Here is a 144179-nt window from a genome sequence, read left to right on the forward strand (position 1 = left end):
ACTTTATACTTCAGGATCTACTATTTCACTGGAGCTGTGCCTGATGCTAAAATAATAATATTGCATCAGTCGTATTTTTATTTTTATTCAGTTTATAATTACTTTTATAAATAATAAAATTAAAGAGTGACAAATGAAAAAAAAATGTTGGGTATAGTCATGTGAAGAAAAATAAATAAATTAACGTTAAAACATAACAGTCTTAAATATATCCACATTTTTAAAAAAAATATATGATTCTTAATTTGTTTGAATATAGATTAGACTGTGCAAAAGTTTAAGTTTAATGTTAAATAAATTCATTTTCTTTCGGTATAAATTATTTAAATTTGAATTGAAGAACCTTTATTAAAAATTTGGTGCATTGCCTACAAAAGAGAATGCGGCTTCTACTTTTTAAAAAGGAAGTTGTATCTATCAACTAACTTTTTAAAAGAGAGAAAAATTACAATTTATTTTACACTTTTATTCCTGGTTGATTTAAATGGAAAGTTCACATATAAAAAAAATAACACAAATTCTTAGTAGATTTCAACAAATACTTTTGTTAATAATATTTTTGTACTGACTAGTCTAAATATTCAGTTTATACTATTCAGCCTCTTTTCTAGGCCCAATTATTGAGTTTATTCATTTAAAAGAAAACTGGTGGGTTACTAATTCCATAACTTCACTTTATATATATTAAAAAAATAAAAATTATATTGCTCACTTAATTTAATCAATCTATACTCTAAAATTAAAATCACATTATCATTATAAAATATTTAATATTCCTAAACAAATAAAATTCATAACAACACAGGTTCTTGTTTCAGACCTAAGTACCTGATATCTAAAATATGAATTAAACAATTAAAGTCTATAACATTACTAGAACATAACCAATAAACGACTAACGTTTTTAATAAAAAGTAAAATTAATAACAAAAATGTTAAAAATAAAATAATAGTTCAACTTAGATCGAATCACATGACCTAGGGTTTTAGTTGAACATTAAAACTGTCGATTTTGAGGTTGGAAATTTAGTTTTTGAGCTAGCCACGTGCTCCATTTTGCTACAAAGCAAATCTTATAAAGTGCTTTTAAATCCTAATTATGTTAACTATACAATACTAATTAATAAATAATGTTTTAATCTCTTAATTTCGACATTAGTAAATTACCTTTATGAAACTAAAATATGAGTTAGTCAAATTACATGCAACTGAGTCGAGTATCATTTATCTATATAGATTTGTATAACAAATAATTATATATAAATATGTTTGTAGTACTTGGAGTACAATTGAATTTTTCTTTTATTTGCTATATTTAAAAAAATGAATTTTATAAAATTAATTAGTTGATTTTGGTCCCATAAAATATTTTTTTAGTTCTTATAATATTTTTTTTATCTCGAATAAATTCCTGAAAAGTATTAATTAAAGCACAACAGAAAAAAAAAACTATAAAGACATACCTTAAATTAGATTTGGTGATTCCAATCACTAATTTTCTTATATCAAGATCTCTAACTAGATTTGTCATTACTTTGACAACGTTGTCATCCTCTACAATCATCTCTTCCATCTTAACCTATTTGGTGTGTTACATATATACAATCATTTCAAAAGTTGATTTCTCAAAAGAAAATATCACTTGAAGATATAATTAGACTCTTAAATATATCACTAAACAGTTTGTCAAGATTACAAAGTTAAGACACTTCAGTCTTTCAGTTATTTTTTCTATTTTTAATACATAATTAGCCTCTAAAAAAGTATTGGTGCATCAATTTCATTCTTAATAAACTATTACAGACTCTAATTAGTTCAAAAACATACTAAGATAGATGAATAACTAAATTGTCAATAGATAATTTTTTTTATATCTTAAATTTCATGAAAGTGATATTTTTCAACTATCGAATTGTGTATTGTTTTTGTGCAAAAGGAATTTCTTTATCTTTGAATCAAGGCAGAAGTCAATGAACTATTAAAGGAGCAACTGTATCTTGTCTTTCTGTTGAGTCAAGTGTAAGTTAACATGCTTTGAATCTACAAGACTCCTTGGAAATTTTCCAACTGCTATCAAACATCAAAAACAACAATCAAGACCACAAAGTCATAGCTTAATTAATGACTTTAAATGGAAACAACCACCTCATTCATTCGTTGTCTTCAACATTTTTATTAATCAAAATGGTTACAACCATCTTATTCAATCCTTGAATCACACCACCAACAAATAACTTGTTGTCTTGTACCACTATATATTTATATTTCCAACCAATTTTTTCATGGTGAATAATCAAAATTTTCAACTTATGAAAAATAACTAATAATTCATAATTTGTATTAGGTGAAAATTAGTATGGACCATGTGATGATGATGACATATATGTAACAATATCTCTTTATACAAACTTAAAGAAGATGACTCACATGGACTTGAGATAAGCTTGATTTCAGAAAAAATGTATATGAGATAAACTTGATTTCAGGAAAAATGTATATGAGATAGACAATGGTAAAGGGTGTGACAACATGCTTCAAATTTCATGAAAGATCTTCCATGCTTGATTCCCCAACGTGGTCTAGTGCCACATGAACAATATCTTTGTCGTTGTTCTTGTGAATGTCAAAAGAGAACATACTGTCGATCTTCATCGTAGTGCAAACAATCATGTCTCGTTTCCCTGACACCATTGGTAGGAACAAGTTTACATCAACTTGGTTTGTCTTATAAGTTTTGTAGAATTTTTGAGTAAAAATTTTAAGAATAACTTTTCTGACTAGATTAGACTTTCATTGTTTTAAGTATAGTTAAAACGAAACTTCAATGAATATGTGGTTTATGAACAAATTTTATTTTTTTATGTTATTGGTATTTTGTTTTTTTTTTTCAAACTAGACAAAAAATATTAAGAGGAAATATTTTACATACTAATGCCTATTCATATTTAAAACTTGAACCTAATGTTCTTGAAATTAAGTTAAAATAACTTCAAGTGAGTCGACATGCATTTTCAATGATACATAAAAGGAGGATTTTAATTAGTAAGAAAGTGCTACGAAGATGACAAGAAATATTCTTTAAAAAAATAAAAAAGACAAATTAATGAAGATGGAGTTAGGGACCGTAAAACCTTTTGTGATGAGGAAAAATTAGGAGTTTAAAGTCAAATCATTGGGACATGTTAATATATATTATATGATTATCTCGTCTCTTTCAAATGGAAGATTAGATAGTGACTACATTGGACATTTGTGTTAATTAATTAAAAATTATATTAATAAATTAATTGTTGATATAACAAGTAGCTAGTAGGGTTTTTATTGGTTGATTTTCTTTTCCTATAGTAAATAGAATTATAATTTCAATATTATTAGTTCTTTATATTTGAATATATATATATATATATATATATATATATATATATATATACCACAAATTTGAATTGGTTAATAATTATAGTTTGTAGTCTCTAATAAAAAAATAATGATAAATAAGTTTAAGGATTTAAAATGAAAAATTGATTCATTGGCCACAATAGAAAAAAAAAAATAAAGATAACGGATAATAATGTAATAATAATGAAAATTCTAATTACTATTTTAATATGGTAGATAAATAATATAATAATGGAGTTAAAGAGAATAATTATTATAATAATAATAATAATAGTAATAATAATATATACTTCAATATTATGAGTTAGATAAACTAATACTAGGAGTTAGATATATATTTTTAACTTATAATGAGAAATTCTTAATCAAGCATGCAATACAAGGTTTAAGATGAATATAAGATCTTTTTATTCAGTCCTATCATACAATAAGTTCCATCTTATGTAATTGTTCATTTTTAGCATTGTGCCTTCGAAAATCTCATTATACAACTTCATTTGTGATTGTATGTATGGTTGGAATTTAAGTTAAAAAATACGTAAAAGAAATATGGCCTATAGATTTATTAAAAATATAAAATGAATCAATTTTTTTAAAAGTTAAAATCAATTTATATATTCAATTATTTTTAAAACTTTCTTCTAACTTAAAAAAAATTATGTGATGCTTTAAAATAAATAAATAAAGTCCAATACATTGAAAAACCAATTCAAACCGAGTCACATCTCTTTTAGTCTACATTTTTTTTACTAAGTAATATTATACAGGAAAAAAAAATTGTTTTAGTTGTCAAAATTGTGAAAAATGATGAACTTACCCGTAACACTAACATGAAGCAAATAAATTTTAAATATAGTTTTAATCCTTAGATCAAATTTTGATTTTGTTCTTATAAATTTTTTATTTATTTTTCATTCATGTAAAATTTAAAATTATTATTTTTAATCCTTATAAAAAATAGAATGTTGATTCTACTTCTTGTAATATATCTTCTATTTTCCATTCTTTCAAAATTAAATCACTAATTTTAGTCTTTTAACATTCCTTTTAGAATAAACAAATAACATCTACTTTATATAGTTTAGAAATTATTTTTAAAGATGTTATTTTTTGACGTCGTATCATATCACTGAAAATTATCATATGACTTTTGTTCAACACATAAATAATTAATAAGTGTCACATTGTATTATAAATAAATAATAGTAATTTTAAGAGAAATTAAAATATTATTACTTTTATCTGAACCAAAATAAATTATTGTACATGAGTTAATAACATATTTAAATAAATAAATAAAGTCTACAAAAACAAAAACAAAAAAACACATAAACAAAAATTCACAAAAACTGTGTGGATTAAGATCGGCCCACAAATTGCTGGATACGTGCATTCTTGATCAGCTTGAACCAACAAAATATAATCAATTTAAACACATCAATTTTTTTTCAAAAAATTGAATTGATCATTAAACTAAAAAAATACTAGTTAATATTTTATTAATTTAATTACAGTTAAATTAATATATATTTTAATATTAATATTTTTTTTGAAAACTCTTATGAACTGTTAATTGTAGTAAATTCACATTAATATGTACTTTAAAATGAATGATAGATATATTCTTGTTGATTTTGAAGATAAATTCTCTTCAAGAATGGTATTCTCTATTTTTCCATCATTTTGATAGTCTATGGTAAATAAGAAAATCTACATATATACTACATTCTTAAACCAATCCACACCTCTACATAATAAAATAATCACTTTTGCAAATATGAAAATCTCCTTTTGTACTTTTTGGATTCGTGGTATTATTATTAGAATATTTTTACGTATAATTCAAACATCATACTGCAACATCTGAATATATCACATTTTTTTTCATAGAGAAAGCTAAGTTAAACATTCCACATCACATCTCTTGTTGGTTGCACTTAGATGAGTTTGTAAAACAAGATATTCATTTAGGGAACTATTCCCTATGCTGAAATTCAGTGACTGATACACAGTGCTTATGAAAAGCTTTGACTTTAAAAGTTGAAACAAACACATGAAACAGAAGCATTTTGCTGATGCTTGTTTTTCTGGGACATGGAAGTATCAGTGGCAATGGCACCAGCTATCTGTTCATTTACTTCCTTTCCTTCACATACAATACTCACATCGCAACCTTCTGGAGCATTCTGCAGTATCTGATCAGCTATGCCACTCCCTTTCCTTGATCTCATTTTTCTGTGCAACCAAAATGTTAAGTGGTTCAAATATAAGACTAAATTATCTATTCTTTTCTGAAGAATGCTTATATAGCCCAAACTGAAATTGGAGTGTGATACATTGATAGTGTGGCATTCTACCTTATTTGGGATTTGCTGGCTCCAATCACTAGTTTTCTTATTTGAAGAATAGGAATCAGGTCATTGATAGCCTTTGCAATCAAGTCACTCTCAATCAAGATGGTGTCCACCTTAACCTGCTTCATAGTTTTCTTACTTCAAATCTTTGATTTTGGGTGCAATTTGGAAAATACTTCCATTTGTAGAATTAGTACCTTGGAAGCAGAACATAATTGGAGGAATTTGTTGAGGAGCTCTCTTCTCTTGCCTCTTTTTTGGGCCATGTAGCTCTCTACCTGCTCAGGACTCGCTTGGTTCTTTGGAATCATTCCCACTCCCACTGTCAATACCAGAAGCACAGTGGCAAGTTAGACACATTCACAAACTCACAAATGCATATATGCTTAAATTTGGCTAATTGGAATCTTCAAGTTGAGAAAATTCTTATTTGCATTCCGACAAGAAAAATCAGAAGAATTCAACAAACGAGCTTTGACTTTATGTACTTGAAATTCACATTCCTTTATTTCAATCATGTAGGACATGAGGACTCTATCATTAGTCCACATTTTGTACTCATGGATTATCATATTTTCTAAGCCCTCAAAATTGATTCCCGGGTTATACTGAAGAAAACCGAATGAAAAAAAAAAGAAAAAAGAAAAAAAGTAATCATGTTGACCTTTCAAACTGTCAACCATCTTATACATATCTCTTGCTGATCTTGGAAGCCATTAATAATTATTTTGTGGTCTTAAAAACAGCATGGTGGTTAAGACCTCAACCTCACAGGTAGGCCAAGGGTGTGAACAACTTGCACCTATCTACCACAGAGACAGAAGAGAAAGAATGATTTAAAAACTACAATCCAAATTCCAAAACAACAAAATAAATAAAGAAATAAACAAAAGGGACATGAGAAATCTGGAAGAAAAGTTACAGGGATTTGGAAGGAGGTGGATCTCTGGGAAAACGTGTATGAGATAGAGCATGGTCGATGGAGTGGTGAAGTTGTTTAGGGTCCATGACAAGGCTTCGATGCTACTCTGGCTCTTTCCCACGGCCACATAGACAGTGTCTTCCTCCTCCTTCTCGTCTTCACCAATGGTAACCATAGGTTTAGGAGCATGATTGTTGAAGAGGAAGTCTGAGGAGTTATCTTCCTCTATCTCACTCACGCTGCTGCTTCTTCCACGGTAGTTGTCCTCCACCTTCAGGGACACAGCTTCATCTGAAGGGTGCAAGGTCTGAGTTAAGGTTTCAGACATTTATATGACTGAAGACGTGTTGTTGTGTGTTCTTGGCTTTGGTGAAAGGGCAATAATAGTTGTCTTTAGAAGAGAGTTGAAGGTGTAAATGAAGACAGAAAGTGTGGTGTAAATGAGAGAGAGAGAGAGAGAGAGAGAGTTGAATTAATAGTAGCACCGGCCTCAGGGACAATTTTGATTTGAGGGTGTGAAAAGCCATGTGGTAGACTAAGAAATTTAGAGTTTGAATATAAACTTTGACTTTTATTTTTGACCTACACAAATGTGTTGTATAAGATATTTTGGAACTAAAACAGTAGTCTCTTTTTGCAAATTTATGACTTTCTTTTTATTTTTTTGTTTTATAATTATTTATATATTCAGAAACTAAAATTATTAAGGTTTTTTAATTAAAAATTTACTTTTAATTTTTTTATTATAGTGGTGTTATTTTATATTTAATAATAATAATATTTTGGTATTTATTTTAAGATGTAGTTAATTTACCTTTTTTGGATGATAAATTTTTGTATAGTATTTTTTGGTTAAGCCTTGGGTTTTGTTTATTTAATTTAAAAGGGGAAAACAATTATGGTAAATATTTTAAATAAAGTAGAAAAAATATCTAATACATAAAATAAGATTTTTAATGAAATGGTGTAGTACATTTATTCATGAGAGTTTGTCTCATGAGTTAGTCATTTACTTTTTCTTTTCAAGTTTTTGGTATGGTTCTTATTGGGTAAGTCTGTTGTATATAGGTAAAAGTGATTGAACTTCTCATGCCATATTATGACCTATCATTGTCATGTGTTTATAAGCATAATGGGCTTGTAACAATTTATGAATGGTGTTGGATGATATGTTGATGGTGTTGCATCAAAGAGCTCACAAATATATTTGAAGAAGTTGAAAAATATTATATGTGTACAAAAATTGTTGTAATGTGAGTTAACCGAGATGAGTTGTGATGCTCATTTGAACAAATGATAAGTTTGATGACTAAAGTGATCAACGCAATATTATTGATGTTGGTGTTATTTAAAGAAGATTGAAAATATAATTAAAAATAATAATTTTAGTTACAAAACATAATTAATTACTATATTACTTAAATTATAAATTATTTTATAAACTTAAAGTAATTTTATTTTTATTTAATCATTAGTTATCAGAGTTTTAACTATTAATTATTTTTTATTTTTAAATTAATTTTTACTAATTTTTTAAAGAGTAATTTAAACTCTATAAATATTAATAGTTAAAATTTTAATAATTAATTTAAATATAATTTAGAAATTATTTCATAAATTTAGATACTAATAATTTTTTAATCTTTAAAATATATATAATTTGATTAATATAGTGATTAATTATTTTTTATCTTTAAATTTAGTTGTTATAATGTAGGTTTTGGTTGCTTCACTTCACTTGTGTATCATAATGTTGGAAGCAAATGTAAGATAAGTCCAACATATAAATATTGAAACAAGTATAAGTTTATAGACTTACATCAAATAAGAATTTAATTATTTTAAAAAATCTAAAATTATAATTACATAATAATATATATTTTTCTTAAAAATATAAAATTTATTTATATAATAAAACATCAATAGTTATATTATTTATGTTATTTTTTTATCAACTAGTTTATCAATTTGATTAAGACGTGATGCGATAATTTTTATGTTTATAAATTTGGGTTGATGTTGTGAGTGGAATTTGGAGACATAGGAATTCGGTGACCTTCGACAGGGGCGTGGTATATACGCTCGAGGTATTTGCATTGGTACAGGTAAATGTTTGGTCTTGAATTTTTGCAAAGTCCTGTTGGAATTCCTTTACGTACCCCAACTGGGTTTTGAACCCAGTGGATTGTATGAGGCTGGTTGTTTAATGCTTTCTTGAGTTGTTTTGGTTGTTCCTTATTTAAGTTGGAACATCTTCAACAAGAAGGTGTTCCTTAGTTGGAGGTTGGTAAGGCGTTAGCTATTTATGTATAAGGGTTGGACCACCCCTGAAGTGGTTCCCATTTATTTATTTTTTATTGCTGATAAAAAAAAATCACACATCCTTCTATGCATCTTTCACATATTTGTATAATTTTAATATCTATAACGTTACTATATATATAATTGAATTGAAGAGAAGATTAATACATAATATTATATTTAGTTAGCAGAAGTAAACTATTTAATAACATAAAAATTGTTTATATTTGCACTATTTTTATAAAATTGTCTTAAATTTAACTTATGAAAAGACAATTGTAGTGATAGATGGAGTTTTAGTTTTTTAAATTAAACTTTTTAAATCTATAATATTTACAAGAGAGAAAAATACTTAAAGGAATTTTGGTCAATTTTTTTTTTTATAAAAAAATTAATTTTTTTATAAAAAAAATAAAATAAAAAATCGTGTCTAATATTTAGGGTGACTGAGTCTAATTGAGAAATAGCATTATATTTAAGGTAAGTTAATCTAATTAAGAAATAGCATTACATTTAGGGTGACTAAGTCTAATTAAGAAATACCATACCTAACTAAAAGATATCTTAAGAGTTTAAAAAACACTACTTTTGTCTTCAATGACTACATTTAAAAAAAAAAAAAAATAATCGTGGTTGTCTTTAAAAAAAGAAAAAGCTACTAATTAATCCAATTCTGAAAATAAGTTAAAGTGGTTTATATTTTCAACTTTATAGAATAAAAATTATTTGACTTTTTAAAGATTCAGGTTCAATGGATTTCACATTTTTAAAGTAGTGTTTCACTCGTATTTAAATGTTCTATCTGGTTTTATATAGCAAGAAACTCAAAACATGTTACAATATGACAAAGTCCAATCAATCCCTTAAAAAATGTTGATATTTAAATTATAAATTTGATTAAAAAATCTTAGTACATAATTATATATTAATTTAAATATAATTAGATATTAATTTAAAAATTATTTATCAATAATAAAATTAATTTAAAAATTAATAATTTTTTAATCTATAAAATAGTACATAATTTAGTCAATATAGTAATTAATTATTTTTTCAATCTAAAATTAATTTCTATTAAATAACTTTTTTAGTAATAATATTTTTTGTGTTATTAAATTAACCCAACTAATATTCTAAAAGTTTGCTAAACTTTTAATTAACTAACTAACGTGATCATATCAACAAATTAGGTAGTGCCTAATTATCACAAATCAATAGTTTTCAGAGTTATTTTTTAAATTTATCTTTGATTAGGAATTTATGTATTAATTAAATATATAATATTTGTAGAGTAATATTTGATTTTTTAAATTCGGTGTGAAGATTAATATATATTAATATATATATATATATATTATATTCGTTCTCATAGTTTTCTGTATTTTAAATTATTAAAACAGATTCAATTTATTAAGTAATTTAAAAAATATATTTTAAGTTTTTTTTAAACTTATTTTTAGGTTATTTATATTATTATCTTAACCTTTTCTATAATTATTTGATACTCTTATTCTATATTTTTTTATAATTATAATTGTTTCTTAATATTTGATATTAGAGAAAAAAATATATATCATTTTGATATTGAATACTTTATAATATTATAATGTTTTTTTATTGTGAATTTATTTTTTTTATGAATTTTTTAATTAATATTTAAAATAGTAAAGATGTAAGTAAGAGTATATTTGTTCTCTTATAATAATGAAGACAAGACACAAAATTTATACATATTGATGAATTTTTATTTCAAAAACCAGGATAAGATAATCAACCCCATTATTATCCTTGTGAGAATTATTTATAATTTTTATTATTATAACCTTTTGTATATATATAAATTATTAAAATAGTTATTAATATTTATATTTATATATAATATTAGCGTAATTTTATATTTTCAATATTTATACATGTCAAATTGTATGTTTGTAAGAGATATCAATTACTTTATGTTATTTTGCAAACAACAACGTAATAAATAAGTTTTGTCAAATAATGACGTTGAACTAGTTAAACTTTAGTCAAAATACGTGCATAGGCTTGACGAACCATCTACAAGCCTAGACTAGGGATACACCCAAGCAGAATAAAATTTGGAATGGAATATATTAAGTTCAAAATTATTCAAAAAGTCTTTTAAATCTAATATGTTTAACTTGTTTAAGTAAACATAAATAATTTGTTGTTAATACTATTATTTAAAATAATATATATTTAAATAAGTTATTATGAATGTAATTAAGATGAAATCTTTTTGTTAACCTATGAGTTTTGGTCTAGTCTTCCATATTTTTATATATATTTTTTTAAATAATATTTTTTTCATATGATGACAGATGATTATTGTTACTTGAGGTGTCAGCTTAACTGAGATGTCAAGTTACATAGTGATACTACGTGAAAAATTTTTATAAAAAAAAATTAAGATGAGATCTTAAAATAAGTTTATATTTTATTAACATTCAGAAATTCTTACAACGTGTAACCTATATTTATTTTCATTTATGTTCCATGTCTTGAATGAGTGATCGTAATCATGATAATTTATAACTTGTTTTATATAAATATTTTGTTAATTGAGTATTGAATTATTAGCTTGTTTAGGTAAGTTAAACGAACCTAAACTTTAATATGGAAACAAATTTTTAAATGAGCTAACAAAGCAGGTCATACTTTTTTAAAATAATACATATAAAGCCAAAAAAAAAGTCTATAGCGCGTAACATGTTTGATTCCTAAACCTATTAATTTAAGAAAAACTTGTCCGATCCAATCTATTTTCATCCAATAAAAACAACTGTTTGATTTTCTGATCACATTTTAATTAAATAATTTTATCTGGGTCTATTATTATATCATAAATTTCATGTTTTACTTAAGGTGAAATAAATAATATTTAATATGAATAAATTAATGTTACAATAGTCTCACAAAAAAAATGTAAGTATTACGGTAAAAGTATGAACCTAATAACCAGAATAAACTAATATATCTTAATTGAATTGATTTGGGTTGAGTTAAATAAACTTTTTAAAACCAAAATGTACATTTTTTTTTGTTTCTTGTTGAATAAAACCAAAATCCAATTTGTAAGCACTGAACCAATACACTGGAAATGGAGTCCCTTTCATGTTAATAAGGTGGAAGGATGACATTTTTGAAAGGTATAATAGTTAAAGAATTAAAGGGTTAATTTTTTTTATTAAAACTTTTGTTAATATGCTTTTTTCATGAAATTTGAATGTGATTTTAATAATAAAAAATGATTTCCTTTTTGTAAGATCCTTTGTGAAAAGTAAAAGCTGCATTACGTAGAGTTATCATGATACGTGGTGCTTTATATTTATGTGAGATATGTTCCTGAGTGCAACTTTCTTTTTAGAGAAAAAGCGCAACCTTCTAATTGTATTTACTTTCATAATCCGATAGTTAATAAGGTAATTACTTGTTTTGTGGTTTAAGTTTACTTAAATTAAATTTTGTTATTAATTATGATATAGATCAAAATTGGAAATGACCTGCTAAGAACTTGGTTTATTTAAATTATGATGACTCACTCGGCTTACTAATCTAATCTATGATAAAAAAAAAACTCAATATAGTCTAACATAATTAAAAAAATAGAATAAAATAAATATACATGATACACGCGTTTTCTGTTGTGCTCTCGAGTTATTTAGATTTTATTTATATATTATTTATATTTAGCATTTTGTGTTTGTCTTTGGTATGTTTGTTAATATGATATTTAGAATTATCATTTACAAGTATTATTATTATTATTATATATTAATGTCGTGATCATTATATATGCATAAATTTATTTTATTATATATATATATATATATATTTAACACATGATATGGTAATAATATGATAATGATTTTTTTTTATCATGATTATTCTAGTAATTTAAAATTTGATTAACTCGTGGTGAATTGATACAAATTGAATATTTTGTTTTCACAAATTTACAGGTATACATCAAAGTTAGTACGTGACAATGATCATCCATTCGATTTAGAGATGATATGAAAAATACTTTTATACAATTCAAATAAATATATCTTTGTTTACGCATTAATACTATCATAATAAAAAACATATTTTTTATGTAGTTATTATAATATCAAACTGCTATTTTTATCTTGATTTTTGGAATTAAACAACTGTACTGACTTATTTTAATATTGAAAACAAATGAAAAACATTAATAACTTTTGCATAGTTGTTTAAAAAATATTTCTTAGTAATTTCTTAATAATGGAAAAATTATTTTATAGAAATATTAAACATATCCAAAATGGGAATAAGGAATCTTATAATATTACATTAGCAAAAATGTCTATATTTTTTAGAGATACCTATTTTTTTCATCTAAATTATTTTTTAATTAAAAAATCTGTAAAATAATCTAAATTCTATTTTGTTTTCCTTTCTCTTCATCCATTTTCTTTTCTTAGAACAAACGTACAACAAGATATTCTTTGAATTATAATTTATTCCAAATTCTAGCCTCACTTGCATTTTAAAACAAATACTCATTCTATTTCAAGAAGTATGTTATTGTTTTTTTTTTATAAAGTTTTCGTGTTAGGCATCACTATGCAACTTGACATCTCAGCAGCTAAGCTGACACCTCAAGTAACAACAATCATTTGTCATCACATGAAAAAATATTATTAAAAAAAGAAAAAAGAAAGAAAATACAAAAATATGGGGAGACTAGACCAAAATCCATATGTTAACACAAACGATACATAGGTAGATTATACCTATTCATAAATAATTCTAAGAACAGACTAGCAGGGAGTCTATTATACCAATGAAAAGATTCTCTATGAATAAATCCTAAATTAGCCAACTTATCAACACACGCATTCCCTTCACGAAAAATATGAGTTACCCTAAACCTGATTGTCCCACAAAAATTAAGACAAGTATTCCATCGATTCTGAAGCATCCACGGAACATTAGTCCTAGCAGTAAACGCAGCACAAACCAAGGCAGAATCACATTCAAGCCAGACATTAGTAAGTCCCATTTTTTGAGCTTCCTCCATAGCATGTATAACTCCATAAAACTCAGCAACCAAAGCAGTTTGAACTTCAAGAAACGCTGAAAAAGCACCAATAAATTCTCTCATACTCCCACGAAAAATACCTCCACAAGTAGCAAGACCAGGATACCCCCTAGCAGCCCCATCAGTATTAATTTTGACCCAGCCTGGTGAAGGAAATTCCCATCTAATAGGAAGAGGACGAAGAACTTTACCGCTACGAGTCTTAATACCGAAAAACTTAATTACGTTGAAGTCCAACATATCATTCTTCATTGAAGCTTTAGACAAATTTTCCACTAGACAAGTTAAATCTTTAATTATCGAAATAGCCTTAGAAACCCCAATCTTATCCTGAAATCTAGCATAATTCTTCATACGCCATATCATCCATATAGAAAAGGTTATCACCGCAAGCTTAATCAATTTAACCAGAGGACTACCATCACTCTTAATAAAAGAAAGTATATCATCCTTATTAGAGAAATGAGAAGTAAGAAAAATTTATTGTTTCTCATGGGAATATCATAATTTTGTTTAGTGGCATGTCAATAACATAAGATATTTAATTGTTCTGTCATTTTTAAAGTTCACGATTATTAGATGTTCCTTTAGATCTCATACATAAACATAACTTGGATTTAGGAATCTATTCAATTTAATTAGATAGTTACCTCTAATTAATTACTTACCTAACTTGTGTTTATTAATTACAATTTTTCACAATTCTTAGGTATATACATTTTGAACCTTTAACTATTAGTTAGAATTGATCGAGTATCCATAGATTCAACCCATAAAAAAAAATAAAAAAAACCTTAAAAAAATATCTATACTTATCTACTTGCATGTTAGATTAACTAAGGACCATGTTTGAATTTATGGTGGATTGATATCGTTTGTATGTAAATTAGATTAAATTTTAATTAAAATTCAAATAAAATTAAATAAAATTAAATAAAATTAATTTTGTATCTTTGTTATTGTAATTTTTTAAACGATGTAATATTTTGAGTCTATTTTAATTTTAACATCCATCAAAACTTGTAATTACAAATTGCAATTTTTTAAATAAACTTACTTAAAAATTGAGAAATATGAAAATTGGAAACATAATTTAAGAGTGGATTTATGAACTTGCATTTGAATATCCAAATTGTAACCTTTTTAAATTTGAAATTTTCACTTTGAGATTATCTACATCTAATAAATTAGTTCAATAACATTTTTTTATTTACATATGGAAACGAAAAGAAAGAGAAAGGATAACGAGTAAGAAGATAATTAATGTGTGATTTATAATGAGAATAAACAATTCTAGAATTGACGAATGTTTCTTATTTTTTTATTTTTCTTCAATCAAACATGCACTGGATTAACTGAAACTTTATATAATTATATTAATTGAATATGTATTTTCTGAATAAATATTTAAAACGAAGATATGTGTTTATATACACATATCTTTATACTCATAAAACTTTAAAAAAAAATTAAAAAGTTTACAAAATTGTTGGGTTTCAAAATGTGAATAAAGAAAAGCATAAAGTTTTTTAGTTTGTTTAAAAATATTGTCTCAACTTGTAATATCATAAACTTTTGTATTCAACTACAATTACAATAAAATATAATATAAATTGCACAAGAGTGAACTAACATAAACAAAATCATATTTATCAGAAAACATAATATATAATATATTGACATACTTGTATCAACTTATAAACATCACACATCACAATGCATTCTCAATCCAATAATTTCATGAGATAATCATAAATTACACCATGATTTTCTTAGAATATTTAAAAAACACTTCACATTTAAAACCATTTTATGTCACTCATAGTTGTAAGTTATAGAAATGGATTGAAGAACCCATGCCTCTGTTTTAAGTTAAAAAATTAGTATATATACCATTTGTGTGGAATCATAAATAAATAGTCTCAAAACATGTCTGAGAGAATACACAACTAGTATACTATAGAGGCAAAAACACCATGGAATATGTTAAAACCATGTTTAAAATTTCAAGAACATGTTGATACACGTTGCATCTTCTCATAATGGACTTTCCATTGATGGGACATTCAAATGTTGGGCTATTTCTAGCCAATGCCAGGAAGGTAAAATGTCAAGGTAATTTCTTCAAGCTTCTATACTTTATTAACCATTTTTCACCATTATACCTCCTACCAAGAGAAAGAAAAAAAAAAGATAAAAAATGAGTAAAAGTAGAAGTAATTTGGTTCAAAGTTTTTAAAGATTTTTATTGAAAAAAGATACTAAACATTTATTAATATCTTATGTGAATAAGTATTATATTGTTATCCGTTGTAAATCATTTCTTTATTAATACATGTTAATAGTTTTTAATTTTAAAACATCAAAAAATTAAATGCCCAATTAAATTTTTACAAGATTGGAACTTATAAAAAATAGTTCTGGTCCAATCATGTAGCTTTAGAAATTATTCTTAATGAAAATGTTTAGTGTTTTACTTAGTATTTTTATTTTTATCAAACCAAATTTATATAATTAATATATTATATTTTAAAATAAATTTCTTTAGTTGCACAAATTAAAATATCAGTCCTCATATACTCCATCCACCACTAGTTCTCATATATATCATAACCTCAGTTTTATCCCTCCTTGTTCATATCTATGAAATATAATTACTTAACATAACAGGTTCAGCAAAAACCATAAAAAATGAAAAGGAAACAAATTTTGATTCATGGTTTGATACAAATTAGCTCTGATTTCCATGTGTTTTTTTTATATAAAACCTGAAAGAGCAAATGAATGACACGAGGATAAAAAAAAATGTTGTCATATTATCTAATAATCTTAGTTTTGTTGTTGTTCACTATTACAGTAAGGTGCTAAAACAAAAGAAGAACAGAAAAAAATGTGTTCTTAACAGATTATGTGATTTTTTTATGAGACAACTGATATGATATCACTACACTAAAAATATCTCTAAAAATTGGACATTTCAGATTCAATGTTTTCTGCTATTTCATTTATCACTGATGTTTATAACACAGAACAATTATACTTTCATACTGCTCAATTCATTCAATGAAATAATAGTAGTTCTTCTCTGTGCCATATTGTTCTTCTTTATTCTTTTAAGTTTTTTTTTTCTGTGGTTGTTTTCACATACCCATAAATAAAATGTTAAAGATATGTCTAATAATCATAAATATTAGTTATAACTTTATACAATATTGGGCATTGGACTCTAAGCCATATTAAATCATATAATAGGGTAAATGTCATATCTCATATCTCTTTTATTTATAACATTAATGATATATAATAATTTAAAAATATAAATATAAAGTAAATAAACTATCTTATATAATTCGGATAAAATAAATAATTGAGGCTCTTTTTAAAGAGGTAAGGAACATTAACTTTGAATAAAAAAAATTGGGAAAACAATAAAATTTAAATTCTCCAAAGAGCATCCATCATAAGACGTTCATGAATAGGGGATTGGAATCATTATGCTAGAGTATATTCCATTTTTTGTTATAAAAAGATATGAGAGTAGGTTAGATTTTATTCCATAAAGTTCATGTTAAAATAAATAAGAAAATAATTTAAATAGTTATTTTTTTAATTATTTATTACAGTCACACTTCCCAACAAATCAAATTTAAATCGGTCGGTGGAAGATAAATCAAGCAGACCGGGACAGAGTGATGAACGGCTCATTTTGTCATGCCTTTATCATCCCACAGTCCAAGATGGAGATGACGAGATAATTAATTTATTTAAATATAAATTTGAATGTTTTTAAAAATATAAACATTTCATTGTTTTATTTCTAAAAAAATATAATTATGATTTTGTTTATTTTTATATATTTGTACAAGTTAATTAATAAATTACGTATTTTTGACAGTAACTTAAATAAATATGTTAGAATAAAAAAAAAAATTATATTAGATATTTTTTAAAAGAAAAAAATTATAAATTAAATCAATAACTGAAAATATAATATTTAAAATCTCTAAAAAAAAAATTTACAAATTAAATCAATAATCAATAAGAGCGAAAATTTGTATTTAAAAAAAAAAGCTTTTTCTTTTTAAAGTACCCCTTCTTTTTTATATCGATAACTTTCATTATAATCATAAATACTTTTCTACTAAATGAACTCTGGTAAGCTAAAATTATTAAATTATTTTAATTTAAATATTAAAAAACAAAATTTGATCGATTACAACAATTCTATTTAATTTATGAAGAAGTAGTTTTGATAAAAGTATGAAAGATTTCCCTCCATTTTGTAAAATTATTTCTTTATTATATTTCAAATTTCAAGACAATCTTAGGTATTACTAGTTATATTCTTACATTTACAATTAATAAATATAATTTGAATTAACATAAAAATAAAACCATAACATAAACTTAAGTTTACAATTTTATTTCAATTAAGATGATTTATTATATTTTTAATAACCTAGCATGAAAAAAAGTTACTACAGATTTGATTAAAAATAATATTGAAAAAGACATCCAACTAAACAATTAGAATGCAAAATAGAGAGAGAGAGAGAGAGAGGTGAATGACATGAATCTTGGGTATATCTATCTATGCAACTATCTACCTCTGAGTCACTTGCTGTACATTAAGTAGAATGACTGCATATAACATCAAACTTTGGTGTGCAGTACTGTATCTGTAACAGTCAAGCAATGCAAACACTCTAGATAGTGAGTGAGTGAAGCACAAGCTACAAAAACTACCAAACAAATACTCCTTTTTTCTTCTCTTCTTTCCTCTGCTGGGCTTTTGCTTCTCTTCATTCTCTCACCAACACAAAAAAATGAGCCTTGTTGTTTCTGAGGATGCCCTCAACAAGCTTCAAGCTCTCATGGATCAAGGTCTTACCTTTATCACATCTTCTCTTTCTTTTTTCCATCTTTCTCTATTTTTCTTTTCTCTCTCCCCCCTTTCTCTTTTCTTTTTTCCTTTTATTGAATTGTTTCTTTCCAATGATGCTAGTTGAGGAGGAGTCACTGCTCAGAACTTTTCAGGTGACCATTTTGGTTACTCATTCCCATATGATTTTAACATTTTAATTTTTTTCTTCTGTTTTTGTTTCTTGGATGTCTGTTTGTTTTCAACATCTGCGTGCTGACCCTGATCTCTCTTTTTTGTGTGTGTCTGGCCTCGGTAAATTGCATGTGGTGGTTCAATGGATTTTGTTTACTGTGGCCTTTTGAACCCTGAAATTCTGGTGATTGCTGCTTCTATGTGTTTCATGGATGCTGTTGACTAATTGGCTCTTCTACATTCCTCCTCTCCCGTTTAAGACTTTTCTCTGGTAGTGATGATTCAGCTAAAGAAAGGGGGAGGGGGGATGAGATCTGATTTCAAGTGTGAAGGTCAATCAATGTTGTACTTCTTGTTAACTTGGTTGAAAGGGGACAATCATTTCGTATGGTTCACACCTCCTATTATTTGAGTGTGTTGACATATATGTAGTTAGAAATAAGAACTTTCTATTTCTGGATGGCTGCTAATTTAATCAATTGCGTGCGATTATCTACCTATTCTAATTATGATGGAGTTTGGTGTAATCTAGTGATCTCTTAGCAACTTATTGCAACTGCTCAAGGACAATGTTTTTCACTTGAAAAACACTCTATTCCCTTTGGAATTTAATTGCAGCTCTTTGCAGAATGTTCATCAAGGATGTGTCACCGAAACCCTAATGAGATTTCTAAAAGCAAGGGAGTGGAATGTTACCAAGGCACATAAAATGGTAAGACATGTGCAGTGGAAGAGCCATGTTATAGCGATGTGGCGGTGCTGTAATGGTTGTTTAGCAATATTGGTTTATTGTTGTTAATTGGCTATGTTATTATCCAACTAATCTAGTTGTAAATGCCTGTATTATTTTTCAGATAATCGATTGTTTAAATTGGAGAGTGCAAAATGAGATTGACAACATATTATCGGTAAGTCTAGATTCCACCAATCCTTGTATATTATTGTTTGGACATTTTTTAGCAGTTCATATTTTTTTAGTTTGGAGTTTGTCTGTGATTGAGAGATGTTCTCGCCGTGGGCCTTTATGTATTTTTTGACAAAATCTTATTAAAATGTATACTTATTGCACAAGACTATGAGTTCTTACATGTTATGCCTGGATGCTGTTTCATTCTTTCAGAAACCTATAATTCCTACTGATTTCTACCGAGGCATTCGTGATTCACAACTTATAGGTTTGTCTGGGTACTCAAGAGAGGTGAGGTGCTCTTCAACAAACACAACCTTTTCTCAGTACATATAATCTTAGTTGTGCTTGATTGTTATCTAAATACATATTTTTATTGTCATTAACTGGCTTCTTATATCTCATGCCAATTTTAATGCTTGTTCTGCCTCCCATACTTTCCAGGGTCTTCCTGTCTTTGCAATTGGTGTTGGGCTTAGCTCATTTGACAAAGCATCTGTAAGAATTTTTAATGGCTATGTTTGGACTTTAGAGCACTATCTATTTCTTTTTCTTAAAAACCTTGTGTTCTTATCTCTTCTATTTCTAACACTATTTTGTGTGCTTGTATGATTGCAGGTCCATTATTATGTGCAGTCTCATATTCAAATTAACGAATATCGTGATCGTGTAATATTGGTGGGCATTTCACTTTGGAGTCCTTTTAGATTCTTAATTTTTTGATTAACCTGCTAATTTAGCTTCTGCTCTTTTGTTTGTTTTGACCCGATGTGCTTGTAGCCTTCTGCTTCAAAGAAGCATGGGCAGCCTATTACCACATGTGTAAAAGTTTTGGATATGACTGGTCTGAAGTTGTCAGCCCTGAATCAGATCAAGGTACATTCTAATTGATACAGCTACCTGGTACAGCAGGGTTAGTACAATTGGGAATTGAATGAATTCATAATACATTTTGATGTTAGGAAAATAATCATGCAGGTTTGTGTAAATGGTAATGCATCCATTAATTAAGAGTCGGTAAGGTGAAGAGATTTGTGTTCGTAGATTAACATTTACATGTGATGTTCAGTAAACTAGAGCATATCCGGAAGTAATGGACTTACTCAAAGTTGCACTGCAAGATTGAGTTTAGATTAAACTATTTTTGTTATTACTTTGTGCATAAATGCATAAAGCAGGAGAGTTGGTCAACTTGTTGCCTTTGTTTTTAAATATTTTCCAATATCGCTGAGTTGTCTTTCATGCTGATGCAGTTGTTAACAATAATATCATCCATTGATGATCTGAACTACCCTGAGAAAACAAATACTTATTACATTGTAAATGTGCCATACATATTTTCAGCATGTTGGAAGGTATTCCTTGTGACTTGGTTTTCTGTATGATATTTTTATTCATTATACTAGTTTAAGTTGTGCACCTAGGGATAATGCTTAAGATTTGCATTGGCAGGTTGTGAAGCCACTTCTACAAGAGAGGACAAGAAGAAAAGTGCAAGTCTTGCCAGGTTGTGGGCGAGATGAACTGTTGAAGGTAAAGTGTTTTTTTTTTGTAGTTTTAATTCTCAGATAAGAACTGATGGAAGTACATAGTCCCAGCAGCAGAGGTTATCTATGATAAAAATTTTGTTTTGTCACGAAGCTTGATCTCAATTTTGCTCAAAACCATAGACTCCTGGAACATTAATTTCAGAATAGAAAAGAGAAGTGTAAAAGTAGAGGACAGCACTGTTTCCTTTTAATGTAATAACAAAGGAGGACAATCAAACAGAAAAAAACATGTTAGGAAAAGTAAAAGTTAGGCAGTCCTTGAAAATTTGTCACAGAGAAGCTAAATTGGCAGTTTTATCTCCAGATAAGAGACAGTAGCATATGCCTATGCATGAGAATCTTTATTGTATTTCTTCCAAGAACAGAATAGAAATAAATGATTACTTGTCTCATAATTAAAAAAGGTACATTATTCCAGAATGAACACAGTGCTTTATTAGATCCATAGATTTCGCAATTTATGTTTCTCTGGCATATATACATCTGTGCACTGTTTTTCCATAAAAGGTAGCAGTAGCCAGAATAGCACAGTCCATTCCTGTGGAAGTGCATACAATCTTATCCTGAAAATTTCTTTTCTATTCAGTCCTTGTTAATAAGCTTGTGGAGTATTTTCTTTTTTTTGTTGTTGTTATAAACAGGAAAATGTTGGCTAAATGCTTGGTAACATGTTGTCTGCTTTAAATTAACAAATAAAATTTGCATGTAGATCATGGATTATGCATCACTGCCACATTTCTGTAGAAGAGAAGGCTCTGGATCATCCAGGCATTCAGAGAATGGAAATGGAAATGGAAATGAAAATTGCTATTCCTTGGATCATCCTTTCCATCAGAAGCTCTACAATCACATAAAGGAGGAATCCAGAATCCAAGAACCTGTTGAACCAATCAAGCAGGGATCATTCCATGTAGATTTTCCAGAACCCCCTGCTGAGAAAGCTGAGATTGTCAAGACTTTAGAGTCTGAGCTACACAAGTTTAAGATCAGCAATGGAACTTGTGATTGAAGATTGTTTGATACTGTTGCCAATGTTGGCGATGTTTTCTTATGTAGTACAAGGGTTCTTCCTCTTCACTACCATCAGGATTCCGCAGTACTAGTTAGCCTTGTTTATGTTAGCTTCAGAAATTTAGGGAGTAGTAAGAATAAAGCGGATACTAGATTTGCATTATGCCTTAATAGCAAGTACGAAATGTTATTAAATCTGATCATTCCCATCATGTTTCTTCTAAATCTAGATATTTGCATATTTAATCTTCAAATTCCCTTCTCAATTTAAATAGAAAACAGTTTGTGTTCCAAGTACTGAACTTGGAAATAAAGAGTGTATACATGTGGAAAGAAAACCTTATTCATTTCCATTTTTTTTTTACATAAAATAGTAGAATGGAAAGACATTCATTGATAAAATTCTACCGACAACATATAATGTACTTAAAATTTTCAAACTAATGAGTTAGTGGTTACATTCTCAATATCATATATTAATTATTCAAGTAGTATCTATTTTAAACCATCTAATATTTTATAATTAACATAAGTGGTCAGACACTATAATTGGTAAAATATGTAATAACCATGTTCTCAATTCTTATATTATTTCTGGTTCAAACCTATTAATGTTTATTTATTTTTATTTGAAGACTATTAATGGTATACAAATTTGAAGTTTCATTAATTATTTTTTCAACCTTTTATGGAGTTAAGAGTTTAAATTAGCCATACATTATGTCGGTTTATATGTAGTTGCTATATTGTTATGACACAAGCAAAATTTCCACGTTCCTATTCTGCTACGCGGTTCTAGCTGGGCCCTCTTGGCATTAAACACATTTTAATGTCCGTTAAATTTCACTATACTATTTGGTCCATCGTTGAACAGTAAAAAGTACTCAACTTTTTCTTCTTTTGGTACTTACTTTTTTCTTCTGTCATCATTTAATTTCTTTTACCTAGAAAAAAAGGCCACTTGCAAATGTCACTTGGCTTAGGAGGAAAATAAAAAAGGAACAGGAAGAAAAAAAATCGTCATATGAGAGTGATATAAAGAGAAAGTAATGAATAGATAAAATATTGGTGCAATTGGGGTAAGATTTAAAAAGACAGGGATTTTCCCTGAAAATATTCGTAAATAACGTCTCGGTATGAGATATAAGACATGTTTTCGTGAAGTGTTCAATAAAAAAAAAGTATTTGTTAAATATCTGACAATTTTAGTATAGTTCTAACATAATTTTTTTAAAAAATTATATTAATTTTTTAAAAATTCAAATTTTATTCTATAAATTGTTATTATAATTATAAAATAATAAAAAAATATTTGTGAAACATGAAAAATATTTTTCTACTCCAAAAATAATCTGGAGCATACTTGTGTGCATAAATATTTATTGTCAATTTACATAATTCATAATTATATAATATATATAGATCTGTGTCTCTGTGTCTTACATTCTAGAGATTTTACGTATGTTTGTGCCGTAGTGTCGTGTTTGTGTTACATAAATGGTTAGACGGAAAGAAAATAGAGGATTAAAAAAAAAGAAAAAAAAAGAAATATGTAATAAATATTAAGGTTTTTTTTTCATTTGATTTATTATCATAGTCACATACTATTCCTATATCTTAATTTTCTGTAAACATGTTTGGAGAAACTGAAAAATAAAGACTTCTTTAAAAAAATAATGAAGAAAAAAAGGAAATCAACTTCTTCCTTCCTAAGTTGGATTAACTTATAAATAAATTGAAATCAAATTTTATAAAACAACTAATATAAAATAACTTTTATAAATTAATTTAGAGAATCGTTTTTTTTACCTTATAAAAGGGTTTATGATTTTTTTTTCCTAACAAATCTCTTTATATTTTACCATTTTTGAGAGAATTCTCCTAACAAGATGCAGAAGCTAGCCTCAGCCACTTTGAATGGTTTTTTGGGAAACAGATACACTTGTTATGCCGACAAATTGCTTTATAGTCACATTTGGGTTACAGAAATAGAAATAAAATATGAAGTTCATGTCGTAAATTAGAATTGTGCATACTTTTTTTAAATTCTTGTTTTTAATCTGTATATTAGTTATATCAGACAGAAGAGCATTTTATTTTACTTTTTTGAATTTGTTCTCTCTTAAATTTCCAGCTTCTTCACTTCAATTACCACGTTTGTGAATGATGAACATCAAAGAACAGTTAGATCTGAACATTTTGTCTAAAAATGCAGAACATGAAATTTTTGCGTTCCCTAAGAACTGAAGAAACTGGGACTTTGACAATAAGCATTCACATTTGCATGGAAGTTGGAAACAATGATATGGCTTTGAAAGCTAAATGGGAGAGATGATTGATGATATGGTGCAAGGAGGCTTTGAACTCCCAAGAGAAATTAAGCCACAAATCCAATGAATGCTATTGAATATTGATTAGTGACAGATCCTTTTTGCTGTATAACCGAGACTGAGTTTTTCACTTTTAAATACGCAGAGGGATTGGTCTTGGAGAATTGTCTGAGCATTCCGAGTTTTGTTCTTCTTGACGCCTCTTCTTTAGTTCGCACTCAACTGCAACCTTTGCAGAATCTGCCATCTCTGCATTCCTCAGAGCCATGTCTGTTGCAGCCTTTATTTCCTCAATTGCTTTCAGGTTTGCCTCCACCTTTTTGTTCACTTCATTCTTTCTTGAGTTGATTGCTTCCACCTGAACCAATGATGCTGTTTCTGTTCTGTCAATCAAATCTTCAGATTCCTTTATTTTCCCACTCAATGCTGCAAACTCATCAACTGTCAACACAATCTTCCCATTTGAATCTAAAACTGAGACTGTGTCTTGTGTGTTGTCACTGTCAGACATCATCTTCATCTCCTCAATGGCCTTTTGTTCTGCTGCTTTTGCTTCCTCAGCCTGTTTCAGAAAAAGCTCTAGTTTCTTCTGCAATTCTTCTGCCACGGCTTTGGATTTTTCAGCCTCGTGCTTCAGCTCTTGAGTTTTGCTTCTCATTTCTTCTTCTTCCCTTCTTGCAGCTTCTGTCTCAAATGAAAGCTGTTTGATCTTCAATTCTACTGCAGCACTGTCTTCAGATTCTTTTTCCACCGCAGAACTTGTCTCTTCTGATCCATTCTGTAGTTTATCAGTTAGGGTAGCAGCAAGGGCTTCTGCTGCCTGTTCCTTCTCCTTGAGTTCCTCTTGCTCTTTCTTGACTTGTTCTAACTCTGTCCTGAGGGAATCCACTAGGTTTCTCAGGGAGGTTTCCTCTTCAGCAACTTCCTGAAGTGTTTTCGTGGCTTCTTTGATCTCCAAAGTTATTAGTCTCACAGAATCCATCTCTGAAGCATGGGCCTGTTTCATCTGCTCTTGGAGAACCTGAATCTCTTCACTTGTTTCATGAAGTTTGTCCTCTAGACTTTGTGTTAGTTCATGGTCATACTCATTCTTCAAATTCGTCAATTTATTCTGTGCTTCTTCCTTGGCATTTTCGTAGAAACTTAGTCGTGCTTCTCTTTCTTCCATGACCTTTGCCTGACTATCTTGGGCTTGTGATGAGGCAGCCTTCAAATGTTGAATTTGTTCTTTCATGGTTGCAATTTGCTTTGAGAGTTCCTGGAGCTTTTCTGAGTTCAATTTTGCAGAACGCTGAGCCTCTCCTGCTGTCTGGAATGCAGCCAGTTTTGCCTCCAAAGCTGTGTCAAAATCCTGCCTGATTTTATTGAGTTCTTGTTTGGTAGCATCTAGTTCCTTTACTGTTGTTGTGTACTCCTTTCTTGCATGCTCTAGTTCTTGTTTCCAAGCTTCATATCCTATAGCTTTTTGGGATAATGCCTGTTCAAGTTCTTTGGCCTGATTCTTCACAGCTTCAGCAGCTTCTATTGCTGATTGCTTTGATTCTCTCACACTGACGAGCTTCTTTTGCAATTCCTGAAGTGTCACATTGGCCTTATCAAGCTCGGAAAGTGCTTTTCCTTTTGTGCTCTCAGAACTATCCAGCTTTTTCTTTATCATCTGTAATTCTCTTTGGGCCAAGAGAAGCTGAGTCTCCTTTTCCAGAACATTCTGCAAGTCACACAATTTACTAATTGTGTATCATGTATAACTTCTCAAAGAATGACACTACTAATAATGAAAACTGTCACAGTTGTTAGACACCCAAAATCATGCAAATGAAGCACTTATGCAAACTTGGAAATCTCCTCAAACCGTGTATGCCTTGCAAAGACAAAGAGAATTTGTTGGGTTTCTTAAGAAAAACGTATTTAAGAAAAAGAAGACGAAATATATTATGAAAGGAGCTTACTAAACTTTTATCTCTAGTTTTATATATAGAGCTAAAAATGAAAGAATATTAACGACATCTTAATCTTAAAATCAACTGGTAACATCCTTAATCTTGAGTTAAATGATAAGAATGATATTTTTTTCTATCTGAGTTAAACCTTGAAGCCTAACAAGTTTCTTAAAAAATAAATTATTCATTTTCAAATTGCAGATATGCATATTTTCAGAAGGGTAAACGTTTCTATAATTAACTAGTATATAAGGCCATCTCTATAATTCTGCTATTCTGGGTTTTGAATCCTTGCCTGAAATTGTTTTTGAGGAAAATTTATGTTTGATGTTTACCTCTGATGATCTTCTCTTGATAGAAGAAGAACGCCTTTCCCTTGAGACGGCTACTTCACCAAATAAACTAACAGCTGCTTTAACAGATTGAAATGGAGCCCTTGTGTCAATCTCTCCAACTTCTCTTGGAGAATCAGATTCCTTTTCTTGATCTCTAATTCTGAAACTCATTATATGCTGGCAAAAGGTATCTGCATGCATGCAGCAGATGATACATAGCAATGCACCACATTTAAAATATGACATTTATAAGATATAACCCAAAAGGACTAAAGTTATGTAAAGCTTACCTTAATGCTTAATGTTACAACAAAGGATATAATGAAACAAAATATGGAGGCAAAGAGTCCTCCTTGCACTTGATCAGGTAGGGCCCAGATAATGAATTTGAAAAGTGGAGGTGTTGGAATTCAAAAGAACCCAGATGAAAACGTTGGTTCCTTTTAAGTCCAACTTTTATTTACCTTCCCGATGAGAATATTCAAAAGAAAAACACTCTAAAATATGGCTGGTTAAATTTGTTTGGATAGAATTGATTATATAGATAACTTATATTTGGTTAAGAGGGATTTGTGGTGGTGTTGACATAAAAAGAAAATGGCGGGTTGTCAAATACAAAAATGACCCTTTTCCATTCTGTAGATGGGAAAGCTTTGGAGTACATGCGGAAAATGGGGAAGATTCCAACAAGCCATGATGGATATAACATTTTACAGTAAATATGAGTTGGAAAATTTATCAAAACCATTTTAGCAGAAGGTCAATCTGGTTCAACTCAGTCCATGGTGTTTAGAGGTTGGCAATTCCTTATATGGAAAGGTGGCTACTCCTCCTTTTTTTAGGGTTCTAAAGGTAAGATATGTTACAAATTTCAGTAAACCTTGCTGATCTGGATCCATGATACAATTATAGTAACTTTATCTGAATCCGTTTATTGCTACATGCTTGTAACCAACAAAGAGGTTGAGTCTTGATTAAAGAAATAAAATAGAAAAAAATGAGTGAAGTTAGATGATAACAAATGTCTATATAACATATATAATATAATATAACAATTTTTTCAAAAATAAAACATAAACAAGAATATTTTGATTTTGATTTCCGTTCAAAATGAAAGAAATTATAGAACATTAATCAGACAGACCATATTCTTTTGCTGTCTGCTGCATCTTTATTTAATAAAGGTTGGAATATTTTTATCATTAATTTTCCAAATTTCTCTCTTCCCTCTGCTTTAAACTTCATCAACATGATCGCTCTCATACTTCTCCCAACTTATAGGAAAAGTTTATAAACAATACTATTAACATTCTAAAAAAAAAAGAACATAAATAATAAATAATAAATATTATTAAGTTATTATTATATACTAAATATCACTCTTAAATATACCAGTTGACAACTCCAAATTAATATACGAGTTGATCACTCCAAATTAAAGGAGGACAATCAAATAGTAAATTAAAGGAAGATAATAGAAAAATAGTGTTAATAAAAGTAAAAGTTAAAAGAATAATTCAGTGACATCCGTTTCATCTTAATTTACAACAAAATATTAATATTTATAATAATAATTTTTTTTAATGAAAATATAAATAAAATATAAAATATTAAAATAATTTTTAAAATTAAAAAATTATAAATATTTAAATATTAATATTTACAAAATTAAAAAATTATAAATATTTAAATATTAATATTTATAGAAGTGTTGGATGAAACATTGGGAAAAAAAAACATTTTTCTTTTCTATTTTATACCCCAGATAAGAGACAGTAGCATGTGCCTATGAAAGAGAATCTTGATTGCATTTCTTCCAAGAACAGCACAAAAATAAATGATTACTTGTCTCGTAATTAAAAAAGGTACATTATTCCAGAATGAACACAGTGCTTTACTAGATCCATAGATTTCGTAATTTATGTTTCTCTGGCATATATACATCTGTGCACTGTTTTTCCATAAAAGGTAGCAGTAGCAAGAAGAGCACACAATTCATTCCTGTGGAAGTGCATACAATCTTATCCTGAAATTTCTTTACTTTTCTATTCAGTCCTTGTTAATAAGCTTGTGGAGTATTTTTTTTTGTTATAAACAGGAAAATGTTGGCTAAATGCTTGGTAACATGTTGTCTGCTTTAAATTAACAAATAAAATTTGCATGTAGATCATGGATTATGCATCACTGCCACATTTCTGTAGAAGAGAAGGCTCTGGATCATCCAGGCATTCAGAGAATGGAAATGGAAATGAAAATTGCTATTCCTGGGATCATCCTTTCCATCAGAAGCTCTACAATCACATAAAGGAGGAATCCGGAATCCAGAATCCAAGAACCTGTTGAACCAATCAAGCAGGGATCATTCCATGTAGATTTTCCTGAACCTCCTGCTGAGAAAACTGAGATTGTCAATGTTCCTACAAAGTTAGAACCTTGCAAAACACTTTTTCTTGTTGCAGTCTTTTCGTCTTTTCGGTCTCTCGGTTGAGCTCTAAATCCAAATACGATGGGGAGTGTGTCAGGAAAGACACTTCAATGATCAAGTCAGTTAGATAGTTAAGTATTAGAGAAGTAGGGAGTGAATAGTTACCTTGAGTGTTGTGCCTCTCCTTCTATTTATACTGCTATGGATGAGCTCTGACTGTTATGAACCTTCTTTTGAGTCCAGTTGAAGGCCCAATTGCACCTTAACCACACTTTGCGCTTAATCTGGTTTATCCTCGTCTAATTACCTATTTGACTGTTATCCTTATTAAGAAAGAGTGAACTTTAAGTCCAACTCAACCCCATAAAACCGGCTCATAGGGTTGAGGTTGGCTAGTCGACTATTCGGCCATCTGGTAGTACAATTAGTATATAATCTTGCGGTTTGAGCAGGTTTTGGGTTAGTATGCTAAGAGGTATGTTTTTGTGACATGTTGATACATTTGTAAAGTTATCTTTAGTAATATGAATGTTTCCGTCTATTTAATATTTCAAGCTTTATATGCATGTTCATGTTATTGGTGCCATTGCCTTTTTGGTGGAATTATGAATTCCTTTAAGTAAATCTCCTGGTGGTGGTTCCTGAGTAAAATATATTATTATAAATATAATTTTCATTCGTGATCACTTATAATGTAAAGTAAAATATTGAGATCATTAAAACTTAATAGCCAAGAAAAGAGTGAGTGGTGGTAGCAAATTATCATATAGATATGCTATCATTAATTTCAGTTGTGATAAACTTGATATCTACTACTTCAATTTGGTGAAGATTGAAATTTTATCTGGTGCATCTTTTCGTTTTTTGTGGCCCGATAAAACTCTTCTTTTGTTAAGTTATGCATAATTCTATTATATGAGATAGGTGCCTACAAAATGCAGAATGGATTCATGCAATTCAAAACGGACACTAACTTTTAGTATGTTAAAATGGACTCAAAATTTGTTGATTACTTTATCCATTCTTTTATGTTCAAACTAAAAAGGATCGTGTGATCATTCAAATTGAGTTATTATGTTATGTTTCGATTGATATATTATATGATGATGAATTTGTTTGATTATATCATCTTATAATTGAGTTTGATTGTATCAATTAATAATTCATCTTATACACATAATTTGTGTTTAATATTTTTTTTTCCTAGTATATAAAATCTTAAGTGGCTTGAAGTCTTTATGAATCCATGATCACTTCTTCCAAACTCTATGTCCCCTAAATCAACACAATTTACAAGAACTATCACACAATCACTTCTTTTGGCCACAAACCTTTCCTCTCCATCTACAATAATAAATCAACAATTTCATGTGTCTTTTCTCTTCCAACAAACATTAAAAAGAAATATAACAAAAGAAAACCAAAATCTTTTATACATACCACTATTCTAACTAGCTTTAACTTATAAACTACAATAAGGAAGGAAGCATCCTCCTTACAGCTACATAGGTGTAACTATAGAACACAAGTTGTTCCTACCACACAATTGTTGATAGGAATGTTTACTCCATCTTTTTAGCCAAAAGAATAAGTAACACGGTCCATACGCATGCGCGATGCACACATATAATTAATAATTGAATAATTATTTATTTTGGATCTATTCGCATAAATATGTATACACACGTTTTTCGCAATCAAATATTTAAAGTCATTGTTTGGGGACAATACTCACACTCTCTTCTTGACAGGTTATCTTTTTATTCCTTTTTATCAAATTGATTATTTTTTTTATTTCCTTTTATTTATTTATTTAATTAATTAAATTAAGAATTATTAATAAATATAAAATATTGAATCGTTTTTTATTTATTGTTGTAATAACATTATGAATTTGGAAATGTTAATGATAAAAAAAAAATACAGATACATAAGCATAGAAACGCATGTGTTTCTCCTTGTATTTATAATAATATTATTCAATACAAATGCTAATAACAAACATTGTTTGAAAGAATGCACTCACATTATTTAATATTTTTGTTATGGATATTTTCTCTTTCAAAATATTTTATGAACATTGAATATATATATTAAAAATGCATATTTTATAAACTAAAACATATGAATTTTAAATAAATAAAGTAAAATTTAAAAACTAAAAATAAAAGAAACATGATGAAAATAAAATAAAAGAAAACAATATTGGAGTTTTAAATTCTTTAATTATACAACAAGAAATAATATATTTACCTTCACAACCTCTGTCAGAGTAGGGATTACCATAACCGAATTGGCAGAACATCTCTGACCTAAATGTTTATATCGTGATGATGTAAAGTATCAAAACAATAGGAGGAGATGATTTGAAGGGAGTGTAAGGTCCAAATTGTTCACAATCTCCCATTCAAGCACTGCAGGACCACTTCTAAATCCTTCATCACACCATCCACAGGAAAGTAGTAGCTTGTGAGAGCATTATAAGAATTGGATCGACGGAAGTTCAGATCTTACTCTACAACCATGGTGTAAGTGCACACATCACTCTTTCATTCTCCTGTAAACCTTTTATTTCAATGATGTATTCTTTAAGATACAGTGGCAGGGAATTCTCATAGCAGGATTTCCCATTACAATCATTGTTACTATGCTCCATTTGCCCAATATCATCTACCTTGCAGTTCTCGTCGCGATGGACACAAAACCACCCATTTTACTTCAAAAAGGCCATAATATTACAACCTGCTGCCACAAATTTGTTGTATTCCTGTGAATACACGAAAGGGCTTCCTTTCAGCGACTGGTTGACCGGCGGAGAATCTTTGGTTCCACAGTTACTAGGGTAAATGGGATGGTTGATATTAACCAGGCTTACTTCGACATAAATGGATGTCACTTCTAGTCTTATTGACTTCAGGTAAGGTGTGTGAATGTGATTGGTATATGTGGGAATGTTTCTGCATTCTATTTCAAACCATTTCCCTTCATAGCACTTCAAACTCTTCATTCCAAACGAAAAGGGAATTGGAACATCTCCACATTGCCAATCACACTCAGGCTTTGCTACAGGTAGGTCATCTTGTGCATATACCTCCCATATTACCAAAATGATGAAATGAATCACGAATATCAGAATCATCGTGGCTTGTTGACTGCTTCAAGATTGAAGAGGTGTTTGTTCAAGCCTCCAACTTCGTACCAAGATATGAGTATTTATATGAAACTCAGACACGGACACCGACAGACACGAGGATGACATGGATGAATTGAGCTGTGCCGGGCACGACCCAGGTTGTGGAAACGCCAAGAACACTTTTAAGTCAGCGAGAAAGAAGGAGAACAGAGAAGATGAAGGATAAAAAGGAAGAAGGGGAACAAATAAGAAGATGAAAGGTTGCAGAGAAATTGAAAAATGAAAAGTGAGGATTGAGAAATGGAGATGCATTCACACTGTTATGTTATGGATGTATGCATACACATTATTGCACAATACATAATGCAATATAAGATTCAGGTTGGTGTTCTGCTACTTAGATGAAAAGGTGACCTTATTTCTAAGATAGTAGAATAATCATTCCAAGATTGATACTGTTCCCTTATAACAAGTTCATTATGTCTTTCTTGTGCATTTGACTTTCCTTCCAATTTGCGAATACTTTCTAATTCTAATGTGACTTCCTTCATAGTCTCTTTCCATTCAACTCTAAACATCTATTTGCAAGATTGACAACTTCCACTATATGATTTTTTTCCCTTCCTTCATCAATAGTATTAAATACACAATCTTGCTCCACACACATGATGAAATATGAAGCTAAACTTTTTGGCTTCCTTTGAACTTCGGAGGGTTATTGGCCTTTTTCATGTTAAGAGTTCAACAAGAACTATTCCAAAGCTATAGACGTCACTTTTTCCTATGAATAAACTAGTTTGAAAAAATTCAGGGTCAAAGTATCCAAATGTACCTTGAACTATTATAGTAAGGTGAGTAACATAACTGGAAATCATTCTAGATATACCAAAAGTATGCTACTTTTGCTCTGTACTTTTCATCCAAAATTATATTAATGGACTTGATATCTTTATGATAAATAGGTTGAAAAGTAGCAGAGTGCAAGCAAAACAAAGCTCTAGCAACTTCAGTGGCAATTCACATTTACAAATGCGGTCTTGGTAAATGACCGCATTTGTAAATGTGAATTCCTTATTTACAATTTTAACCCCACTTTTATTGTCAACCCATTTACACTTGAAAACTGGAACGGAAAACTTAGTATAGTTAATCTCTCATATCTCTTCTATAAACCCATAGTATGCCATTGATCCAAGTACTGAATTTGTATCTTTCGAAGTCGAAAACTGCATTGACTCGGCTTCAAGAGTAACACCAGAATTTTGAACTGTACTCTTTTCATCTGTGTTATTCAATATGTACAAATGTGCTTGCAAGACTTCTGATCGAGATTTGCTTACAATATTCACACCACGTAAACATTTACTTGTAGAACGCCTGTGGTGCCATGAATTAGCTGGAACACCTATTGGATTTGCTTTAGTATGACCGCATTTGTAAATCATTTGAATTGATTTACAAATGCGGTCTTACCTTACAACCGCATTTGTAAAACAATTTAATTTCAAAAATGCCACCGCGTTTTTTACAAATGCGTTTAAGTGCAAAGCCACACTAAATAAAGGGTCGTTGTTTTACATTTCTGCACCGTGTCACCATATTACCAATGAATACAACAATCACAAACATCAATGCATATGTGCAATCGTGGTATACATAATATACAATCTAGTATACATAGAAAAACTTATCAATAATCATATTTAACAACGTATAATAACAATGTTCAAGATTATCCTTCAAAATTTTATTGAAGTTTTATATACTGATTATTTAATCAAAATAATTTTATTTAACACAAAAATTAAGAATATTTACCCATTATATAGTACGAATATGAATATCTTTCAAGATTAATGTTCTGCTACTTAGATCAAAAGGTGACCGTATTTCTAGAATAATCATCCCAAGATTGATAGTCTTCACTTCTAACAAGTTCATTATGTCTTTCTTGTGCATTTGACTTTCTTTTCAATTTTTGAATACTTTCTTATTCTAATGTGACTTCCTTCATAGTTGGTCGTCTCTTTCCATTCAACTCTAAACATCTATTTGCAAGATTTGACAACTTCTTTGATATGATTTTTCTCCCCTTCCTTCATCAACAATATCAAATACACAATCTTGCTTCACATACATGAAGCTAAACTTTTGGCTTTTTCCGTGTTAAGAGTTCAAAAAGAACTACTCAAAAGTTGTAAACGTCACTTTTTTCTATGAATTGACTAGTTTGAAAAAATTCAGCGTCCAATTATCCAAATTTACCTTGATCTACTATAGTAGGGTGAGTAACTGTTGGTTATTAATTCAGATTTTATTATTATTAATTCATATTTTATTACTCTTAAACTATTTCACCGTTATATTGCATTAATGGTCAATTTACAGGTCTGTTAGTATTCCTAGTTTATAGCTTCCAGTAAATTGTAATTATTATATATATGATTGAGTGAATCAAAATGAAGAAGATCAGTTTTGTAATTTTGTGCAATTACGTTCAATCCGTTGCTATAATCTTATGCCTTTTCTTATTTCCTTCCATTAGTTCCTACAATTGGTATCAAGAGCTAGGTTGTTATCATGAACTCTACCCAATTTTCAGTCCCTATCCTTGATGGAAAAAATTACAATCGGTGGTGTGTGCAAATGAGAGTTTTGTTTGATTATCATGAGTTATGGGATGTCGTTGAGAGTGGAATATCTGCATTAGTGGAATATCACCAAGGAGGCGTTTATAATAAATCAAATGTTGAGTGTTATAATTGCCATAAACATGGTCATTATGCAAATGAGTGCATATCAAAAGGTGGTAATCATGCTGCCAATTGTGCTTAAGAAGACAATAATCACGAACAAGATAAAGAGGATCACGCAGTACTAATGGCAGCCACATCAAATGAAACTCCAAACAATCAGACTTGGTATTTGGATACAGGTTGCACAAATCACATGTGTGGTAAGAAGGAGTTGTTTGCAGATTTGGATGACTCATTTCGCACAAAAGTGAAATTCGGTGATGGCAGGTTCATTCCGGTGATTGGAAAAGGGCAAATTCTTATCACATTGAAGAATGGTGATCACAGGTACATCTATGATGTTGTCTATGTACCTGATATGAAAAGTAATTTGTAGAGTATGAGGCAGTTGGCCGAAAAGGGTTATGTGATGCACATAGTTGAAAATAAATTATCAATTTTTGATAAAAAAAGGTAGTTTGATTCTTAAATCTTTTTTATCAAAAAACCGCATGTTTCCAGTAGATATTCATATGGGTGATTTCAAGTGCTTGAATCCAATAGTGAATAATGAATCGTGGTTATGGCATTTACGCTTTGTACGAAATATCACCCTTGCACACAAATTTAAAATAATGTTTGGTTTGATTTGATTAGATGAGGAGGACAGTGTATTTGAGGGAATTAACAGCTACAGGCAGACACTGAAGCAGCCAACACGCCACAGTGATTCTAAAATTCGTGATCCATTTCATCATTTTGGTAATATGGAGGTATATGCACAAGTTAAGCTTCCTGTAGGAAAGCCTGACTATGATTGGGAATGTAGAGCTATTTCAATTTCCTCTCCGTTTAGAATGAAGAGTTCAGAGTGCTATGTAGGGAAATGGTTTGAAATAGAATGCATAAACATTTCCAAAACATTTACCACAACTTCGTAACTATCAAAAGCACTCAGACACCTTACCTCAAGTCAATAGGAAGGGGCAACCATTTCTGGCGATGAACCCATGGTTAAAATCAAACATATTGTTTTCTTTTTTCTTTTTTCTTATTTTCATCCTATTTCTTATATTTTTATATTTAAATGTTACTTTATTTATTTAAATATAGTATGTTTTAGTCTATAAAATATGCATTTTTAATATATATATATATATATATATATATTCAATGTCCTTAAAAAACTTTGAAAGAGAAAATACCATAACAAAAATATTAAATAATGTGAATGCATTTGAAACAATATTTATTAATAGACATTATTATCAGCGCATTTGTATTGAATAATATTATTATAAATATTTTAACCTTTATTCTCCCCAGAAAGAATGTGAGTGCATTCTTTGAAACAATGTTTATTAATAGACATTATTATGAGCATTTGTACTGAATAACATTATCGTCCGGGATACTTGAAGCCGAGAAGTCACGTACCAATATCCATCATGAACTATGAAGGTGGTTAATTATTTATATGATTTTTTTCTTAATTAGGATCATTGCTTATTTTTATATATTAAAAATATACTATTCACACAGGATTAAAATAAATAAAAAGTGCAAAAAATCAATAAACTAAAAAAACATAAAACACAAAAATTATAATGTTAAAATTTATTCATTATTATAAAAAAAATTCAAATATGATAATTGATTATAATAAAATGTATAATTCATTTTATTAAAAAAATAAAAAAATTTATAATTATGTTATTAATATATATTATTCTACATAATTAAAATAAAAATATTAAAATAACAACTAAAATAAAATAAATTTCATATTTTGTTAATGTATGTTTTATATCATAAAAAGTAAATAATTAGAATAATCAATAAAATAGGACGTAAGCTTAATTTGTTAAAAATGACATAAAAATTGGATGTGTGGTAAGTAATGTTTGAAAATGTGACATATTCTCTTAATGATTGAAATATAATATTTTTAATATCAATATTGAATGAAAAGAAAAAACCAACACATCACGTAATAAAACATTCTAAATAATTATTGTATGTTATATTTTCTTCAATAAAATTATTTTTGTAAGGTATTCAGACTTATATACTTTTCCACGCATATGCCTTTTCATATTTAATAGATATATTAAATAGCTCAACCAATATATTTTAAGAAAATAAATAATTATTAAATTATACGTAATTATTATATATATATATAGTTATTGTACATATTATACTACATAATTGATTTTTTTTAGGATATACTTTTTGTTGTAGTTTATAAGTTTTCTTTTGTCATATTTCTTTTTATCGTAGTATTGACAACTTATTATTTTTTATAATAATATATTCTTGTAAATTGTGTAGATTTAAGGCACATGGAACTGGGTAGAAATGATCATGGATTCATAAATTAAAATGGGTTTCAAGAAAAATTAAGAAAGAGTTGTGTCATAATAAAATGTGATTACATGGTGGAAGCTTTATAATAAAACATTTCACGAAATTGTACGGTAAATGACTAAATCTAAAATATTTTTAATTTCCTTTTCTGGAAAAAAAAACTGGAAGCGAAACGGTACATATTTTACTAATTTAAAATTTTTAAAACTGAACTTATTTTAAATAATATATAGAAAACGCTTTGTTAGCTCACATAAAATATGATGTACGCTAATATATAGCTTTTAATTTAAATTATCTACACTTAACTCTAATTTCCTAATATTTACCTTCAAAATTTCAATAACATGAGAGAAAAAAAGGTATATCAAACTTTTTTTAAAATGATTAATATCATCGAATAATTTAACTGCTCATTATATTGGATTTTTTTTTTCAATTATGTTTTCCTTGCTTATATGTGGTATTGGTTCTCAGTTAAGAAGATGAAGAAAATAATACACAAGAAAAAAAACAATTAAACCAAAGAAGTAAACTATCTCCTAGCATTTAGAAAACAGATACATAAAAAGACAAGAAGAAACATAAGAGAAAGAAAATTAGAACTAGATTTTCGTGTTTCAAAACTTTGTTTCATTTCACTCGTGCATACTTTTGTGTGTCCTGCACAAAAGACTTTAAGCCACTTAAGATTTTATATACTAAGGAAAAAAAACCTCTTAACACAAATTAAGTGTATAAGATGAATCATTAATTGATACAATTAAATTCAATCATCACATGATATAAATCAAATCCATCATCATATATATAATAACTCAATTTGAATCATGACATGATACTTTAGTTTGAACATAAAAGAATAGATAATGAGATGATGGTCTATTGTAATAAACAAATTTTGAGTCTCTTTTAACAATATCGTACTAAAAGTTGGTGTCCGTTTTGAATCGCATGAATCATTTGTAGGCACCTATCTCATATAATAGAATTTATGCATAACTTAACAAAGAAAGAGTTTTATCGGGCCACAAGAAAAGGAAAAGATGCACCAGATTAATGATCAATCTGCATCAAATTGAAGTAGTAGATATCAAGTTTATCACAACTGAAATTAATGATAGCATATCTATTTGGAAAATTAAACCTTCTCATCTGGATTCATTATACAATTATAGTAACTTTATCTGGAACCATTTATTGCTATATGCTTGTAATCAACAAAGAGGTTGAGTCTTACTTAAAGAAATCAAATAGAAAAAAAATGAGTGAAGTTAGATAATAACAAATATCTATATGGCATAAATTTTTAAAAAATAAAACATAAACAAGAATACTTTGATTTTGATTTCCGTCCAAAATGAAAGAAATTATAGAACATTAATCAGACAGACCATATTCTTTTGCTGTCTGCTGCATCTAAATAAAGGTTGGAATATTTAATATATTTAGGAGTGATATTAGGAGGAGTGATTGAAGCATGGGAAAAGTCAACATGGTCGCTCTCGGACTTTTCCTTGAAGGTAGAACAACATCATTGATAAGATTGGTGATTTGAGAGCCACGAGACTACTATTATCATTTATTTATTCGACCGCGTTAAGTGTTCCAGTAGAAAACCAGAACCAGGGGTCAATAAAGAAGAAACCAAGAAATTACTTACGAGCATAAATCATAGTATAATATAAAAAAATAATATTGCTGATAAAAAAATAAAATAAAAAATAGTAATATAAATATCCATCATCAAGATATGAAGTTAAAGACTCTCTCTTAAATAAATGATTCTAAAATTCGTAATCTATATCATTATTTTTTTTAATATTTCTTTTACTGTTCTTTTGTTAAGTTTTATGATTTTTTTACGATAATATTTTGTTATATTATATATAATTATTTTATATTGTTATGGGTATTTAGTTTATTAATCCAACTTGTGGGTTTGTGAAATACTAGAATACACACATTTTGTTCTTTTTAAGGGTGAAAGTTTTATCACTGTTTTCTTTTCATGAAGTTCTGTAGTAAAAGTAATTTATGCCTGCAACAATGTAAAGAAGTTTTACAGTATGATTCAATTACAAATTAATACGCATGATAAATTTGATGTTTTTATTTTTTTATAAATAACTATTTTAAAAGTTATGTGAATGCCCTATTCGTAACCGTATAAATAATTTTATACTAAAAATATGTAAATATTAAGCTTAAATATTTAAATTTTGTTGACACACTAATTTAGTTTAGTTGATCATGAAAGAAGTATTTATTTATTTATTTCACTTTTCAAAAGAGGTCTTAGTAGACATGACTTATTTAAATAAATATTTATTTTGTTATTACTTTTAAACCGGAGTGTCTTATCAAATTAGGAGATAACTTTTAAATTTACAATTAAAGACAAAATGTTATTATATATATATAAAATGTTTGGATCTTTAAAAATCATCTTGGAGGAGGAAGGAGTATATAAATTATTCTTAGTCTCAACTCCTTAGCGATGTGAGACTATATTGACAGTACCCGAACAAGTCCTGCAGTCGAGGTCTAAGGGGAGTGGTTTTCCCTAATTAAAGGGCTAAAAAATATTTTTGTCCCCATAGACAACGTCAATGTTCCGACTTCAAATCCAAGAAATAGTATTGTTAGGATCAATGACCGTATTCTAGGTATTGTCCACTTTAGAGATTGATGCTCTGTCACGGTTTTATCCTTAAAAAAGACATCGATAGGTGAAGAGAGACATATATATTTAAACTAATCTTGACCTCGACTCCTAAACGACGATATGAGGTTCGTTCTAAAACAAATATATATTTATTTATATCCTAAATTTTTACTTTTATATATATATATATTTCTGCTCCAACCTTTTATCATGTCTCTCTATATTATTAACTTGTTTAGAAGAGGAGGAGAGAAATAATTGTAATACATGTTATCCGTGGATACACTTGCACACAAAAATATTTCTTAGTAAAAAGAAACTAATTAATTTAAGTTATTAATCTTGAATTAAATAAAAGGGTGAGATTAATATACATTGGTTCACTTAGTTTGTTTTTTTTTTTTAAATTTTGCTGTGCGTGAGTTTTAAAGAGAACTTAAATAAGTCTAATTTACAATGAATTATATTAATTTTCTTACCGCGAGTTTTCTTGAATTCATCCGTCTCGTTACCTCACAAATTTTTTAATAACATCAAACATAATTTATCCACTGTATACAGAGGAAATTGTTTTTTAGAAAGTTTTTATATAAATAGAAAATATTCTCAAACATGTTTAATAAATTTTAAATACTTTAATTTAAATCAATAATTCAAGTTATCACAACGAGATAAAGTTTTGTGGACTTCTCCCAATAATTTATGAAAAACTTATAAAAAAATTATCTCCCAATAATTTATGAAAATCTTTTAAAAAATACCTATTAACATTTTAAGTGATTAATAAAAAATATTATTAAAATTTTACTATAAGAATAAAATAAATATTTCAAAAATTTATAATTTTATTTTTTCAAAGTTTAGTTTTTTTGAATTATTTAAAAAAAAATATGTACGTGGATATTTTTATGTTTGAAAATTATGAATCTCACAAATTATAAAATTTACAAATTAATAAATAAATTTTTTGAATTGATGAAATATATTATTCTTAATAATAATGATAATAGTATATTACTTTTAATACTCAAAATTTCATTTTATTTAAAAAATATATATTTTCATATACTATATATAAATGAATTTTTAGAATCATAACATAAAAATTTTGGATTAGTTATTGAAATTTGTTTGAAAAATTAAATTATGTTTCTCTCCTCTAAATTTTATAAATAGACTTTAATATCTAAAAAAAAAATTAGTTATCAATTAAAAATATGAAAAATTTTAATTATATTTTTTAATTGAAGTATAATATATTGTTATATTATTAAAATAAGGTTATCAGAAGGGTTTTTTAAGACGTCAAAGTATAATTTCTTAAAACGAAAATCAGAAAAAAAGTAAAGTTAAATAATATATATATATATATATAATAATAATAATAATAATAATAAAACAGATATAATATTAAATAAAAGGTAATAATATGTTCACAACTCACAATTTTTTATATAATCACATATCAACTCTTAATATTATTATTTAATACTTTTTTATATCATTTAATTTTAAACTTATTTTTTATTTTATATATTTATTTATAAACCCATCCCATTAAAAAATTAATTACAATTCTAAAATTTTTCAAAATATAATTTTCTTTAAATAAATTATGAAAGATTAAGGAAGGAGCGTATTCCTTTTGGTAAGTAAAGGTTGAAACATCTGTTTTATTTCTCCATATAATAAACTACAAGAACTCTAACTATTCATTTTCTTTTTCTTTCATTCATTTGCCTAAACTTATCTTTCACATAATTTAATATTTTTCTTTCTATTTACTCCCTTTCGGAAATTTCAAATTAGGCTGCTCTCAGACTTTTCCTGGAAGGTGCCATAATTAAATGATATAAAGTTTCAGAGGTTATACTGAAGATGATCTAACGTGTATGATTGTTTTCCAAGTACGACATCAAATATGGAAAATGATAATTTAATTATACAACTCTATGTAATAGATTTAATAGGTTTAAAAATAAATATATAATAAAAGTTAAATTTGTAATTAAATAATATTAAAATATTAAAATTATAATATTAGAAATTATAATATAATTATATAAAAAATTTAAGATTGTTAATATATCATTATCCATTTCAAATAGATAATTATGTTGTTTTCATTTTATCTCTTTGGAACAACACTCACAATATCATTTGTATCTATTTTGTTGTTGGTTATAGCACTTGGAAAAATTGACACTGGATAGTGATATTTTATTCATAAAAAAAAAACCCACTTAATCACTCAAAACAATAAAATTTAAAATTCTAATATACATTATTATATTATTAAAGTGGTCTATAATAATTTTCTTTACAATTTTAATGAACCATTGTGAGAAAAAGAGATTTTACACCACCAAATGTAGCTAAGATAAATTTGATTATAAAATACAAATATTTATATCTGAGTTTTCCTTTACTTTTCTAAGTTTTTTCTTATATTATGTATTTTGATATTTGTTTCTTTGACTGCATAAATCAACATTCTCTTGAACTTACACTATTTGTTAAGATGCACATATGACTAATTCAGACCAATGTTTACTGTTTTGAAAAAAAAATCGCTAGTTATATCAACATAGCACAGAAATATTCCAATAAAAGAATATAGTAAATAATTCAATAAAATAAATCAAACAAAAATTAAGAAATTTCATGAGATTGAAATTATAGATCTGTTGTGTGCAGGACACACTACAAGAAAAAGTGTTTTTAGAAACTAAATTTTTGGTTTCTAAAATGATAAAAATAGTCACTAACTTAATTAGAAACTAATTTAGAAACTAATAGTCTTAAGTAGCTAAAATCATGGTCGCTAATTTTAGATACCAATTTAGATTCTAATTTAGAAACCAATTTAGTTACCATTAAATAAAAACCAATTTAGTAACCAAATATATAGAAACGAATTTAGTGACCAATTATATAGAAACCAAATTAATAACTAATTTTATTGAAACCAATTTAGTAACCAAAATATATAGAAACTCATTTAGTGACCAAATATATAAATACCAAAAAATGTCACTATATTGGTCTCTAAATAATGTAATTTATTATAAAATATTATTTATTTATTTATTTATTTTTTATTTTTATTTTTTATCAAGTGTAAAAATCAATTAATTTGGAATATTTTAAGATCTGTTGATGCGTCAAAAACTAATTTCAATATCTAATCTCAAGTTCATGGTAGTAATCTCAATGTTGCTAAGGGCTCCCCAATATCATCTCTTGTTTTATGGTCTCCCCGCAGCAATAACTACATGAGATTTATGAAGATTAAGTGGGAAATATACAACTGTTTGAATATCCAATGAAAATCTTTAGAGTTTCCATATTAATATTTCATGTATAATCTTTACAAAGAAGTTGCCGAAATAGCCAATGGTAACAATTTTATCTGGCAGATTAAAACAGCATACAGGAACACCACTATAGCACTACGGAGTTTGAGCAGGTGCTGAAGATAAGTGATTCCTTTCGCCCCTGTTGCAAGTCTTAGTTCTTCCACACTCCATCTATATAACAATTGCCTTGAAAGAGTCATCGAAATGCTGCACCAGATACCCAAATGATTATTACAGAATACCTAAGACCTAAAGTTTGACATAAATAATGATGATACCCTTCCCTCTAAAATGGGACAAATAATAACAATACTTGAAACAGAGGCAAGAAACTGGTTGAGTGAACATCTTGGTTTAGAGGAGAGTTCCCAGCTCTATCAATTATATAGAAACATAGTACAAAGGAAATCTAGTAATTAGGGAAAGAAGATTACAAAATCAATTAGATGTTCTATAGCCTAATTAGGTACAACAAATAAAAAGGATATAATTACAACATAATTTACAGTATAAACAAAGAAATAATCAACAATAAAGGCAATAATATTATTAAATTATTAAGAGCAACAAAATACCACATTATCCGTATCAACAAATAATCTACAGTCTTGATAAATAAATGATCCTTAATCTGTTCCATAATTGATAATTGCGTTGTTCTTTTTCTATACCAGATAGCAACCAAGACTAAGATTTAGGAAAGACATAAAAACTACCTGGCATCATCAGGAATCTGTGATCTGAATATGTTCCTCATTTCCTCATACCCTTTCGGTTCCTCCATTATCTGTAATCCACAGATAAATTATCTACTGAAGGTTTGAGACACTACATATAGTCAAATTTTTCAGATACCACACAAAAGTAAGCTAAAAGGCAAGAGAGAATATACCATGACAAGGAGATGCCAAACTCACCTTTGATGAAGACAGAAACTTATATATGGCGCTCTGACATCATAAGATGAAACAAAACAAAAGACAATGAAATAACAACATATTAGATAACTAATCTGAAACAGGTAAACTAGTAAGTATAAAGCAATATCATACCTTTGGAACACTATTTAAATCCCCAGCAATAATAACATGGATGTTGCCCCATTCTTGTGACAATTTGTAAACTTTATCAAGTAAAATTCTGACCAAATGGAGCAAGTTTCCATAATAATAAAAAGAAGATTAGACAACATAATTAACTACAGACAATTAAATGGATTTATTTAAGGTAAAATAATTTGCACCAACCCTGACCCAAAAAATATAATATTAAAAAGTTTAAAAAATGAAGCACATGCACAAATAGAAATGACTATACATGCAAAATAGTATAATGCTTACTCATAGTACATGGCCCAGTTTAATGTCACCACGATTTGGGTTGAACAACACATGTATGTTTCCTACAACAAATCTTCAACTATGGACTTTTTTTATCACCCTAACAATAGTGGAAAATAACAAGTTAAAGAATAAGTGGCCGCCAATCATTCAAAATGGAAAAAACAGTAACTACTCCCATTGCCATTAACAAAATATAATCTTATATGATAAATCAGAGTAACAAACCCACATTCAACCCAATTATTCATCAGTAAATCAGTTCATGCAACCAGGAAAATATTTGCATAGCCCTCAAATAAAATAATTAAATGCAAATCAAATAATTTAGACACTGGTTTCATTTACAGCCTTCTTGCACAAAAATAAATAAATGAACGAGTAGATATGAATGTAAGAGAGAAATAGATAGAGAGAATAGCAATGGTGCAGGTCCAGTTATAAAGAAACCAAATGGCAGATCACTAATAGTCCCTCTATCATTGGCCATCAACAAATAACACGGTAGACAACTTACTCTAATCTTTAATTTATGTTAATTTATGTTTGGATCATTGTTTTATCTGGCTGCTATAGGACCAACACCTCGAAATTGAATACTGACATCCTACCAAGCTCGTGCAAACAGATTCGTCTGTGCCAACTTTTGAAGGTTTTTGTAAGAAACAAATAACAAAAACAGTTCTTCATGTACAAACACTCAACTAGCAATTAATTGAAGGAATATAACATGAAAACAAAATCTAGGGTTCTAAAATGGGAAGATAGAGTGAGTAAAGTTGCGCAGAACAGAGCAAGCACAAAAATAAAAGCAAAGACGATGGAACACGAATCAAAACTTACGATGATAAGCTTGAAGAAGTTGACCTCCTTCGGAGCACAAAAGCGCCATTGTTGTAGAGTGCGTTGTTGCTGTTGCAGAGTGTGCGTTGTCGTCGCCGTTGTTGCAGGATGCGTTGCCGTCGCCGTCGCCGTTGCTGCAGGATCCGTTGCCGTTGCCGTCGCCATTGCTGCAGGTGCGTTGCCGTCGCCGTTTCTGCAGGGTGCGTTGTCGTAGTCACCGCCGTTGCAGTGCATTTGCAGATGTTTGCAGGGTGCGTTTGCAGAGTGAGACTTTACTAGTTAAAGAGAGACTTAGAAATTGAAAACCTGGAAACTATTTGCTCAGATTTAAAAATTAAATTAGTTTTTAAAAAATATGCATCTTTATTTAAATTAATTTATTAAATTTTTAATTTAAATAATATTTTGAATTTATTATTAATTTAATTTTATATTTAAATAGAATTAAAAGATTAAAATACTATTTTAAATATAATTTTTAAATTGATATTAGTTATTTTAATATTATACTAAAATTAATAAATTAGTAAATTTATTCATATCAATTTAAAAATATTTTATAAATTATAAATTAATAATTAATTTTATAAAATTTAATTACTCTAAAATTAGTATCTAAATTCAAATAATAGTGCCTAAAAATTTAAGTATCTAACTATATATGATGATTAGAAAGTACAAAATTAATTTCTAATTTTATTAATTTTAGAGACCAAAAATTAGTTTTTAAAATAGATTAAAAGTGACTAAAAAAATGGTTTCTAATTGCATCTTAACAAGAGACTAAAAAAATGGTCTCTATAAATTTTATTTATTTATTTTTTATTATTAGCTACCAAAAATATAGTATCTAATTATACTATAATTTTTATTAATAATAGATACATTTTTAGTAATCAATAATTTTTAGTTTATAAAATAGTATCTAAATTAGTTACTATAGAAACTATTTTTTTTAGTTTCTAAATTAGTTGCTATTAGAACATTTTCTTGTAGTGACTGTTTTCTATTTTTTTAATTTTAAGATTTATATAAATATGTACAAAACATAAACAGTAAAAATTAAAAGGTCACACAATAAAATAGGTCTGGTAATATATTTAACAACGAAACTCTTTATCCAATCATTTGCCTCACCTTATCTTTCACATATTTTAATATTTTTCTATTTACTCCATTTTTCAAAAGTCAAACCAGGCTGCTGTCAGACTTTATCCGGAGGAAAACTGTTCTTTAACACTACAAAGTAAAACATACACATTTCACAACTCTTTATAATAATATAATAATATTTTAAATTAACATTTAAAATAAAAATAATTAAAATATTAATATGGTAGGTATGGTTGGTGTATGTCTTTATTATTTTAAACTGTCAAAATTATTAAGAAACCAAGAAACTATTGCTTAATATATATAAGGCAATCCTGTGAAAATCATAGTAATAAGTACCCATATCCTAGTACGTGGAGGCTTGCACAAACACCTCTTGAATCTTGAACCTTGAACCAACCAATAAGCCAATGATTCTGAAATTGGTGATCCATTTCATCATTTTGGTAATATGGGAGGTATCTGCACAAGGTGAGTTACCACTAGCAAAGCCTGGCTGTGATTCGCAATGTGGAGATGTTACAATTCCCTTTCCGTTTGGAATGAAGAGTTCGGAGTGCTATGCAGGGAAATGGTTTGAAATAGAATGCAGAAACACTTCCACATATACCCATTACACACCTTACCTCAAGTTAATAGGACTGGAAGTAGTAGACATTTATCTCGAAGCAGGCCTAGTTACTATCAATCATCCTATTTACCGTAGTAACTGCGGATCCAAAGATTCTCCACCAGTCAACCAGTCGCTGGAAGGAAGCCCTTTCGTGTATTCCCAAGAACACAACATATTTGTGGCCGCAGGTTGTAACAGTGTTGCTATTTTGAAGTTAAATGGATCAGAAGTTAGTGGTTGTGTGTCCACCTGCAACGAGAACTACAAGGTGGGTGATATCGGAAATATCAAGCTTATTGAAAGTGATTGTAATGGGACGTCTTGCTGTGAAAGTTCCCTGCCACCGTATCTTAAAGAATACAGCATTGAAATAAAAGGTTTAAAGGAGAATGAAAGTAGTCATGAGTGCAGTTACGCCTTGGTTGTACAGCCAGATCGTGACTACGGCTACCGACACTATTCTTATAATGATCCCAGAGGCTACTTTGTTGAGGATCGTCTGATGAAGGATTTAGATGTAGTCCCTGCGTTGCTTGAATGGGAGATTGTGAACAATTTGAACCTTACACTCCCTTCAGATCATCACTCTCAGTGTTATGATACTAAGATTACATCTTCACTATATAAACGTTCAGGTCAAAGATGTTCCTGCAACACCGGTTTTGGTAATCCCTACTTTGAGGGAGGTTGTCCAGCAGGTAAATATATTATTTTAATCACTGCACTTAAAAAGTTTTTTTTAACATGCTTAAAATTAATGTCTAATATAAAAAAATATCCAGTTATCAGAATATTCTGACTAAACGTAAAATTGTAAGAAGATAGAAAAGAAAAACAATTATAAAAATTGATATTCTTTATCGGCATTTGTATTGAATACCATCGTTATAAATATTTTAAACTTTATCTTCACAGATGATCCTCCTCCGCAACCCTCGCAACACAGGAAATCGAGCAGTCCTGTAACAATATCCATTATAAAAGGTATGTATGAACTATGAAGTGGTTAATAATTTATATGATTTTTAATATTAATATTCAAGGAAAGCAAAAAAACGAACACATAAAATAGTTTCATTAAATATCTTATGTAAACTTGTGAAACCAACAACAATCACAATATCATGACTAATTTATTTTTGTGATCTAAAGGATTGAAGAAACTCGACTTAATAAAACTTATCAGGTATACCGATTTTCTAGGGATGGTAATACAAAACATTTTAAGTAATTATTGTATGTTATATTGTTTTCAATAAAACTATTTTGTAAAAGTGGTTGGAATTCACTTTAAAAGATTCTCTACTGAATAATGATATTTTGATATTCAAAAAAAAAAAAAATACCCACTTAACCACTCAAAATAATTAATTTTAAAATGCTAATATACATTATTATATTATTAAAGTGATTATACATGGGTCTATAATAATTTTCTTTACAATTTTAATGAACCATTGTGAGAATAAAATTGAAAGAGAAATTTTACACCACCGAATGTAGCTACGATAAATTTGATTATTAAATAAAAATATTTATATCTGACTTTTCCTTTATTTTTTTAAGTTTTTTCTAATAATATGTATTTGTTAAGACGTATATGACTTATTCATACCATGTTTACTGTTTTGAAAAAAAATCGCTAGTTATATCAACATAGCACAGAAATAAAGCAAGATATAACGTAAATAAAATAATATAGTAAATAATTCAATAAAACAGATCAAACCAAAATTAGGAAATTTCATGATATTGAAATTATAGATCTGTTGTATGTAAGACCTGTCTTCTCAATTTTTTTTAATTATAAGATTTATATAAAAATATACATGTACAAACATAAACAGTAAAAATTCAAATGTCACACAATAAAATAGGTTTGTTAATATATTTAACAATGAAAGAAAAATATGTTAAAAGTGACCTTTTATTGAATGAACAATATTCAAATAATTCAAAAATCGACTCAAAATATTTGAGTAACTTGAGTTATTCATTATTTTTTATTTATTTTAATGTCGTTAATTAATAAAATTAACTAGAAGTTTTCAATTTCCATTAAATAAGATATATGAATGTGAAATATATTACATTGTTATGGGAGCTAGAGCAATAAGTCATTGATGTAATGGAAATTGGAATTCTTTTTCTTAAAGTAGGATTTTGAACTTAAATTTTATTGATAGAAAAAAATATAGTGGGAAAGGAAATCTATTAAAAATTAATTATTCATGCTCTTTATTAGTTATCATTAAAGTTGGTGAATATTTTCTACCAGTAATATATTTAAATTAAAGGTAAATAATATCCTAATAATTAATATAAGTATTATTTAAATTTGAATAAAAAAATTACAAAATTTAATATATTTCGGTGGATATGAATTAAGCTGTAAATTTTGTGGCATAAATGAGGTTTGTAAAAATTAAAGTCAATTTAAGATGTAAATTATTATAGTACATGTTTGTATAAATAAAAGCTTTTCTTATCGGATCTCTTGGCATACTTAATTTTACTTGTGTGTCTTGGCAATGTTAATCCATACCAATGATGATCACTAATATACATCAATACTATAGTTAAAAAATATAACTTTTTCTTAACTTAAATTGTGTATACTTTTTAAATTAAAATATAGATATTTTGTTATCATACTAACCAATTTTGGCAACATCCTACATAAGAAAATGACTATAACCTTTACTTGGCCAGTGGATTCAGACTTGATATACTTCTCCACATTTGCATATGCACGTTTTCTATTTGGTAGATACATTAAATAACTCCACACATACATACTGTTTTATAATATCTTATTTAAATACTCTTATGTGCTTAAGTTCTAGACTTAGTTTTGCGTATTGGGCTACTAATTGAATCCAACAAGCAATATATTATAAGGTTTTCTAAATTTGTGTTAGTTTAATCTTATTTGTTAGACTTTCTAAATGCTCAAAGTTGCATATAAGTGAAAAACACTTATTTTAATGTATTGATGTGGTAAAATATGTAGGAGTTTCTATAAGCTTCGGATCCATCATTTTACTCATTATTTTAATGCGAGCGTTGAAGGGTACAGAAAAAACTATTGTGAAAAAATACAGAAAAAGAATGTTCAAAAGAAATGGAGGATTATTGTTACGACAAAAATTGTCTTCTGGTGAAGTTAATGGGGATAAAGTTAAACTTTTCAGCTTAAACGAGTTGGAGAAGGCTACCGATAACTTCAACACGAATAGAGTAGTTGGAAAAGGAGGTCAAGCTACTGTTTACAAAGGCATGTTGATTAATGGAACAATTATTGCAGTGAAAAAATTTAAGGTCCAAGGAAAAATAGAAGAATTCATCAATGAATTTGTCATTCTGTCACAAATTAACCACAGAAACGTGGTCAAGTTGTTAGGAAGTTGTTTGGAGACTGAAATTCCTTTACTTGTTTATGAATTCATTCCTAATGGTAACCTTTTTGAGTACTTGCATCAACAAAATGAGGATTTTCCTATGACATGGGACATGCGTTTGAGAATTGCCACTGAAGTTGCTGGAGCTTTGTTTTACTTGCACTCTGGTGCTTCTCAGCCTATTTATCATAAAGATATCAAGTCAACAAATATACTTTTGGATGAAAAGTATAGAGCAAAAGTAGCAGACTTTGGTACATCTAGAATGATTTCCAGTGATGTTACTCACCTTACTACAGTAGTTCAAGGAACATTTGGATACTTGGACCCTGAATATTTTCAAACAAGTCAATTCACAGAAAAAAGTGACGTCTATAGCTTCGGAGTAGTTCTTGTTGAACTCTTAACCGGGAAAAGGCCAATAACCCTCACAAGTTCAGAGGAAGCCAAAAGTTTAGCTTCATATTTCATCATGTGTGTGGAGCAAGATTGTGTATTTGATATTATTGATGAAAGAGTGATGAAGGAAGGGGAGAAAAATCATATCATGGAAGTCGTCAATCTTGCAAATAGATGTTTAGAGCTGAATGGAAAAAGACGACCAACTGCGAAGGAAGTCACATTAGAATTAGAAAGTATTCGAAAATTGGAAGGAAAGTCAAATGCACAAGAAAGACATAATGAACTTGTTAGAAGTGAAGACTATCAATCTTGGGATGATTATTCTACTATCTTAGAAATAAGGTCAGCCTTTGATCTAAGTTGCAGAACACCAACCTTGGAAGATATTCATATTCGTACCATATAACGGGTATGTATTCTTAATTTGTGTTAAATAAAATTATTTTGGTTAAATAATAAGTATATAACCTTCAATAAAATTTTGAAGGTTTTTTTTAAGGTTGTACTTGAATATTGTGATTATACGTTGTCAAATATGATTATTGATAAGTTTTCCTGTGTATATTAGATTGTATATGATGTATACCACGAATGCACATATGCACTGATGTTTGTGGCGGTTGTATTCATTGGTCAGATGGTGAGGCTATTGAGTTCATGAAGGTCTGCAGAGGAGCTGAGGGCATTTGACTCTTTCATTATGAAGACTATCACATAGGATATACTTAGTGGTTGTGGTTTCCCAATGTTTTTTTTCAGTATGGATGGTGTTGCTTATCCTTTTGGCTAAAAGGATGCAGTGAACATTCCTAGGAACAATTGTGTGGCATTAGCAACTTGTGTTCTATAGTCACACACACCTACTCAGTGAGGAGGATGCTTCCTTCCTTGTTGTAGTTTATAGGTTAAGCTAGTTAGGATATTGGTATGCATAAGAGATTTTGGTTTTCTTTAGTTATATTTCTTTTTAATGTAGAATTATGATATATTGACAACTTATTATCTTTTATAATAATATATTTGTGAAATTACATTATGCTTTTCATTATTATATAATTCATGTGTTTGTTGGAGGAGGAAAGACACATGAAATTGTTGATTTATTCTTGTAGATGGTGAGGAAAGGTTTGTGGCCAAAAGAAGTGATTGTGTGAAAGTTGTTCTTGTAAATTGTGTTGATTTAGGGGACATAGAGTTTGGTAGGAGTGATCATGGATTCATAAAGACTTCAAGCCACTTAAGATTTTATATACAAAGGGAAAAAAAACTCTTAAAACACAAATTATGTGTACCAGATGAATCATTAATTGATACAATCAAACTCAATCATAAGATGATAAAATCAAACAAATTCATCATCATATAGTATATCATCATCATAGTATATCAGTAGAAACATCACATAATAACTCCATTTGAATCATGACATAATACTTTCGTTTGAATATAAAATAATAGATAATGAGATGATGTTCTATCGTAATAAACAAATTTTGAGTCCATTTTAACTAATATCGTACTAAAAGTTGGTGTCCGTTTTGCATGAATCCATTCTGAATTTTGTAGGCACCTATCTCATATTATAGAATTATGCATAACTTAACAAAGGAAGAGTTTTATCGGGCCACAAGAAAACGAAAAGATGCACCAGATAAAATATCAATCTTCATCAAATTGAAGTAGTAGAAGTATGATTCTTTTATGAAGATAATTTGCTACCACCACTCACTCTTTTCACTCTTTTCTTGGCTATTACGTTTTAATGATCTCAATATTTTATTTTACATTATAAGTAATCATGGATGAAAAATATATTTATAATAATAATATATTTTACTCAGGAACCACCACCAGGAGGTTTACTTAAGGAATTCATAATTCCACCAAAAAGACAATGGTACCAGTAACATGAACATATATATAAAGCTTTACAAATGTATCAACATGTCACAAAAACATACCTCTTAGCATACTAACCGAAACCTGCTCTGACCACAAGTCAATCAAAAAACCCGCCTAAAGGTAAGGTTAATGCGTGTGGCTTCAGCTTTGGGTATAGCCTCTCATCACCAAAAGGGATCCATGTTTAAGTCTAAACGTATGCTGATCAGCATCATGGCTACCCTTCTTTAATCTCTTGCTGGCAGGTTCATCACTTCCATCTGAAGATCCACAACAAATGATAACAAGTTCATGCACATCCACATAAAAATCCACTACTATTGTATTAACATATACAGGAAGAAATACAGGAGACTCTGCAAGTGTAATCATAACTCTAACAACAAAAGAAATCATACCGCAAGATTTTTTACATGGCTTCTTCTTCAGAACAAAGTCACGTTCACATCCCAAACTTAGAGACGCAATTTCAGGTGTTGGTCCATAAAGCTTCTCATCATCAGAATGCCAACCAACATAGTCATTACCACCGTTGTACCTATTTAAGAGTAAGCTATTAAAACTACTCAGGAAGAGCTTTGTGGACCTTCAGAAGTAAGTAGAAAGACACATTAAGTAACACATCAAACCTATATAAAAAAAATGAACATTTGTTACACTAACTGCCTAAGAACAGGGGCGTATTTTCAAACTAGATTGATGATTAATAGCTTCATTTTTTTATTCTAAAGGGTAAACGACAAAAGATGAAATTCGTGTGGAATCCCACTTTCCAGGTTGGGTAGAATTTGAAAGAAATGTGGGAACGATATGAACCTGAAGGAAGGATTTTCCGAAGACGCGAATGGTGGGTCTGGTCCATGGAATGTGTTTGTCGAGATATTGGAACCATTTCCATGACTGATCGGAGGGTATTAACCGCTGAATGTATACAACGTCGCTTCCATTTCCGAGATCCACCGTTTCCCTTTTCACACTCTCCTTAGTATCAAACAATCTTCAATCACAAGTCCCATTGTTGATCTTAAACTTGTGTAGCTCAGACTCTAAAGTCTTGACAATCTCAGCTTTCTCAGCAGGGGGTTCAGGAAAATCTACATGGAATGATCCCTGCTTGATTGGTTCAACAGGTTCTTGGATTCTGGATTCCTCCTTTATGTGATTGTAGAGCTTCTGATGGAAAGGATGATCCAAGGAATAGCAGTTTTCACTTCCATTTCCATTCTCTGAATGCCTGGATGATCAAGAGCCTTATCTTCTACAGAAATGTGGCAGCGATGGCACTTTTCTTCTTGTCCTCTCTTGTAGAAGTGGCTTCACAACCTGCCAATGCAAGTCTTAATAAGCATTATCCCTAGGTGCAAAACTTAAACTAGTATAATGAATAAAAATATCATACAGAAAACCAAGTCACAAGGAAACCTTCCAACATGCTGAAAATATGTATGGCACATTTACAATGTAATAAGTATTTGTTTTCTAAGGGTAGTTCAGATCATCAATGGATGATATTATTGTTAACAACTGCATCAGCAATGAAAGACAACTCAGCGATATTGGAAAATATTTAAAAACAAAGGCAAAAAGTTGACCAACTCTACTGCTTTATGCATTTATGCACAAAGTAATAACAAAAATAGTTTAATCTAAACTCAATCTTGCAGTGCAACTTTGAGTAAGTCCATTACTTCCGGATATGCTCTAGTTTACTGAACATCACATGTAAATAGTAATCTACGAACACAAATCTCTTAACCGTACCGACTCTTATGGTTGCATTACCATTTATACAAACCTGCATGATTATTTTCCTAACATTATAATGTATTATGAATTCATTCAATTCCCAATTGTACTAACCCTGCTGGACCAGGTAGCTGTATCAATTAGAATGTACCTTGATCTGATTCAGGACTGACAACTTCAGACCAGTCATATCCAAAACTTTTACACATGTGGTAATAGGCTGCCCATGCTTCTTTGATGCAGAAGGCTACAAGCACATACGGGTCAAAACAAACAAAAGGGCAGAATCTAAATTAGCAGGTTAATTAAAAAATTAAGAATCTAAGAGGACTCCGAAGTGAAATGCCCACCAATATTACACGATCACGATATTCGTTAATTTGAATATGAGACTGCACATAATAATGGACCTGCAATCATACAAGCATGCAAAATAGTGTTAGAATTAGAAGAGATAAGAACACAAGGTTTTTAAGAAAAAGAAATAGATAGTGCTCTAAAGTCCAAACATAGCCATTAAAAATGCTTACAGATGCTTTGTCAAATGAGCTAAGCCCAACACCAATTGCAAAGACAGGAAGACCCTGGAAAGTATGGCAGGCAGAACAAGCATTAAAATTGGCATGAGATATATTAAGCAAGTTAATGACAATAAAAATATGTATTTAGATAACAATCAAGCACAACTAAGATTATATGTACTGAGAAAAGGTTGTGTTTGAAGAGCACCTCACCTCTCTTGAGTACCCAGACAAACCTATAAGTTGTGAATCACGAATGCCTCGGTAAAAATCAGTAGGAATTATAGGTTTCTGAAAGAATGAAACAGCATCCAGGTTTAACATGCAAGAACTCATAGTCTTGTGCAATAAGTATACATTTTAATAAGATTTTGTCAAAAAATACATAAAGGCCCACGGCGAGAACATCTCTGAATCACAGACAAACTCCAAACTAAAAAAATATGAACTACCAAAAAATGTCCAAACAATAATATACAAGGATTGGTGGAATCTAGACTTACCGATAATATGTTGTCAATCTCATTTTGCACTCTCCAGTTTAAACAATCGATTATCTGAATACAGGCATTTACAACTAGATTAGTTGGATAATAACAGCCAATTTCCAACAATAAACCAATATTGCTAAACAACCATTGCCACATCGCTATAACATGGCTCTTCCACTGCACATGTCTTACCATTTTATGCGCCTTGGTAACATTCCACTCCCTTGCTTTTAGAAATCTCATTAGGGTTTCGGTGACACATCCTTGATGAACATTCTGCAAAGAGCTGCAATTAAATTCCAAAGGGGATAGAGTGTTTTTCAAGTGAAAAACACTTGACCTTAAGCAGTTGCAATAAGTTGCTAAGAGATCACTAGATTACACCAAACTCCATCATAATTAGAATAGGTAGATAATCGCACGCAATTGATTAAATTAGCAGCCATCCAGAAATAGAAAGTTCTTATTTCTAACTACATATATGTCAACACACTTAAATAATAGGAGGTGTGAACCATACGAAATGATTGTCCCCTTTCAACCAAGTTAACATAGAGAGTTGAAGAAAAACACAGAAGTACAACATTGATTGACCTTCACACTTGAAATCAGATCTCATCTCCCTCCCCCTTTCTTTAGCTAAATCATCACTACCAGAGAAAAGCCTTAAACGGGAGAGAAGGAATGTAGAAGAGCCAATTAGTCAACAGCATCCATGAAACACATAGAAGCAGCAATCACCAAAATTTCAGGGTTCAAAAGGCCACAGTAAACAAAATCCATTGAACCACCACATGCAATTTACCGAGGTCAGACACACAAAAAAAAGAGAGATCAGGGTCAGCACGCAGATGTTGAAAACAAACAGACATCCAAGAAACAAAAACAGAAGAAAAAAATTAAAATGTTAAAATCATATGGGAATGAGTAACCAAAATGGTCACCTGAAAAGTTCTGAGCAGTGACTCCTCCTCAACTAGCATCATTGGAAAGAAACAATTCAATAAAAGGAAAAAAGAAAAGAGAGAGGGGGGAGAGAGAAAAGAAAAATAGAGAAAGATGGAAAAAAAAAAGAGAGAAGATGTGATAAAGGTAAGACCTTGATCCATGAGAGCTTGAAGCTTGTTGAGGGCATCCTCAGAAACAACAAGGCTCATTTTTTTTGTGTTGGTGAGAGAATGAAGAGAAGCAAAAGCCCAGCAGAGGAAAGAAGAGAAGAAAAAAGGAGTATTTGTTTGGTAGTTTTTGTAGCTTGTGCTTCACTCTCTCACTATCTAGAGTGTTTGCATTGCTTGACTGTTACAGATACAGTACTGCACACCAAAGTTTGATGTTATATGCAGTCATTCTACTTAATGTACAGCAAGTGACTCAGAGGTAGATAGTTGCATAGATAGATATACCCAAGATTCACCTCATTCACCTCTCTCTCTCTCTCTTCCTTTTCTTTATTTTGCATTCTAATAATTTGGTTGGATGTCTTTTTCAATATTATTTTTAATAAAATCTGTAGAAACTTTTTTTCATTCTCAATTATTAAAAATATAATAAATCATCTTAATTAAAATAAAATTGTAAACTAAGTTTATGTTATGTTCTTTATTTTTATCTTAATTCAAATTATATTTTTTAATTGTAAATGTAAGAATATAACTAGTAATCCCAAATCAAGATTGTCTCCAAACATGTAGAAGTGCACCATAATAATAAATTAATTGTATTCAAAATAATATATTACAGAAAATCTAAAATTGTGTTGATAGAATTTTTCCCACTTCACATTAATCTTTTTATGTTTTAATTTAAATCAAACAAAATTGTGTTTTAAACTATATTATTCGAATGTAGATTACTCAGTTAAGAAAAAATAAGTTTTAATGTACAATAATAGTTATAAGACTTTTTTGGGTAGACATAATAATTATAAGATTTTACTTCAAAATAAACCACAAGGAGGACCTAGCTTAATTAAAAAAAAATTAATCGACTGGTCCCATTGAAATTTGTCCATATGTAATGCAGAGAAGAATTAATGGTAAAGTAAACAAACATTATTCTTTCTTCTTCATAAATGCAAGGAACTTTTACATCAAGAACAATGTTATCAACAAATATAATTTCTTTTTCTTTATAGTTCAGTATTCAACTTAAACTACTTTTTAACACACGATATATATAGATATAAAGTGAAAATAAAAAAGTTGAACTTGTTTAATTTGAAAGAAAAAAAACTTATATTACTAAAAGTAATTTTTTTATTTTTTTACATAATTTATTATTTAAATTATATAAAACTGGTTTAACATTAATGAAATAACATCCTACTCCATATTAAAAATTATTTTCTTACGTCAATAAAACTAATAAGTAATAATTTTTTTATTATAAATAGTTAAAATTTAGATAAAAATCAATTTTGTGTTTAGAAAATGAAAAATAAATTTAACTCTAATGTAATCGATTATTATTAATGTTGAGTAGTTGAGTTGTTTTGTTACTATTTTTTTTCAAAGATTTAGCTCAGTGTTCTGAATTATATATAATCTATATAATTTGTGAATGCATCGAAAATAATTTATATTTAACTTATATAATTTATATTTAGCTTAGAAGGATTTGTGATGACATGATAATCTGAAAAAAAAAGGTTGTCAAATAAAAAATATCCTAAGATTCCAACAAGCCATGATGGATATAACATTCCACACTAAAATATGAGTTGGAAAAATATTGAGGTTGACAATTCTTTGTACGGAAAGGTGGCTACTCCTCTTTTTTTTAGAGCCCTTGTCTAGACTGGAGATGATACTGTAGCCGCATATGGATGTAGGGTGTTATCCTGTTTGGATCTGGTAATGATCGAAAATAAAGGTGAGAGAAAAGTTGAGCCAAATAAAAAAGTATTCAGAAGTGAAGAAAAAGAAGAGAGGGAAGGAGTGAGTGACACATAGGATATGTCTCAATTTTGAGTAAACCTTTGCATCTGAATCCATTATACAAGTGTAGTAACTTTTTATTACTATATGCTTGTAACCAACAAAGAGGTTGAGTCTTAGTTAAAGAAATCAAATAGAAAAAAATGAGTGAAGTTATTCTATATAACATATATAATATAATATAACATAAATTTTTAAAAAATAAAACATAAACAAGAATACTTTGATTTTGATTTCCGTCCAAAATGAAAGAAATTATATAACATTAATCAGACAGACCATATAATTTTTATCACAAATTTCAGTATATTTATGAGTGATATTACGAAGACTCATCGAAGCATGGAAAAAGTCAACATTGTCGCTCTCAGACTCTTCGGTAGAACAACACAAGTGATAATGTCGGTGATTTGACAGTCACGAGGGTACTATTATTATGACATCATTTATTCCAACTATTCCAACTGGGAAATCATAGTAATATATATATATATATATATATTTCTGCTCCAACCTTTTATCATGTCTTCCTTTCTCTCTATATTAACTTACGTGTAGAGGAGGAGAGAAATAATTGTAATACATGCTATTAGTGGATACACTTTCACACAAAATATTATTTCTTAGTAAAAAAAAATACCTAATTAATTTAAGTTATTAATCTTGAAATAAAGAAAATGGTGAAATTAAGAGTAATTATTATATATATTGGTTCACTTAGTTTTTTGTTATTTTGAATTTTTGGCTGTGCGTAAGTTTTAAAGAGATCTTAAATAAGTATACTTTACAATGAATTTAATCAATTTATATGAAAAAGAACTTCATCAAAATGTCATTATATTAATTTTCTTACTACGAGTTTTCTTGAATTCATCCGTCGAGTTACATAGTTATAGTTTACCTCACAAATTTTTAAACCAGATCAAACATAATTGATCCACTGTATACAGATGAAATTGATTTTTATCAAAACGAGATAAAGTTTTCTGTACTTCTCACAATAATTTAGAAAAAGTTCTTAATTATTAACATTTTAATAAAGATAAATAAACATGTAAATAATTAATAAAAGATATTATTAAATTTTTACTATATAAATAAAATAACTATTTTATAAGTTTATAATTTTTATTTTTAAAGTTTTAAATTTTCAAATTATTTTAAAGAGATATGAGGTATACTTGAAAATTACGAATCTCACAAATTATAAATTTTACAAATAAATAAATTTATTAAATTAATAAAATTTATTATTGATAATAATAATAATAATGATAATATATGACTTTTAATACTCAAAATTTTATTTTATTCTGAGAAAAAAATAGATTTTTTCATAATGCTGTGTATAAATGTTTTTTTTTTACAGAATCATAACATAAAAATTTTCGAAAACATTAGTTATTAAATCTGTTATTTTTCTTAAATATAGAAAATATGAAAATTTCAATTTCAATTTTATTGAAAAATTAATTTTTTTTCTTTCTATCAAATGTTTGTCTCGTATAAATTGAGCAAATAAAGTGTAATATCTAAAAAAAATATTTATTATCAATTAAAAATATCAAAGTTTTAATTATATTATTTAATTTTTTAATTTAAGTGTAATATATTGTTATATTATTAAAATAAGGTTATCAGAGTGATTTTTTAAGAGGTCAAAGTATAATTTCTTAAAATGAAAATCAGAAAAAAAAGAGTAAAGTTTGATAATAACATATATATGATATGACATAATATATATATATATATAAATATAAAACATAGATATAAAATTTAATAAATGTTTTAGGAAGGAGAATCTTTTGGTAAGTAAAGTTTGGAACATCTGTTTTATTTGTCCATATAATAAACTACAAAGACTCTAACTATTCATTTTCTTTCTCTTCTTCATTTGCCTCCCCTTATCTTTCACATATTTTAATATCTTGTATTTACTCCTTTTTGAAAAGTCAAATTAGGCTGCTCTGAGCCTTTTCCTGGAAGATGTCAAAATTATTAAGAAACCAATAAACTATTGTTTAATATTAGGCAATCTTGTGAAAATCATAGTAATATAAACACCCATATCCTGGTATGAAGTTGGAGGCTTGCACCAACACCTCTTGAATCTTGAAGCAGCGAAACAAGCCACAATGATTTTGAAATTGGTGATCCATTTCATCATTTTGGTAATGCGGGAGGTATCTGCATATCCTCCAAGAATTGGTAGGACACGTGTAGAAAAGCCTGGCTGTGAATGGCAATGTGGAGATGTTTCAATTCCCTTTCCGTTTGGAATGAAGAGTTCGAAGTGCTATGCAGGGAAATGGTTTGAAATAGAATGCAGAAACACTTCCTCCTATAACAATTACAGTCACACACCTTACCTGAAGTCAATAGGAGTGGAAGTGATATCCTTTGATCTCAGAAGAGGCCTGGTTACTATCAATCATCCTATTTACCGTAGTAACTGCGGATCCAAAGATTCTCCGCGGGTCAACCAGTCCCTGGAAGGAAGCCCTTTCGTGTATTCCCGTAAATACAACAAATTTGTGGCCGCAGGTTGTAATATTATGGCTTTTTTGCAGTTAAATGGGTCAGGTAGTGGTTGTGTCTCCATTTGTGACGAGGACTACAAGGTGGGTGACGCTAATTGTAATGGGAAGTCATGCTGTGAGAGTTCCCTGCCACTGTACCTTACACAATACAGCACTGTAATAAAAGCTTTAAAGGATAATGAAACGAGTCATGGGTGCAGTTACGCCATGGTTGTAGAGAAAGTTCTGAGCTACCGCTACTACTTTCCTGTGAATGGTGTGATGAAGGATTTAGCTGTGGTCCCTGCAGTGCTCGAATGGGAGATTGTGAACAGTTTGAACCTTACACTCCCTTTAGATCATCTCTCCTACTGTGATGATACTAATGTTACATCTTCACTATATAAACGTTCAGGTCAGAGATGTTCCTGCCGATTCACTTTCGGTAATCCTTACTTTGTCGGAGGTTGTAAAGGTAAATATATTATTTCCTGTTGTATAATTCAAGAATTTACGACTACAATATTGTTTTGTTTTTTCTTATTTTAATCCTAATTCTTATATTTTTAGTTCTTAAATACTACTTTATTTATTTATTTATTTAAAATTAATATTTTTTAGTCTATAAAATATGCATTTTTAATATATATATATTCAATGTCCATAAAATACTTTGAAAGAGAAAATACCCATAACATAAATATTAAATAATGGGAGTGTATTCTTTGAAACAGTTCTTATTTGCTGTTTTTCACTCCAATCTTTTTTTATTAATAGACATTGCTATCAGCATTTGTATTGAAAAACATTATTATAAATATTTTAAACTTTATTTTTCACAGATGATCCTCCTCCGATATACAGGAAATCGAGAAGTTCCGTAACAATATCCATCATAAAAGGTATGTATGAACTATGAAGTGGTTAATAATTTATATGATTTTTTTTTCTTAATTAGGAGCATTGATTATCTTTATATATTAAAAATATACTATTCACACACGACTAAAATAAAATAAAAAGTGCGAAAAATCAATAAATTAAAAAACATAATAAAACACAAAAATTATAATGTTAAACTTTATTCGTTACTATAAAAAAAATTTCAAGTATCGTATAAATCAACATTCTTTGACAGCATAAATCAACATTCTTTGACTGCATAAATCAACATTCTCTTGAACTTACACTATTTGTTAAGACGTACATGACTTATTCATACCATGTCTACTGTTTTGAAATAAAAAAATCGCTAGCAACCTAGCACAGAAATAAAGCAAGATATAACGTAAATAAAATAATATAGTAAATAATTCAATAAACCAAATCAAACAAAAATTAGGAAATTTCATGATATTGAAATTATAGATCTGTTGTATGTAGGACTGTTTTCTCGTTTTTTTTTACATAAAAATATATATGTACAAACATAAACAGTAAAAATTCAAATGTCACACAATAAAATAGGTTTGTTAATATATTTAACAATGAAAGAAAAATGAGTTAAAAGTAACTTTTTATTGAATGAACAATATTCAAATAATTCAAAAATCGACTCAAAATATTTGAGTAACTTGAGTTATTCATTATTTTTTCTTTATTTTAATGTCGTTAATTAATAAAATTAACTAGAAGTTTTCAATTTCCATTAAATAAGATATATGAATGTGAAATATATTACATTGTTATGGGAGCTAATGAACTAGACCAATAAGTCATTGATGTAATGGAAATTGAACTTCTTTTTCTTGAAATAGGATTTTGAACTTAAATTTTATTGATAGAAAAAAATATAGTGGGAAAGGAAATCTATTGGAAAGTAATGATTCACGTTCTTTGTAAAATATTAGTTATCATTAAAGTTGGTGAATATTTTCTACCAGTAATATATTTAAATTAAAGGTAAATAGTATCCCAGTAATTATATTATTATATAAGTATGATTTAAATTTGAATAAAAAAAATAAAATTTATAAAATTTAATATATTTTTGTGGATATGAATTAAGCTGTAAATTTTGTGGGATAAATGTGGTTTGTAAAAATTAAAGTGAATTTAAGATGTAAATTATTATAGTACATGTTTGTATAAAATAAAAGCTATTTTTTATCGAATCTCTTCGCATACCTAGTTTTACTTGTGTGTCTTGGCAATGTTAATCCATACCTATGATGATCACTAATATACATCAATATTATAGTTAAAAAAATATAGTTTTTTGTTAACTTGAACTGTGTATACTTTTTAAATTAAAATATAGATATTTTGTTATCATACTAACCAATTTTGGCAACATCCTACTTTCATTACAAGAAAATTACTATAACCTTAACTTGGGCAGTGGATTCAGACTTGATATACTTCTCCACATTTGCATATGCCCTTTTCATATTTGGTAGATACATTAAATAACTCCACACATACATACTGTTTTATAATATCTTATTTAAATACTCTTATGTGCTTATACATATACATATATATATATATAAGGTTTTCCAATGTTGGAAATTTGTTTTAGTTTAATCTTAATTGTTAGACTTTCTAAATGCTCAAAGTTGCGTATAAGTGAAAAAGACTTATTTTAATGTATTGATGTGGTAAACTGTGTAGGAGTTTCTATAAGCTTCGGATCCATCATTTTACTCATTATTTTATGGCGAGTGTTGAAGGCTACAAAAAAAACTATAGTGGGAAAATACAGAAAAAGAATCTTCAAAAGAAATGGAGGATTATTGTTAAAACAAAGATTGTCTTCTGGTGAAGTTAATGGGGATAAAGTTAAACTTTTCAGCTTAAAGGAGTTGGAGAAGGCTACCGATAACTTCAACACGAATAGAGTAATTGGAAAAGGAGGTCAAGCTACTGTTTACAAAGGCATGTTGATTAATGGAATAATTATTGCAGTGAAAAAATTTAAGGTCCAAGGTAAAATAGAAGAATTCATCAATGAATTTGTCATTTTGTCACAAATTAACCACAGAAACGTGGTCAAGTTGTTAGGAAGTTGTTTGGAGACTAAAATTCCTTTGCTTGTTTATGAATTCATTCCTAATGGTAACCTTTTTGAGTACTTGCATCAACAAAATGAAGATTTGCCAATGACATGGGACATTCGTTTGAGAATTGCCACTGAGGTTGCTGGAGCTTTGTTTTACTTGCACTCTGCTGCTTCTCAGCCTATTTATCATAAAGATATCAAGTCAACAAATATACTTTTGGATGAAAAGTATAGAGCAAAAGTAGCAGACTTTGGTACATCTAGAATGATTTCCAGTGATGTTACTCACCTTACTACAGTAGTTCAAGGAACATTTGGATACTTGGACCCTGAATATTTTCAAACTAGTCAATTCACAGAAAAAAGTGACGTCTACAGCTTTGGAGTAGTTCTTGTTGAACTCTTAACAGGGAAAAAGCCAATAACCCACACAAGTTCAGAGGAAGCCAAAAGTTTAGCTTCATATTTCATCATGTGCGTGGAGAAAGATTGTGTATTTGATATTATTGATGAAAGGGTGATGAAGGAAGGGGAGAAAAATCATATCATGGAAGTTGTCAATCTTGCAAATAGATGTTTAGAGCTGAATGGAAAGAGACGACCAACTATGAAGGAAGTCACATTAGAATTAGAAAGTATTCGAAAATTGGAAGGAAAGTCAAATGCACAAGAAAGACATAATGAACTTGTTAGAAGTGAAGACTATCAATCTTGGGATGATTACTCTACTATCTTAGAAATAAGGTCAGCTTTTGATCTAAGTAACAGAACACCAAACTTGGAAGATATTCATATTCGTACCATATAACGGGTAAGTATTCTTAATTTTTGTGTTAAATAAAATTATTTTGGTTAACTAATAAGTATATAACCTTCAATAAAATTTTGAAGGTTATACTTGAACATTGTGATTATACGTTATCAAATGATTATTGATAAGTTTTCCTATGTATATTAGATTGTATATGATGTATACCACGATTGCACAAATGCACTTATGTTTGCGGCTGTTGTATTCATTGGTCACATGGTGAGGCTATTGAGTTCATGAAGGTCTGCAGAGGAGTTGAGGGCATTTGACTCTTTTATTATGAAGACTATCACATAGAATATACTCTTAGTGGTTGTGGTTTCCCAATGTCTTTTTCAGTATGGATGGTGTTGCTTATTCTTTTGGGTAAAAGTATGCAGTGAACATTCCTAGCAACAATTTTGTGGCATCAGCTTGTGTTCTATAGTCACATCACACCTACTCATTTCTCTTTGTAGCTGTAAGGAGGATGTTTCCTTCCTTGTTGTAGTTTATAAGTTAAGCTAGTTAAGATAGTGGTATGCATAAGAGATTTTGGTTTTCTTTTGTTATATTTCTTTTTAATGTAGAATTATGATATATTGACAACTTATTATCTTTTATAATAATATATTTGTGAAATTACATTATGCTTTTCATTATTATATAATTCCTGTGTTTGTTGTGTTTGTTGGAAGAGGAAAGACACATTAAATTGTTGATTTATTCTTGTAGATGGAGAGGAAAGGTTTGTGGCCAAAAGAAGTGATTGTGTGATAGTTGTTCTTGTAAATTGTGTTGATTTAAGGGACATAGAGTTTGGTAGAAGTGATCATGGATTCATAAAGACTTCAAGCCACTTACGATTTTATATACCAAGGAAAAAAAAACTCTTAAACACAAATCATGTGTATAAGACGAATCATTAATTGATACAATCAAACTCAATCATCAGATGATATAATCAAACAAATCCATCATCATATAGTATATCAGTCGAAACATCACATAATAAATTAATTTGAATCATGACATTATACTTTAGTTTGAACATAAAATAATACATAATGAGATGATGTTCTATCGTAGATTCGTAATAAACAAATTGAATCCATTTTTAACTAATATCGTACTAAAAGTTGGTGTCCGTTTTGAATCGCATGAATCCATTCTGCATTTTGTAGGCACCTATCTCATATAATAGAATTATGCATAACTTAACAAAAGAAGAGTTTTATCGGGCCACAAAAAAACGAAAAGATGAACCAGATAAAATATCAATCTTCATCAAATTGAAGTAGTAGATATCAAGTTTATCACAACTGAAATTAATGATAGCATATCTATTTGGATATATATAGAAGTATGATTCTTTTATGAAGATAATTTGCTACCACCACTCACTCTTTTCACTCTTTTCTTGGCTATTACGTTTTAATGATCTCAATATTTTATTTTACATTATAAGTAATCATGGATGAAAAATATATTTATAATAATAATATATTTTACTCAGGAACCACCACCAGGAGGTTTACTTAAGGAATTCATAATTCCACCAAAAAGACAATGGTACCAGTAACATGAACATATATATAAAGCTTTACAAATGTATCAACATGTCACAAAAACATACCTCTTAGCATACTAACCGAAACCTGCTCTGACCACAAGTCAATCAAAAAACCCGCCTAAAGGTAAGGTTAATGCGTGTGGCTTCAGCTTTCGTACGCTTGGGCACAGAGTGAATCCAATCTCTTTGGGTATAGCCTCTCATCACCAAAAGGGATCCATGTTTAAGTCTAAACGTATGCTGATCGTCATGGCTACCCTTCTTTAATCTCTTGCTGGCAGGTTCATCACTTCCATCTGAAGATCCACAACAAATGATAACAAGTTCATGCACATCCACATAAAAATCCACTACTATTGTATTAACATATACAGGAAGAAATACAGGAGACTCTGCAAATGTAATCACAACTCTAACAACAAAAGAAATTATACCGCAAGATTTTTTACATGGCTTCTTCTTCAGAACAAAGTCACGTTCACATCCAAAAGTTAGAGACGCAATTTCAGGTGTTGGTCCATAAAGCTTCTCATCGTCAGAATGCCAACCAACATAGTCATTACCACCATTGTACCTATTTAAGAGTAAGCTATTAAAACTACTCCCAGGAAGAGCTTTATGGACCTTCAGAAGTAAGTAGAAAGAAATATTAAGAAACACAACAAAACATGGGCAAAAAAGACATTAGTCAGATATATTGTCATTAATAGCAGAATTGATGAGGAACAATGTTGATTGAGAAACATTCTTACAGCATCCAATATGTCTTTAAGTGGTGGATAATCATCCCAAGAATATGCATGCGGCTGATATCCACTGTAAGTCAACTCAGTCAAACCTGGAGTTGCAACATAACATGTGTCTCGAGGCTATAGAGAATTACATTAAATGGCATTAGCATCTTTTGGTTCATCTATCCTATCCATATACAAGAGAGTAATCTGTAAGTTATGATTCATCTTATGTTAGGACTTAAGCACAAGTGGAGAACCCAACCCAATAAACTAGTTCCTTAGAAGGAAGAGTCTACCACATCAAATAGTTCATCCTACTCATATGAGACTCCTAACATCTTATGTCAGAATTGTGTGGTTATTATTCTCTTCACTCCTCGGTTACATGTACGAGGGAATTCATTGGTTGAAGACCCTGCTCAGTAATTTTTAAAGAAATTTTTAAAAGGAAAAGATTTTGAAACTATAATACCAAATCAGAAAATCAAGCCTATATAAAAAAAATGAACATTTGTTACACTAACTGCCTAAGAACAGGGGTGTATTTTCAAACTAGATTGATGGTTAATAGCCTCACTTTTTTATTCTAAAGGGTAAACGAGAAAAGATGAAATTGGTGTGGAATCCCACGTTCCAGGATGGGTAGAATTTGAAGGAAATGTGGGAACGATATGAACCTGAAGGAAGGATTTTCCGAAGACGCGAATGGTGGGTCTGGTCCATGGAATGTGTTTGTCGAGATATTGGAACCATTTCCATGACTGATCGGAGGGTATTAACCGCTGAATGTATACAATGTCGCTTCCATTTCCGAGATCCACCGTTTCCCTTTTCACACTCTCTTTAGGGTTCTCCTCCGGCACCGCCTTCAACTTCAACACATTCATCGGTGATCACAAAACGTTCATAGCCTCTTCACATTCTAATTGATAGAATAGAATTGCAAACTGTGATCATCCCATATTGTTTTTAGATAAACTAGCGAAACACATACGCTAAACCGCCTCTGCATCGAATTTTTTTTATTATTAATATATTGTATATTATTTTATATTTCTATCTTTTAAATATAAAATATCACTAAATAAAAAAAAAATAAAAACATTTTCGTTCATTGAGTTTTAACCTACTATTTTAATAATTAAGTTGTAGTAAAAAATATATTAAACAAATTTAAATTTATAACACAATAACATAACCAATTTTGAGTTGTTGTTACTAATATAAAATTAAAAAAGAGAAATATAATAATGAAAAGAAAAAAAAAAGAATAATAAGATAAGAAACTCTGTAACAAATTTTAAAAAAATATTTATTTTTCAATTTCTTTCTTCTTCTCTGCAAGAATGTTCCGAAAACATTCATCCTCCCATGTCCACATGTCAAGTTAACTTTGTAACTTAAAGAAATTAAGTCATCATTCTTGTTAATCACTAATTTTGATTTGTTGTTACTAACATAAAAGTAAAAAAGAGAAATATAATAATGAAAAGAAAAAAAAAGAATAAGATATGAAACTCCATAACAAACTATCTCTCCGCAAGAATGTCATATTCAGAACGCATTCATCCCCATCGATGCCCACATCAACAATGGTATCAAGATAACTCTGTACCTGTGCAGTATTCCGTATTCAGTGTATGAAAATAAAAATGAGTAACATTAACAATTAAACAACCAATAAAAGAAAACTCACTTACAGATACTAACGTGGGATGCGTGCTTCTTACTCTTATCTTGGAGAATGAATCTTTTTATCTAATGGTAGTGATATGAACAGAAGAGATAAAATAAGAAAGAGGAGGAGAGAAAAATGATAATAAAAATTCTAAATATAAATTCAAATTGAAAAGAAAGTGTGAGTGAAAACTGAAGAAATAAAGATATATTTCAAAAACCTAAATTCAAAAATTGTTTTACGTTAAAAAAACTCTATCCTGATAACTGTTTTAATATTTACAAAATTACAAAATAACTAAAAATAATATATAAAAAACAGTTATATATATCAAAAACAATCATGGAAGCATAGATGTATATAAGAAACAGTTATGAGGGAATCCCGATTATATATAGGTATAGATATAATTCTAAACATGTTTTTATTTATTATTTTTTCAATTAATTTTAATATATTAACCTTATAAAAAAATTACAAGGTTTAGTTTTTTAACATACCTAATTTTATCCATATATAATAAAATAAGAAACAAAATAAACAATATCTAATTAACATATAAACATATATTACTTTTTCATATTTGTATTTTAAAAATATATTCTTTTTCAAAGTGATTTAATATATACACAAAACAAAAATTTACAATCAAAACATAAAAACATTTATTTCTCTAGCTGCTCATTGAAGAGTTTTATCACATGCAATTTCAATACTATCATCACGGATTAAAGAAAACAAATACAAAACAAAACACAGGGTAAACTAGTTATTTTTAAGAATTCTAATATAAATTTGACATTTAAGAACAAGCATAATCCATCAAATTCTCATAATTTACATCGTCATCAAGTGTCTAGCATGATAACTATTATTATAAGTGAACTCCACCACAGGCAACATCTCATCCGAACCTCCCAGATGATCCAATACACATGTCCTCAACAGATCTTCTAAGGATTGGATCGTTCTCTCAGACTACCCATCTGTTTGAGGATGATATGCATAGTTCATTCTCAATTTAGTTCCCAATGAATCTTGTAGAGTCAGTCAAAACCGTGAAGTAAATCTGGGATCTCTATCTGAAACAATACTAGAAGACACTCCATGCAATCTCACAATCTCTTTGATGTATAATTGTGCCAACTTAGCCATAGATATCATTAAATTAGAAGAAAGTGAGCATTATTTGTCAGTCGATCAACTATCACTCAGACTACATCATGACTCCTTACTGATCTTGGTAAATTAATAACAAAATTCATAGCAATGTTATCTCATTTTCAGTCAGGAATATCCAATTGTTGCAGCAAATCACAAGGTCTCTGATGCTCCACCTTTGCCTTTTGACATATATAGTTTTGAGAAGGTGAGAAACATTTTCTAACTTTTTTTTCTTATTAGTAAAAAAATATTAAAAATTATAAAGTATGAAGAAAACTTACTATATAGAAAGTAACATCTAGACAATTTTTTTTAATAATTTTCAATTTATAAGAAATATAAGAAATTAAACTAGCTTTTGTATAACTTCTTGTTCTCTTATTATTTTAGAAAATAACTTTTTCATAGAAGTATACGGGACAATATTTTTTAAACAATTAAAATAGATAATATAATATTATCAAGAGTGATAGACTGGATAAAAAAATTGATGAAACATATATAAGTGCACCATAATAACAAATTAATTGTATTCAAAATAATATATTACAAAAAATCTAAAAATGTGTGTATAGAATTTTTCATCTCATTTCACATAAATCTTTTTATGTTTTAATTTAAATCAAACAAAATTATGTTTTTTAACTATATTATTCATGTTCTTGTATAGATATTGAGGCCCAAAGAACGATTGCTTGATGCATCCATCAGTCAGTCACTCTAACCTCCAATCTTCCTTTCCTCTAATTCTTCATTTCCTTCTCATCTTGCCTTTCGGCCAATTGGGAGCACAGACTCGAATGGTACCTGCAAAAGGCACTCCGACGATCAAGTCAGCAAAAGACTCGACACTCGGTTGTCAGAGCACTGTTGATAATGACATACCTGATTCTTGGAATCTGCGCTATTTATATTACCTTAATGGGTCTTCATTAGTGGGTCGGATTAGGGGATTTGACCGTGCTTAGTTTCGCACTAAGTAACTTTTAATTACGGATTAACTTCGCTGACTTGGTCATTCGGGAGCACAGACTTGGATGGTACCTGCAAAAGACACTCCGATGATCAAGTCAGCAAAGGACTCGACACTCGGTTGTCAGAACACTGTTGATAATGACATACCTGATTCTTGGAATCTGCATTATTTATATTACCTTAATGGGCCTTCATTAATGGGTCGGATTAGGGGATTTGACCACGCTTATAGTTGCACTAAATAACCTTTAATTACGGATTAACTTCGTTGACTTGGTCAACTCATGATTTGTCGTCATGGGACGGTCAGTCGCACAATACCTTGCAACTGTGGTTAACGTAAGTGGACGATCATGCGACTTGCGATGTTGACCGAATTTAGGGTTTAGATGATGTTAATATATTTAATTTTCTATTTTAAACTATTGGGCTTTGTTTGTTTGGCCCAACTTTCCTTTTCTGTTTCAGCTAGGTCTTAATCTTTTTCTTATATATACATAATGTATTTTACTCTCTAATATACAAGTGAATAAAATTTTCTTTTATATTTATTTTTCTCTACAATTAGGGTTCATCAAAACCTCTCTTTCTTCATTACGATTACGTGCGATTATGTACGCTACATTAAAGCATCACATCAGACAAGGAATATTCATATTCATTTACTGTAATATGGAGATCCCACATCGACTAGAGATTAAAGCCTTTCATTGTATATAAGTGGGTGCAATCCTCACCTCAATAAGCCGATTTTATGGGGTTGAGTTAAGCTTAAAGTTCACATTGTAACAGATGACCGTCCAACTCGTACCAGTACAATTCGAATGCAAATTACTTACTTAAGAGAAATTAAGTTTTAATGTACAATGATAGTTATAAGATATATTTTTTTTTGGTAAACAATAATTATAAGATTTGACCTCAAATAAACCACAAGGAGGACTTAGCTTAGTTTAAAAAAAAATCATCGACTGGTCCCATTGAAATTTGTTCATATGTAATGCAGAGAAGAAATAACGGTCAAGTAAACAAACATTATTCATTCTTCTTCATAAATGCAAGGAATTTTTACATCAAGAACAATGCTATCAACAAATATATTTTATTTTTCTTTAAGTTAAGTATTCAACATTAAACTACTTTTTAACACATAATATATATATATATATAGATATAAAGTGAAAATAAAAATTTGAAGTTGTTTAATTTGAAAAAAAAAACTTATATTAATAAAAAAACTTACATAACTCACTATTCAAATTATATAAAAATGGTTTAACATTATTCAACATCAAATAACATCCTAGTCTATATTAAAAAATCTTTCTTTTATTACGTGAACAATATTACAAATGTTCAGGAGATAAAATTTAAATAAAAATCAATTTTAAGTTTATAAAAATGAAAAACAAATTTAATTATATTATAATTCACTGTTATTAATGTTGAGTAGTTGAGTTGTTCATGACTATTGTTTTTACAAAGGTTTAGCTCAGCGTTTTAAATTATATAATCTATACATAACTTCTATTTAGGTTTGTGGTAATAGAAAAAGGCAATATGCAAAAAGGGTTGTAAAATACAAAAAGGACCCTTTTCCATTGTGTAGATGGGAAAGCTTTGGGGTACATGCGGAAAATGAGGAAGATTCCAACAAACCATGATGGATATAACATTCCACAGTAAATATGATTTGGAAAACCATTTTACCCGAAGGTGAATATGGTTCAACTCAGTTGATATTTTTTTTTCAAAAAAAGTAAATAAAATAAAATTAGATAGGGTATCTTAGTTGTTAGATTTATTTTAGGAGTGTTTCAATTTTATACATAAAGTAGTGACAAAAATCAACATGTTTAACACTATCCATAAGACTCAAAATATCTTCAAATTAAACCTCAAAAGAAATGCATGGCATCCTATACTGAAAAATCTACTACCTTAACCGAGTTCTAACAATTAATCTTTAGTTCATACAATACAAACAAACTTTTTTACAGCCAAATAAACAACGCGCAATGTTACAAATACTAATACAAATTAAATACAACCACCCACATCACACCCATCCAAAATTTGAGTAAACTTGCTCATCTGGATTCATTATACAAGTTTTGTAACTTTATCTGGATCCATTTATCGCTACATGCTTGTAACCAACAAAGAGGTTGAGTCTTAGTTAAAGAAATAAAATAGAAAAAAAAATGAGTGAAGTTAGATAAGAAATTATAGAACATGATTACCATATTCTTTTGCTGTATTCTGCATCTAAATAAAGGTTGGAATATTTTTATCATTAATTTTCCAAATTCATCTATTCCCTCTGCTTTAAGGGTTATTGACTCCCATTAAATAAAAAAACATACACATAACATTCCTAAATAATAATATTTGTTTAATTTTTTAATTTAAAATTCTAATATGTGTTATTATATTATTAAAATGGTTTGTCAAGTGAATGATATTTTTCGAATGAACAATGATATATTGGCACCTTGCTTCACTATACCGCATCTAATTAATGATATAAAAAATGGTATTTTTGTCATTTCGTATAAAAATTGAAGTTTTAGGCACAAAAAAAGTATACTAAAGCAAGGTTATCCATGTATCATTTTTCTTTTTGAAAGAATGTCAACAAATTTTTTTTTCTATTACCCTTCTTTAATCCTCATACTCTCTCGCTCTTCGATACTCTAAAACTTCTTCCTTAATTCACTAATGTTTGGTTTGGAGTTAACTTTGAAAAATGTACTTCGACGATCAAGTAAGTACTCAGTATTCAAGATGTGATGATAAGAACTGATTAAAAACATATCTTACTTTTATATGGAGAGTTTATTTATAATGTTTTGGTTATGGATTCATTTAAATAATTGGCTGAATCTAACATACAAAAGCATTAACTGATTTCATGAATAATTATTCATGTTTTTTCAGGACAGAAAGTTTCTGTAACTACTTTTAACAAGTATTTAATTTTAACTGTTTTAATTATATATTAAACTTTAACTAGTATTTAATTTTAACTGTTTTAATTATATATTAAACTTTAACTAGTATTTAATTTTAACTGTTTTAATTATATATTAATTCGATCAAGAGAGTGATATTAAGAGTACTCACTGAAGCATGCCTAAAAGTCAGCATGGTCGCTCTCAGACTTCCCACTACTGTTATAATTTATTCGAGCGCGTTATGTGTTCCAACTGGCAGTAGAAAACCTGAACGAAAGGTCAATAAAGAAGAAACCAAGAAATTGCTTACGACCATAAATCATAGTAATATAAATATCCATAGTCAAGGTATGAAGTTAAATACTATCTTTAATAAATTATTCTGAAATCATTTTTTTTTTTAATATTTCTTTTACTATATTTTTGTTAAATTTTGTGATTTTTTTATGATAGTATTTTATTTATTGCATATAATAATTGTGTATTGTTATGGGTATGTAGTTTATTGATCTAACTTGTGAGTTTGTGAAATACTAGAATACACACATTTTATTCTTTTTAAGAGTGAAAGTTTATCACAATTTTATACATAATTATATCGTTTACCTCACAAATTTTTAAATAAGATCAAACATAATTTATCCATTGTATACAGATGAAATTGATTTTCAGGGAGTTTTTTATATAAATAAAAAATATTCTCAAACATGTTTAATAAGTTTTATATCAAGCTTTGTGGACTTCTCCTAATAACATTGGAAAAGTTTATAAAAAATAATATTAACATCCTAACAATAAAGAAATAAGATTGTAAATAATAAATAAAAAATATTATTAAGTTTTTACTATATAAATAAAATAATTATTTTGTAAGTATAATTTTTATTTTTAAAGTTTTGAAATATTTTAAAAAAAACATTAGATATGCATATGTTTTTATGTTTAAAATTTATGAATCTCATAAATTATAAATTTTATAAATAAATATATTTTTTGAATTAGTAAAATATATTATTGATAATAATAATAATAATAGCATATGATTTTTAATACTCAAAATTTTATTTTATTTTGAGAAAAAAATAGATATAGATTTTCATAATATTGTATATAGATGTTTTTCATAATCATAACATAAAAAATTTCGAAAACATTAGTTATTGAAAATGTTATTTTTCTTAAAAACATAGCAAATTTGTTTTTTTTTTTTCAATTTCAATTTTTTTTGAAAAATTAAAATTTTTCTTTTATAAAACATTTGTCTCGTTTAAATTGAATAAATAGATTTTAATATCTCAAAAAATTATTATTTATCAATAAAAATATCACAATTTTAATTTTTAAATTTAATTATAATATATTGTTAGGTTATCAGAGTGATTTTTTAAGACGTCAAAGCATAATTTCTTAAAACGAAAATCAGAAAAAAGAGAGTAAAGTTAGATTATATATATAATAAACTCTAACTACTTATTTTCTTTCTCCATCATTCACTTGCCTGAACTTATCTTTCACATAATTTAATACTTTTCTTTCTATTTACTCCTTTTTGCAAAAGTCAAGTCAGGCTGCTCTCGGACTTTTCCTGGAAGCTGTCCTAATTAATCGGCACTAATGATTTATTTATAGAATTTTTTTTATTAATATAATAGGTTACTATTTATTATGTTTTTAGAATTTTTTATGAATATGTATAGTCTATTTATGTATCATTTTTGTTAATATATGAGTTTTGGTCTAGTTCTTCATATTTATGTTTTCTTTTTCTTTTTTTAATAATATTTTTTTTCATATGATGGCAAATTATTGTTGTTACTTGTTGAGGTGTTAACATAACTGAGTGTCAAATTGTATAATGATGTCTAACATGAAAACTTTTATTTAAAATTGTATACAATTCTTGAGATGATGAATTTAAAAATAAATATATATAATAAAGGATTCATTTATAATTAAATGATATAAAAAAATATTAAAATAATACTATTAGAAATTGTAATGTGATTGTATAAAAAATTGGAATGATATAGAAAATTGGGGGTGGTGAGTGTATCATTTTCCAACTCTTTCAGGAAAATTATATAGAATACCTCGTATGATAGTTTTTTAAAACAATATATAATAAAGAAAAAATTTATAATATAAAAAATAATTAAAATAATAATATTAAAAGTTATAAAAAAAGAAATTATCAATGTATCATGATTCTAGACTAATTTAATTCTCTTACGAAATTTACAAATGTAACTCGAACGACTTGAAGTCATCTATGATAAGAAGACAAAATATATATACCTATAAAACTGTTCTAATTTGTCAAAATTATTAAGAAGAAACCAATAAATTATAAATATTAGGCAATTCTATCAAAATCGTTGTAATACACCTCTTGAATCTTGAAGCAGACAGCAAGACACAATGATTCCGAAATTGGTGATCCATTTCATCATTTTGGTAATATGGGAGGTATCTGCACAAGGTGAGTTACCTGTAGCAAAGCCTGGCTGTGATTCGCGATGTGGAGATGTTCCAATTCCCTTTCCCTTTGGAATGAAGAGTTCGGAGTGCTATGCAGAAAAATGGTTTGAAATAGAATGCAGAAACGCTTCCACATATACCCATTACAGTCACACACCTTACCTCAAGTCAATAGGACTGGAAGTGACATCCATTTATGTCGAAGCAGGCACAGTTACTATCAAGCATCCTATTTACCGTAGTAACTGCGGATCCAAAGATTCTCCGCCGGTCAACCAGTCGCTGGAAGGAAGCCCTTTCGTGTATTCCCAAGAACGCAACAAATTTGTGGCCGCAGGTTGTAACAGTATTGCTATTTTGAAGTTAAATGGATCAGAAGTTAGTGGTTGTGTGTCCACCTGCAACGAGAACTACAAGGTGGGTGATATCGGAAATATCGAGCTTAGAGAAAGTGATTGTAATGGGACGTCTTGCTGTGAAAGTTCCCTGCCATCGTATCTTAAAGAATACAGCATTGAAATAAAAGGTTTAAAGGAGAAAGAAAGTAGTCATGAGTGCAGTTACGCCATGGTTGTACAGCAAAATCCGTACTACAGCTACCGATACTATTCTTATAATGCTCCCAGAAGCTACTTTCCTGTGAATGGTGTGATGGAGGATTTAGATGTAGTCCCTGCGGTGCTTGAATGGGAGATTGTGAACAATTTGAACCTTACACTTCCTTTAGATCCTCTCTCTGAGTGTATTGATACTAATGTTACATCTTCACGATATAAACGTTCAGGTCAGAGATGTTACTGCTTTGGTTCCGGTAATCCCTACTTTGAGGGAGGTTGTCCAGCAGGTAAATATATTATTTCAACCCTACCTAATTATAATTATTATACCTATTACTTACTGCACTTAAAAAGCTTCTTCTTTCTATGATAAACCTCTGGGCGTCTAATTTTGTTTACATGCTTAAAAAGCCAGTTATCAAAATAAAAACAATAATAGCAGATTTTATCAAAATATTCTTCTTAAAACGTAAAATTGTAAGAAGATAAAAAAGAAAAACAATTACAAAAATTGAGATTCTTTATCAGCATTCATTTGTATTGAATAACATTTTTATAATATTTTAAACTTTATTCTTCACAGTTTATCGTCCGGAACACAGCAAATCGATAAGTGCCGTAATAAAAGGTATGTATGAACTATGAAGTGGTAATAACTTATATGATTTTTTTCTCTTAATTAGGAACATTGATTATCTTTATATATTAAAAATATAATATTCACGCACGAGTAAAATAAATAAAAAAAGTGCGAAAAATCAATAAATTAAAAAACATAAAAAACAAAAATTATAATGTTAAACCTTATTCATTTCCTTAAAAAAAATGTATAACTGATTATGTTATTAATATATCTTATTCTATATGTGGTAAGTAATGTTGTAAATGTAACATATTAATTGAAAGATAATAGTTTTAATATTAATATTCAATGAAAAGAAAAAACGACCACATCAAATAGTTTCGTTAAATATCGTATGTAAACTTGTCAAACCAACAACCCTCACAATATCATGACTAATTTATTTTGTGACCTGCATTGAAGAAACTCATATTAGGAAATAATAAAACTTATTCTAGTGGATAGTAATCCAAAACATTCTAAATAATTATTGTATGTTATATATTTTTCAATAAAATTATTTTTGTAAAAGTGGTTGAAATTGACTTTAAAAGATTCTTTACTGGATAATGATATTTTGATATTCATAACAAAAACACCCACTTAACAACTCAAAATAATAAAATTTAAAATGCTAATATACATTATTACATTATTAAAGTGATTGTAAAATGGGTATATAATAATTTTCTTTACAATTTTAATGAACAATTGTGAGAATAAAATTGAAAAAGTAATTTTACACCACCGAATGTAGCTACGATAAATTTGATTATTAAATAAAAATATTTATATCTGACTTTTCCTTTATTTTTTTTATGTTTTTTCTTATAATATGTATTTTGATATTTGTTATTTGACTGCATAAATCAACATCGCTCTTGAACTTGCACTATTTGTTAAGACGTACATGACTTATTCAGACCATGTTTACTGTTTTGAAAAAAAATCGCTAGTTATATCAACATAGCACATAAATAAAGCAAGATATAACGTAAATAATTCAATAAACCAAATCAAACAAACATTATAGATCTGTTGTGTGTAAGACTGTTTTCTCTTCTTTTTTTTTAATTCTAAGATTATATAAAAATATATATGTACGAACATAAACAGTAAAAATTCAAATGTCACAATAAAATAGGTTTGTTAATATATTTAACAATGAAAGAAAAATGAGTTAAGAGTGACTTTTATTGAATGAACAATATTCAAATAATTCAAAATCGACTCAAAATATTTGAGTAACTTGAGTTATTTATTATTTTTTCTTTATTTTAATGTCATTAATTAAAAAAATTAACTAGAAGTTTTCAATTTCCATTAAATAAGATATATGAATGTGAAATATATTACATTGTTATGGGAGCTAATGAGCTAGACCAACAGTCATTGATGTAATGGAAATTGGAATTCTTTTTTCTTAAAGTAGGATTTTGAACTTAAATTGTATTGATAGAAAAAAATATGGTGGGAAAGGAAATCTATTAAAAAGTAATTATTCATGTTCTTTGTAAAATATTAGTTATCATTAAAGTTGGTGAATATGCCAGTAATATATTTAAAGTAAAGGTAAATAGTATCCTAGTAATTAATATAAGTATGATTTAAATTTGAATAAAAAAAATTACAAAATTTAATATATTTCAGTGGATATGAATTAAGCTGTAAATTTTGTGGGATAAATGAGGTTTGTAAAAATTAAAGTCAATTTAAGATGTAAATTATTTTAGTACATGTTTGTATAATAAAAGAGTTTTTTATCGGATCTCTTGGCATACTTAATTTTACTTGTGTGTCTTGGCAATGTTAATCCATAACTATGATGATCACTATTATACATCAATACTATAGTTAAAAAGATATATTTTTTTGTTAACTTAAATTGTGTATACTTTTTAAATTAAAATATAGATATTTTGCTATCATACTAACCAATCTTGGCAACATCCTACTTAAGAAAATGACTATAACCTTTACTTGGCCAGTGGATTCAGACTTGATATACTTCTCCACACTTGCATATGCCCTTTTCATATTTGGTAGATACATTAAATAACTCCACACATACATACTGTTTAATAATATCTTATTTAAATACTCTTATGTGCTTAAGTTCTTTGCCAGGAAAAGTTTTCTAGACTTAGTTTAGCATATTGGGCTACTAATTGAATCCAACAAGCAATATATTATAAATTTTTCTAAATTTGTGTTAGTTTAATCTTAATTTTTAGACTTTCTAAATGCTCAAAGTTGCATATAAGTGAGAAACACTTATTTTAATGTATTGATGTGGTAAAATATGTAGGAGTTTCTCTAAGCTTCGGATCCATCATTTTACTCCTTATTTTATGGCGAGTGTTGAAGGGTACAAAAAAAACTATTGTGGAAAAATACAGAAAAAGAATGTTCAAAAGAAATGGAGGATTATTGTTACAACAAAGATTGTCCTCTGGTGAAGTTAATGTGGATAAAGTTAAACTTTTCAGCTTAAAAGAGTTGGAGAAGGCAACAGATAACTTCAACACGAATAGAGTAGTTGGAAAAGGAGGTCAAGCTACTGTTTACAAAGGCATGCTGATAAATGGAACCATTATTGCAGTGAAAAAATTTAAGATCCAAGGAAAAATAGAAGAATTCATCAATGAATTTGTCATTCTGTCACAAATTAACCACAGAAACGTGGTCAAGTTGTTAGGAAGTTGTTTGGAGACTAAAATTCCTTTGCTTGTTTATGAATTCATTCCTAATGGTAACCTTTTTGAGTACTTGCATCAACAAAATGAAGATTTGCCAATGACATGGGACATTCGTTTGAGAATTGCCACTGAGGTTGCTGGAGCTTTGTTTTACTTGCACTCTGCTGCTTCTCAGCCTATTTATCATAAAGATATCAAGTCAACAAATATACTTTTGGATGAAAAGTATAGAGCAAAAGTAGCAGACTTTGGTACATCTAGAATGATTTCCAGTGATGTTACTCACCTTACTACAGTAGTTCAAGGAACATTTGGATACTTGGACCCTGAATATTTTCAAACTAGTCAATTCACAGAAAAAAGTGACGTCTACAGCTTTGGAGTAGTTCTTGTTGAACTCTTAACAGGGAAAAAGCCAATAACCCACACAACTTCAGAGGAAGCCAAAAGTTTAGCTTCATATTTCATCATGTGCGTGGAGAAAGATTGTGTATTTGATATTATTGATGAAAGGGTGATGAAGGAAGGGGAGAAAAATCATATCATGGAAGTTGTCAATCTTGCAAATAGATGTTTAGAGCTTAATGGAAAGAGACGACCAACTACGAAGGAAGTCACATTAGAATTAGAAAGTATTCGAAAATTGGAAGGAAAGTCAAATGCACAAGAAAGACATAATGAACTTGTTAGAAGTGAAGACTATCAATCTTGGGATGATTATTCTACTATCTTAGAAATAAGGTCAGCTTTTGATCAAAGTAGCAGAACACCAACCTTGGAAGATATTCATATTCGTACCATATAATGGGTAAGTATTTTTAATTTTTGTGTTAAATAAAATTATTTTGGTTAAATAATAAGTATATAACCTTCAATAAAATTTTGAAGGTTTTTTTTAAGGTTATACTTGAACATTGTGATTATACGTCAAATATGATTATTGATAAGTTTTCCTGTGTATATTAGATTGTATATGATGTATACAACGATTGCACATATGCACTAATGTTTGTGGCGGTTGTATTCAGATGGTGAGGCTATTGAGTTCATGAAGGTTCGCAGAGCAGCTAAGGGCATTTGACTCCTTCATTATGAAGACTATCACATAGGATATACTTAGTGGTTGTGGTTTCCCAATGTTTTTTTTTTCAGTATGGATGGTGTTGCTTATTCTTTTGGCTAAAAGGATGCAGCGAACATTCCTAGCAACAATTGTGTAGGATATTGGTATGCATAAGAGATTTTGGTTTTCTTTAGTTATATTTCTTTTTAATGTAGAATTATGATATATTGACAACTTATTATCTTTTATAATAATATATTTGTGAAATTACATTATGTTTTTCATTATTATATAATTCATGTGTTTGTTGGAAGAGGAAAGACACATGAAATTGTTGATTTATTCTTATAGATGGAAAGGAAAGCTTTGTGGCCAAAAGAAGTGATTGTGTGATAGTTGTTCTTGTAAATTGTGTTGATTTAGGGGACATAGAGTTTGGTAGAAGTGATCATGGATTCATAAAGACTTCAAGCCACTTAAGATTTTTATACTAAGGAAAAAAAAACTCTTAAAACACAAATTATGTGTACAAGATGAATCATTAATTGATACAATCAAACTCAATCATCAGATCATATAATCAAACAAATCCATCATCATATAGTACATCGGTCGAAGCATCACATAATAACTCAATTTGAATCATGACATAATACTTTAGTTTGAACATAAAATAATAGATAATGAGATGATGTTCTATCGTAATAAACAAATTTTGAGTCCATTTTAACTGATATCGTACTAAAAGTTGGTGTCCGTTTTGAATCGCATGAATCCATTCTGCATTTTGTAGGCACCTATCTCATATAATAGAATTATGCATAACTTAACAAAAGAAGAGTTTTATCGGGCCACAAGAAAACGAAAAGATGAACCAGATAAAATATTAATCTTCATCAAATTGAAGTAGTAGATATCAAGTTTATCACAACTGAAATTAATGATAGCATATCTATTTGGATATATATAGAAGTATGATTCTTTTATGAAGATAATTTGCTACCACCACTCACTCTTTTCTTGGCTATTACGTTTTAATGATCTCAATATTTTATGTTACATTATAAGTAATCACGGATGAAAAATATATTTATAATAATAATATATTTTACTCAGGAACCACCACCAGGAGGTTTACTTAAGGAATTCATAATTCCACCAAAAAGATAATGGTACCAGTAACACAAACATATATATAAAGCTTTACAAATGTATCAACATGTCACAAAAACATACCTCTTAGCATACTAACCGAAACCTGCTCTGACCACAAGTCAATCAAAAAACCCGCCTAAAGGTAAGGTTAATGCGTGTGGCTTCAGCTTTCGTACGCTTGGGCACAGAGTGAATCCAATCTCTTTGGGTATAGCCTCTCATCACCAAAAGGGATCCATGTTTAAGTCTAAACGTATGCTATCAGCATCATGGCTACCCTTCTTTAATCTCTTGCTGGCAGGTTCATCACTTCCGTCTGAAGATCCACAACAAATGATAACAAGTTCATGAACATCCACATAAAAATCCACTACTATTGTATTAACATATACAGGAAGAAAGACAGGAGACTCTGCAAGTGTAATCATAACTCTAACAACAAAAGAAATCATACCGCAAGATTTTTTACATGGCTTCTTCTTCAGAACAAAGTCACGTTCACATCTCAAACTTAGAGAGGCAATTTCAGGTGTTGGTCCATAAAGCTTCTCATCATCAGAATGCCAACCAACATAGTCATTACCACCATTGTACCTATTTAAGAGTAAGCTATTAAAACTACTCCCAGGAAGAGCTTTATGGACCTTCAGAAGTAAGTAGAAAGAAATATTAAGAAACACAACAAAACATGGGCAAAAAAGACATTAGTCAAATATATTGTCATTAATAGCAGAATTGTTGAGGAACAATGTTGATTGAGAAACATTCTTACAGCATCCAATATGTCTTTAAGTGGTGGATAATCATCCCAAGAATATGCATGCGGCTGATATCCACTGTAAGTCAACTCAGTCAAACCTGGAGTTGCAACATAACATGTGTCTCGAGGCTGTAGAGAATTACATTAAATGGCATTAGAATCTTTTGGTTCATCTATCCTATCCATATACAAGAGAGTACTCTGTAAGTTATGATTCATCTTATGTTAGGACTTAAGCACAAGTGGAGAACCCAACCCAATAAACTAGTTCCTTAGAAGGAAGAGTCTACCACATCAAATAGTTCATCCTACTCATATGAGACTCCTAACATCTTATGTCAGAATTGTGTGGTTATTATTCTCTTCACTCCTCGGTTACAAGAACATGTACGAGGAATTCACTAGTTGAAGACCCTGCTCAAAAATTTTTAAAGAAATTTTTAAAAGGAAAAGATTTTTAAACTATAATAACAAATCAGAAAATCAAACCTATATAAAAAATGAACATTTGTTACACTAATTGCGTAAGAACAGGGGCGTATTTTCAAACTAGATTGATGGCTAATAGTTTTTTCTTTTCTATTCTAAACACCAAACCCCAGACTCCAAACTCTAAACGACAAAAGATGAAATTTTGTGGAATCCCACGTTCCAGAATGGGTAGAATTTGAAAGAAACGTGGGAACGATATGAACCTGAAGGAAGGATTTTCCGAAGACGCGAATGGTGGGTCTGGTCCATGGAATGTGTTTGTCGAGATATTGGAACCATTTCCATGACTGATCGGAGGTTATTAACCGCTGAATGTATACGACGTCGCTTCCATTTCCAAGATCCACCGTTTCCCTTTTCACACTCTCCTCAGGTTCTCCTCCGGCATCAAATAACAAATTGGTTTAACATTATTCAGCATCAAATAACTAGTCTATATTAAAAATTCTTTTATTATTTGAACAATACGTAAATTTATTTAACACCATTTACATTTTTATTTTCTTAACTATTACTCTTTTATTTTTATTTTTCTATCTAGCACTTTTTTTTTTTTTCTATCTAGTATTTTTTTGTTTTTTATTTTTCTATCTATAACCATTTTAAAAATAAATAAATAAATAATTTTTTTTATAATTTTAATTTTAAAAACATTAAAAATAAGTATTTTTAATTTTTAAAGTAGTTAAAAATATAATTAATAAATAAATAAATGATTTTTTACAAAATAAAAAAAGTAATAAATTAAAAATGTTTAGTTAAAATTATTTTTTAAGAATGAAGAAAATAAAAAATTAAACTCTACAACAACATAAAAGTTGAATCTATAAACATAAATTAATATTTATTATTATTATTATTGATGATGTAATCATGTTAATTTCAAGTAAAAAATACAGGACATAATTATAAAAAAACTAAAGTCAATTAGTATTAATTAATAGTGGACACACAAATAATATTGAAGTGTCTACTCTAAATGCAAAATTCTAAAAAAAAACTAATGCAAATGCTAGACTTAATGCTTAAAAATGAGAAGAAAAAAATGCAAAAATAAATAAGTATAGAAAATAAAAACAACAATAATAAAATAAAAACAAAAATAAATAAACAATGGCAAAAAAAATAATAACTAAAAACATATAAGATATAAAATAAAGGCAAAACAAAATAAGATAAATATACAAGATATAAAAAAAAAAATCCAAACAAGATAACGATAAGAGATATAAGACGATACTAAATAAGTAGATGTTGATCATAAAAAGAAAAATAAATGAAAGATGATCATTCATTTAATATTTTCTTCAATGGTACATTAAATAGTTTGTGCGAAATGAAACATAATTAATGACGAGAAAAACAAAATCCAATAATATTGGGACATGTTCTTTTTGTGTGTCCGGTTGTTTGACGACAATATGAACATTTTTTTATTCAATCATGTTGTTCTTTTATGTTCATATTAGTCCTTATTCGACTTGACTTAGGTCTCCTCTTTGAGGTTATTTTCATGTCGGGACTGGGACATAGTATTTGACCAGTGTATGCAGGCCAATACTCTTCATTTCTGAGTTTCATCAAGTAGTCTTTCGTAAAATGAAAGATCTGTTGCAATGTTGCTGATTTTATTTTATATATTTATTTTACATTTTTTTTTCTTTTCATTTGTAAGCATTAAGTGTAGCAATTGCATTAGTTTTTTTTTTAGGATTTTGCATTTAGGGTAGACACTTCAATATTATTTGTGCGTTCAATATTAATTAATACTAATTAACTTTAATTTTTTTATAATTATATCCTGTATTTTTATTTGAAATTAACATGATTACATCATCAATAATAATAAAAATAAATACTAATTTATGTTTATAAATTCAACTTTTATGTTGTTGTAGAGTTTAATTTTTTATTTTCTTCATTCTTAAAAAAAATTTAAACTAAACATTTTTAAATTTATTACTTTTTTATTTTTATTTTGTAAATCTCATTTATTTATTCATTAATTATATTTCTAACTATTTTAAACATTAAAATACTTATTTTTTAATGTATTCAAAATTAAAATTATAAAAAAAAATTAATTTATTATTTATTTATTTATTTTTGAAATGGTGCTAAATAGGGAAATAAAAAATAAAATGGTGCTAGATAGAGAAATAAAAACAAAAGGATACTAGATAGGGAAATAAAAACAAAAGGGTGCTAGATAGGGAAATAAAAGTGTAAATGGTGCTAGATATGGAATTGAGCCACAATATTACAAATATTCAGGAAATAAAATTTAAATAAAAATCAATTTTACGTGCATAAAAATGAAAAACAAATTTAATCATATTATAATTCACTATTATTAATGTTGAGTAGTTAAGTTGTTTGTTACTATTGTTTTTCCAAAGGTTTAGCTCAGCGTTTTAAATTATATAATCTATATTATAACTTCTATTTAGGTTTGTAGTGATAAAAAATGGCAATATGCAAAAATGGGTTGTGAAATACAAATTGACCCTTTTCCATTCTGCAAGATTCCAACAAGCCATGATTGATATAACATTCCACAGTAAATATGAGTGTCTTACCGAATTAGAAGTAACTTTTAAGTCTATAATAAAAGGAAACAAATTACAAAGAACAATTAAAAAGAAAAAATTATAATATATATTTATTTATAGCTTGAAATTTTAATTATATATATATATATATTTCTGCTCCAACCTTTTTTCATGTCTTCCTTTCTCTCTATATTAACTTGCGTAGAGGAGGAGAGAAATAATTGTAATACATTGAATACACTTTCACACAAAATATTATTTCTTAGTAAAAAATACCTAATTAATTTAAGTTATTAATCTTGAATTAAATAAAAATATGAGATTAAGAGTAATTATTATATACATTGGTTCACTTAGTGTTTGTGTGTGAGTTTTAAAGAGATCTTAAATAAGTCTACTTTACAATGAATTTAATCAATTTATATATATATAAAAAATCTTCATAAAAAATGTCATTATATTAATTTTCTTACCGCGAATTTTCGTGAATTCATCCGTCCAGTTACATAATTATTGTTTACCTCACAAATTTTTAAATAGGATCAAAATAATTTATCATCGAATACAGCTGAAATTGATTTTTAGAGAGTTTTTATATAAATAGAAATTATTCTCAAACATGTTTAATAAATTTTAAATATTTCTTACTTTAGTTTAAATCAACAATTCAAGTTATCAAAACGAGATAAATGTTTGGGGCCTTCTCCTAATAATTTATATGCCCATCTCCCAATAATTTATGAAAAACTTTTAAAAAAGTGCCTATTAACATTCTAAGTAAATTAACAGTAAAAAATATATTATTAAATTTTTATTATAGGAATAAAATAATTATTTCATAAATTTATAACTTTCATTTTTCAAGATTTTCAATTTTTGAATTATTTTAAAGAAACATCATGTATGTGTATATTTTTATGTTTGAAAGTTATAAATCCCACAAATTATAAATTTTATATATAAATAAATTTGTTGAATTGATAAAATATATTATTAATTAATAATAATGTTAATAGCATATTATTTTTAATACTCAAAATTTCATTTTATTTCAAAAAAAAATTCATATATTGTATATCAATGTTTTTTTTGAAAATCATAACATAAAAAATTTCGATTAGTTATTGAATTTTTTTTGAAAAATTAAATTATGCGTGTCTCGTCTAAATTCTGAATTGAATAAATAGACTTTAATGTCTGAAAAAATTAATAACTTATCAATTAAAATATCAAATTTCTAATTATATTTTTTAATTTAAGTATAATATACTGTTATATTATTAAAATAAGGTTATCAGAGTGGTTTTCTAAGACGTCAAAGTATAATTTCTTAAAACGAAAATCAGAAAAAAAATTGAAGTTAGATAACAATAAATATATATATATATATAAATATATATATATATATATATATATACGCGTGTAATGTAAAATATATACTGATTAGGAAAATACATGATGGAAAGGTCGAGACATCAAAGGTCATTATCATACTAAAGATAAGTGAAATAAAAAATAAATAAAGAAATAGTAAAATTCCATATCAAGAAATAACAAATAAGCTCAAAACATTAAGATTATATTTAGTAATTATAAGGTATAAAAAGTAAGGCTTCTTCTTCCTGCACCCAAAATTTTGTAAATCCCAAAACTGACCTTCACCTTTTATTTAAAAAAAAAACTAAAGTTTTTTAGGTTACCGGATATTGGGATCTGGGAGTGTGTTACGGATTTATCAATCCGGGATAGTGCTACGGATTCATCAATCCGGAAGTGATTCGTGTTCTTTTTCAAATAAAGGGGTGTTTCGAAAGCAACTTGTTGATTTCTGGATTGCTGAATCCAGAAGTCTAATTTTTGTTACGGATTGATGGATTCGAAAGATTACCGAATTCACCAATCCATAAGATTTATGGATTTCTCAATCCAGAATGCAAAAAAATTAAATAAGGATTTCCTATTCCGTAAAATTACCGAATTGCATTGTCTGAAAGAATAAAGAGTAGTGTGAGTCTTATGTGTATTTTGTAATTTTAAAAAAATAATAGGGATATTTTTGTCTTTGCATTACATTGTGGGAGTGCAGGAAGAAACTGCCAAGAAGTAAAATCCAATAAAATTGATAAAGCCCAATCACAAATTTTATAAATAAGTGATTTGATTAACAGGTAATTAATTTTTTTTTATAAAAGATTACAACTTAATCCAATTAATTCTGATTTTATCATCAAAACACTTTTACAAATTTATCCGACCAGAGGAGTCAAAGTCCATGTAACCGAGAGAGCTCAAATAAACTAGATCAATATTGAAAGTCAAAATCATTTGCAAGTACATGGGAAATAGAAGTGTAGAAGTTATTTTAATTCGTATTAAGCTCCATAAATATAAAATTAAATAAATTATAAAACATTAGGGAAGGAGCGTATTCCTTTTGGTGTATGGTGCATCCAAGTAAAGGTTGGAACATCTCTTTTATTTCTCCATATAACAAACTACAAAATTTCTAACTATTTATTTTCTTTGTCTTCCATTCATTTGCCTGAACTTATCTTTCACATAATCTAATATTTTTCTATTTGCTCCTTTTTCAAAAGTCAAATCAAGCTGCTCTCAGACTTTTCCTGGAAGCTGCGATAATTAAACGGTTGACTGTTTCAGAGTTACTTGAAAACAAAACATTAGTTTGTTGTTAAAATTTTATGAACTTTTGTTGCGAAGCATTTTATACTGAAGATGCTCTTACGTGTATGATTATTTTCCAAGCTCGAATTCAAATAGACTAAAATGCAAAAGAACAAAATTATGTTGTTTTTAAATCATTAACGATATCTTTTAAAATATTACATTGTTTTTATATCAGCTCTTGGAACAACATTCACAATTAATCGATCATTTTGTTTCTATTTTGTTGTTGTTTAGCATTTGGAACCATCGACAATCTAATATTAATTAAGCAATCCAGTCAAAATAATAGTAATATAAACACCCATATATCCTGCTATGAAGTTGGAGGCTTGCACAAACACTTCTTGAATCTTGAATCTTGAAGCAGCCAACAAGACACAATGATTCTGAAATTCCTAATCCATTTCATCATTTTGGCAATATGGAAGGTATCTGCACAAGTTGGGCTATCTGTTGGGAAGCCTGGCTGTGATTGGCGATGTGGAAATGTTCCAATTCCCTTTCCCTTTGGAATGAAGAGTTTTGAGTGCTATGCAGGAAAATGGTTTGAAATAGAATGCAGAAATTCCACATACACCAACTACACTCACACACCTTACCTCAAGTCAATCGGAGTGGAAGTGATATCCATTAATCTCCAATTAGGCACGGTTAATATCAAAAATCCCATTTACCGTAGTAACTGCGGATCCAAAGATTCTCCGCCGGTGAACAAGTCGCTGGAAGGAAGCCCTTTCGTGTATTCCCAGAAATACAACAAATTTATGGCTGCAGGTTGTAATATTATTGCTATTTTGCAGTTAAATAGGTCAGAAGTTAGTGGTTGCGTGTCCATCTGCGACGAGAACTACAAGGTGGGTGATATCGGAAAAATGGACTTTAGAAAGAGTGATTGTAATGGGAAGTCTTGCTGTGACAGCTCCCTGCCACTGTATCTTAAAGAATACAGCACTGAAATAAAAGGTTTAAAGGATAATGAAACGAGTGATGAGTGCAGTTACGCCATGGTTGTACAGCAACATCTGGCCTACAGCTACCGATCCTCTTCTTATAATGATCCCAAAACCTACTACTTTATTATGGATGGTGAGATGAAGGATTTAGATGTGGTCCCTGTGGTGCTTGAATGGGAGATTCTGAACAATTTGAACCTTACACTCCCTTTGGATCATCTCTCCCACTGTGATGATACCAATGTTACATCATCTTCAGGATATAAACGTTCAGGTCAGAGATGTTACTGCCAAACTGGTTCCGTTTCCGGCGGTAATCCCTACGTTGAGGGAGGTTGTCCAGGTAAATATATTATTGCAACCCTAAACCCTAATTATTATTATTATTATACCTATTACTTACTCAAGATAAGTTAAAAAGCTTTTTTTTTTTTAATCATAAACCACTGGACGTCTAATTCTTTTACATGCTAATTAAAAGCTGGCAGTTATCAAAATATTCTTATATAAAATTGTAAGAAGATAAAAAAGAAAAACAATTACAGAAATTGATGTTTTTTATATAACAAAAAATATATATAAACAAATAAGATTACTAAAATAATCTTATCTTTCTATAAATATATTTCCTGCATCCCACGGACATACGACTTAATTCACTATTTATATCAAATTTGCTATATCATTATTCGTTCCTACAGACTGCGGTATAAAAAATAATTTAGAGATATTTTGAGAATAAAAATTAATATTTATTTAAAAATGAAAGAAAAAAAAAACCATATATCACATAAAAATAAATAATTTGATGCATTTTTTAAACAGTTCTTATTTGCTGTTTTTTACTCTAATCTTTTATTATTATTTAAACATTATTATAAATATTTTAAACTTTATTCTTCACATTTCAGACTATTATCCCAACTACAGGAAGTCTCCCAGACCATCCATCACAAAAGGTTTGTATGAATTGTGAAGTGGTTAATAATTTTTATGATTATTTTCTTAATTAGGAACATTGATTATCGTTATATATTAAAAATCTACTATTTACACACGAGTAAAAAAATGAAAATGCGAAAATCAATAAATTAAAAAACACTAAAAAAATGGTAATGTGAGTGTCGTTATAAAATCACATTAAGACACGTGTTAAAAACATTGTTATTTAGCCAAATAAATAATTAAAAATTAAAAAAATAGCACTTATAATGACAAATCTAGTGGGGAATCATCATTATAAGTGATTCTGATTGGCTTTTAAAAACGGTTCCCAATAGAATCATCCTTATAAGTGTATTTTTTTTTTAAAAATTATTATTATATATATACTCTAATCCTACATAAAATATAAATTTTTCAGAACAATAATGCATGTAATATCATAATTTAAATATGAAAATCTACAAACAGTTCTAAAAACATATGAAAAGGTTTTATGTCATCATAAATGTTATACATGGTTACCTTAAGGTTCATCCTAGTGACTTTCTTTGCACTTGCACTTTCTCCCACCACTCAACATGTTATATCCAGAATAAACACTGAAATAATAAGATTTCATGTTAGAACACACACATAATATTATGTAATTTAATTTATTGAGTAATAAATTTATAAATGTAATATAATCGTAATCATAATGGTTTAATAAATCTCTAATTTATACTAGGAAATGCAAAATTTCAGATTTTTCTGAGAAGTGTAAGTATGAGAAATAAAACCTCAAAATACCTAAATAATACTTAAAAATAAAAAATAATACTTTTTTTTTATCAACAAAGAATAAATAAAATAAAGATCTCAACCCTTATACAAACCCAAACACAAGTTTCCTACCACCCTACCAACTAAGGATCCAACAAACATTGCACTATAGATCAAGACAAAATCCCAGTACAAGATATAGAAACCCAACAAACACAGTTACATCATCCCACCAAAGAAAAAAAAATAGTAAACGGTGAATTTTTGGAATTTTGATGGACCCCAATCTCCGTTACCTCGTTTTGAGCAACTTTCATTTTTTACGCGTCTCCATCCGACTTGTCTATCAAAAGTTATGACCGTTTCAAGTTTCTTCATGCTAATTTTTGCCAACTCCAAATCTATCACTCTTCTCCTCAATATCACGACTCCTCCATCAAATATTTACTAAATGAAGTTTCCACAAACCAGAGAAAAGTTCTGTGAAAAACTACAAAAATGTCACTGCTTCTTTTACAACGATTGTACCATATAATATATAATGGGTAAGTATTCTTAATTTTTGTGTTAAATAAAATTGTTTTAGTTAAATAATAAGTATATAGCCTTCAATAAAATTTTGAAGGTTATACTTGAACATTGTGATTATACGTTGTCAAATATGATTATAAATAAGTTTTCTTGTATATTAGATTGTATATGATGTATACCAGGATTGCACATATGTACGGATGTTTGTGGCTGTTGTATTCATTGGTCACATGGTGAGGCTATTGAGTTCATGAAGGTCTGCAGAGGAGCTGAGGGCATTTGACTCTTTGATTATGAAGACTATCACATAGGATATGTTCTTAGTGGTTGTGGTTTCCCAATGTTTTTTTTAGTATGGATGGTGTTGCTTGTTTGGCTAAAAGGATGCAGTGAACATTCCTAGGAAGAACTGTGTGGCATCAGCAACTTGTGGTCTACCTACTCATTTCTCTTTGTAGCTGTAAGGATGATGCTTCCTTCCTTGTTGTAGTTTATAAGTTAAGCTAGCTAGGATAGTGGTATGCATAAAGAGATTTTGGTTTTCTTTTGTTATATTTCTTTTTAATGTAGAATTATGATATATTGACAACTTATTATCTTGTGTTTGTTGTGTTTCTTGGAAGAGGAAAGACACATGAAATTGTTGATTTATTCTTGTAGATGGAGAGGAAAGCTTTGTGGCCAAAAGAAGTGATTGTGTGATAGTTGTTCTTGTAAATGTGTTGATTTAGGGGACATAGAGTTTGGTAGAAGTGATCATGGATTCTTAAAGACTTCAAGCCACTTAAGATTTTATATAGTAAGGAAAAAAAAACTCTTAAACACAAATTATGTATATAAGATGAATCATTAACTGATACAATCAAACTCAATCATCAGATGATATAATCAAACAAATCCATCATCATATAGTATATCAGTTGAAACATCACATAATAACTCAATTTGAATCATGACATGATACTTTAGTTTGAACATAAAATAATACATAATGAGATGATATTCTATCGTAATAATGTCCGTTTTGAATCGCATGAATCCATACTGCATTTTGTAGGCACGTATCTCATATAATAGAATTATGCATAACTTAACAAAAGAAGAGTTTTATCGGGCCACAGGAAAACGCAAAGATGCACCAAATAAAATGATACAGACCAACACAGAAAATAAGAGAAAGGAGGTAAACGTGGTATATTATTGATACTGAAAAAGGGAAAATACAGTAGGAGGCTACTGTCCAGAGCTATGCTCCTATAGAGAATTAGCATTCTCCATTCTGCAAAACTGCAATATTCTTTCCCCCCCCCCCATTCTCATGCTAGGCTGTGCCTATAAGGATACACGCCTCACACACCCACAAATCCCGTAACTAACTATCACCCAACCTTTTCTTTCTCTCTCTCTCTCTGCCACCTCATCATGCTCTGTTAGCCTTTTCAATTCTGTTTCTCCTAGTGTACACACGCCATATTCTAGGCCTATGTAAACCTGGATCAGCTTGAACATTCTTTTGGGCCCATGAATCATTTTGGGTTCTATCAACCTTGTCCTCAAGGTTAAAAGCGGGAAATTGATTGAGAATTGTGAGTTCATCTTCCCATGTTGCTTCATCTTTTGATTTGCCTTGCCACTTGATCAAACACTGCTTCACCTTGTCGTCCTGCCGAGACTCTGTTCTGCTAGCTAACACCAATTCTGGTTCTGCTGTCTCAACAATTTCACCAGACAGACTCTCAGGAAGGTCTTTCTCCACCTGGCAAGTTCCCACTGCTTTCTTCAGTAAGGACACATGAAATACTGGATGAATACGTGAGCTGTCAGGTAGTTGAAGCTTGTAAGCAACTGAACCAATGCATTCCAACACTTGGAAAGGTCCATAAAATCTAGCAGACAATTTAGGATTGATTCGATGAGCTACGGATTGCTGTCTATGTGGACGTAATTTCACAAAAACCCAATCCCCCACTCCAAATTTCTGGTCATGTCGCTTCTTATCAGCTTGAGCCTTCATCCTAACTTGTGCTCTGAGTAAGTGGCCTTTTAATTGTCGTAACGCTTCATCCCGGTCCAACAGCTCCTGCTGAACAGCCTCTACCTTAGTTTCTCCGACAGCAAATCGAAGTAAAGTTGGGGGTTTGCGTCCATAAACGATCTCAAATGGGGTGACCCCAATGGACTCATGAAAGGTAGTATTATACCAATACTCCGCCCAATGCACCCACTGGATCCATGTTCGTGGCTGGTCAGCAATAAAACACCGTAAGTACGTCTCTAAGCAACGGTTAACGACCTCTGTTTGTCCATCCGTTTCGGGATGATAAGCTGTACTCATGGTAAGGTGAGTTCCCTGCAACTTGAACAACTCCTTCCAAAAATTGCTGACAAAGATAGGATCGCGGTCACTTACAATAGACTTCGGTGTTCCATGTAAACGAACCACTTCCTTGGTAAAGTGTTCTGCGACCACTCTAGCTGTGTACGGATGCTTGAGGGGAATAAAATGAGCATACTTGGATAGGCGGTCCACGACCACAAACACCGAGTCAATTCCCTTCACCTTTGGTAATCCATTGATAAAATCCATGGATAAGTCATCCCAAATTTTTTCTGGAATAGGTAGAGGCTGTAATAATCCACCGGGAGTGGTTGCCAAGTACTTCTGCCTCTGACAAACATCACAACTCCTGACGTATTCTTGAACAGCTTGTTTCATCCCTATCCAATAGATGTTGGCAGCCAACTTCCTGTAGGTACGGTAAAAACCCGAATGCCCTCCTTGAGGGGTGGCATGGAATTCGTGAAACAGCTTTGGGATCCACATGGACTGAGCTGAAATTACTAAGCGCCCTTCATAGTATAAAACCCCTTCTCTATATGAGAAACCAGGTTTACTTGTATTTGCTTTGAGTGCTGCAATGATAGTAGCCAAAGCCTCATCTTGATGAACCTCCTCCATTAACTGCCCTCCGTCACTCCACACAGGGTAAGAAATTAAAGAATGCAACTCCCCTGTCTCGTACATTCTGGACAAAGCATCTGCCCCTCCGTTCGTGGCCCCTGGTTTATAAACAATGTCAAACTGGTACCCCAAAAGCTTGGCAGCCCAATTCTGTTGGTCCATGGTGGAAATCCGCTGATGCAATAGCTGCCGCAGACTCTTTTGATCAGTATATACAATAAATTGCCTACCTAACAAATAAGGGCGCCAGTGCTGCACAGCCAAGACAATTGCCATCAATTCCTTTTCATATGCTGACTTTGTCTGATTTCTTTCACTCAAAGCCTTGCTAAAAAAAGCCACAGGTCTGGAATTCTGCATAAGAATTGCCCCTACTCCACAGCCCGAAGCATCACTTTCAATGATGAAAGGTTGTGAAAAATCAGGTAGAGCAAGAACTGGGGCTGTTGTCATCTTTATCTTCAAAGTGTCAAATGCTAGCTGAGATCTAGGATTCCAGGTGAATCCATCTTTCTTGGTCAGCTCCGTCAGGGGACGTGCTATCCTCCCGTAGTCCTTGACAAATTTCCAGTAATATCCGGTAAGTCCCAGAAAGCCTCGCACACCTTTCACATTTTTGGGAGTTGGCCAATTGATGATACTAGCAATCTTGGCAGGATCCATAGTCACCCCTTGTTGAGAAACCACATGACCCAAATACTCTATTGAACACTGAGCAAAAGCACACTTCTTCCTGTTGACAACCAACTTCTGGTCACGTAAGATCCTCAACACTGTGGAAAGATGTTGAAGATGGGATGGCCAATCGTGACAGTATACCAGTATATCATCGAAGAAAACCAACACAAATCTTCTAAGCATGGCTCGAAACACCTCATTCATTAGGGACTGAAACGTAGACGGAGCATTCATCAGGCCAAAAGGCATTACCAAATACTCGTAGTGCCCCTCATGTGTGTGGAACGCCGTCTTGTGGACATCTTCACCTCGCACCAACACTTGGTGATACCCGGATCTGAGGTCAAGCTTGGAAAAATACATAGCTCCGTGCAATTCATCAAGCAACTCATCAATCACGGGAATTGGAAACTTATCCGGCACGGTTGCTTTATTCAAAGCCCTATAATCCACACACATTCGCCACGATCCATCCTTCTTCTTCACCAGAATAACAGGGCTAGGAAAAGCACTCTGACTGTGGCATACTAACCCTGCTTGCAGTAATTCTTTGGTCTGTTTTTCTATTTCATCTTTGTGATGATGGGAATAGCGATAGGGTCGAACATTTACCGGACCTTGTCCTTCCAACAGGTTGATTCTGTGTTCTATTTGTCGCCTTGGTGGTAGTCCAACGGGCGTTGTAAAAATTTCTGCAAACTGCTCCAATAAATAGTCGAGCTGCTGTTTCTGAATTGGAGTCAAACTCGTCATCTCAGTGGTCTGTGCAACTCTGTTCTGGGGCACCAATTCAGAGGCAAAAAACCATTTCCTCAACCCACTTGCGTGTGTTTCCCACAAAGCTTTGTAAAGCTATTTGTGCAGTATGTTTTGTGCTCTGTCCCTGTACCATGACCCACTCTTTGTTGTGTTGGAATCTCATGGTCTGCTTTCCCCAATCCACCACCATTTCTCCTAAGGTAGCCAGCCACGACATGCCCAAAACCACATCAATGCCTTCTAAATCAAACAGCAAGGTATCCACAAATAATTTAATTCCCTCTAATTCAATTTCCACCTGCTTACATTCTCCTCTGGCTACAACCTTATGACCATCTCCCAAGCGAATTCTCATTTCCTTAGTGAGTTCCACTTCCCATCCCATGGTTTGAACCAACCTCTTAGAAATGAAGTTGTGTGTTGCCCCACTGTCAACTAAAATCACAATGGGTACTCCCTTAATTGCACCTTCCAATTTCATTGTCTGGGGTTGAACAGTACATGTCTGCAGGCTCAATACAGTGCATTCACCATCAATTTCCAGGTTCTCTTCTTCCATCTCCGTTGAAATCAAAGCCTGCGCTTCACCTTCTTCTTCAGATTCTTCTAAAACCATTATCCTCAATTGTTTATCCGGACATTGGTGAAGGGGGTGAAATTTCCCCCCACACTTATAGCATAACCCTTTCTGCCTTCTTTCCAAAAGTTCCTGGTAAGGAAGATGGCGGATTCCACGATCCTTCTGTGTTGCACGTGATTTTTCTGTCGCTGGTAGCCGCCCCTGTTTTTCATCGTTGTTTTGGATCATTACCCAGCCTTGACCCTGTTCACGGCCCACAGAAACTGGCCCATTCATAGTGGGGTGGGTCGACTTATTGTATTGACCAGACCCATACCCGAATCGGGGACCCATACCTTTCGACCCAGTGGCAACCCGATTGCAACCCTGCAACTCGTTCTCTACTGCCTTCGCTAATGTAATGAGGCGTGAACGTGGCAACGGCCCCATCGCACGCATACTCCTCACTCTCGCACGAATATCATCGCGCAACCCATGGATGAAATACCCAAAATATTGTTCATCTGGTAATTTTGGGATCTGGGCTATTAAACGTTCAAATTCCAGAACGTAGGTGTCCACTGAGCCATTCTGCTGGAGTGAAGACAATTGTTCAAAGACATCTCCCTCACTAGTGCTTCCATAACACTCCAGCAACTCTTGGATGAGTTTCTCCCAAGTCAAACCAGAATCCAGATGCAGCACAGAATTGAAGAAATGAATTGTAGATCCCTCCATACAAAGATGGGCTAAGTTCACTCGTACCTCAGGACTGGTTTCCATGACATGAAAATAGACCTCTGCTCTAGCAATCCATCCAGCAGGGTCTTCACCAGTGAACATCGGCAGTTCGACCTTCTTCACTGATTGACGAAACTCGTCCAACAGTTCTCCGTTCAGCTTCAACCATCCTGAGCCAAACGTCGGTCCGCCGGAATCTCCTCTTTCCTCACCGTTCCGATTCTTGTTTCCGCTACTGCCTGTCTCCTTGTCTCCATCAGTCCGCTTCAATTGCAAACTCTGGCTCAGCATCGCCAATAGTTGTTCCTGGTTACTCTCAGCCTTCAATTGCATTGTGTTGAGTGTTGCACGTAGGTTAGCAACTTCATTTTCCAGAGCAGATACTTTGGCTTCCATCTTCTTCGGTGGCATTCGTCAGAATTGTCACACCTCCTAGCACTGGTTTCTTCCTCGCAGATCCGGCAGGTCGGACCAGTTTGATACAGACCAACACAGAAAATAAGAGAAAGGAGGTAAACGTGGTATATTATTGATACTGAAAAAGGGAAAATACAGTAGGAGGCTACTGTCCAGAGCTATGCTCCTATAGAGAATTAGCATCTCCATTCTGCAAAACTGCAATATTCTTTCCCCCCCCCCCCCATTCTCATGCTAGGCTGTGCCTATAAGGATACACGCCTCACACACCCACAAATCCCGTAACTAACTATCACCCAACCTTTTCTTTCTCTCTCTCTCTCTCTGCCACCTCATCATGCTCTGTTAGTCTTTTCAATTCTGTTTCTCCTAGTGTACACACGCCATATTCTAGGCCTATGTAAACCTGGATCAGCTTGAACATTCTTTTGGGCCCATGAATCATTTTGGGTTCTATCATAAAATATCAATCTTCATCAAATTGAAGTAGTAGATATCAAGTTTATCACAACTGAAATTAATGATAGCATATCTATTTGGATATATATAGAAGTATGATTCTTTTATGAAGATAATTTGCTACCACCACTCACTCTTTTCTTGGCTATTAAGTTTTAATGATCTCAATATTTTATTTTACATTATAAGTGATCACGGATGAAAATTATATTTATAATAATATATTTTACTCAGGAACCACCACCAGGAGATTTACTTAAGGAATTCATAATTCCACCAAAAAGGCAATGGTACCAGTAACATGAACATATATATAAACCTTGAAATATTAAATAGACGGAAACATTCATATTCATATTACTAAAGACAACTTTACAAATGTATCAACAAGTCACAAAAACATACCTCTTAGCATACTAACCGAAACCTTCTCTGACCACAAGTCAATCAAAAAACCCGCCTAAAGGTAAGGTTAATGCGTGTGGCTTCAGCTTTCGTACGCTTGGGCACAGAGTGAATCCAATCTCTTTGGGTATAGCCTCTCATCACCAAAAGGGATCCATGTTTAAGTCTAAACGTATGCTGATCGTCATGGCTACCCTTCTTTAATCTCTTGCTGGCAGGTTCATCACTACCGTCTAAAGATCCACAACAAATGATAACAAGTTCATGAACATCCACATAAAAATCCACTACTATTGTATTAACATATACAGGAAGAAAGACAGGAGACTCCGCAAGTGTAATCATAACTCTAACAACAAAAGAAATCATACCGCAAGATTTTTTACATGGCTTCTTCTTCAGAACAAAGTCACGTTCACATCCCAAACTTAGAGAGGCAATTTCAGGTGTTGGTCCATAAAGCTTCTCATCATCAGAATGCCAACCAACATAGTCATTACCACCATTGTACCTATTTAAGAGTAAGCTATTAAAACTACTCCCAGGAAGAGCTTTATGGACCTTCAGAAGTAAGTAGAAAGAAATATTAAGTAACGCAACAAACATGGGCAAAAAAGACATTAGTCAATATATTGTCATTAATAGCGGAATTGACGAGGAACAATGTTGATTGAGAAACATTCTTACAGCATCCAACATGTCTTTAAGTGGTGGATAATCATCCCAAGAATATGCATGCGGCTGATATCCACTGTAAGTCAACTCAGTCAAACCTGGAGTTGCAACATAACATGTGTCTCGAGGCTGTAGAGAATTACATTACATGGCATTAGAATATTTTGGTTCATCTATCCTATCCATATACAAGAGAGTAATCTGTAAGTTATGATTCATCTTATGTTAGGACTTAAGCACAAGTGGAGAACCCAACCCAATAAACTAGTTCCTCAGATGGAAGAGTCTCAAGGTTTAAGTACCCCGTCAAATAGTTCATTCTACTCATATGAGACTCCTAACATCTTATGTCAGAATTGTGTGATTATTATTCTCTTCACTCCTCGGTTACAAGAACATGTACGAGGGAATTCACTAGTTGAATACCCTGCTCAATAATTTTAAAGAAATTTTTAAAAGGAAAAGATTTTGAAACTATAATACCAAATCAGAAAATCAAACCTATATAAAAAATGAACATTTGTTACACTAATTGCCTAAGAACAGGGGCGTATTTTCAAACTAGATTGATGGCTAATAGTGTTTCTTTTCTATTCTAAACACCAAACCCCAGACTCCAAACTCTAAACGACGATGAAATTTTTGTGGAATCCCACGTTCCAGAATGGGTAGAATTTGAAAGAAATGTGGGAACGATATGAACCTGAAGGAAGGATTTTCCGAAGACGCGAATGGTGGGTCTGGTCCATGGAATGTGTTTGTCGAGATATTGGAACCATTTCCATGACTGATCGGAGGGTATTAACCGCTGAATGTATACAACGTCGCTTCCATTTCCAAGATCCACCGTTTCCCTTTTCACACTCTCCTTAGGGTTCTCCTCCGGCACCGCCTTCAACTTCAACACATTCATTGGTTATTATCACAAAATGTTCATAGCCTCTTCACATTCTAATTGATAGAATAGAATAGGAAACTGTGTTGGTTAGTTGCGTATTTATACTTTATTATAAGATGAAATAGTTATGGGCACTTCTCTTTTATGTAAAGATATCCTATGTCAATTTTTTTAGATAATACAATTCTAAATATGTTTTTATTTATTATTTTTTACCAGGTTTAGTTTTTTGTGAAATAAATTTTTTTTACCAGGTTTATAAAATACCAGCATTATTTGTGTGAAATAAAAATCATCTTAAGTGTAGTATTAAAATAGTAATTATAAAAGTAATATTTGTTATTTTTAATCTATATTTGCGTAATTTATAAAATTTAGTCCAAAAAATATATTTTGAGTACATTAATTTTATATATATATATATATATTTTTAAATAATCCCTTTTAAAGACACTAATTTTTTATTATATATGTGTGTGTAGTTTTGAGAAGGTGAGAAACAATTTCTAACCTTTTGTAAAAATTTATAAAAAATTACACTAGCTTTTGTATAACTTCTTGTTCTCTTATTATTTTAGAAAATAACTTTTTCATAGAAGTACACAGGATAATATTTTTTAAAACAATTAAAAGAGATAATATAATATATTAAGAGTGATAGATTGGATAAAAAAATGATGAAACATATAGAAGTACACCATAATGATAAATTATGTATTCAAAAGAATATATTACAGAAAATCTAAAAATGTGTTGATAGAATTGTTCATCTCACTTCACATGAATCTTTTTATGTTTTAATTTAAATCGAACAAAATTATGTTTTTAAACTATATTATTCGAATGTAGATTACTTAGTTAAGAGAAATTAAGTTTTAATGTACAATAATAGTTATAAGACTTTTTTGGTAGGCATAATAATTATAAGATTTGACCTAAAATAAACCACAAGGAGGACCTAAGCTTAATTAAAAAAAAATCTTCGACTGGTCCCATTGAAATTTGTCTATATGTAATGCAGAGAAGAATTAATGGTAAAGTAAACAAACATTATTCTTTCTTCTTCATAAATGCAAGGAACTTTTATATCAAGAACAATGCTATCAACAAATATATACATTTATTTTTCTTTCTACTTCAGTATTCAACATTAAACCACTCTAACACATGATATTTTTTTAGTATACTAACGAGTATTCTTTCAAACTAGTTGAATAAAACCAAGAACAGAAATATCACAATTATTGTTATGTAATTAAAAAATACATCTTGATAACCTTTTTATGTTTTGGCTCAGCAAGTCTGCATCTATTCTTGAAACTGTTCTTCACAGTCATCTGAGTATTTGTTATGGATTGAAAAACTGAAATCTGACCCAAGAAAACTCTCTCACTGTCTTTAGTGTTACTGCCACTGGAGTTCAAAGCTAATTTATGGTTGAGTAATTATACTTTGATAATATGTTACATTGTTAAAGTTGAGCAATTCCTTTGATTATTGAAATAGTTTATCACATGTATATAAGTAGAAGTATAAACTAGTAAGCAGAAAAACTTCTCTTTTCTTGACTGAAAATCAATACAATACCATCAAAACTTATGCAATACCCCAATGAATGATCATTGCTAAAATAAGGGCCAGTTTCTACTTTTTTGGGGGGAGGGTATGTAATACATGGTAACAAACTTAGCACACCATAAATCAGAAGCCATTAATCACCACATGCTGATTTGAAAATGCAGCTTCTAGAGACTTTTATCTAATTGGGGATGAGGTATCACCAACTCACGACTAAATTTCATTGAAATATGCCTCTATTAATGATATTTTTTTTCCATTTTTGGGTAGAAATTCATCTATGCAGAAGTTAATCAAAAGCAAATTGTGATCTTGTTAGAGATTTTCACTTAGGACAATTGCAATTTCTGCACTATGTTGCAGGAGCAATAGGTGTGGCCAGCTTGATGATCAATTCTAGTTCCCCAGACTCTACTCCACGAAGCCTTAACCAAACATTCTGCACCACCTCACCATTAACACAATTGATACTGCTTTCACGAACAAGACAGTTTTCAACATCAGGTATGACCTTCCTTAAGGTTGTCTCACCAGAGGACACTCGTAAGATATCCCTTAATCTGGCTGCAGAGACTAATGGTTGAAGGTTGAGGAAAGCATTTCCCATCTTGTCATCAGCCTTCAATAGATCTTTATCAAACACTTCCTATAAAAAAATGAAAGAGCAAATCAGTTATACAATAACAAAAGCTAATAAACAGTGCCCTGAATTCAAACATGACAAAATATGTTTTAGATTCTCAATTTTGGTCAAAATTTATTTTAGTTCTTTTTATTTTAGAAACGATCTTGGTTCTTATGATTTCAACCCTTAATCCTTAATATGGAACATTATACTAGAATAAGGGACAAAATTTGCCAATTATAAAAAATAAGAGAACCGAAATCGATGTTTGTAAAGTATAGAACTAAAACTATATTAATTTAGCCAAAATCTAAAAGGGCCTAAAACAAAATTACTCTTTAAAGAATATTACCAGAAAAAATCACCAATCTATTTCACAAACACTGACTACAGTATCTTCCTTGCAAAAAAGACTATAAACCAGAAATTGAAGAAAAGAAGAATGAAGGGGCATACTCAATATTATGGAACTTACCAAATTCAGAACTCCCAAGGGTTCTGTAAGAGTGAAATTAAGCTCTTCATTCCAAACAGGATTCAAGCAGCTGTTAATTACCTTGGTCTTTGCAGTCTGGTATAGTTTAGTAACATTTTGAGGTTAAATATGCTACAAAATTCAATGTTAACATAAACAAGCTAAAAATGAAATTGACATGTCAATCCTACATACCTGGTTCCCTAGTTTCAGCACAACATAAGGATCACTGCTCTTGAAATCCCGGATCACCAACCTTTTCCCTTGCACAACAATGACTTTTAGCAGTCCCAATTGTTCACTCATCATTTATACTCCTGCAAACAAGTTAAGACATTAATCAAACAAGGTCCAAACCGAAGAACAAAATATGCAGCTGCAAATTGCAATGTCCACCGTTCATTTAGGAAACAAACACAAGAAAAACAAAGCAAGGAAACCGAGTGCGTATGATAAATGGTGGAAAATAGTTCCCTTTTACAAAGAATTGTAACTTATCAACCCCAAGACAAAAATCACAACATGTTAGTCTCAAATAGCAAAAAAAAAAGATAGAAGGAAAAGTTAAAAAAATGGAAGTCTAATTTTTCTATTTCCTTGCTGTTAATAAGCTTTTAGCAGCAAAAATTACCAGGAAAAGAAATCCAACGTGAGCATAATGAGAAATGAACCAAACAGAAGAATAAAATAAACCAAGTTGAAGAAGGGAGCCTGTGGTGGATAGCAAAATACTAGTTACTTTACTTCCTTTTCTGGAAGAAAGATACTTTTCTTACTTACCCATATCAAAAGTTGAGCTTTTTCAAGTAACTAAATATCCCAAATTTGCTGTAGTAATAATAACAAAAGCATTTTGAAAGAAGAGAAGGGGAAGTACCGACAACAAAAACCAACAGATCATTTAACCAAACGAGAAAAAAGCAAGTGAGGAATGAAGGGTGAATTCCTGAGTAAATCCTCATCAAACAAAAGAAAGAATCATAGGAGAAAGATCCGATCCCAAAGCCAAGTGAAGTGTGTTTGGCATTTGGCACACTGATCCAACTTAAACTGAAGGAAAAGGAAAAGGATATATCCCTTTGGGAAGTAAAAAAGCCAGAAAACAAAAGGAAAGACATGAATGATGTTGGAACTTACCAATGGATAAGTGTGTGAGGTTGTTTGGTTTGGGAAGTGTGTTAATATATTAACTTTGTGTGTTGTGTTGTGTTGTGTTGGTGTGATTTGTGAATGAGCAAAAAGAGAAGATGGTGAGACTTAAAGACAGTGGAACAACCTCTTCACCGGTAGCTATAGGTGGGTTAATGAGAAGGTTATATAAAGACAGGAAAATGTGAGAATCACACCTGTCGGTCAAAGGATATGATTATGCATTATGAACAGATCGACTGTGTTGGCCGCAGGATTGACCAGGCCTGGTCTTCTTCTTATATCTCACTTTAAAATTTTAATACATTTAAAAAAAAATAGTTTCATTTTTTTAATTTTGTCCTCAACTCAAAGATTTTTAAGATAGACTAATAATAACATATCTCTAGAGACAAAAGTATAAAAATAATTTGAAAATATAAATTAAACCTACAAATCTCATGACATATTTAAAATAGAACAAAAATTCTAATGTTTAAATTTTATTTATTATTTTTATTATGAAAGCGTAGTGTAGCAGTGCGTGCGCGTTTGGTGACTGGGTTCAGTGCTGACTCTGACAACGCTGGTTTATTATGTTACTCACTCCAACACTCTCAACCGCGTGCGCCACAAACCTTGCTTTTCCGACACTTCATTATATTCCTCTCCATCTTTCCCACCGTTAAACAAATCAAATTATAAATTACCTTACTTATCACGCAGACCACCCTATCTTCTTCTTCTGTCAGAATTTCAACCATTTCTTTTAAAATATTGTTTACCATGGTAACTGAACCGAGTCCTAGTTTTTTAATAATTACAAGTTCAAATTACATTTGTAACATGATAATATATAATATATATCAAGTTTAAAAGTGGTGAGGCCACTGCGTTCAAAATAAATTATTGAGTAATTCGACATTTCTATAATTAATTAGTTGAAACCAGTCCAAAGCTCTTTTTTTTTTAAAAGTGACCAAGTTTTCTGACATGCAAGTAAACTCACACGTTTCATTCGAAATATTGTTATACGAAAGATGTAAATAACGTAAATCATTCATGGACACAATGTACTTTACTCTACGCCACAGTATAATTTACTTTATGTAAAACCGTACCTAGACTTAATAAATAGTGAGCAATAAACATGTATAAATAGGAAAAAACAATTAATGCGCTTGCAAAAAACAGTACGCAAATATAATTTTTACGTAATGTTATTCCAATAATAACTATTTAATTTGTAAATATATATTTTACTTTCCTTTCTTGCAAGTGTTGATGGAAAATATATGATTAAAGTTATATTTGCTGGAAAATTCTTGGGAAGAAACTGGGAAAAAATGGGACACCGATAAGATTTGTGTTTGAGTTATCTGTAGAAAATAAGAAATTTGTATTTCTACTCAATATAAGGCTCTGAATCATTTGAAAAACTAGAGAGATACATTGCATCATAAGCCAAAATACTAAGTTAAGTCGGGGAGGTTGTGAAAAAAAAATGGTTTGAGTTCAGAAAGTAAAAAAGCGGAGGTTGATAAGATAAACCATGTCCAACAAAAACAAGAAGGAGCACATGGTTAGATAATCTCTGTGACGGATGCTAAGAGTACATAAGTATGAAGAAAGTAAGAAACTAGAGTTACAAATACAATTATCCCCACGTATAGCTGTACATGTTGGCCCACTCAATGAAATATCAATTGTGTTGGAGGGATGAAAACATCCTCATGAATCATATATGCTAAACCTATCACCTACACTAATAATAAAAGGTCATTTAGCATAACATAATCCTAAAAACCTCTAAAACACAACTTTTTTTTCTTTTTTCTAGACGTGGGGATGACAACTGTTATATTACATCTACAGGTGGCTGCAAGAAACGCATAGAACATCTATTAGTGTGTCAATAAATGGCAGTCATCATCCACACTGATACCTATACTGGCACTGAAACACACTAAATGCTGCCACAGCACTACTGCTACTGAAATGTTCAGAGATTTGTGCTACAACTGAAAAACTGCTCACCGTTTTTGCCCTGAGATTTTCTTTCCCGAAGGACGCCTCCATTTGCTCTGCATAAGCCATTCTTAGTGATTAGCTTAAAAATAAAATGTGCAAGATTTTTATCAGGTAAGCAAAAGTAGATGCGACAATTCTACAAAGGATGAGTAACTTACCAGCGGCTCGTCATCAGAAACTTCAGCGATTTTGGCACCATCAGGACTTGCTGACTCTACAAGTGATTTTTCGACTTCTCTAGGACTACTTTTCCCATAGCTGTCATTTTGATTCCCTTCAGAACCTGATTCTTCTCCAATATCATTTTCTCTCAAAGCTCCTCTTGATTCATTGACATCTATCTCTTTTGAACTACTTTCAGCATCATCATTTTGATCTCCTTGTGGGACACTCCCTTTAGAAAGCCTCTCACCATACCCCTGCTTCTCTTGATCTGATTCTTTCTTATAACTTGAGCTCTTCCCTTTCTTGGGTTTCTTTCCACGTAAAACTGACTTCGCTTTCTTGCTAATCTTCTTCCTTTTAGTTATTATGACATCAGATCCTTCGGCCTGTTCCGCTTCAGAACCACCTAGAATACAATTAAATATTTACAGTTTGAGACTCCAAGCATAATAGTCATTTCCAAAGGTAATTGGAAAATTAAGAATTAAAAGTTTCACAAAAACAAGATTTCTCATCGATCATATCATGAAAAATAGGTATTTGAATGATAACTAATGAAAGAAAATTTAATTTAAAATCTATTTTAGATTCAATATCCCAAGCAAAATATATGCAACTTAAGATTACATTAAGAATATGAAAGGAAAAGAAAATGTTTATTGCATAGTAAATATGAAAGTCATATTTTTCTTCCCCGATAAAAACTATCCATCTAGCATTCTTACCACCAGTTCATATGGTTGATTTTAACAAAACCTATAATTAAATGAATTTGGTTACTAACATCTTCCAAGCTTTCTCCTCTTCATCATCAAAGTGCCTAGTCAAAGATTAGCTACTTCAAATCAAATAAATTATTTTACTAATTACAGTTTTCTTTTGAAAGGGACGATGGATAAGAGGGAGAATCCCTGGCCATACATTAAGTTACTGTCTTGTGATGTGGTGGTAACGGGTTCTAGTCGGAGGAATAGACTCTTACAAGGGTAAGGCTGTTTTCATTTTGGGCCTTCCCTGACTTCCAAAATGTTGGGAGCATCGTGTTCTAGGCTTCCCTTTTCTGGGTATGGCAGATAAAAGGTAATGAGTTTTCACAAACTTCACTGCATTCACAACTCAAAATTATTTTCCTAACCGACAAAGATTGCTGTCATCATTTGATCGGAATTTGGTACGACACATTTCCTTTCTGCGATCAAGACTGTCTATTTAACTGAATGAATAGTACATCTAAACCTGGATAGCTGACCCGTATTTTTTAAAAGGAAATTATGAAATTATTATTATACTAACAGACAGGCATTGGTCAACAGCAAGCAAACCTCCTAGGTACGACATGTAAACATACCAAGCACCTATTCTACAGCAAACAAGATTTAGAGCAAGCATGGAGATATATAGCCTGCTAGGGGATGAGAGAGTAGGAGTTAAGTTTTATATTGTACAAATGTTTTTTTAATTTCACAAAGTTGCATTGAAACAGAACCACCAGGTTTCTGCAGGTCCTGAAGCGTTAAATCCAGATCCATTACACAAATATCAGATGTAATAAATCAGGTGATGTAAATGAGAAAAACAATATGTCTATCAAACCTTTTAAATTGCATTACCTGAGTTAATCCCAGCTTTAGATATAAGAGTGTCTTCAGGGTTTGATAAGTCAGAACTCTCTTTGGCATGCTCATGATGGAAATCGATTTTTGAGGCGCCTTTTTGTCCATGTTTTACTTGCTTGTTAGGAGATTTACCATTAACTCTAAAGTGCAAACGATACAAGTTATAATGATAGAACATTGAATAAAATCATAAATGTATAACATAATCTCATTTCTCCACTAACATTTGTTTTGTCTTTTTACTTGCTGAAGCACTGGAACTTCTCTGCTTCTTCCCAGTAGACCTATAAAATAATTGAGAAAAATAACCCACAAAGGATGACAGTACATTCAGAATGGGGTACAAGACGTCCAATGAAGCTAGAAGAAATAAAACACAACACACTTTAATTCAATTTTTCCAAAATAGTGGAAATTTTTTATATTCAGATGTACTTTGAAACACATTCCTCAAAACAAAAGGAATACTTACACTTCTCGGGAAGATACAGTTTTTGAGGGCTTTAGCTTCTGGAAGAAACATAATATAAAATTGTATCAAGCTTCAAAGATATTTGATATCTTTTAGGGGAAACAGAAGAACAGGAGAAATGTGTCAGAGAAAGAATGAAGAAAAATGGAAAATTGGAGACCTTATTAGGTTTGCCACCCTTGTCAATAAGCTCCCATCGCTCCTTTTCCAAATATAGCACTTCTACATCCTCGTCGTCATATAATATCTTCCACATGACATGCCACGGTACAATTATATCAGAACTGTAAGTTAGCAGGCAGAATACTTGCACCAATTCAGAATGTAAGCTTACCACATGTTTCCTCTTCGAAGAATCATAAGACTTAATAGTGCCTTCATAAAATCTGCAATATATCAATATAGAACTTTAATTAGAAATCCTAGGAAAACGAGAAGACATTGGGGATTTTAAAAATTTGTTTCTAGGATCAATGTAAAGAAAACATACAAAAGACACATTAGATGTTAGAAAGCTGGATAATTAATAGAGCCAGTCAAAAATATTTAAAGCAGTTAATCAGAGCAGAAGCAATATGAAAAACTTGAGAACTAGGCAAACTAACGAAAGTGCAATAAAAAAAAAAAGCTAAATTCATGAGTCATCTTTAGAGAAAGTGGTCAAAATGCTTCAGACATAACTAAAAAAGTATATACAAGTTTTTTTTTCTCATCTGTCTTAGATTAATAAAAACGGTGGCATCAATATACCATTTTGCTTCTACAATTGATCTCTCAAGATTTAATTTAAGAACTTACTTCTTATCCAAAGGCCACCAAACTCTAATTCTGCAGCCCATTAGATCTTCAGCATCACTTTCACTTTCCTTTGTTGTACACTATAGGAAAACAATAAGATCAAATCAAACTAATATCCCAGAGACTCACGGGAACACACACATTATAGCATGGCATAGAGACAATACTTACTTGAAAACAACCACAACATTGACTACAATAGAGGACGAGAAATTTACCTTAGCCAATCCTCCAATACTTTTTCGTTTCAGCTTTTTAGCAGATCCTGTGGATGACTTGAATTTGTCACTTTTAGACTTGTCAGTTGGCTTTGAATTATCAGGACTCTGCAAGAGGAAGCAAATAAGCAAAAGTCTATAACATGATAAATTCAACTTTAAGATCCTACAGTGGTATAAATCGGCCGGACAGTAAGATTTCACCTTCATGTCATGCTCTTTAGATTTGTCAGAGTCATCATGGTAATTCTTGGAAGCCTTGACTTTTGCTTGTATTGAGGGCTCATTGCCTTTAGCCTTTTTTCTTTGAATTGTTTTGCTATCTGTGTCGGGGTTAAATTCTGCACCCGACAGCAACTTCACTCTAGAGGAGTCTTCCCCTGAAACTCTAGGTGGAGCCTTTGATGTATTACTACTTGGCCTTGATTTTCCATGGACAAAGGAAGACCGCTTACGCTTAGGCACAGGAACCAGAGTTAAGTCTTCTCCTTTTCGCTTTTTAATTGTTGCCCGCTCTGGATCCTTTTGCAACTTCTTACTTGATGAATTTTCATGACCGTTACTTGATTCAAAATTAGTGGATAATCCCAAGTTATCTATATTAATTTGTCTGACCACATTTAGGATATCGATATCATTTTCAGCCTTTTTTGTTTCAGCTGGCACAGCCTTTTTCTTTTTTACTCTTTTGCCCTTGGTTCCCTTAGATTTTATGTCCTTTATTATTTTTCCAAGGGACATTTCTTTTCTATCTTTTTCACCGTCCTTTGAAGTGTCATCCTCAGCTAACTGAGATGAAACCTGACATATGGAAGAAACATTTTCACTTAATTTAGATTTAAAAAGCACTAAAAGTTGCTTTTTAACTTTACCATTTTCATCAAACATACCTTTTCTAATTCAAGTGATTCAAAGTGAGCCAAGACACTTTCATCAGCCAACCAGGATTTCTCTTTGCTTACCTGCCAAATGAAATTACACTACTAACCATTTCTTTTTAATTAACAGAAATAAAACAATATGTTACATATATGTTTCAAATCAATCAATGAAATGACTACAAAATTGAGTTCCACGTACAATATTAGAATCTTATTGATATGTTAGAATCCTGTAAATATAATAATTGATGATATTAGGATCAATTAGATTGATTATATATTTATGCTACTAACCTAGATAAGGTAATTGAATATTCTGTAATTATGTTCACTCGCATGTAAATTGAATAGCTCTGTTGTGGTCTAGACACACATAATTAACCATATGTCATCTTGGTTTCTCTTATCTCAACGTACAAAAATAAAGCTTATAATTTAAAAAAAAAATAGATTTAAGTCTAACTCAATCTTACAAAATCAGCTTATAATGGGAGGTTCCACATATATGCTCTAATTTGATCATATCTCTAGTCAATGTTGAATTTTCAATATAATTACATTCACATTCCATCAAACAATAAGATGCTATCAACCATGTAATCACAGGGAAGTGTCTTCTAACTAGAGCAAATGTATATATCAGATCTCTAGCATCACAAAAGACAAAAGTGTAATTAAATAAAAAGATCAAGTACCTTGTGTTAGGCCAAAATAACAACAAAATCTACAACTTAAAACACAGACATTCAAAATGTTTTAAAAAGATTAAAAACTAATGAGGCAATATGATGCAAGTTATTGGCAATAGCAATGTTACAAATCAATCTCATTTAATAAAAGCATCTTCAAGAACTAGCAACTGTTTGGGATGCATTTTGTAACACTTGCCAATTTAGCATACCAGAAGGAAACTATACAATTTGACAAGAAAGAAGAATACCACGGGGCCACTTTCCTTCTCACATGCTTTGTATAGCATTGGAGGTGGAGAAACTGAAGGAGACAGAGCTTGTAAATCAACCTCCTTCGGTACTAGTCGATTAGTAATTGCTAACCCAAGGTCACATATGGCATGCGAATTCTGGCCATTCATTGATCACAAATGTAAGATTACAGTCTCATTGCGTTGACATTAGCAATTTTTATATATATTGTAAAAAGAGATTATTTAGCCTCAACCTTTGATTTTGATGCATCAACGACATCTTCAGATTGCTTAATACTCCAAAAGATAGAAGTAATGGTAGATATAATTTCCTTTTCATTGTTAATAGCTTCTTCTGACTTCACATCATCATCTCTTTGCACTAACATTGATAGTATCAAGTGTAGCTGCCTGAAAATTCAGGACAGAACGAAATTTTATAAGAATGAGAGTTCTCTACATGTCCCATATTTTGATGCTGTACGAACCAAATTAGTAAATAGAAAAATTGAAGCGTTACAGCCAAACACAAAACTATGCATACAGACCGTACATGTTGACGGTGTTCAAACAGGGAAACTAAATTATAAATTAACACAGGGAACTCATGAAAGAAAAAAAAACTTTAATGCACGCAAGTAAGATTTAAAATTATTCCAAACTATGATTTATCTGAGTTTTTCCATAAACTGCAACAAAAATAAGCTTTCAAGGAAAGCATGTGGCTTAGTTTATATTATTTTAATCTGCATACAACTGCCAATGAGCATTATTAGTAATACAAATCATAACATCAGTATACAGCACACTAAGTCAATAATTGATAATAAGTATAATCGATTATTGTTATAATCAATTTTATGTTTGGGCGAGTTTGCTTTAAAGTTCATTTTTTTAAGATGATTAATTTTTTTTGGATGCAACAAAAATCAGATATTAATTGAAAAAAAAACATGAATGAAATTGAGGGGAAAAAATAATTTCTGGAAAATAATCAATAAGGTACAAATTTTCAGATTCATAAAATCAGCTTATTTTTTCAGAAAGAAAAAAAAAAGCTTTCTACAAATTTAAGCTATTAACATACAGCTGAAATACCAAAGCTAACTCAACCTGCCCCTCCCCACACCCACGGCAAAGGTGAAGAAACAAATATGATTGTTTCTCAAAATTAAGTTGTCCCAAAACATAGGCTAAATATTTTTACAAAGTGGCTTAGTTCTAACTCAACCCTACAAAACCTGTTTGTAAAATAAGAATTGTCTTCATTTATATACTGTATTTGGACATATCTCTAGTCAATATGGAACTTGGTTTTTCCCTATACACCCGCTCATGTCCAGCCTTATTGGGCTCGGTACATGGATAATGTTGGAGATTTAACATTGACAAGAGATATGACTAAATTGTAGTATATAAATTAGAGTAAATCTATCTTACAAACCGGTTTTATGAAGTTGAAGTAGACTTAGTTCAGTTTCTAGATGGTATCAAAGTTTATCCTAGTAAGGTTTGTTAAGCCTATCACAACACTCGCTATCAAACCTCCCTCAAATATCTAGTACCAAGCTCAAGATATCCAGTCCAAGGTGTGCTGAAAATCCCACATTAATGCAAAAAATCTCCCCTTGCAAGCCGGTTTTGTAAAGTTAAGTTAAGCTTAATGTTTACTTTCTAAGAGATAACAAGGCGAGTGGCCCTTTTAATATATTTATGATAAACTTTGATATCATCTTATGCAGTAGTTTAAGTCTAACCCAACCCTACAAAACTGATTTATGAGATGAGAATTGTCCTATGTACTGCATTTTGACACTATCTCTAGTCAATGTAGGACTTCAGGTTTTTCCAATAAATAAGTATCCAGCTAAGAGATGTCCTATAGGGATGAAATAGTACCTGTATAGATTATCGTATGCTTCAACAGTCTTGCAGTCATCAATATCGGGGCAGGATATGTTAGCAAGGGCATGAACTAGGTACGCAACGATGTATTCAGGGTAAGTGGTCAAGGAATTTGCATCTGATTGTCCAGAAAGCTGCCAAGCCCTTGCTTGGTGATGCATGTGAATAATGTCATTCAGGTTCCGCTTGTCCTGCATTAATAAATAAAAGTCATCACTAAGACAAAAATTGACATTAAAGCAAGGAAATTTTGTAATTGCAAAAAGGAACGAGTCAATCAAAATATTACCTCTGCAAACTCCTCTGGCTTGGAATCCTTGGATCCAAATATGTTGAATATAAAGGCACATGCATATTTGGCATTTAAAAGATTGTCTTTTATATATTGATGAACTTTGCTTAAGAAAACCTTCTTAGCTTGAGGGAAGCCAATCTATCAGACGCAAAAGAAGTCAGAGAAACAGTTATTTATACATTGGAATGAAATTTTCAACAAACCAATTTCAGCCTAAATGTAATTTTGTCTTGGCAATAATGTGGTGAACAAATCATAAATGCTACAGAAGAAATTAAGTATACAGAAGGAGAAACATACCTCTGTTGTTCTTAGAGTTAAGTGGAAAATATCAACAGGTATCTTGTGATCCCAGAGCCCTGACAAACGAAGAACTGCCTTTGCAGAAGCAAGCCGCAAATGGGCCTTATCAACTGAGCTGCAAGAGGGCATAAATAAGTGCACAGTGGCTTCTAAACCGCAGAACCATTTGAAATGAAAAGAAAAACTGAAAACTCTCAGATAAATTAATGAAAAAATGTAACTCCGTGAAGCTGATATACCTTGACTGTAGTTCCTTTGATATTTCACCATAAGACAGCATGTTTCTCAGGATACCCAGAAGACCGTCTATACCATGACGAACATGAGCGTCTTTGACTGGCAAGTAGCTTTTCACTAGAGTTTTGATGCCATATATCTGCAGTAAAGAAAGGGAAAAAAAGTCAATATGGAAAACTTACAAGAACTATCCAATGAGTCTAATTATAGAATACAGATACTATCCAAAGCATCTAAAATATCATAATAGAATATTCCTACCTTCAAAACACAAAGATCACTTCTATCATCCCAAGATATTCTTGAGTGATCTTCTTTCTGAAACCATGAAAAGATCATTTAAATAGAAACTAATTACTTCCATAATTATATTTTAAAGGAGCACACCATGGAATAGAATTTGAAAGGCTTACACTATCACTTTTCAAAATCTTGTTTATTATATATTCTTCAATTTCACTCTCTCTAGTTTCAAATACAGGCATTGCAGTCTGTGCTATACACCCCAGAGACTGTAGTACTGCAGGTATATGTGTTTTCTCTTCCAGCATATCTACAAGTTTCTGCATATAAGGTGAAAACAATAAAATATATAAAAATCAGAAATACAGGGGAAATGACCTACTTCCTTTGAGGCCCAAATTACACTTACACCCTTCTTTGTTGGAAAAATACCTCTAACTCTCATACTTGTTCTTGTACTTTAACACCTTCACTTTTTAAGAAATCACATATACACGCCCCTTACTATTTATGTACAGACCACATAGACCCCTAAAAAAGCACAGGAGGTAGGCATAATTTTTCAAACAAGAAGGGTTTACGTGTAACTAGCGCTAATTTGAGATCACCATAACTATCATGTAACAAATAATTGAATATATATGAAACCTTGTACAGAACAGAAAGAGACTTGAGGCCATCATCCTTTGTAATTGCAACCAGAGCGTGAACAGCATACTTGGCCTGTCTTCGACTTCCTTCTAAACATAATCTCTCCAACATAAGCTCTACAGAACTGCATGAAACAAGGAGCAGTAAGAATGTTATAAAAGGAAATGGATAGAAAAGAGTTATCAAATTTAACAGTATAGTCTCTCAATACGGTCTACAAAATTGCATCATTCAAGGAGCAATAAGAATACTATAAAAGAAAGTGGATATAAAAGAAATATCAAATTAAACATGACACCTTGATGTAATTGCGAGCTGTTCACGAATAGTACCGCCAGACTTTGCTAAAACATTCAAAACACCCTCTTTGATCATATCACTATTATCCTTAAGTAAATTCACCAGCGCCTCATCAGTGCCTCTAAAAAGATATGGACAGAATCGAGCAATTATCTGCATCTCATCATTAGTCAACCAGAAATTTAGAGTTAGAGATATGATTTGATTAGAAAACAAGATCCCAGTATTTTAAATTTTCCGGTCCAAAATGACTGAAAACATGATATTGCTTGATGACAAAATCATGGAAGCATAAGAAATAATAGAAAGGGGCACTGCAAAAACACAAGCATCCTAATTCACACAATGCTGTTTTAAAATACCAGTAAACCATTATTGGGACTTCTCCTAACAGCTTAAATGTAGGAGATGAATATACTTCATGACGCATCTTTAAAAGAATAACAATGTTTGCCACACCAAACTAAATTCTAAATCATAAAGTGTGTGTTTTTTCTACAGTTTGAGCTTAAAGGGATTCCGTACGCGAAGCTGTGTTAGAAAGTCAAGAAAAAGATTCATTGGCCTCCTTGGTGACTCCTAAAACTTAAGTTCCTGGGCTGAAGCAATCATCCACTACCAAAGACATAAAGTTTTTCAATCTGAACAAGCTATAGAAAAGTTTAGGATTTATTTCTTTGCCACCCCCACCCTTTCTGCAATGAACTAAAATGAAAACTGTTTGGCATATCCACTGCACGATACAAATATCGAAAAAACAAGTTCAAAAGTCAATAAACCTAGAAATGGCATATTCTTACCACTAATATATTCATACAGTATTGTATATCCTGATCATTCTCTGAGGATTTATGTGTGATGATTTCTGAAAGAATAGCTTTCACGTGCTCCTTGTTGAAAAGTAAATAGGAACACTTTATATAGAAGGCATTCAGAAATTCATAGAGCCGATGATTTTCACCAAGTATTTTAAGGAAATCATCCTGGAGACAAAAAGTAAATAAATAACCAACATCAGTAAATAACAAACTGCAAATTATAGTTCCTTTCTTTCTATAACAGAAAAAAAAAACATAAGAGCAGTTAGTCCAAACCATTACGAGATATTAACATTTGGATGTTCAAATACTACTCTCCTAAGTCCTGATAGACTCCCAAGGTTTAAGGGGTCTGAAATTACAATGTTAATATTTATGTAGTTCATCTAATTGGCACCTTCTTAAAAATATCTGTACAAGTAACGGAACCGCAGTTATAAAGACACTTAAAATGCATTAGCAACAAGTTCTGAAGCTTATAAATCTAACCCACAGGATTTGGGTATAATATCTTCACCTCAAAGACCGATTCCCATGCAGTTTGCAGCTATAACTTTCCCCAATTACTATGTCTAAAACCATATCTACCAATTTTAGATTATATTACCCTGTATACACGAGTTTGATGGAAGCTGGTATTTGGATCAACAAGATCTTTCAAAATTTTCCAGATATTAGGATCTTCTAATTGATCAAGAATCTGAAAACTCTCTTCTGCCTTTGTTGGGTCAGCAAATGAACGAGACATTACACGGAAACAGAACACAATCTTTTTTTGCACCTCAGGAATGTCTTTCCCCTGCGTTTAAATGAGATCAATCCCAGTTTCACATAAATATGCTTTGAAAGTTCATCTTTCCAAGATCCATGGTAACATACCTGACTACTCTGCCTCAGAGCTAGATACTTTCTCATCTCTTCCTGTAATCTGGTACCACAGTTGCACCATGAAAAGTAAAAATTTGAGACACCAGGAGGAATATAAGCCATTCAGAGGTAAAAAAAATGTACCTTTGTTTTTGCTCAAGTATCTTTTCAAGAGCCTTGACCTCCACTTTATCAAATCTAGAGAAAATCCCAACCCAACGTTTAACTATATCATTGATTGAAAACTCTGATGGAAACAAGGATTCACAAAGAATTGATTCAATTATATCCGATCTGCAGAATGAAAAGTGAACAAAAGAGATATCAATAATTAACTTTTTATTCCTAAGGAAACAAAAAACAAGAAAATTAAAGCATATAAAAAGGAAAAGAAAAAACAAGCTTAGAGGCTACAATAGTTTAGACAACCACCACTTTCCAGTTTGTATAAGTATGTTGAAACTGGAAAAAAAATCAGAAGCACAAAAAATACATAAATCAAAGCAATGAGCAACTTGAAGTCATTGACTTAGTACAACAAAGGCCTTTCTAAATGACAGGTTATCTATAAGGAGGAGCCATTTGAAATTTTAGAACTATTTCAATCTTGGTATTCTCTAGATAAAAATAGAGATTTTAAATTTGATGCACAATAAATGTACAATATTTTGCACCATAAACCAATATTGTATTAGTAGCTTGTTAATGAGTTTGACTAGGTTAAGAATTGCTAGAGAAGTTAAACTCATTAAATGACTTACAAAAGTTTGTTATAATGATAGTGAATCAAAATTAAATTAAAAAGTTATTCATAAAGAAAAAATTAGCATGTTAATACCAACAAAAACATTTATTAACATGTACCTAATGCACATGGTATGATATTTAGTTATTTACTTCAAGATACTCATTTAAAAATGACCTTCAACATATAAGACAAGAAGCTGTAACTATGGTGTTATATTAAGCTTTAAAAGACTTCTACTCTCTCAATAATCTGAGGTGTTAACTAAATAGTATGTAGCTTCAGATGAAGAGTGTCTTCAAACTTTAAACTAAAATTAATTTTAAGAAAATAATTGGTCTGTCCTTATTCTATTCTCACATAACAGTAATGGATTATGTTCCCATTAACATCATATGAAAATGCAAAAGCCTTTATACAAAAAAAAAATTACCACAATGCAAACAGTGACAAATATAACCAAATATTACAGCATCAGTGTTTCACCTGAAATCTTTGTCATAGAAACATCTAATGATCTTCCCTGGAATCCAGTCATATTCACTGGGATTAACTGTGTTGGAACTATTCTCACAAAAAACTCGATAGATCTCAGCCAATCTCCCCATAGTATATGTTTTAACAAGTAGCTGGAAATGTAAAGCCAGATAAGGATTTGAGATGTGGTAAATTAAAATAATCAGAGTTTAGAGAGAATGTTAGGCAATGGGTAATTTAGATTTTAGAGGTATACATACAGATTTATCACAAAGCCGCTCAGCAACAAGTTTCACAGTTTCATGAGGGACTGCATTTAGGGTATGACATGCCACATCACAGATAACATCCACAACTTCCTTTCGAAATTTCTCATCAGAATCCAGCAGCCGATCAGAAAGGGCAGCTAAAAAGTTGTACCCAGATAAATTTAGAAGATATAGAAAAAAAATATAAAAAACTGAGACTGAATATCTTGTACATGCATCCAATGGACTCACAGAAAATTTGAGGAGCTTCAGCCCTTAAAGGATTTGACAACAGACAACTCTTTACATGCTCAAGGACAGACATGCGAACCCCAAAATCTCTATCAGTCAATTTCTTTAAAAACTCTGAAAATGTTGTCTGAAGTGCTTCAGCAATGGAGGATCCAGGAAGAGCAATTATATCCCCAACCAAGTTCACTGCTTTTAGACGAGTTTCCAGCTTGTCAGTCTGCAAATGTTCAATTACAAATGAGAATCTGGAAACAAATGTGAATGACAGTCGAAAATATTACAAGCTACGACACAAACTAAATTTGATGGGGAATAAAAATATGCAAAAGTGACTCTTGGCAATGGTGATATCTTTTGGTTACTTCTGTTCATTTTCATTCAAACAATAAAATCATCCTTTTCCATTCTCTGTTTTCTATCCTGGGTCTTTATCAGAAACTCAAATTGTAAAGCACGGCTATTTACAAAGCATAACATGATTGCATAAAAATTACATAATGAATCTTCTTTACAATAGCATTAAACTCAACTTAATGGAAATAATTTAGAAACCATACAGAACCAATAAATCAGTATTTACCATTAGCTCTCCAGTGACATAAGGAAGAACTTCGTACAGGATCTGTGGAGCACAGCAATAGAGATCATAGAGAACTTCATGGTATTGAACTTGACTGTTAATTTCTTTGCTGTCTCCTGATATCAATGATAGTAAAACTTGCTTAATGCTCGGTTCAAGTTTTTCCATGCATTGCTGTATGATATTCATGGAAAGCTTCCTTGCAGCACCAGTAAGATCCTGCAACAAAGAAAATTCAGACAATCATGTTTACCATATAATATTAAAGATAATACATAAGACAACACTCATCCTCCAAGTGCACCAGCAACCTGCCTATAACAGGAAAAAGTTTATATAAGAAAAAGTACTCACTCTTTTGTCACGGCCTAGTGTAGACAGTAGAATAGACAAAAGATCCGGATGTATATCCTCACTTTCTTCTAAAAGAACAGCCATTATAGTTTGCATGGCTGACAGAACACTTTCTGGATGATCATCTCTGTGGATGAAATAAAGTACACAGGTATCACTCATTGATCTAAAGAGAATCTTTAATCAAGAAAAGTACTACAGAAATTTGACATTTGAAAAGTACTACCAAAGATGCTTGAAAGCTAACATCACAAAGCACACAGAAGTACTACTCAATACATATGCTTGATAAATCAAAATTAGACAATACAAAGAACTGATAGAATAACTAGTAATGGATAAAAAAACAGTCAACAAATCAAGAAGCAATCGCTCTAAGAATACAAAAACTAGTGTTATACATATCATAGTTGTAGGTACCAAAATATGTCAATCATCACACATAAAATACCCGAATGTAATGTAGGACAACAAGCAATAGAATGACATATATTAGTTTCACTACTTCAGAATTACAATATTTGCTTCTCCATTCCAGAACATCACATTCAAAGTATACAATTATTTAAGTTTCTGTTTGTCTAATTATATTAAATTCATTTTATCTTTTCTTTAACCAGAAATAGAACATAACTTTTCGGGAAATATAACTCTATAATGAGCTCGCATTATAACTAAGTAAAAGACTTTGTGATAAACTAACCTGGCTACTGCAAAGAAAGTACTGAACATTTCATTCACCAGATCATCGCATTCAAGATCCAGCATTACAACACAGGATCTATATTTTGCAAGAGTCTCCAGTATAGCAACTCTCCGGTCAAAGGATGGGCCACTTGTATCACTCAGACCACTAAAAGTGCCCACAATCAACTGAAATATGTCCTGCAAAGTGATCTAATAATGATTAGGATGAAGGAGATTATGTTCCCATCCCAACTATATTTGTCTTCTTGTGTGACAGGAAGTAAAAGAATACTTGATATTATTTTTTCAGATAACCAGAGTAAATGAATGATACCTTTAGAACATCATCGCTGTAAGGAGCTTCAGGTGCGGTGATTCGAGTTATCTCGCAAACACATATTGCAACTAGAAGCTTGACATCACTATCCTGGTGCTTTAGCAGTTCTGGCTTAACAATTGCACTAAAAAAGGGCTTCATTGACTCTAATGTCGAAGCTGATGGTGATTGATCCAAGTCAGTAAGGCATGATGCAGCTTGCTGCAGATAGGACAACATTTTGTTGAGGGACAAAGGGTAGAGGGACATTAGCAGTTGCCAATAAAAAATTATTGCATTTGAAAAAGCAAATTTTAATGCAGCACAGCAGTAACATAAGTAAAAAAATATTGGAAATTTATATCACACATTTTACCATTTTGACCAGCATTATATGCCTATGAACTAGTTTTAATTGTCTAGTGCAAACTTGGTTTTCTGTTTTTTGGTGATAGCCCACATTCATTTTGCCGTAGGAAAATAGAAAATTCATATCATAGAGATACTATGTACTACTTAGAAGTCTATTATTTTCAAACACCTTATAGTAATGTTGAGAAGAAAGAAAGAAATTTCTGCAAAAACTTAAAATAAAAAAACAGTATTATTTGTTATAATTACAGAGTTCATCCAGAACTACAAGAGTAGCTAGGAAACAAAGAACTGTGATAAGACTGTGTCATATGTCCATATGACCAACCTAATCGGTATCAATACGTTTGTTAACTTTCTCTCTTCACGTTGTTGATGGCTTTATTAATAAGGACCTAGGATTTTGAGAGTAAACCACTATTACCAGTCACTAACCATATGGTAACCAACTTAGAGGAACAGCACACATATTGAACCACATTAAGCCTTAGCCATGTACTACCTTAAAAGGATCCTCAGGTTTTTCCAAGAAGATAACACTTAAGGCACTACAGATCTAATAGCCTTCCTAAGCGAAAGACCGAATTTACTACCATAGATGCGTCATGTGCTGTGAACCAGTCAGTATGCTTGATAGGGTATACTTAAACTAGTTATATTTTAAGACTGATGCTAATAAGGAGGCCAATCACAGCAAGTGTGATGCTACATCTTCCTAATTCAATGCTTTGTGGTGGGGGTATCCTTCTTAATTTATCTCACAGTCCAACTCTAGTAAACAACACTTTCAACCTCAAATACACTTTAAAATGGAAATTGAACCCTAATTCATTCATACATGCCAAATTCCATCACGTTAATTTAAATAAACCTGGCTTCAGTTAAGTAAGTAATTTGAATAAGTATATCTTCATTTTCACTTGTAATCCCGCCATCTTTGTGAAAATTTGCAAACTCAGTAGCTTCATCCTTTTCCAGTTATCCATCCAAAATATCCACAGTTTTAATAGACTTAACTATACCACAAGGCAAGACAAACTTAACAAGCACAGAAAACAGACCAAAATCCCGTTCAGAAACCATTCACAAATTAACCTAACTCAAAAGCCACTCCAGAAACACGCTTCAAATAACCAAAGTCTCACATGAAACACACTCAATCTACCAATTGTTCCTCTCAATTGCAAAAAACCAACTACCAAAACCCAAATCCTCAACCAATTACAAACCACCCACAAGAAGAACCACAAAAACGGAGACCAATACACGCATTTGAACTCAATTCACTCATTCCAACGGACAAATCAAGTTAACCGAGAAAAAAAGTCACAGTTTTCCTGACCTGAACTCCCGGAACAGAAAATAACGAACATAACTAACCCCAAAAACAAAAACAAAAACAAAAAAGTTCGAAATTTCCGTAAAAAAAACATGAAATTCTTGAAGCGGGTCTAAACCAATTGCGAAACGAAGCAACGAGAAATTCGAAGACACACACACCTGCAAGAGCTCGATGAGAGCGTCATAAGAGGAGGGAAGAGATTCGAGCTTGGATCCCAGCTCCTCGAGCAGAAGGTGAGGCTTCTGAGCCATGTTGCGCTAAACGACGTCGTTTCAGCGACGCGCGTGCAGTTTCATAGAGTTTCGACTAGGCTAAGAGCTGAGGAAGAAGAAGCAGAAGAAGAAAGTGAAGAAGTGTGAAAATAAGAAGAGAGAAGGGTTTCCCTGGCTTCTCTCTCTCTCTATCTTGTTTTTGTGTTGCGTTGCGAAGTTCGATTTTCGAACAGCGAAGCCAAATCCAAATCTACGCCAAACTTCACGCGCTGACTTTTTTACCTTTTTGTTTTGCAATTGCGACCTCTGATTTTACGCGTATTTCCGAAACCTCCCGTTTCTGCCCCTCGCGTCTTGCAATTGCACCCCTCTCATAATTCCTCCTGTTTGAGAAACTACCTAAGTAACACAAGCGACAATTTTAATGAAGTTAACCTTTTTTCCAAATACAACTGTGATTCGGCGGAAGTGGTGTTTTTAGTTGCCGTCAGTTACGTGCTCCACTCCCCTTTCGGAACATGCATTTATCAGACCATCTTAAACCATGACAATCTTAATTACTGCCAAAACCTTTCTTACAAATGTCAACACTAGTCATTGTTCTCCAAATATCACCATTTCTTTTAAAAAAACTAACATTGTTTATTTTAACTAAATATTTCACTTCTTTTGTATGTGTGAAAATTCATCATGTTATCTTTTTAGGAAATACCATTATTGTTGTTAAATGATTAATGATGTAAGATCTAAGCTTAAATAGGATTACTTTTTTTTTAAAATACACCTTTTTAACAAAAATAAAATTGACATGTAAATTGTGCAAAATTCTGATTTCGATTTTTCTTCATTCACTTTTTATACTCGTCACTCTTAAGAATGTTCTAGTTTTATATCAATCTCCTTAACTTCAAAACAAAGTCACCACCTTTTGTCACAACTATGTTGGTCACACTCGTGCCCTCTTCTAACCATAATATAGTGGTATATTCTATAAGCAAAATGACCTTGAGTTTAATTGGGTAAATATTTTTAAAAATAATATTATTTAGAGATTTTTTTTTCATAACTCTCTATATAAAATTGATATTATTATTATAGACTTTTTTTTCAATTAAATAATATATTATAAAAACTTTTCATAAAAACCTAGTATAAATTTACAATTTTATAGCATCTGTTAGAACTTCTCGTAAACAATAAAAGGATCCAGTTTAGTAAATAAAAGATGATAGTTTTTTTTTTGTAATTTTTTATAGAAAAATGTATATTTTAAAGAAAAGTTATGTATTAGCTTATTGATGATTTAAAAGTTAAATAAATATATATAACGTATTAAAGACACTTATTTATTTTTTACCATCAATGTATAATAGTCATTAAAATAATAACATAATTGTAATCTATAACTATCTAACTATGCATAAAAGGATTTTTTTATAACATTTTGGCGTACATAAATTTTTTCTCCATTATATCCTCATTTAATATATCCCATTTTATTAGTACAATAAAACATTTTATCATTTCATATAAATTACTTAAAAATATAATTATTTTTTTTATTTTTTAAATTAATATTAATGTACTCCCTCTTTTCTTAATTTTTTATTTTAAGACAACAATAGAAAGAGAAAAAACATACACTCACAACACCAACATTTATTTTCAATTACTCTCTTCTCTCTATTTCAAACAACTATATTATTTGATAAGACCGTTATTCTTTTGTATCTATCATCTAGTTAATCATAATCTTAACGTGAAACATCATCGATATGCATATACACAGACGACAAATGTAACCACGTCTGTGTTTTCGCTAATAAACATAATAAAAGTAAAAAAAAAAAGGTTTAATTAATATATACATCTATTTTTTTGAAAATTACCCTCAATTGTGATTTATTAATTTACTATTAGCATAATTACATACAATGTCTCATTATCACACAGTACAATTTTTTTTTATTAACATTAAATTATAACTTACTTCTCTTTCGTCCTTCAATCTATCTTTATTTTCACTGAGAGATAATTTCAATACTTAGATAGATACTCATTCTAGGAGAGAGATTACTATTTCAATATGAGAGATAATTAATATGCTCTTATTAATATGAAGTATTTATGTAAAAGAGAGCTGAATTTGAGAATATTTCTTTTTACTTATTTATTAGAGTAAGTGGATCTCCACTCTTCTAATTTCACTTTGATTTCATAAAATCCACACTCTTGGTTGAACTTCAATTTGTTCCCATATATCTTAAAAAAATTTTAAAAAAGTTGGATTTTATGAGATTTTATTATTTAACCAAATGTACGAAGGACATGCCACCATTTTTAAAACACACAGACTATACACGTCATTCTGTTACAAAAATACAATGATCATATTTATATTTTTAACTCATCGACTCGTTATGACCTGTTTCACCTAAATTGTTCGTTCATTTTTTATTTTTTTAATGAAAAAGTAATTTAAAAGATTAATTTTTGTATGTTGTATTATTTGAAGAATAAAAACTTGTAATAATATTGTAACATAAATCATTAACATTAAAAAAAATCAGTTTTAATTATTCATTAGAATATAATAACTTAATATATAAATAATAGTTATTTTAATTTATTCAATTAAAAAAATTAATTAGTCAATTAAACATTTACAAAAATATTTTTATGATTAAGTGTGTTTTTAATATATATATATATATATAATAAAATTAACAAAAATGGACGAAATAAGTTAAAACTTCAAACTCATCTGCCTGTAGTCAATTAGTCTAATTTATTATGTTTTTAAGTGGATAAAGTCAAAACGAGTCAGATTAACTTATTTTGTTACATCTAAAAAGTATATTTAATAAAAAATAATTAAATTAATATTTATTTTTCTCTTGATTTGATTATGTTTTTTTAAAGTGTATTGGTAGACCACCTTCAGTCGATTAGAATCTTAAATCACCTAACCACTTACCCACGATAAGGAAGGCCACGTGGTAACACGATATCGACCGATCCATGACGAAGAATTAATGGTTGACCAAGTTAGCATGACTAATCCATAATTAAAAGTTACTTAGCACAATCCTAAACGCAAACCAATCCCCTAATCAGGTCCATCAACGAATGCCCATTAAGGTAATATAAATAGCGCAGATTCTAAGAATCAAGTACGTCATTATCTACGGTGCTCTGACAACCGAGAGTCGAATCCTTTACTGACTTGATTATCGGAGTGCCTTTTGCAGATATCATTTGAGACTGTGCTACCGGACAACCACGAGAGGTGACAGGAGAATGAAGGAAAGTGGTGAGAGAAGAGGATCGAAGACAGAGATGACCGACTGACAATTACATCCAACAATCATTTTCCAAATCCCAACACCGAAAAACACAAAAAATATTTGTGCATATATCACATGCGAATCTTGTATTAACTCTTTGAATTTCGAATTTTATCATTTGTAAACTAACTTTTTTATTTAAAAGTCTATTCCTCAATATGTTTGTTTAACCATTAATTTGTAATAAACTTGTTTTACAAAGAATATATCATGAATGTAAAATTACATTTACCATGTCTTTTCATAATGGCTATTGATAATAGTTGTTGAAAATAATGAGGTGATTTTTTAAAAATAAATTTGATGAATAATAATTTGTTCTTTTCAAGAGTTCTACCATATGAGTATTTTTACTTTTTGATAGTTGTCATTATTTTATTTTATTTTATTTTATTTTAGATTTTTTGCTTTCGAGCAATAGTTGCCATTTCGAGCATTTTTGTTGTTTAAAAAATACCCTTTAGATTATTATTTTTTTGGCTAAATCTTCTTGAAGATATATTTGAACAAATGGATTTCAGAATTCAGAGAAGAGATTTCAGAATCCATAAAAGTGTTATGAAAAATAAAATCTAAAAAATGTATTATAGAAAAGAAATTTCATAATGTATTTTGATGTACAACTCCATTTTATTTAATAAAATGATACTAATGATATTTTTTATGATTTTACCTAACCATCCGATGCTGATCATAATTCATTGGGTGCATCTTTCTATAAATGGATCGCCGTGCTTCTTGAGAAGAATCTGTTCTGTGCATTTTCACTCTCTTGAGGTTCATGCTTTTAAGAATTGTTGATCTTTAACAGTTGTCACAGTCTTTGAACAATTTTTATTGTGTTTGGCAACCGTTGTTCTCTCCAAATGTTTTTTTGTTTCCAGCAACCGTGACGTTCTCTAACCTAAAACAAAATCCTGGGATTAGAGTTGTCCTTCTCTAGCAATGACGTATGCCAACCACCGAATGTGCTACCAACTTTTCAATGTCATATTCACGAACCTCCATCAATACAAGTCATCATTTCAACCATTCTCTTAATACCAACTCAGGTGACTTGTGAGACATTGGAAACATTTAATATGAATGGATTATAACATGCAATAACCATAAAATTCAATCTCATCTATACTTTCAAATTGTGAATGGATTATATTTGAGCTTTTATTCATAAATTCAAACAACACCTCAACATAAGAAGAAAATTATAACAAACTAAAATCATAAAAAATTGTGTGTTGTGAAGTCAAAAACATAAGAATAACGATAATTGAAATTGTAGTCAAAGAAAAATGGGCAATGATAAACGTAGAAAATATGTCTTTTTAAGATTAACAATTGAAAAATGACCAATTTCGAAGAATTTATAGTGAGACTAAAATACAAATTTTTATAAATATTTTAATTTTCTATCCAAGATATTTTCTAAAAAGTAAAATGATTAAATCATTATAATAGTGAACTTTAAATCTAACTGAATGAGATTATATATTTATTAGTGATCCGGTGACGTGATTAAATTAATAAACTTTCGTTAGAATAAATTTAAATGGCTCCAATAGATGATAGACCCTTTAAACTAAAAGATATTACTTTAAATATTTGTTAAACCTTTTACATATATTTATATGTACAATAATCCTAACTATACTTGTGCATAAATACATTCTCACTTGCATCTATATGCATATAAACATTCTTTTCTAAATAAATTTACACTTTCATTTTTCAAAGACCGACCAGAATAAAGACATGATGTACAATAGGTTGATATGAGTGGACGTGACAAATATCGTGAAAGTGATAATAATGAAGTCGTCAGATGTATTATATTTGTAAAAAGGGTTAGAAGTGTCAATATTTGTCTACTAAAAGATACTTGTTTTAGACATCTATTTTTCATTACAAATCCATAATTCTAACTTGTATCATGAAGAGTCCATCTATTCACCTGTGACTATATACATATATTTCAACATTTGCATGAAGAAAATAGACAAAAAGAACCAGTAATAACAAATACGTTAAAATTAAGTTAAACTAAAATAATGTGAAACTAAATAGTACTCACATAGTTTTTCTTTTATTGTAAGTAAACAAATGCAAATTATTTTTTAATTACTAGTTAGGTTAAATAACACTCACCTTATTCATACAAGATGATTTTATAGTGTCTAGATTTTTCCTTCTATTTTAAATCTAGAAGGACAAACTTTCAACTATAAACTAATTTAAACAATTATTTTTTTTTAATTTACAACTTAAGTGTGATTATTTTCCTTTTGAATTAATATATATATATATAATATTATAAATATAAATGTATGTATATATAAATATGTATATGTTTTCCCAAAAAAAAGTGCAGTTATTAATTGTTTAAAATTTTGATTATTATATTTATATTTGATAAATAAATATCTAGGGATATCATATTAAACTATTATAGTCATAAAAATAAAATATTTAACAATTTATTAAGGTAAAGTTAGAGACACCTCACTCCATAAGATATATAAAATAAATAAGTAAGATAAGATAAACATGATAAATGTCTTATCTCCTTTACTTTGATAACTATTGAGAGTGTATTAAAATTAGATACTCAAATATTTACTATATTTTTTTTTCTCTCTTCCTTGTTCTTTTACTCTGCACTTTTCCTCTTTAACTCGTTTATATTTGCCGATACTGTTATTTACAGGGACTTTGTGATGATTACATCGATTTTAATTGATTTTTTGTTTTCACTAAGCAATTTGATTTCAATTTGTTGTAGATAGAAAATGCATTTAAAGAGGGCTGGAGAAGAGATAAGGCCTCCCACCGCACATGCTTATGTCATATTTTTTTAAAATTAATATATATATATATATATATATATATTATTTGTTCATGCGATAATTAGAGAACTATTGATTGACTCCGTCTCTTACCTTTTTGTTGTGCGGTCAATTTTCACCTTAGCTTGCTCCTCTCTTTTTCCTACTAATCTTTTGGATCACAGTCTCAGGTGAATGCCGAGAGGGGATACCCATAGAAGGCACTTCGACGCTAAAGTCAGTGAAAAGGGTGTTCGACACTCAAAAGTGTACAATAATAAATAACGTACCTACTAATTGGAATGTGTGTTATTTATATGACCTGTAATGAACTTTCCTTATTGGATCAGATTAAGGACAACAATTGCTAACCAAGGATTAAGTTTGTTGAATCTGATTAGGTACGTTATAATTTAGGTCATCGGTTGGTCCACTAAAACTGGGCCTTAGATCGGTTGGTTCGCTGATGAGATCGAGACTCTGGTTAGTGTTCGGTCTAGTACAATGTTACTTTTTATATATAACATTGTTACTGGGTTCCATTGATTTTTTTTTAATTCATTACTATTATTATTTTCTAGGGCTTATGTTAAAATAATTTTATTATAATATTCATAAATAACACAATTTTAATACATAGGATCTAAAAAATATTACGAGAGTTAACTTTTTTTTCTTTAATGGAAAAAAGTGAGAAATTAGTAAAAATAGGAAATTTGTGTTTTACTTCTTTTTTTAATAGAAATAAAATTAGAAGTGAGAAATAAGAAAAAACAATTAATTTGTGTTTTATTATAGAGAAGAGAATGTAAAGAGTAAATATAGAAAGTATCTCAATTTTTTTCGTCTGTATATTTCATCAATTTTTTATTACAATTAATTTTATATATTAATATTTATTAAAGTTAAGTAACAAACATTACTTTTTTTTAAAAGAACTCCGTAATTTAATTTTCATATTATTACATCAGGGAATTCTAAAAAATTTTGGGGACTCCAGGCATCTCCGCCCCTCTATTCCTCAGTCACTGCATATATGTGTTCCTTAATTCAACTTGTAAATATAATTTATTAAAGGCTTCCTATTTTACTTTTAAAAAACTTTTATTTTAAACTAACTTTTAAATACAAAGTCATGCCATAAATAACTCAGATAAAAAGTGTATAAAAAATTAAAGGAACACGAAAGTTTGTTCCAGTTATGTAGTATAGGGTTGTTTATGTTAGGTTTCATCAATACACGTTGATTTGTAATTAATTTTCACATATTTGAGTTTTAAAAAGTAAAATGGATGTATTTTAATTTTTAATAAATGTTTTTAATTTTTTATTTTAAAAAATATGAATTTAAATTATAGTTCGAATCGTGCGGTCCAATTTAATGTCCAGCATTTTTTTGAAAAAAAATAATCTAATTTTTTTTTTGGATAATTATTTATCACTAATATTTTAAATAACATGATATCATATTTATATTATTATTTTAAATAATTACAATGTATATATATATATATATATATGTACAATAGGTTGCTAATTAATATTACCAAATTAATTTCATCGTTCGCATAAATTTAAATTTTCCACTGATCCTTAAGACAAAGCAAGTCTATTAACCCAAGACAGTTTATAATTTTCGAAAAAAGTAAAACTACGAACAGATAAAAACTGACCAAATTAAAGAGAGCAGTTCCAGCGAGGGTGTCTCCAACAAATCCCTAATCCAAACAATGCCGGAATCACCCGGCGGCGGAGACGCCGGCGCTCCACCGACGACGACGGGAGTGCAAAAACCACAGACTGACCAAAACGCTGCGGAAAAAACCAACGCCGATCCTCCGGTGCTCTCGAAGAACGCGCAGAAGAAGCTGGCGAAGCAGCAGAGGTTCGAGGCGAAAAAGGCGGAGAAAAAAGCCGCGGCGAAGGAGCAGAAGCGAAGAGACGTAGAGAGAAAGCGGAAGGAGTGGGAAGAGAGCCTCGCCGGCATCTCCGAAGAGGAGAGAGCGAAGCTGTTGGAGTCTCGAAGGAGCGTCCGCAAGGAGAGAATGGAGAAGAGGTCGCTGGAGAAAGAGAGCAAGAGAGAAAGACTAACTGTAGCGAGAGAACAAGGTCAAAACGTCGTCGTCGATCTCCAGTTTTCTCACCTCATGAACCCTAACGAAATCCACAGCCTCGTTCAGCAGGTTCGTTCCTGAACTCAAATACTCGATTTCACTCTGAGAAGGTTTGAATAAACAATTTGCGATCACAATGTGAAGGTTTTTAGACTCTCTGCGGCTGCAATTGCGGTGCATTTATCTGTCAATTCTCGCAATAACAATGATAGCTAGTCGCAACTGCAATCTAGATACTGTTTGAATAAACTCTTCTATATCAAGAAGGAATTGACAATAAACTTTGCATAAATCCATAATAAGCTAACAAAACAGAGCTTCTTTAAAATAGTTTAGGCATAAGTTTTTTTTTTCTTCGGAGAGGTTTGGGTAAACAGAATCTCAAGTTAAACTTTATAATTTTGACTAAGGCATGTTTGGATGAGTTTCTTCTTAAAAACTTTCAGGAAAAAACAAAATAAGATGAATAAAATGAAATCGACATTCTCAATTTAAAATTAGTTTATAGATAAGCTACTAATTTGGAGAAACTCTCATATATCTTCAAAATTTTATTTTGTAAGGATTTTTTTTATTAATATTTTTCTTTCTTAGAAGTCCTTACGATTCTTAATGAATAATGGATCTGTTATTGAATTTGCAGGTTATGTATTGTTATGCTGTGAATGGAAGGTGCGCTTCCCCTGCGCATCTTTGGCTCACTGGCTGCGACGGAGAAATAGATAGTGCATTGAAGCGGATTCCGGGGTTTGATAAATGGATAATTGAGAAGGAGAATAAGTCTTACATTGAAGCCTTGTGTGATCGAAGGGAGGATTTGGTTTATCTCACTGCGGATTCAGAGACTGTTCTTGAAGAACTTGATTTGAATAAGATTTATGTTATTGGTGGGTTGGTGGATAGGAACCGGTGGAAGGGCATAACGTTGAAGAAGGCACAAGAGCAAGGAATTCAAACGGCTAAGCTCCCCATAGGAAATTTCATGAAGATGTCTAGCTCTCAGGTATTATTCATCTCATAGTAATAAATAGTAAATACTATACCATTTCGTTTTGAGAATGATAACTTCTGTTGCTTTAGCTCATGAAAGCTTTTGTTCTGTGAATCTGTACAAATTAGATTTTGGGGATGAGATTAATATCAAGCTATTTACTTGGTAAAGTGTTCTTGTTAATAGGTTGAGGTTTTGGGTAGTAATTTATATGACATGTGCCTCCATATACTCACATATAGCATAGAAGGGGAATATCTATTATTAGAATCATTGGCATTGCACTTTGTTTTTCTTTTCTTTATTTCTGTTGAGTTGATCCTGATGTTTGGGTGGGATCTTTTACCCTAGTTTTCTAAGATCAGACAAGTGACATCACTGCAGTCTTCTACTTAGAATTTGCAAATTTCCTTTTGTATGATAATTCATCTTATTTATCGCATGAGCCTTCAGGTTCTTACTGTGAATCAAGTGGTAGAAATATTACTCAAGTTCTTGGAGACAAGGGATTGGAAAACATCTTTCTTTGCCGTTATCCCTCAACGGAAAAGATGTCAATCCGATTCAGAAGGAAATGCAGAAGATACGTTAGAGGAAGAACACGAGCTAAACGATGATCTAACTGCAAGTAAAAGGAAATGTGTTGAGGAGGTCCCTTCTAACAGTTAGAACTGTCTCTGCCTTAAAGTAATCCTTACAAACCTGTTGATCTTCTGGAAAGCCAGCATCAAATCAGAGCTTCACATGCAATCTTAATACGGACAGGGAATTGGCATAATTTGATATGCTTTGTAACAATCTGTAACGGGATTTTCCACCAGGCGTTGCTCCGAAGTATAAGTACCTCGACCATGATTTTGAAATGGAATGATTCTTTTTGAATGTTACTCTTAGGGTTTTGGATTCATTCACAACTATATTTACATTTTTTTCTTTATTTTTACCTTATTTTTCTTACTTTTTTTTTTATCAACTCACTTGTTCTCTCCTTTTCTCTTTTCATCTCAGTCATCTTTACACATTCATTTTAACTTTTGGAAACACGTTCAACATTCGACGGCTGACTATAGTAAAAGAGTATTTTTCACACATGTCTTTAAGGTTTGAATGTGATTGATTATATGTGCAACTATGTGTATATATAATTCAATGAACAACCTCTTGGCAGTCCTGATACCGAAAAACCTGCTAGAGGTAGGTAGGTGGCAACGCTATACTCTTAACTCTTAATGTAATATGTATGGGTGATTTCTATCTGCACCGTCATAGTTTTCACGGGCACTCTCATGGGGTAGTTAAAAAACCAAATTGCTCCCCTTGTTGCTGTCCTCTCTTTGTTGTCATTGTCCCCTTATCGTGGCTGTGATTCTTCTCTATATGTTTGTGTTATGGATGAATTTAAGGAAAAAGGTATTCCTGATTGAGTAATATAAAAGTTAATTTTCTTCATAAAAAAGGTTTTTGAATTTAATAATGTAAAAAACTCTTATAGATTACACAGTTTGAAAGTAAAGAAATAATTTCTGAATTGTGCAATCTCCAAGATTATTGGATTACATATTTGATTTTTTTTATGAAAAAATAAATTTTAAATTACATAATTGGAAAGTAAAAAGTATTTCATGATTATACAGTTTGAAAACTTTTTTCATATTAAAAATATTCATGAATGGTGAAATTCAGAATGAAAGAAAAGTTTATAAATTGAACAAAGTTTCTAAATTGTATAATACATAAATTATTTTCTGGGTTGCTCAATGCGTAAGTCTACTTCATAAACCATACAAAGTTATAAATTTCATATTTACGTAAGTGCAGAAAAAAAAAATGATGGGTGCAAAAAGAAATACTCATGTATGTTTTTTGTCAGCTCTCGCACCTCTGACCTTATCCATCACCAGATAAAGGCGCACCTGAAGGGAAAATGTTTGGACTCCATTCAACGATATAACAAATAAAGAAAAAAAAATTGTTTCAATTTTTTAATTAATGTGGATAAAGTCTTAATGTTTTTATATCAATAAATTTAGCTTTAATTTTTAAATAAGAAAAATTTAATCTCTAATTTTTATATATATTACAGTAAAAGACATTCAAAATAAAGATTAAATATACATGTATTTTGAAAGTTTAAAAATATATTTATTGACATTCAACAAATTAAATATACTAGGGAATTGTGTAAAAAGAGTACAAGAACATTCAACATATTTGACTGAAAGACACGAATTAATTTTATTTTATTCTATCTTTCTTTTGGCTAATTATTTTCATAGACTTTGATTTCCTCTTTCTATTTTTCCTTCTCTCCTATCTTTACTCACTCCAATTCTTATCTCTGGCAAAAATTATATCTTTCAATTGTTCAAAGTTCACTTTAGCGGTTTAAATAACAAAATTTATTGTTCGTTATAATTTAAAGTTTGAGTTAAAAAATCATGAAACAATTATCCCTCGTTAAAAACTCTCATTTATTCAAACGGTAAATAGCCACCTAAACAATGTAATAAAAAGTCTAAAAAAATAAAATAATTTTTGAAAATACAAAACAAACATAATTATCCTGTCCACAAGCATTCATATATTTATTTATTATAATTTTTAAACAGTCATAAATTCTTAATACTCTAATTTCAGTAACTTTCTCTCTTCCTCGTGATAAAATACATGCATCTCCCAATTCATTTATTAATTAAAATTCATTGGGGGAGAAGAATCTTGTTTTAGAATATTAATTTTTCCTAAAACCGTTTCGGACACAAATATAAGTACATAACAAAATCATATTCAGAAAAAAGAGAAGTATAAGGATGAGGTTGGAGGGAGATGGATTGGGAGAGATTGAGAGACAACAGAGGTTTAGCAGTAATGCTGATGATGTTGCTGTTAGTATCCTCAGTATTGATATTCCCACACTTCTTCATGGCTGCAGAACCTCCACTTTTCTTGCTTATATCTATAACTTCTATTCCCATTTTCGTCTTTTTCTATTCCCTTTTTCTTGCAATATTCGTTTGGTGAAACCGCCATTCACAAAAACGAAGAGTAGCAGTAGCAGATAATGATGCCACACTTTTACTTTTACTGTATTCATTCTTTTTAATCTCCAAAGTAAGGAGAATAGGGAAAGAAACACAACAAAAATCACTCAACTTCTCAAACATAAAATAGTTTTCGGATTCAATAAATTCCAATTTTTAGCGTGTGATGTAGTTTATTCACAATTTAGTTTTTCTAATAATATGATTATTTTTACTTTAGAGTCTAGTATTTTTTCAATAGTTTTATTTTATTTTTATCAATTATTTTAGTAATCCTGTAAGAATAAGAATAGTTTATGTTATCAATCAATCGTTTATATAATCCTAAACCATACACACATATATATATATATATATATAACTTTTACATTTTAATTTATAGTTTGATATTACTTTATTAACTAATTTATTGCTTCATTCCAGGAAAATTGACGTTAATAATCTTTTTAAGATATTGTAACTATTATTCTTTCAGTTTTTTCAGATAATAATTATAATTTTATTTCTTTCACTTTTAGTATAAATCTTGTTTTTCATTTTGAGAACAAGAAATTCTTGTAAAGATGTTTTTATTTTGCATTTTAGATTTAGAAATATGATTGAGTAGTAAAATTCTTTTTTGTATTCCGCATAATTTATCAAATTTAAGTTTAGAATTATCCTTTCACTTCATATGGGAAACTAAATATTTAAGTTTATAATTCCAAAGTAAATAATATATATATATATATATTTTATTTTATTTTGAAATTCTGAATCCGTCCACATTTTTTTCTTAAAAAACACCTCAGAATATTAAGAAAAAAAATGTATTTAAACAGACTATTAGCATCGGAACATTATTTATTTACATATTACTAGATTTGAAAAATAATTTTATGCTATAATTCGTTTGGATATTAATATGTATTTAAATTAAATATTCTTGCAGAAACTTTTGACAAGTAACACAAAAAAATTATATATATGTACACACACAATTTTATAAAAGCTAATAATAGAAACTATTTAAATTATTATTTTTATTGTGGGATACATGTTTCTATCGTAAATAATTAAATAGATGTGGTAGATCGTGTTAAGAGATAAATACTCACCTGTATTCACAATGTTACTCACTCATAAAATTTAATAAGCATTCTATATAAAATCAACATTCATATGATTTAATTGATCAGTTTAATCAGAATACATAATTTTTATAAAAAAATTTATTACTATAATTAAATATAATAAATAAAATTTTAATTAATTAAAATAAAGCAAAATAAGAAAAGACAAGGTAGAAGTATGAATGTCACATGTAGAAAATATTTCATTTATCTATAATTAATAACGATGATTAGATTTTGTAACTGATTATTGATGTACACAATTTTTCTTACCTCTTTTATCTTTTTATATTCTTATACTTATTAAGTAGAATTTAATTTTTATTATTTTAAAAATTACTTATAAAATTTAAAAGTATTTTTATTATATAATTGTATAAAAATTAATAAAAACTAAAACATTTTATAATATTTTTTAACACTTTTCGTCCTTCTTTCACAGTTTTTTTTGACTATTTCAGACCATTGGTGTGTAGTGTATCTTTAAGTGTTTCAATGATAAAGTCATAATCAATTTTAATTAAGTGATTATCTATAAAAAAAAATACTTCACATGCCAATTAATCATATCACCTATTTAAACGATAAATTATTGAACCTTAACAGTTTTATTAAACTTTTACTATTTGTATTTGTATTTATTAAGTTCACTCCTTTTAGACATAATCTTTCGATCTCAACATATTCATATAGTATTAATGTCATACAGAATTTTATGCTTTCACGTTTATAATTAGAGTTTTATTAGATAAAATAATTAATAGAATGGGACATTTCGGTTTAATGGTCTTTTTGCCTCTCAGCCTTATATTTTTTTTTTGAAAAATGGACTGTTCAAAACATAGTATAAGGGTAGGAAGGACGAAAAGTGTTAAAAAAAAGTTAAATTCATCTTTGTGAAAGCCCTCAAATAACATGTTTTAAGTTCTAAGTTTTTAAAATAAATATTTTTAGTATTTTAAATTTACAAAAAACTAATCTTATAAATTTAAGAAATTTCATTTTAGAATTTATAAATATTGAATTTGGGAAAATGAAAATGTTTTTTTTATAAATATTTTGACTTATCAAGTTCAATATTTAAGAATTTAAATCATATATTTTATAATTTTAAAGAAATAATTTTTTTAAATGTGAAAGAACAGAAAAAAATACCATAAATTTTAAAGATTAAAACATAATTTAGTACTCAATTTTTTTTATGCTGATTTGAGGGTAAGAGTGTTTCAACATGAGAACGGATGTAAAAACACTAACAAGAACCTTATACCCCTGCACCACACTACCTCTTTTATTTCTTTTTCTTTCTCTTTCTAAATCTTTTCCTTCTCTCTTAATTTTTCCTTCCCAATCTTCATCTATTTTAGAATCTGATCGGATCACGTTGTAGCTGGCGAGTTAAGGAACATTTCTACCCGATCAGATTTTCAAACAGAGTAAGTTCATTTTTACTCTAAATATCCTTTGTTCTCTGTTTTTTCTTAGGATTTAGTCATCAATCTTGGTGGGGTCAGTTGAAAAGTTTAATCCTCTCAACTTATTCTATTATATACTGAATTTTTGTTCTGTTTGGATAATTTGCATTAGGTCCGTAAATCTTGAAGCTTATCCTGTGGGAAATAAAATTCTAGAAAGTTGCTTGAAAAGCAAACAATTAAGGTAAGGGAAGCTAAATTTAATTTTTAATAGCACCCTAGGATAGAAGATCTGAATGCGGAAGGGACGTGGTCCTAATATTCAATTTCTCTTGCAGGGATGTTGTTTGTTTATATATTATTTAAATTTGTAAAAATATTAGATTTTGATTGTTTAATATTTAAGGTGTTGTTTTCTTATGTTAATTACGCTTTGAATGTTGTGGATCGTGTTTGGAATGATATTGTATGATGAAATAATGTGGAATTGAATTCATACATTTGGGATAATGTATGGACTGATGTTCGCTGTGTATTAAGTATTGATGTTGGGATAATGTATGGAATGATGTTTGCTGTGTATTAAGTATTGATGCCTATGTGGTAACAAAGATCTCCGAGCTTCACTGATGATCTAAGTCACATAGACTAAGATATCAGGTGGTGAGAAGCTGATGGGGGAGTTCATGCATACCGTGACATATGAGATGCACATCTTGGGTTGTATTGAACTTACCCTGGTCCTTTCTGTTGGATTCGCTGGTAATCTTTTGATCAGGTGTTAGTCTCTGGTAGGACTTACTTAATACAGGTCTTTCGGAAGACGTTGTTTGTTGAATATTCTGGATGTGTAGATCCATGTGAGATCTATGTGATTGTTTATTGTTGAGATTTGAAGAAAATTGAATAATTTGATAAATTGATCATGTAACTTGGTTTTCTCTTTTGATTTAATTGTGTATATTATAAAATTCTATTTTCACTAGCTTACCCTTGCTTTTCTTGTTGTGTTTTGAACTGTGATGACTGTACTACGTACATGAACAAATGATCTTACAGGTGTCTGAGGATTAGAAGAGTTTTAAGGTGTTGATTTTGAAACTTATATTGTAAATATTTGTATTTATATACGTCCTAATCACGTATTAGGAATGTTTTGAAAAACTGTAAGCTTGTATAGAAATATGTAGAACCGGTATTGTAATAGTTATATGTAAATTATGTGGTGTTACAACTGACCCGACTTATCTTTACTGCATTCTTTGCCATGTTCTGTTAGCAGAAAGGAAAATCCACCAATGGAAAATAAAAAATTATATGCATTTTCCTTTTTTTCTTTCTCATAATATATATAATATAGTTAATCTTCCATATATATAGTTTAGCATGTATAGAAATATTCAAACAGGTTCCTAATGAATTTTATAATTTAAAATATAGGCAGTTATATAATTTTCCATTCCAGTAATTTTGACTGTATAGGTATTTTTGAAGACATTAATGAAAAAAACGAAACAATGTTTTTAATTTATCAATTTCCAATGAATTAAAATTTTAATGATTTCTACTGCACTCTCATCAATTTCTTTAAATTTAATTTAATTGCACTAAAGTATAAATATTTTTACACAATTATCACTCAATCGCACATGGTTGTGTCTCGGAAAATTTATTGAGTTTGATAATAGATTAAATTTTATAATAATTACACAACATCTAATTATAAAATATTATTATCATAAGTTTCTTAATTATTTAAATATTGATATTCATAAGTATAATTTTTTTATGGATTGGTATATTAAAATAATTTAGACTCACAATTATACCAATTAATTTAAATTTGTACCTTAGACTCACAAATAATAAAGGTTTATCTTATACAATAAAATTTATAATAAATAAAGTTTATATGTTATAATTAAAATTTAGAATAAATAAGTACTCTTGAATTTCTAAATTTTATTTTAAATTTAAGAAAACGATAACAAAACTATTGATCAACTACATTGAAATTAAATTAATTTCCATTTTTTTAAAAATTAATACTTTTCATTTAAAAATTTCCATTATTATATAATATAAAAATAAAAGAATAGTTAAAAAAATATATGAAGTATTTAAAAATTAATTAAATGGTGAAACTTGAAAATTAAAAAATTATAGCTTAATGGAAACTTAATTCAAATAATTAGTCAAACACTGTTAGGTAAACATGGTCGTTCTTCTTAGGGTTCGGCATGATATCATAAAAGATGAAGGCGGCATAGTTTAAATGATTTTGCTAGCAGTCGCTATCACAATGAAGTCTCATGCATTTCAATAAAGTATTTTAATTTATTTTGTAATATTTTAAAACTGTATAGTATTTTATACAGTAAATATAAAAAAAATAGATATTAACAAAAATATATTCTCTATTAAACATAGGATTTTCATACATAATGTACCATCAAACAACTACTCATACATTATCCAAAATGTATGACATTAATTTCATACAATTTTCATCGTTCACATAACATTAAAAACCTTTCCAACATCAAAAATAAAACTTAACTACCAAATTATCAAAATTTGATACTTTTATATGTTCACACAACATATAATCAAACAATTTCATCAAATAACATCACTGCAAGAGAAATTGAAACTTGGAATCACGTCTCCTTCATATCAAGATCTTATAGCCTATGATACTATTGAAAATTAAAGTTAGCTTATTTTTTAAGTGAAAATTAAGTTAGATTCTATTCCAAAACCTTCTTAAGTTGGGATAAACTTCGAAACATGAGGATCTAAAAACATAAAATACTTTCAGTATGGAATAAAATAAGTTGAAAGGATCATGTTTCCTAACTGATCCCTCTAAGATTAGGACCAAATAATTCTAAGAAGAAAACAAATAATAAGAGTTTTTTTTTATTAAATAGTAACTGTTTAAAATTATGATTGAATAAGATTGATCATATACTCTCAACTATAATGACGTGTGATCAAATTCTAACCTAAATTACAAAGTAAGAGAGAAAATTAGACAAATGAAGAGGGACATAAAGAAGAGAGAAAGAGTTTGTGTGTTTAATTATATCAAAGTTACAAACTTTATTTAAACTTATGTTTTTGCAATATAATTTATTTGAATTTATTTTTTAATAAAATCAATCTTTTTCATTTCTTTGATGTCGATTTTATATAGAAAAAAGGCTAAATATGTATTTGATATATCTAATATTAATATATAATTAATATGGTTACATGAAAAAATATTTTCAAATTTCTAATATAATTTATATAGTATCTCTTATTTATACATTTTTTTTTTTGCATAATGTTTGACGATTAACGAGATATTTTAAAATATATAACCCATTTTAGTTTACAAAGTAATAATTAAAGAACAATGAATAATTATTTTTAAATATTACACTCTAAATATATTAGTTTTATTAAATTAAGAAGATAAATATATTTTTTAAATAGAATCCATGTATATATAATGAATGTCAACTAACTTAAAATAAATTTGACAAACTTCATTGATTATCTAAGTCACATAGACTAAAGTGAGAAACTGATAAGGGAGTTCATACACATCATGACCGTTGTAGACACATAATATTGAATGTTTGAACTTACCTAATCCTTGATGTATTTCTATGGTATGGAACATACTTAATGAGTTTTCCGAAAGACGATAAATTCATGTATAGCCAATATAATTAAAATGAAATCAAGGTAACGTGATTGCAAATGGATCCATATACGAGTCAAATAAAGTTAAAGTATTATGGTTTTAAAATAAAATCAAATGATTATTATTGAAAATAAATCTATATGTGGTCTATATGAATGATGCAATTATTGGAATTTTATATGATAACATTTGAAAGAATTCTTATGAATAACTAATATGATTTTTTTTTAATTTTTATGTATGGAGTATTTTATGATTTTTTTCATTAGTTTAATGTTGATTTTCTTGATGTGTTGTAAACTACGATGATGGTACTACGTACACTACTAATATATGTTGATATAGGTTATGATTATCCCTTTGCTAATTTGGTAGGCGTTCTAATAGGAGACTGGTGTCAAATATTTCTGTATAAGGGTTAGACCACCCTTAAAGTGGTCCCTATTTATTTATTTTATTGCTGATAAAAAAAAAACAGGGATAAGAGCATCTCGGAGAGAGTTTTATCTTGGACTTTAATTTTGAAAATATTTATATTATATAAATTTTAATAATATATTAGAAATATTTTGAAAATTTCTTTTAAGTTTTGTACCTGAATAAGAATGCGTAGAATTGTATTGTAATAGAGTAGTATTTTGGATGTTACAAAAGTAGTATATCTAAAAAATAAATTTAATTTATAAGTTAATTAAAGACAAAGTATAAATCCATAAAATTAGACTTTAGAGAATTTTATAATTACTAATGTTTTCTACACTAATTGTAACTTTACTTTTGTTACTTTATTTTAAAATAATTATTTGAATAAAAGTCACCAATAATAATAGGTATCCACAAATTTGAATACTAAAAAATTAGTAATATCCATTTACTAAACCAACATTTCACTTTCATTTTTTTTTTTAACTTTGAAATGTTCTTAATCAACTCAGAAACAAAAGACTTAAGGCTAAATTTTTACTGGCTATATAACTCATATATAAACAAATATACCATACAAAGATATCGTCAAATCATTTGAAACTTCAACAAAATCTAAATTTAATTATCACTTGTAAATTATTTTAGACAATTATATTAATCACTTAAAAGCATCCTTACAATTTTACTTATATAAAATTATTTAAAACACTACATTTAATGTAATTAAAATTTCCCGTGTAACTTTTAATAATCGTATCTCTTGATTCTTTAAACCTTACTTTGTGAGCAAGAAACTATCGTATACTTTTCTATTAATTTCTAATTACTTTTTTAAAAATACTTCTATTTGTTTATCTGTTTAATTATGAATTCTTGTATTTTAACATCTCTATATAAATATTATATATATATTACAAACTAATCACTAAAAAATTATAAAATAGAAACCAATTTTAGAGATCAAAATTAATTAGTTGTTAGAGTAACTAAATTAGTTTATAATATTGTTAAATGATTTTTAAATTGATATCTAATTAGCTACCAAAATTTTTCCTACCAAATTTAGAATATAAATAATTGATAGATAAAACATTGATAGTTAATTAGATATCAATTTATAAACTATTTAATAATAATAGAAATTAATTTAAAAACTATTTTTTTTAGTTTTTAAAATGGTAACTAATTATTTTTTTGTCTCTAAGATTGATTTCTATTTCATGATTTTGTTGTAGGGAATGTTGTACCTAACCATTTTTTTTTTATCTAAATATTTTTATTGCGCTAACAAAATGGTTTGGTATATATTTATAGTTCTATAGATTTTAGTGAGACTAATGAACTAAGTTTGTTTTAAATTAGGTTCCACTTAAACTTGTATTGTTTTTTAAAGAAGTCAGAATTATTTAGGTAAGGAATTTACTTTTTTATGATATATATATTTAAAATTCTTTACGGAAACTTCTAACAAAATTAACTTCTCAATAAATTAAAATTAATTTATAAACAAATTAAAAAAAATACATAGAATCTAATATATAAGAGTTTTTATAAACATAATTTACTTGTAACTTATAAAAAAATCTAATTTATTTATTTCTCCTAAAACTTTTTTTGAAAAAGTTTGTCCATAACGTTTAATATATATTTTCTTTAGATATTTAAGTGGTTTTAAAATAGATCTTAGTTTTCTTTAATAGCATTAGGCTGG

The 144179-nt window shown here is 29.7% G+C and overlaps 11 protein-coding genes, 2 long non-coding RNA genes and 3 pseudogenes across 30 annotated transcripts; 7 read left to right on the forward strand and 9 right to left on the reverse strand.

The window, feature by feature from the left end:
- Positions 1–5251: 5251 nt before the first annotated feature.
- LOC137832120 (U-box domain-containing protein 35) lies at positions 5252–7152 on the reverse strand. The gene is made up of 4 exons (XM_068640133.1): positions 6673–7152; positions 5948–6072; positions 5754–5869; positions 5252–5631 (listed from the first exon to the last, which is right to left on the reverse strand). Exons 1-4 carry the CDS (start codon positions 6998–7000, stop codon positions 5430–5432), a joined length of 771 nt encoding a protein of 256 aa, XP_068496234.1. The 5' UTR covers positions 7001–7152; the 3' UTR covers positions 5252–5429.
- Positions 7153–18622: 11470 nt separating this feature from the next.
- Positions 18623–29546, forward strand: LOC137832118 (phosphatidylinositol/phosphatidylcholine transfer protein SFH2-like). 5 transcript variants are annotated; one of them, XM_068640128.1, is made up of 12 exons: positions 18676–18943; positions 19065–19096; positions 19376–19500; positions 19744–19827; positions 19970–20023; positions 20236–20313; positions 20467–20520; positions 20641–20700; positions 20803–20898; positions 21276–21377; positions 21475–21555; positions 22282–22795. In XM_068640128.1, the coding sequence occupies exons 3-12, from the start codon at positions 19393–19395 to the stop codon at positions 22579–22581; spliced, it is 1017 nt and encodes a 338-aa protein (XP_068496229.1). In that variant the 5' UTR covers positions 18676–18943; positions 19065–19096; positions 19376–19392; the 3' UTR covers positions 22582–22795. The 5 variants fall into 5 exon arrangements, with proteins under 5 accessions (XP_068496231.1, XP_068496229.1, XP_068496232.1 ...); XM_068640130.1 differs by lacking the exon at positions 19376–19500 and having other exon boundaries at positions 18623–18943; XM_068640131.1 differs by lacking the exons at positions 19065–19096; positions 19376–19500 and having other exon boundaries at positions 18758–18943.
- On the reverse strand, positions 24757–27702 carry LOC137832117 (WEB family protein At1g12150). 2 transcript variants are annotated; one of them, XM_068640126.1, is made up of 3 exons: positions 27479–27702; positions 27189–27379; positions 24757–26621 (listed from the first exon to the last, which is right to left on the reverse strand). In XM_068640126.1, the coding sequence occupies exons 2-3, from the start codon at positions 27357–27359 to the stop codon at positions 25047–25049; spliced, it is 1746 nt and encodes a 581-aa protein (XP_068496227.1). In that variant the 5' UTR covers positions 27360–27379; positions 27479–27702; the 3' UTR covers positions 24757–25046. The 2 variants fall into 2 exon arrangements, with proteins under 2 accessions (XP_068496227.1, XP_068496226.1); XM_068640125.1 differs by lacking the exon at positions 27479–27702 and having other exon boundaries at positions 27189–27450.
- A 2435-nt stretch (positions 29547–31981) lies between the features above and the next one.
- On the forward strand, positions 31982–33241 carry LOC137832119 (uncharacterized). Its single transcript, XR_011084516.1, has 2 exons — positions 31982–32141; positions 32295–33241. It is a non-coding gene; the product is annotated as an uncharacterized lncRNA (long non-coding RNA).
- A 14262-nt stretch (positions 33242–47503) lies between these two features.
- Positions 47504–52634, forward strand: LOC137832121 (putative wall-associated receptor kinase-like 16). Of its 3 annotated transcripts, none has more exons than XM_068640136.1 (4): positions 47504–48485; positions 48703–48771; positions 50801–51999; positions 52159–52634. In XM_068640136.1, exons 1-3 carry the CDS (start codon positions 47585–47587, stop codon positions 51994–51996), a joined length of 2166 nt encoding a protein of 721 aa, XP_068496237.1. In that variant the 5' UTR covers positions 47504–47584; the 3' UTR covers positions 51997–51999; positions 52159–52634. The 3 variants fall into 3 exon arrangements, with proteins under 3 accessions (XP_068496237.1, XP_068496236.1, XP_068496235.1); XM_068640135.1 differs by having other exon boundaries at positions 52228–52634; XM_068640134.1 differs by having other exon boundaries at positions 50801–52634.
- Positions 50902–53743, reverse strand: LOC137832124 (uncharacterized). The gene is made up of 3 exons (XR_011084517.1): positions 53329–53743; positions 51478–51793; positions 50902–51367 (listed from the first exon to the last, which is right to left on the reverse strand). It is a non-coding gene; the product is annotated as an uncharacterized lncRNA (long non-coding RNA).
- Positions 53744–53890: 147 nt separating this feature from the next.
- Positions 53891–57615, reverse strand: LOC137832123 (uncharacterized; annotated as a pseudogene).
- Positions 57616–61250: 3635 nt separating this feature from the next.
- Positions 61251–66141, forward strand: LOC137832125 (wall-associated receptor kinase-like 8). Its single transcript, XM_068640138.1, has 4 exons — positions 61251–62180; positions 62548–62607; positions 64319–65517; positions 65665–66141. The coding sequence occupies exons 1-3, from the start codon at positions 61322–61324 to the stop codon at positions 65512–65514; spliced, it is 2115 nt and encodes a 704-aa protein (XP_068496239.1). The 5' UTR covers positions 61251–61321; the 3' UTR covers positions 65515–65517; positions 65665–66141.
- Positions 64572–68764, reverse strand: LOC137832126 (DNA oxidative demethylase ALKBH2-like). 5 transcript variants are annotated; one of them, XR_011084519.1, is made up of 6 exons: positions 68481–68764; positions 67822–67938; positions 67504–67693; positions 67133–67365; positions 64996–65035; positions 64572–64885 (listed from the first exon to the last, which is right to left on the reverse strand). XR_011084519.1 is itself a non-coding variant. In XM_068640140.1 (5 exons), exons 1-4 carry the CDS (start codon positions 68688–68690, stop codon positions 67175–67177), a joined length of 708 nt encoding a protein of 235 aa, XP_068496241.1. In that variant the 5' UTR covers positions 68691–68764; the 3' UTR covers positions 64572–64885; positions 67133–67174. The 5 variants fall into 5 exon arrangements, 3 of the variants coding, with proteins under 3 accessions (XP_068496241.1, XP_068496242.1, XP_068496240.1); XR_011084518.1 differs by having other exon boundaries at positions 64996–65311; XM_068640140.1 differs by lacking the exon at positions 64996–65035.
- An 8205-nt stretch (positions 68765–76969) lies between these two features.
- Positions 76970–81767, forward strand: LOC137832128 (putative wall-associated receptor kinase-like 16; annotated as a pseudogene).
- Positions 81768–83063: 1296 nt separating this feature from the next.
- On the reverse strand, positions 83064–84807 carry LOC137832127 (DNA oxidative demethylase ALKBH2-like; annotated as a pseudogene).
- Positions 84808–90023: 5216 nt separating this feature from the next.
- LOC137832129 (wall-associated receptor kinase-like 2) lies at positions 90024–93493 on the forward strand. Of its 2 annotated transcripts, none has more exons than XM_068640143.1 (3): positions 90024–90939; positions 91508–91555; positions 92996–93493. In XM_068640143.1, the coding sequence occupies exons 1-3, from the start codon at positions 90024–90026 to the stop codon at positions 93004–93006; spliced, it is 975 nt and encodes a 324-aa protein (XP_068496244.1). In that variant the 3' UTR covers positions 93007–93493. The 2 variants fall into 2 exon arrangements, with proteins under 2 accessions (XP_068496244.1, XP_068496243.1); XM_068640142.1 differs by having other exon boundaries at positions 93017–93493.
- On the reverse strand, positions 91953–101464 carry LOC137832132 (DNA oxidative demethylase ALKBH2-like). 3 transcript variants are annotated; one of them, XR_011084520.1, is made up of 6 exons: positions 101193–101460; positions 100502–100618; positions 100186–100375; positions 99815–100047; positions 92600–92783; positions 91953–92140 (listed from the first exon to the last, which is right to left on the reverse strand). XR_011084520.1 is itself a non-coding variant. In XM_068640145.1 (5 exons), the coding sequence occupies exons 1-4, from the start codon at positions 101400–101402 to the stop codon at positions 99857–99859; spliced, it is 708 nt and encodes a 235-aa protein (XP_068496246.1). In that variant the 5' UTR covers positions 101403–101460; the 3' UTR covers positions 91953–92140; positions 99815–99856. The 3 variants fall into 3 exon arrangements, 2 of the variants coding, with proteins under 2 accessions (XP_068496246.1, XP_068496245.1); XM_068640145.1 differs by lacking the exon at positions 92600–92783; XM_068640144.1 differs by lacking the exons at positions 91953–92140; positions 92600–92783 and having other exon boundaries at positions 99615–100047; positions 101193–101464.
- A 1464-nt stretch (positions 101465–102928) lies between these two features.
- Positions 102929–105407, reverse strand: LOC137832134 (protein C2-DOMAIN ABA-RELATED 11). 3 transcript variants are annotated; one of them, XM_068640148.1, is made up of 4 exons: positions 105203–105407; positions 104261–104382; positions 104066–104161; positions 102929–103611 (listed from the first exon to the last, which is right to left on the reverse strand). In XM_068640148.1, the coding sequence occupies exons 2-4, from the start codon at positions 104372–104374 to the stop codon at positions 103318–103320; spliced, it is 504 nt and encodes a 167-aa protein (XP_068496249.1). In that variant the 5' UTR covers positions 104375–104382; positions 105203–105407; the 3' UTR covers positions 102929–103317. The 3 variants fall into 3 exon arrangements, with proteins under 3 accessions (XP_068496249.1, XP_068496250.1, XP_068496251.1); XM_068640149.1 differs by having other exon boundaries at positions 104943–105218; XM_068640150.1 differs by lacking the exon at positions 105203–105407 and adding an exon at positions 104462–104579.
- Positions 105408–106730: 1323 nt separating this feature from the next.
- LOC137832133 (sister chromatid cohesion protein PDS5 homolog A-like) lies at positions 106731–124006 on the reverse strand. Of its 2 annotated transcripts, XM_068640146.1 has the most exons (34): positions 123450–124006; positions 121596–121799; positions 121278–121459; positions 120575–120701; positions 120221–120439; positions 119641–119857; positions 119401–119546; positions 119150–119292; positions 118063–118212; positions 117931–117979; positions 117659–117850; positions 117034–117216; positions 116232–116386; positions 115931–116057; positions 115453–115602; positions 115301–115357; positions 115042–115178; positions 114800–114917; positions 114494–114637; positions 114199–114395; positions 112554–112710; positions 112315–112455; positions 111384–111455; positions 110698–111294; positions 110494–110601; positions 110276–110355; positions 109812–109863; positions 109638–109724; positions 109478–109515; positions 109230–109289; positions 109000–109145; positions 107383–107795; positions 107231–107277; positions 106731–107072 (listed from the first exon to the last, which is right to left on the reverse strand). In XM_068640146.1, exons 1-34 carry the CDS (start codon positions 123540–123542, stop codon positions 107063–107065), a joined length of 4998 nt encoding a protein of 1665 aa, XP_068496247.1. In that variant the 5' UTR covers positions 123543–124006; the 3' UTR covers positions 106731–107062. The 2 variants fall into 2 exon arrangements, with proteins under 2 accessions (XP_068496247.1, XP_068496248.1); XM_068640147.1 differs by having other exon boundaries at positions 106939–107277.
- Positions 124007–131277: 7271 nt separating this feature from the next.
- LOC137832136 (tRNA (guanine(9)-N1)-methyltransferase) lies at positions 131278–133664 on the forward strand. Its single transcript, XM_068640151.1, has 3 exons — positions 131278–131855; positions 132430–132789; positions 133231–133664. The coding sequence occupies exons 1-3, from the start codon at positions 131403–131405 to the stop codon at positions 133444–133446; spliced, it is 1029 nt and encodes a 342-aa protein (XP_068496252.1). The 5' UTR covers positions 131278–131402; the 3' UTR covers positions 133447–133664.
- The last annotated feature ends 10515 nt before the right edge of the window (positions 133665–144179 follow it).

This window comes from Phaseolus vulgaris, chromosome 6 (genome assembly GCF_000499845.2).
Source record: "Phaseolus vulgaris cultivar G19833 chromosome 6, P. vulgaris v2.0, whole genome shotgun sequence".
NCBI classification, from domain to species: domain Eukaryota; kingdom Viridiplantae; phylum Streptophyta; class Magnoliopsida; order Fabales; family Fabaceae; genus Phaseolus; species Phaseolus vulgaris.

Excerpts from the sequence above, each read along its gene's own strand:
- LOC137832136 (XM_068640151.1), top strand. The coding sequence starts at position 131,403 with ATGCCGGAATCACCCGGCGGCGGAGACGCCGGCGCTCCACCGACGACG. Across the intron at positions 131,856-132,429 it reads TCCACAGCCTCGTTCAGCAG|GTTATGTATTGTTATGCTGT; the intron begins GTTCGTTCCTGA and ends TTGAATTTGCAG. Across the intron at positions 132,790-133,230 it reads TGAAGATGTCTAGCTCTCAG|GTTCTTACTGTGAATCAAGT; the intron begins GTATTATTCATC and ends ATGAGCCTTCAG.
- LOC137832132 (XM_068640145.1), bottom strand. The coding sequence starts at position 101,402 with ATGAATGTGTTGAAGTTGAAGGCGGTGCCGGAGGAGAACCCTAAGGAG. Across the intron at positions 100,619-101,192 it reads TCGGAAAATCCTTCCTTCAG|CCTCGAGACACATGTTATGT; the intron begins GTTCATATCGTT and ends AATTCTCTACAG. Across the intron at positions 100,376-100,501 it reads TTAAAGACATGTTGGATGCT|GTCCATAAAGCTCTTCCTGG; the intron begins GTAAGAATGTTT and ends TTACTTCTGAAG.
- LOC137832129 (XM_068640142.1), top strand. The coding sequence starts at position 90,024 with ATGATTCTGAAATTCCTAATCCATTTCATCATTTTGGCAATATGGAAG. Across the intron at positions 90,940-91,507 it reads CGTTGAGGGAGGTTGTCCAG|ACTATTATCCCAACTACAGG; the intron begins GTAAATATATTA and ends TTCACATTTCAG. Across the intron at positions 91,556-93,016 it reads CAGACCATCCATCACAAAAG|GATTGCACATATGTACGGAT; the intron begins GTTTGTATGAAT and ends GATGTATACCAG.
- LOC137832134 (XM_068640148.1), bottom strand. The coding sequence starts at position 104,374 with ATGATGAGTGAACAATTGGGACTGCTAAAAGTCATTGTTGTGCAAGGG. Across the intron at positions 104,162-104,260 it reads TGCTGAAACTAGGGAACCAG|ACTGCAAAGACCAAGGTAAT; the intron begins GTATGTAGGATT and ends AAACTATACCAG. Across the intron at positions 103,612-104,065 it reads CCTTGGGAGTTCTGAATTTG|GAAGTGTTTGATAAAGATCT; the intron begins GTAAGTTCCATA and ends ATTTTTTTATAG.
- LOC137832121 (XM_068640134.1), top strand. The coding sequence starts at position 47,585 with ATGATTCTGAAATTGGTGATCCATTTCATCATTTTGGTAATATGGGAG. Across the intron at positions 48,486-48,702 it reads TGAGGGAGGTTGTCCAGCAG|ATGATCCTCCTCCGCAACCC; the intron begins GTAAATATATTA and ends TTATCTTCACAG. Across the intron at positions 48,772-50,800 it reads AACAATATCCATTATAAAAG|GAGTTTCTATAAGCTTCGGA; the intron begins GTATGTATGAAC and ends TAAAATATGTAG.
- LOC137832118 (XM_068640128.1), top strand. The coding sequence starts at position 19,393 with ATGATTCAGCTAAAGAAAGGGGGAGGGGGGATGAGATCTGATTTCAAG. Across the intron at positions 19,501-19,743 it reads TGAAAGGGGACAATCATTTC|AATGTTCATCAAGGATGTGT; the intron begins GTATGGTTCACA and ends AGCTCTTTGCAG. Across the intron at positions 20,899-21,275 it reads CAGCCCTGAATCAGATCAAG|TTGTTAACAATAATATCATC; the intron begins GTACATTCTAAT and ends ATGCTGATGCAG.
- LOC137832117 (XM_068640125.1), bottom strand. The coding sequence starts at position 27,434 with ATGTCATATTTTAAATGTGGTGCATTGCTATGTATCATCTGCTGCATG. Across the intron at positions 26,622-27,188 it reads TCAAGAGAAGATCATCAGAG|AATGTTCTGGAAAAGGAGAC; the intron begins GTAAACATCAAA and ends TGTGACTTGCAG.
- LOC137832125 (XM_068640138.1), top strand. The coding sequence starts at position 61,322 with ATGATTTTGAAATTGGTGATCCATTTCATCATTTTGGTAATGCGGGAG. Across the intron at positions 62,181-62,547 it reads CTTTGTCGGAGGTTGTAAAG|ATGATCCTCCTCCGATATAC; the intron begins GTAAATATATTA and ends TATTTTTCACAG. Across the intron at positions 62,608-64,318 it reads AACAATATCCATCATAAAAG|GAGTTTCTATAAGCTTCGGA; the intron begins GTATGTATGAAC and ends TAAACTGTGTAG.
- LOC137832126 (XM_068640140.1), bottom strand. The coding sequence starts at position 68,690 with ATGAATGTGTTGAAGTTGAAGGCGGTGCCGGAGGAGAACCCTAAAGAG. Across the intron at positions 67,694-67,821 it reads TTAAAGACATATTGGATGCT|GTCCATAAAGCTCTTCCTGG; the intron begins GTAAGAATGTTT and ends TTACTTCTGAAG. Across the intron at positions 67,366-67,503 it reads GCCATGTAAAAAATCTTGCG|ATGGAAGTGATGAACCTGCC; the intron begins GTATAATTTCTT and ends GTGGATCTTCAG.
- LOC137832133 (XM_068640146.1), bottom strand. The coding sequence starts at position 123,542 with ATGGCTCAGAAGCCTCACCTTCTGCTCGAGGAGCTGGGATCCAAGCTC. Across the intron at positions 118,213-119,149 it reads TTCTATGACAAAGATTTCAG|ATCGGATATAATTGAATCAA; the intron begins GTGAAACACTGA and ends TTCATTCTGCAG. Across the intron at positions 114,638-114,799 it reads TAACTCTAAGAACAACAGAG|ATTGGCTTCCCTCAAGCTAA; the intron begins GTATGTTTCTCC and ends TGCGTCTGATAG.
- LOC137832120 (XM_068640133.1), bottom strand. The coding sequence starts at position 7,000 with ATGTCTGAAACCTTAACTCAGACCTTGCACCCTTCAGATGAAGCTGTG. Across the intron at positions 5,870-5,947 it reads AATTATGTTCTGCTTCCAAG|GTTAAGGTGGACACCATCTT; the intron begins GTACTAATTCTA and ends ACTATGAAGCAG. Across the intron at positions 5,632-5,753 it reads GCCAGCAAATCCCAAATAAG|AAAAATGAGATCAAGGAAAG; the intron begins GTAGAATGCCAC and ends TTGGTTGCACAG.